Here is a 136,096-nt window from a genome sequence, read left to right as displayed (position 1 = left end):
AGTGTCCCCCCTCAAGCCAAGGCCTTTTAAGCCGAGGCCAGCTTCTCCTTGGTTTAATGCTGAAGCACGTTCCTTTAAACAAGCAGCACATAAATTAGAGAGGCTATGGCGCTGTTCCAGCTCGGAGCATTCTTTCAGTGCCTGGAAAAACAGCTGATTGGCCTATAAGCAGGCCCTGCGTATGGCTAAAACTAGATACTACTCATCCTTAATGGAGAAAACCAGAATAACCCTAGATTCATGTTCAGCGCTGTAGCCAGGCTGACAAACAGTCCCAGTTCAGTAGAACCCTCTAGCCCACTTACTCTCAGCTGTGATGACTTCCTACAGTTCTTTAACCATAAAATCTCAACTATTAGAAACAAAATAGATGAACTACTTCCAAATATTAGGTCTGACAAAGCACAGGCTGCTACCCTAGAATCTCTTCTAAACCCCCTACAATGTTAGATCATTTCACTGCTGTAGATGGAGCTGATGTAGCATCTATCATTATGTCCTCCAAACCATCGACCTGCCTCTTAGACCCAATCCCAACCAAACTTTTCAAACAGACTCTGCCCCTAACTATTGACACAATTCTAACTATAATTAATACCTCACTAGTTACTGGCTACGTGCCACAATGTTTTAAATTTGCAGTTATTAAACCACTTCTGAAAAAACCTACTCTAGATCCTGACCTCCTGGTCAGTTACAGACCTATATCTAATTTACCCTTCCTCTCAAAAGTTCTTGACAGAGTGGTAGTTAAACAGCTGTGTCAGCATTTACAGGACAATAGTTTATTTGAACACTTCCAGTCTGGCTTTGGAGCTCATCATAGCACTGAAACTGCGTTAGTCAAAGTAACTAATGACTTGTTATTAGCTGCTGACGATGGTTTGGTCTGGATCCTGGTCTTATTGGACCTGAGTGCAGCTTCTGACACCATGGACCACAGTATCCTACTGCAGAGATTAGAATGGGACAGAGGCATCAGAGGAGCAGCCCTCTGCTGGTTTAAATCCTATTTATCTAATAGGTACCAGTTTGTTCATGTAAACCAACAATCATCAACATATTCCAGAGTTAGTTGCGGCGTGCCACAAGGGTCGGTCCTCGGGCCCATTTTGTTTACACTATACATGCTGCCTTTAGGTAACATTATTAGAAAACATGGCATTAATTTTCACTGTTACACAGACGATACACAACTGTATTTATCGATTAAACCTGATCAGACCAGACAAGTAGATAAACTAAGTTCCTGTGTCCGTGACATTAAAACCTGGATGAGCGCTAATTATCTTTTACTTAACCCTGAAAAAACAGAGGTCATTCTAATAGGCCCTAAAAATGTGACAGACTCCCTAACTGACCAGATAGTCACTCTGGACAATGTGGGTGTAGCCTCCAGCGCCACAGTTAGAAACCTAGGAGTTCTATTTGACCCAGATCTATCATTTAAACCACATATGAACCAAGCCTGCAGAACCACCTTCTTCCACCTGCGCAACATAGCCAAAATTAGAAATATTCTATCTAAAAATGATGCAGAAAAATTAGTTCATGCGTTTGTTACATCTAGATTAGATCACTGTAACTCCCTTCTCGTAGCATGTCCTAAAAGCTCTCTAAAAAGTTTTCAACTGGTTCAGAACGCGGCAGCGAGACTACTAACAGGAACAAATAGAAGAGACCACATCACCCCTGTGCTCCAAGCCCTTCACTGGCTTCCAATCCAGTTTAGAATTAGATTCAAAATCCTCCTCCTCACATACAAGACCATTAATGGTATGGGCCCCTCCTATCTCAGAGGCGCTCTGGTGCCGGACCATCCCAACAGAACCCTTGGTTCTCAGAATGCAGGTCTACTGGTAGTTCCCAGGGTCTGTAAAAGTACAGTAGGAGCTAGAGCCTTTAGTTACCAAGCTCCTGTTTTATGGAATCAGCTTCCAGTTAACATTAAAGAGGCCGACACAGTCTGTACATTTAAGGTCAGGCTAAAAACGTTCCTGTTTGGAAAAGCTTCTGGTCAGGCTAGTTCAAACCAGACTGAAGCCACAGTTCAGTCTAAGCTGCCCTAGGAGCAAGAATGCTGGGGGAAGTCCAGGCACTGAGTCCTATCTCCTGTTTCTGCTTCTACGTACCACTTCTGTCTGTACTTATATTTTTAATATTTAGCCAACTTAGTTTGTGCAGTGCTATTCACCCGATGTCCCCTTTCCCCACTCCCCTCCGGGGGAGTGGCTACTTTTTCAGTTGTAACCACTTGGGAGCCAATGATGGCAGGATCTGCGCTGACCATCTGTGTCCTGCCCTGACCTGTGTCCTGACCCCTCCCCCACCTGTCTGGATGGACGTCTTCGGCCTCACCGCTGTGGATGGGCCTCCTCGCCCCTGCCTGTCTCATCCAGGGGGACGGACCCCCCATGTGTCCACCCTACTGCATCCTTCAGACTAGAACTACATCTGCAAATGGACGTCCATCAGTCCTGGTGCATCTACACCCTGTCCGTCCATGGGAGTGGATCTCTCCTTCACTGTGGTTCTCCCCGAGGTTTCTCCCTTTTCCCACTGGGTTTGAGTTTTTCCTTGCCGAGAAGGAGGGTCTAAGGACGGGGGATGCCCTGGACATGACTCATGTTCTGCTGTTTATTTGACTGTTGTTTACTCCAACTGACTCTGTAAAGCCCTTTGAGATAACCTGGTTGTGATATTGGGCTATACAAATAAAATTCAATTGAAAATGGAAAAATTAAACGTTTAAAATTAAAAGGAAACAACTAGCAAAAACGGTCGAAATTCGATTGTATGCAGCTAGCTTGTGCATGTTTATTGTTTTGCTAGTTGTTTACTAGCAAAACTAGTTGTTTACTTTTGAATTTTAAACGTTTAAGCTAGTACCGGCTAAGCTAAAGGGGCTTAAGCTAAACGCGCGCAAGCTAGCCGCGTACGATCGAGTCTGGACCGTTTTTGCCAATTTTTACTTTTGAATTTTAAACTTTTAAGCTAGTACCAGCTAAGCTAAAGGGGCTTAAGCTAAATGCGTGCAAGCAAGCCGTGTACGATTGAGTCTGGACCATTTTTGCTAGTTATTTACTTTTGAATTTTAAACTTTTAAGCTAGTACCGGCAAAGCGAAAGGGGCTTAAGCTAAACGCGCGTAAGCTAGCTGCGTATGATCGAGTCTGGACCGTTTTTGCTAGTTGTTTACATTTGAATGTTAAACATTTAAGCCAGTACCGGCTTAGCTTAGGAGGCTTAAGCTAAAGGCGTGCAAGCTAGCCGCATATGATCGGGTCTGGACTGTTTTTGCCAGTTTTTTACTTGTGAATTTTAAACGTTTAAGCTAGTACCGGCTAAGCTAAAGGGGCTTAAGCTAAACGTGTGCAAGCTAGGTGCATATGATCGAGTCTGGACCATTTTTGCCAGTTGTTTACTTTTGAATTTTAATCCTTTAAGCTAGTACTGGCAAAGCTAAAGGAGCTTGAGCTAAATGCGCGCAAGCTAGCTGCGTACGATCGAGTTTGGACCATTTTTGCCAGCTGTTACTTTTGAATTTTAAACGTTTAAGCTAGTACCGCCTAAGCTAAAGGGGCTTAAGCTAAACGCGCGCGAGCTAGCTGCGTACGATTGAGGCTGGACCTTTTTTTCCATTTTTTTTACTTTTGAATTTAAAACGTTTAAGCTAGTACCGGCAAAGCTAAAGGGGCTTAAGCTTAAGGCGCGCAAGCTAGCCGTGTATGATCGAGTCTGGACCGTTTTTGCTACTTTTTAACTTTTGAATTTTAAACGTTTAAGCTAGTACCGGCAAAGCTAAAGGGGCTAAAGCTAAATGCGCGCAAGCTGGCTGCGTACGACTGAGTCTGGACCGTTTTTGCTAGTTGTTTACTTTTGAAATTTAAGCGTTTAAGCTTATACCGGCTAAGCTAAAGGGGCTTAAGCTAAATGCGCGCAAGCTAGCCGCGTACGATCGAGTCTGGACCGTTTTTGCTAGTTCTTTACTTTTGAATTTTAAACGTTTAAGCAAGTACCGGCTAAGCTAAAGGGGCTTAAGCTAAACGCGTGCAAGCTAGCTGCGTACAATCGAGTCTGGACCGTTTTTGCCCATTATTTACTTTTGAATTTTAAATGTTTAAGCTAGTACCGGCAAAGCGAAAGGGGCTTAAGCTAAATGCGCGCAAGCTAGCTGCGTACGATCGAGTCTGGACCATTTTTGCCAGCTGTTTACTTTTGAATTTTAAACGTTTAAGCTAGTACCGGCTAAGCTAAAGGGGCTTAAGCTAAACGCATGCAAGCTAGCTGCGTACGATTGAGGCTGGACCTTTTTTTCCATTTTTTTACTTTTGAATTTAAAACGTTTAAGCTAGTACCGGCTAAGCTAAAGGGGCTTAAGCTTAAGGCGCGCAAGCTAGCCGCGTATGATCGAGTCTGGACCGTTTTTGCTACTTTTTAACTTTTGAAATTTAAGCGTTTAAGCTTATACCGGCTAAGCTAAAGGGGCTTAAGCTAAACGCGTGCAAGCTAGCTGCGTACAATCGAGTCTGGACCGTTTTTGCCCATTATTTACTTTTGAATTTTAAATGTTTAAGCTAGTACCGGCAAAGCGAAAGGGGCTTAAGCTAAATGCGCGCAAGCTAGCTGCGTACGATCGAGTCTGGACCATTTTTGCCAGCTGTTTACTTTTGAATTTTAAACGTTTAAGCTAGTACTGGCTAAGCTAAAGGGGCTTAAGCTAAACGCACGCAAGCTAGCTGCGTACGATTGAGGCTGGACCTTTTTTTTCCATTTTTTTACTTTTGAATTTAAAACGTTTAAGCTAGTACCGGCTAAGCTAAAGGGGCTTAAGCTTAAGGCGCGCAAGCTAGCCGCGTATGATCGAGTCTGGACCGTTTTTGCTACTTTTTAACTTTTGAAATTTAAGCGTTTAAGCTTATACCGGCTAAGCTAAAGGGGCTTAAGCTAAATGCGCGCAAGCTAGCCGTGTACGATCGAGTCTGGACCGTTTTTGCTAGTTGTTTACTTTTGAAATTTAAGCGCTTAAGCTTATACCGGCTAAGCTAAAGGGGATTAAGCTAAACGCGCGCAAGCTAGCCGCGTACGATCGAGTCTGGACCGTTTTTGCTAGTTCTTTACTTTTGAATTTTAAACGTTTAAGCAAGTACCGGCTAAGCTAAAGGGGCTTAAGCTAAAGGCATGCAAGCAAGCCGTGTACAATCGAGTCTGGACCGTTTTTGCCAGTTGTTTACTTTTGAATTTTAAACGTTTAAGCTAGTACTGGCTAAGCTAAAGGGGCTTAAGCTAAACGCGTGCAAGAAAGCCGCGTATGATCGAGTCTTGACCGTTTTTTGTAGTTCTTTACTTTTGAATTTTAAACGTTTAAGCCAATACCAGCTAAGCTAAAGGGGCTTAAGCTAAACGCGTGCAAGCAAGCCGCGTACGATCGAGTCTGGACCGTTTTTGCTTGTTGTTTACTTTTGAATTTTAAACTTTTAAGCTAGTACCGGCACAGCGAAAGGGGCTTTAGCTAAACGCGCGCAAGCTAGCTGCATACGATCGAGTCTGGACCATTTTTTTCCAGTGTTTTACTTTTCAATTTTAAATGTTTAAGCTAGTACCGACTAAGCTAAAGTGGCTTTAGCTACACGCGTGCAAGCTAGCTGCGTACGATCGACTCTGGACCGTTTTTGCTTGTTGTTTACTTTTGAATTTTAAACGTTAAAGCTTATACCGGTTAAGCTAAAGGGGCTTAATCATAACGCGCACAAGCTAGCTGCGTACGATCGAGTCTGGACCATTGTTGCTATTTTTTTACTTTTGAATTTTAAACGTTTAAGCTACTACCGGCTAAGCTAAAGGGGCTTAAGCTTATCACGCGCAGGGGTTATTGCGTACGATCGAGTCTTGACCGTTTTTGCTAGTTGTAAACTTTTGAATTTTAAACATTTAAGCTAGTACCGGCTAAGCTAAAGGGGCCAAAACTTAACGTGCGCAAGCTAGCTACGTACGACCGAGTCTGGACCGTTTTTGCTTGTTGTTTACTTTTGAATTTTAAACGTTTAAGCTAGTACCGGCTAAGCTAAAGGGGCTTAAGCAAAATGTGCGCAAGCTAGCTTTGTACGATCGAGTCTGGACTGTTTTTTTCCACTTTTTTACTTTTGAATTTTAACATTTACGCTAGTACCGGCTAAGCTAAAGGGGCTTAAGCTAAACGCGCACTAGGTAGCCGCGTATGATCGAGTCTGGACCGTTTCTGCTTGTTGTTTACCTTTGAATTTTACACGTTTAAGCTAGAACCAGCTAAGCTAATGATCTGCTCTGATGACGTGGACAGATTGATGGCGAACACATGGTCCCTGCAGGAGAGAAAGTCCAGACGTTAGTATTCTTATTATTAGTAGTACTATCTTTGTCAGCTGTGAACATGTGAAACAAAGCTGGTCCTGGTTCTGATCCAGACCTTCTACCAAAGCCTGCATCCACAGCACAAGTCCAAAGTGTCCAACATGTGGGAGGGGCCAAAGATGGGACACTCCGACAGTGTGTTAGCGCCACATCAGAAAAGAAAAACACCTGTCACCACGAGAATAAAGTCCAAATATTTAGAGAATAAAATCATGATATAATGAGAATAAAGTCGTAGTTTAAAAAAAACCTCATACTTTTATGAGATTAAACTCGGAATATTTTAAAAATTCAACAGTTTCTGGTTTTACAAATGCAACAAGTGAAGCAACAACTCTCCTTTCTGTTTGACTCCAAACTCACAGTATCCTCACAGTTGTTTCAGAAACATCAAACCCCACAGACGAGTTTCATTTCACCTATGCGTACATTCAGTCTTGGACGCAGAAGTCATGCTGAGTTCGTAGCGTGTTAAAGGATGGACCCGCTAAACTGATTTAAATTAACCAATTAACCTATCAGAGCATGTGTTTGGATGGTGGGAGGAGCCAGAGTACCAGAGAGAACCCACACAGACACAGGAGAACATGTAAACTGCACACAGAAAGGTCCCACCCCCATGGCCTAAAGGTCCCACCCCCATGGCCTAAAGGCCCCACCCCCATGGCCTAAAGGTCCCACCCCCATGGCCTAAAGGTCCCACCCCCATGGCCTAAAGGCTCCACCCACATTCTCCTCTGCGCATGCGTGGCGTCTGTCAAACCGCCGGCGGATCTACTCCTAGAAATACAGCCTTTTAACTACTTATTTCTTGCCTTTCAACGCTTACTCACTTGAACCTAACCTCTTAACCGTGTCTTTTTAACTTGACGCCATTGACCCAAACCTCCATCAGGGCAGGTCAGTATTGTCAGTGGATCCTTACCTCTGGCTGTCACCCACCGCTTCCTGCGCTCTGCCCCGGTATCTTGCTGTAATCACCATGGCGTCATCCTCATCAGCCGGAGATAGTCCTCTCGTCCAAGCCAACAAAACCCTGGTAAAGGCTTACCAAACTATCGCAGATCTCAAAGAGGAAATACTGTGCCTCTCCGCAGAACTCGCTAAGAAAAATGCCCAGCTCTGTGGTTTCTCCAGCCGCCTTCCCACACTGTCCAGTCTGTTCCTGAAAAGCGCAGAGAAGCCCAAAGCCTCCTGTGATGATACGGTGTTATGGGATCCTTCCTCTGCCTGTCCTCGTCCCCCGTGTTCTACACCCTGGTCTGAAGTGGTGATTCGTGGTCGCAAAAAGAACACGAGCAAAGACTCACCACCTCCAACCATCAGCACATCAAACCTCTTTGGCGTCCTGTCCGTGGAGGACGCTCTGGCTCCCCCCGCCACGGCTGATGTGCCCCCCATCCCACCTGGCTCTGTCCGGGAACCGGCTCCTGCTGCCACCGTGGCTGCCACCGAGCTGATTACCGGCGATGGTCCTAAAGCCGGTCCTCCTGTAAAGCCGTCGAACAAGGGTCCCTGCTCCTCAGCCCGCTCCTCTGCCCGGCGCCGCCTCCTCCGAGAGGCCGTCCGCCGTCACTCCGACGGTCCACCCATGGAATGTCCACCTAGAGAGACCAGGAACCCCTCACCCTCAACACCTTCTCCTCGACCACTTTTCCCTCCGACCACCGCTATCCTCGGTGACTCCATCATCCGTCACGTCCGTTTCTTTAACACCATAACCAGGTGTTTTCCTGGTTCCACCGTCACCTCCATCCTCCATGAACTCCCTCAGCTGCTGCTCTCACTGCCGTCCACCGTTACCCGGATCATAGTTCACGTGGGCTTCAATGACACTTCTCTTCAACAGTCCGAAGTGACAAAGGTTCATTTTAAAAACCTCTTTGATAAACTGAAAGGATCCGGGAAGGCTGTTTTCATTTCCGGGCCCCTCCCCTCCTTTGCCCGTGGTGTGGGCCGTTTCAGCCGCCTCCTCAGCCTGAACACCTGGCTCCAGTCCGCCTCTGCTCTGAACGGCTTCAGTTTTATTGATAACTTTAATCTGTTCTGGAACCGCCCCTCCTTCTACAAGTCCGATGGTGTCCACCCCTCTAGACTAGGCAGCAGGGTCTTGACTCAAAACATCCAACACGCTGTCCTGACCAAAACCACACCCACACCAATGTGACTATGCCCTCCCTCTTCTGCTGCAGTCACCTGCTCCCCCTGCTGGTCACATCTAATATCACCACGTTCAGAGTCTCCTATAAAATCTGTAGTGAGAATAAACAACACCCCAACTGATCTGTCCTCCTCTCCCAGGCCCTCACTGTCCACCTGTCAACTAACCACCTCAGTGAATTCCTCTTCTCCTTCCCCATCTCCAGCAGCCTACACCTCTGCCTTGCTCTTCCCCATTCCTGTCATATCCAGGTCTCGTATGGGGTTTCACTCTGCTAAAAGGCATCGTAGGTGGTTCAGACAAATCCCATTACACACAGCGGACATGAACACCATGATGTCACCACCACCTAGCCGGTTTGGATTACTAAATGCACGTTCCATTGCCAATAAATCCTTCTCCCTAAATGAGCTTTTTACCAACAGGAACTTGGATGCATTATTCCTGACGCAGACGTGGCAAAGGGATGGGGAGTTCATTCATTTAAATGAACTGTGCCCTCCTGGCTGCTCTGCTGTTGGTCAGCCCCGCCCCTGTCGCCGGGGCGGTGGCCTGGCTGTAGTGCACCAAGACAAATACACATGCAGAGGGATGAGCACCGATGACTTTCCCTCATCTGAGTCACAAATGATCCAGATTGGCTGGTCCAGTGTGTTTTACTGTTTCTTAATCTACCGTCCCCCTGGCCCTGCTGGTGCCTTCTGAAACCATTTCAGTGATTTCCTTACATCAATAATAAAACTGGAGAAGGTTTTAATTCTTGGGGATTTCAATCTGCACATCGACGACTCATCCAGCCCAGCAATGGAACTTTTAGCCATGACTGACACTTTTAACCTCAAACAACATGTATCTGGCCCCACCCACAGGAAAGGCCACACCCTGGACCTGGTTTTCTCACTGGGCTTACACGTCACAAATGTGTGTGTTGAGGATGTCCACTTGAGTGATCATTGTGGTGTGTTTTTTGACTTATGTGTGCCTCTTGAGCCCAAGCCTGCACCTAGAAGGGCCAAGAGGAGGATTATTACAGAGTCCACAGCCCAGGTTCTCCGTGCCCTGTTTAACCCTAGTCTTCTTAATGAGTGTCCCGATGTTGATGAGTTTATCCAGTGCTTCTCCACACACTGCAGCTCTATTCTGGACCAGGTGGCTCCCTTGAAAACCAATGTCACTCGTAAGTGGTCTTGTCCCTGGATAAATGAAAACATCTTAAACCTAAGGAGAACTTGTCGCAAAACTGAGCGTCTTTGGAAATCAACCCAGTTGGAAGTACACAGGTTACATCTGAAAGATCTCATAACCTCATTAAATAAAATGATTAAGGAGGCAAGATCCAGCTACTTCCACAAACTTATAGCCACAAACAAGAAAAACCCCAAAGTAATCTGTGACACAATCCAGTCCATTGTGTCCCCTGCTGTCCCTGCTGCCCCCCCCCTCCCCCCCTGTGCTCTGTAAAGCTGACAGCAATGACTTCCTAAACTTCTTCACAGACAAGATCAGGGATATTAAACACAATATCCCACCACCCTCTGGGTGTCTGACCCGAGCTGATCCCCCTCTGCAAACCTGGTCCTCCTTCGACCCTGTGACACTGGAGGACATCTCAGCACTTTTATCCAAAACGAAACCCTCCTCCAACTCTGCAGACCTCCTCCCCCATAAGCTCCTTGTCGGTGTCTTTGACACTATTGGACCATGGGTCACAAAGTTTTTTAACCTGTCGCTCACAACTGGTTTGTTTCCCAGCTCCTTCAAACAGGCCATCATAGAACCTAAACTAAAGAAAACCACACTGGACCCCACAGACTTCAAAGCTCCAGGCCCATTTCAAAGCTCCCCCTATTGGCCAAAATCCTTGAGAAGGCAGTGTCTAAACAACTGACAGCTTTTCTGGAGACACACCAGATCTATGACACTTTTCAGTCTGGGTTTAGACAACGCCACTCAACACAAACCGCACTATTAAAAGTGTCTAGTGACATCCTGATGGCGGCTGACTCCGGGAAATCCACGGTCTTGGTCCTGCTAGATCTGTCCTCGGCCTTTGACACAGTGGACCATACCATAATGATTGAGAGACTGAGGGACCTGGTAGGGATGTCAGGTCATGTGCTAGACTGGTTCTCCTCTTACCTGACCGGCAGAAGCTTCACTGTGTCAATAAACAACTTCCAATCTGACTCAGCGGATCTACTGTGTGGTGTGCCCCAAGGCTCTGTCCTGGGACCAGTGCTATTCTTACTCTATGTCCTCCCACTTGGCCACATTATCCGACACTATAGTGATGTCTCCTATCATCTATTCGCGGATGACATCCAGATGTACTGCTCCTTTAACTCCTCTGAGCCCCACAAACTGAGTTCCTTAATCATCTGCTTGTCAGAGCTGAAGCAGTGGCTAAATGAGAACAGCCTCCAGCTGAACTCCAGTCAAACACAGACCCTCATCATTGCCCCGGACAGTGCAATCCCAGGGATCAAACATCACCTTGGAGACCTGAGTTCCTCGGTAAAGACCAAACTGAGGAATCTGGGTGTCATCTTCGACCAGGACATGTCTTTAGAATTCTACTCCAAACACCTAGTCAAAAACTGTTTCTTCCAACTACGCAACATCTCCAAACTCAGATCTATGGTGTCCACAAATGAGCTCGAGATGATCGTTCACGCTTTCGTATCTTCTCGCTTAGACTACTGCAACAGCCTGTTTACATGCTTAAACAAGAAGGAACTGGTCCGTCTACAGTTTGTCCAGAACTCTGCTGCCAGGCTCCTGACCCGCACAAACAGGAGAACCCACATCACTCCCATCCTTAAATCTCTCCACTGGCTCCTGTTCTATTTCGTCTTCATTTCAAAATTCTTCTGCTAACTTTCCGGGCCCTACATGGCCAGGCCCCTGCATACATTGCTTCCCTGATCCAGCCCTACAGCTCGACTCGTAGCTTGAGGTCTTCAGGACAGCACCTGCTGATGGTTCCACGGACCTGTTTTAGCACACGTGGTGACAGGTCTTTTAAAGCTGTGGCACCACGTCTATGGAATGACCTGCCTCTACACCTACGGTCCATGGACTCTGTACAGAGCTTTAAGAAACACCTCAAAACCCTCCTGTTCAAAAAGGCTTTTTAGTCTCCCACCTGACCCAGGACTACCACAGACTGATTACACTCTATGAATTCATCATAACGTACTCCATGTGTCCCCCCCCCAGTCTCTCTATATCTCTATCGCTCTCTCTTTTCTCCTCCTTTACTCTCTCTCTCTCTCTTTAACCCAACTGGTCCAGGCACACGTCCATCCTTCAGGAGTCTGGGTCTGCTCCAGGTTTCTGCTGTTAAAGGGAAGTTTTTCCTTCCACTGTCACCAATCACAAGTGTTTGCTCCTGAAGGATTCTGTTGGGTCTCTGTAAACTTAATTTGATTCTGACTTGAACTGATAAAGCACTTTGTGACTCTGTCTGTGAAAAGTGCTCTATAAATAAAATTTACTTACTTACCCCCATGTCCTGGTGTTGAACTATGTGTTAGCATGCATATGAGTGAGCATGCATATGTTAGCATGCATGTGTTAGCATACAGATGTGTCACCATGCATATGTTAGCATGCATATGTGTTAGCATGCATATGTTAGCATGCATGTGTTAGCATACATATATAAGAATGCATATTTTAGCATGCATGTGTTAGTTTACATATGTGTTAGCATGTATATGTTAGCATGCATGTGTTACCATGCATATGTTAGCATGCATATGTGTTAGCATGCATATGTTAGCATGCATGTGTTAGTTTACATATGTGTTAGCATGCATATATTAGCATGCATGTGTTAGCATGCATATGTGTTAGCATGTATATGTCAGCATGCATCAGTGTTAGCATGCACATGTCAGCATGCATATGTTAGCATGCATATGTTAGCATGCATCAGTGTTAGCATGCATGTGTTTGCATGCATATGTGTTAGCATGCATATGTTAGCATGCATGTGTTAGCATGCATGTGTTAGCATGCATGTGTTAGCATGCATCAGTGTTAGCATTCATGTGTTAGCATGCATATGTGTTAGCATGCATATATGTTAGCATGCATATGTTAGCATGCATATGTTTTAGCATGCATATGTGTTAGCATGCATATGTTAGCATGCATTTGTGTTAGCATGCATATGTTAGCATGCATAAGTGTTAGCATGTGTGCACAGCCTGTCAGTGTGAACCTCTGACAGGCTCAGGTGTACAGATGTGAGTGACAGTGGAAGACAACCACACATATGTGAGTCCAACTCCAGTTCTCAGCTGATCTAAACACACCCACTGATCCCCCAGGTCCAGTTACAGGTTCTATTAATGATCTGTATCAGCAGAACTTGGCTCCCACAGCCAAGGGTGACATCAGGGAAGTGGAATTACTAACTATGAAAGAAGATGGAAAATACAAGAATAAAAGATGGAGAGCTTCCACTTAGATCTTTAAGGTTACTTTGATGTTCCCTTAAAACTGTACTGGTCAGTTAACTGGAGTTGGATGGTCACTTATTTTCACACCATTATTTTGACATCTTAGTGGTTTAGTTTTCAGTTTAGTACTTCCTTATGTCTTAATAAAGTCAGGCCTGTTTTTCAGTGACATTCTTCAACTGTTGCACTCTCCCTAAACCCAAACAGTCATAGGAGCCCAAAAAGGTTTAGTGTGTGATAGGCGGGATGAGCTAGAGCTGAACCTGGAAAATGCACTGACCTCACTTCTGTTTCTGAAGGACGAAGGACTTCCTGTTCAAATGGATATTAGCTCCTGTTCACATTAAAATACCATCAGACAGCCCCTGTTCACTCAGCTGGTCCACTGGTACCAGTTACTGAAGTCCCAACAAGTAAACAACTAGCAAAAACGGTCGAAATTCAATTGTACGCAGCTAGCTTGCGCGCATTTAGCTTCAGCCCCTTTAGCTTAGCCAGTACTAGCTTAAACGTTTAAAATTCAAAAGTAAACAACTAGCAAAAACGGTTGAAATTCGATTGTACGCAGCTAGCTTGCGCGCGTTTAGCTTAATCCCCTTTAGCTTAGCCGGTACTAGCTTAAACATTTAGCTTAGCTGGTACTAGCTTAAACAGTTTAAAATTCAAAAGTAAACAACTAGCAAAAACGATCGAAATTCGAATGTACGCAGCTAGCTTGCGCGTGTTTAGCTTAAGCCCCTTTAGCTTAGCCGGTACTAGCTTAAACGTTTGAAATTCAAAAGTAAACAACTAGCAAAAACGGTCGAAATTTGAATGTACGCAGCTAGCTTGCGCGCGTTTAGCTTAATCCCTTTAGCTTAGCTGGTACTAGCTTAAATGTTTGAAATTCAAAAGTAAACAACTAGCAAAAACAGTCGAAATTCGATTGTACGCAGCTAGCTTGCGCGCGTTTAGCTTAATCCCCTTTAGCTTAGCCGGTACTAGTTTAAACGTTTGAAATTCAAAAGTAAACAACTAGCAAAAACGGTCAAAATTCGAATGTACGCAGCTAGCTTGCGCGCGTTTAGCTTAATCCCCTTTAGCTTAGCCGGTACTAGCTTAAACGTTTGAAATTCAAAAGTAAACAACTAGCAAAAACGGTCGAAATTCGAATGTACGCAGCTATCTTGCGTGTGTTTAGCTTAAGCCCCTTTAGCTTAGGTTTTTCAGACTGTTTGAAACCATTTTTCAACAGGGTCATTTTCGACCACCGGTACAAAAAATGGTTAGGGTTAGGTTTAGGGGACTCTATCTCGATAACTCTTCCCACAGAGGTTGGAAACCAACGTGGTTTGGTATGAAGAGTTAAAGGCAATGCACGGGCCAGCGATTATCAGTCAGAAGAAGGATCTTCGAGTCGGGTCAATGCTGTTTCCTCTTTTTTAAAAGATGCGGATGCATCCCAAAATATAAATAAGGTGTATTCTTTGAGGGAGATATTCAAATGATTGAAATTATTAAATCTACTGAGGTATCTTTGAACCAAATATATTGATATCTCAGTATATGTACATTATTTCTAAATGTATGTAGGATTTTAACTATTTTAAAATTAACCTTTAATTTATTGTTCAAATTATGTTATTACAGTACTATTTTAGATAAATAAAAGTTATTTCTTTTAACTTGTTAAGAATATCTATTTGTAAAAACTTACCTTTTCTGGAAACATGTAAGACACAATGAAAATCACACAACATGGTCAAAATGTTTAGACATTATCATTTGCATGTAAAATTAGTATTCAAAATATTCAGATTTATTAAAAAAAAAAAAAAATTTAAAAAAAAATTTGCATTTGTTTGTATTCACTCAAATTTTTCTTTTGTTTGGATCTCTTCAAAGTAATTATCATTTGTTGGTATCAACCCTAACCCTAACCCTAACCCTGACCCTAACCCTAACCATAACCATAACCCTTAACCCTAACCCTGACCCCTAACCCTAACCCTTTTCTCTCCCATATACTCACAAAGACACAGGTGCATGTGTGGGAGTCACACACACACAGAGAAAGGGAGAGAGAGACAGAGCCTAACAACATTTTGTTTTATAAAAGTTTTAAAAACTAGAGTAGAGGAGCAGAGTGGGCGTGGTTTCCACACTATATAAGCAGAGGACACCTTCACACAGCTCATTTCTGCTCTGACTGCCCTTCTGCTCACATACAGACAAACCCCACACACACTCTTTTGCCTTGATAATCAATTCTTAAAGCTGTTTTCTTTGCTGCTCTGTTCTTCAATCAATTATTTAATTCCTTCTTCAATCTAAAGTTCATATTCCATCGAATTTTAATATTAATCTGTATATATTGTTCTGCAATCAGTTCATTAATTGGTTCCTTGTGTATTGATTGTTGGTTTTGTAATTCTGTATTTTGTTGCATTTTCACCACTGAACACACAACATTCACACAATCAATACACTCACACACATACACAAACACATGCTTAAAAAAAATGGATGTAGCAGATGAACTGCATGATGTGGGGATGGAGAATACCTGCAGTTTGCTTGATGTATTTGAAAAGTATGACAACATTCAGGCTTTCCTGCAGGCCGAGGAGTACGTGGGGGTTCACTCCACAACAGTGTCCTACCCACATCATTTCCTCACCTACGAGTATGATGTGGATGGCATTGTTGTGGAGTTTGAGAAGGTGCAAGGCCTCCTCGGTGGTCTGACCCATCTACACCTTCCCCGCTTTTCTCAGGTGTTGTTGAAGCCACACTACAATGTTTTAAAGAAACATGTGGACTTAAAGAACTACACTGAGAAAGGCATCTCTGCCCTTCAACATGCTGTGGGCCATACTGTGGCTTATGTGGATGGTGGCTATTATTTGTTATTGACCATTGTCCCTGCAGACAACAAAGCCCCAGACACAAGGCTGCAGACCAAGCAGCTCTACAATGCCCTTGCTGTGGAGTTACTAAATGAAGTTACCACCAGCTTCAAAGAACTCCTAAAACAACTTCCATCAGAGGACATGAGGAGGCCAACTATCCAAAAACAAGGATCTTACGACATAAAAAACTTCCATGTGTTGAGATCAGATTCTCAGTTTATCCTGTCCATCTTAGACCAGGCCATTGTGAAGGCCAACACCTGCTCTTTTATGCAGGTGAAGGTGTTTTTAAATCAATTTGAATAGAAAGATCCAGATTCCCTGGAGGTGTCCGACCTGGCTGACCTATCCTCAATAAGGTCGCTATCAGTGCATGTAGCCTGCAACGTTGTTGCAAGGGACCCTGACACCCATATTTTGTTCTCCAGGTTTGGCCTGGAGAAACTTGTGGGCCAAAAAGGGGCATTGTTCTCTGCACTGGGTATGCATGAGAGAACCAATTACCAGAGTGCTCTTGACTCCTCTGGTCTTGACATAAGTGACACACTTAATGGTGTCCTTAGTAAGGAAGGTCAGCTGACCTTCCTACAACTATATGTCACCTCTCCTCATGCATATGTCCATGTGCCCTACAGACACCCTGTAAGTGGCACCATTGTGACAAGTAGGTTGTCACATCCACAATATCACTTGGCTCTCCTCAACAGGGCCACCAGTTATTTACAGCACATGAGGGACCTGCAGGACCGACTGGTGTGCCAACTGGGTTGCCGGATGGAACAAGTGGTGAGGTTTGAAAGTGACATTCCAATGTCTATTGATCCTTCAAACCACTTTGACCTAAAGTCACTCCACTTTCTTATAGCAGACCATCCTATAATCACTCCCATTAAGAACACCGCGGACGGTGAGGGTCTGCTCCCTGTGTTGCAGAAGGTGGTGGGGTACCTGACTGTCACCCTCACACAGGTGTTCAATGACAGTGAGGGAGTGGCAATTTTTGACGCCTGCTGGAAAGCATTCCAGAGTGAGCTTGCTCTAGAGGAGTTGTTTTTTGGCCACTCCTTGTCACCACTTGACTTCCAGCTGAGCGTGAGCCTGGGCACAAGCACAGTGGGTGAGAAGAGTGTGACCAAAAACAGGGGGTTCCTGGGCCTGGCGTCACACACAAACGCCATGTAAGAGGAAACGACTCCCTCCCTCCATCACTGGACCAGGGATGCGCTCCAAACAATGCGCATAGAACGCATTTTCCCCCTGTGCCAGGTCCTGGACGCAGCACCATCGGTGCTTGGTTCAGCAGTCATCCGAGTGCTACTTGGGGACCTGTACAGGAGGAACAGTGAGCTGCCTCTCAGACAGCTATGTTCCGATTCACCACCAGGCAGACTCATCGGAGCGATGTCCCTGGAGTCTCTTTGTAAAGACCTGGCCACCAAGGACAGCTTCCCTGCACCAAATGTCTTTGGACGGGCTCGTCTCCTGGCACAGAGAGCTGGGAAAGACATGGAAGCTTGTCTTCTGTAAGGCTTTGTGGAGGACAAGATTAACTTTTTCCCAGCCCTCAAATTCAGAGACATCCAGGGCTCCAAAAGGCTGTGGTGGAACTGGAAAGATTTTTTCCAGGTCCACCATGGAGACCAGCAACCCTCTCCTCTTTCCAGGGTGGCAGCATTGACCCTGGAGGTATGCCTGGAAATTGAGAGGTGGTCTCTGGCCTACTCCAGGATCCTGGAAAAGTACAGGGACCACAGGATGCCATGGATGGAAAAGGTGCTGGCGAGACTTCCAGCTCGACTGAAGGCCAGCACACTTTTGGAAGTGGCAACTTACCTGAGCTGCATCGGTATGATCATGAATGGTGATTATGTCGATTATACCCACCTCAGAAGTATGTTGACTTGTATGAGCCATTACATGGGCCAAGTGGAGATGCAAAAACTCCAAATCCTCTCAAATTTACACTTCCAAAAGTGTACAACATGGTGTTGTTCAAAATCCATGTGAGCATTCCGATCTGTGTCACCGCATCCCAACCCCAGCCAAAAGTCAGCCAGCCACCACAACCCGTCCACGAGGATGACCCCACCCTCAACTTTGAGGATGTTCAGGCTGTGGATGACCAGGATGATGCCAGGCCAGTGGTCAACTCGACACAAACTTATACCATTATTACTTCTGTTTTCATCCCCTGGTTTAGGTTGATTCTACTCTTCATCATTGCTGTCTATATTTTTATTTGGTCGAAACAAAAAGAAAAATAACATTTATGGATGGACACTGAAACACAAGCTATAGTTACAGTTTTATTTTATTACAGACATAAAGTCCATCCATTTGTCTTCTCATCTTTTCTTCCATTTTCACAGAAACCTTGGAGAAAAGCTTTAATCCATGATCAGTGTAGTTGGTCCAGTTGTCCACTAGAGGGCGCACTTCTCAACTCACTAGGTGAAGTCAAAGCAGACACAATAACTTCACACCACCATTTCTGGTTGTTCCTACAAAATACAAGTTAAATAGCGTAGGAAAATCTCATCTTCACACACAGGGTAGAAATAGAATTTATATACCGACATGCTATTTTTATAGCGATTATATAACTGAGCTAAATGACATTTCCTAAACAAAATGCCTGTGAGTGTTAAAGTCATGTAAATACAGTTAGCATTATGTTGCTAATTTCCGACAAACTGAAATATTCAAATAACTTTAAAACTACTCCTCACATGTAGTCTGCTTCAATATATCAGCTGTAAAAACACACAATCAGCACAATTAGCAGGTTGATGACTTCACCCCAGTTTCCATCAGCTGTGAGAGAGTGCAGAGGGGGTCCAGTATCAGGTTCCTGGGAGCACACATCTGAGCCCCTCACCTGGTGAACACACACCACTGCACAGGTGGAAAAGGCACAGAAGTGGTGGTTTTATCTGAGAACACTGAAGAAGGATGGACTACCACAAGAAATGCTGGTGACTTTTTACCGCTGTTCTGTAGAGAATATTTTAATATACTGCATCTTAGCATGGTACCGTAACTGCTGTTCAGCAGAAAGGCTGTCCAGGGCGTTGTGTTTAGTGCACCAAGCGTCACTGGGACCCTAACTGTCCACAATGGAAAAGATCTACACCATCAGATGTCTCAGGAGAGCAACCAACATCTGCAGGGACCAAGGTTATATACGTAAACAAAAACAAACGAAATGACGAAAACTAAAATTGAAAAAACATTTTCGTTAACTGAAATAAATAAAAACTCTAATTAAAAGAAAAAAACGATAACTAACTGAAACTGTATAGTGAGGTTACAAAACTAACTAAAACGTATAAAAATTATGGATAAAATTCCCTTCGTTTTCGTCTTTGTCAATGTCAGATTGATATCAAATTGATATATTTCACTCCAGAAGTTTTAGCTAGCTGCACCATACAACACTACACAGTGTAGCAATAGTAAGCCAAATTATTTGAGGATGGAGCGTTGGTTTATAGATTAATTCAATTACAGATTTATAGTTGAAGATGCCCAGATCTAACTATTAAATCTTAACTTAAATTAACCCAAAACAATCATTTGGAAACCTTGCAAAGGTTGATGGGACTTTGACGGGACAGGGAACCCGAATGTGAAAATATACAGTACACAAGAACAACTGAGGAAGAAGATTTATACACACAAAGAATTTATTGACTAAACTAAGACATACAAATAACAAAAAGACAAGAGACAAATACGATAAAAGGGAGCAGGAGATTATGGACAGGAGGAAAGTGGACTAAATTGGCATATGGTTATATTCAAGATATTATCACGTTAGTGAGGTTAAGGTGAGGTAAACCTACTTAAATTGGAATAACACCAACTCAGATAAGCCAGGAGTAAGTTTTCTTACAGGTTGTTGGTCTTTGAAGGATGCGGGTCTTGGCTTTGTAGAAGGAGCCGACACGGCTGGAGTGGCACGGCAGCGGTGTGGACGAAAACAGCTGGAATGGCTGGAAGCAGTCTGGACGGCGGATGGAGGACGTTGTGATGACGTATCTGACAGAGTTCGAAGTAACAGCTGATGTTGGCACGGCTCAAGCAGAGGAGGCACGAGGGCACAAAGGCGCGAGCAGGACCAACGAAGTGAGAGGAGACTCACGAAGTTAAAGAGCACAGACTCCGAAGAGTACAGCAAGAAGCATGAGCAGAAAAGTGCAAAAAACATAAAAGCAGAAAAGCATAAAAAGGCATAAAAAGAAAAGCTCAAAAAAGGGGAAAAAGCACAGGAAAAAGCATAAAAAGGGATGCAGAGAAGTTGGGTCCTTTTCCTTTATAGTTTGGCCAGGGACAAACCCATCCCGTCCTCCTCATGCATATTGATGAGTTATTGATCTCTTTGGGCCGTGCCTTCCTTTGTCCATTTTGGCGCTAACCCAACCTCCTTTCGCCGGTCATTTGAATATTTCAAAACACATCAAGTTCCTCTTTCTCCCTTGGAGAGGGAGACAAAGGGGGAGAGGACCTTGTGCAGACTTGTAAGAAAACTTCTCCCAACCTTAAATAAGATCCTTAAATAAGATCACTCAAACTTTATACATCACCTGTAACCTCACTCAGCCTTAATAACTAAGCACCATTATTCAGACATGCTATAAGCAGTAATATTCTTACTTTCAACATAATTCAATGTGAATATAAACAGGACACACATATATGAACCCACAGGTCAGGCAAATGGCTTAGGAATAGACATACATAAAAGAGTTACCCTGCTGAGAAAAATCAACATTAACACATTTCTGTGATACTATTAATCATGGCAACAGATACGGATTTTGTTATTCAGTCCTTTGTCCTTCGGTTTACCTCCACCTCTGGGTAAACAGGAACGATGGAACACAGATGTTGAGAGGAAGGGGGTTCGACTGAGTGTAAACATGAGTTCCGGGGTGCGCTCAATTACCACGACAGGGGAGATGGCTGTTGACGAAGAACAGAAGAAAATTAGCCTAAGTTTTATTGTCTGTGTTCATTTAAATTAGGTTATAGTTCCATTCTTTAAGATCATTTGTTATTATAAATGTTGCTTGCAGAGGATGTCCCTGCTTTGACCTGATACCAACCAATCAGGACAGCTTTTCAGGAATTTGGTTTGACCCAGAGAGAGGTGATCTGATTAAGAGTTTTTAGTCTGTCCTTTGTTCACTGACTGCACCGTCATGACGCTACAACAGACTGTCATGGTCACTGTGGTTTCCAGTCATCTTCTGGTCCCCACTCTGCCTGGAACATACAGACTAAAGCTGGGACACAGCAGCACAGTCCTGTCTGGGATTTACTTCAGTGATGAGTGGGGTCGGGTTTTTGTTGTTTTTTTTTTTGCGCACCGTTTGTGCCTGAGTGACAGAGACAGAGCAGAGCTAAAGGACAGCGTCAGACAGGTATTTGAACTAGCATCCAGGTAAAGACTGGAGAGTTTATCACCATGAAAAGGCCTTCCAAGCCTTTAACTGCACAGTTTAGAAGAGGAGAAAAGAGGAGGATGAAAACTAATCCAATTACAGAGGGATGGAACCTGTTATATTGTTAAAAAAATGTTTGACGTTACTAGCTACAGCTAGCTGAACTGAAATGAAGCAAAGTTAGGTAATAATGGAACTGGAGATGATTAAGATATGAGATAAATGCTAAGGTGTGGTTTACTGCTGATGGACTGGGTTATATATGTTTATAAGTGGTTTATATATGTTTCTGTATGGTTTATATATGTTTGTATGCAGTTTACTGCTGGTTAGCTGGTTTATATATGTTTCTATCTGCTTTAACAGCTGGCTAACTAGTTTATATATGTTTCTATCTGCTTTAACTGCTGGCTAACTGGTTTATATATGTTTCTATCTGCTTTAACTGCTGGCTAACTGGTTTATATATGTTTCTATCTGGTTTAACTGCTGGCTAACTGGTTTATATATGTTTCTATCTGGTTTAACTGCTGGATAACTAGGTTATATACAGTATATTTCTATCTGATTTAACTGCTGGCTAACTAGCTTATATATATTTCTATCTGGTTTAACTGCTGGCTAACTAGCTTATATATATTTCTATCTGGTTTAACTGCTGGCTAACAAGTTTATATATGTTTCTATCTGGTTTATATATGTTTCTATCTGGTTTACTGCTGGCTGCCTTGTGCATCTCCTCTCACACTTTGCACATCTTCGCATTGTTTTCACGTAAGTGACGTTGTGTATGGATTGCACCCCTCAACCTGCTGTATGGAATTTATACATTGTACTGTACGTGTTTGTGTCTGTGCTCAGTCAATGAGTCGCCCTAACCCCACCCCCAAATAAAGTGTCCACGGTAACCCATAACCACGCCTCACTAATTTCTTTGAATAGCACGGTGAGGAAGATAAAATATGACATAACTAAAACTAATACTAAACCAAACTAAACTAAACTAAACTAAAACTAAACCTTCAGAAAAAAATAACTAATAAAAACTAACAAACCTGCTCTAAAAACTAATTAAAATTAACTGAATTAGAGAAAAAAAAGTCAAAACTAATTAAACTAAACTATAATTAAAAATCCAAAACTATTATAACCTTGGCAGGGACCCCACACACCAGGACCATGATCTTTTAGAACTGCTGCCATCAGGCAGGCCTTATAGAGCCATCTGCTGAACCAAACCACATGAACATGGATACTTTACAATGTAGCTGCATTCTGCTGTTATGTAAATAGGAATGGAACCCATGCACAGGACAATTCCACTACTCACTTTATTAGAAGATTTGATAACACTTTAATCCAAGATGGAAGCACGTCTTTTGTTTAATCAGTGTCTGTCTGTGTTTAATCTATTTTAATGGATTTTATTGCATTTTAGATGGATTTAATTGTGTTTTACTTGGTTTTAGAAGTTACAAATTGTATTTTTTTTCCTGAAATACTACACAAACTCTTGAGGACTGTGGACTTTATATCTGATTTTGGGCTAACTATATCTGCTTTGAGCTGGGCCTCCCGGCCTGAGCCTGCTACATCTGTATAGGGCCTGGACTACACAGCCTGAGCCCGCTACATCTGTACAGGGCCTGGGCTACACAGCCTGAACCTGTTACATCTGTACAGGGCCTGGGCTACCTGGCCTGAGCCTGTTACATCTGTATAGGGCCTGGACTACACAGCCTGAGCCCGCTACATCTGTACAGGGCCTGGGCTACACAGCCTGAACCTGTTACATCTGTACAGGGCCTGGGCTACCTGGTCTGAGCCTGTTACATCTGTACAGGGCCTGGGCTACACAGCCTGAACCTGTTACATCTGTACAGGGCCTGGGCTACCTGGGCTACCTGGCCAGAGCCTGTTACATCTGTACAGGGCCTGGGCTACTCAGCCTGAACCTGTTACATCTGTATAGGGCCTGGTCTACACAGCCTGAACCTGTTACATCTGTACAGGGCCTGGGCTACCTGGTCTGAGCCTGTTACATCTGTACAGGGCCTGGGCTACACAGCCTGAACCTGTTACATCTGTACAGGGCCTGGGCTACCTGGTCTGAGCCTGTTACATCTGTACAGGGCCTGGGCTACCTGGCCTGAGCCTGTTACATCTGTATAGGGCCTGGACTACACAGCCTGAGCCCGCTACATCTGTACAGGGCCTGGGCTACACAGCCTGAACCTGTTACATCTGTACAGGGCCTGGGCTACCTGGTCTGAGCCTGTTACATCTGTACAGGGCCTGGGCTACCTGGTCTGAGCCTGTTACATCTGTACAGGGCCTGGGCTACACAGCCTGAACCTGTTACATCTGTACAGGGCCTGGGCTACCTGGGCTACCTGGCCTGAGCCTGTTACATCTGTACAGGGCCTGGGCTACTCAGCCTGAACCTGTTACATCTGTATAGGGCCTGGGCTACACAGCCTGAACCTGTTACATCTGTACAGGGCCTGGGCTACCTGGTCTGAGCCTGTTACATCTGTACAGGGCCTGGGCTACCTGGTCTGAGCCTGTTACATCTGTATAGGGCCTGGGCTACCTGGTCTGAGCCTGTTACATCTGTACAGGGCCTGGGCTACCTGGTCTGAGCCTGTTACATCTGTATAGGGCCTGGGCTACACACCCTGAACCTGTTACATCTGTATAGGGCCTGGGCTACACAGCCTGAGCCTGTTACATCTGTACAGGGCCTGGGCTACACAGCCTGAGCCTGTTACATCTGTACAGGGCCTGGGCTACCTGGTCTGAGCCTGTTACATCTGTACAGGGCCTGGACTACTCAGCCTGAGCCTGTTACATCTGTACAGGGCCTGGGCTACACAGCCTGAGCCTGTTACATCTGTACAGGGCCTGGGCTACCTGGTCTGAGCCTGTTACATCTGTATAGGGCCTGGGCTACACAGCCTGAGCCTGTTACATCTGTACAGGGCCTGGGCTACACAGCCTGAACCTGTTACATCTGTACAGGGCCTGGGCTACACAGCCTGAGCCTGTTACATCTGTATAGGGCCTGGGCTACCTGGTCTGAGCCTGTTACATCTGTACAGGGCCTGGGCTACACAGCCTGAGATTGTTACATCTGTATAGGGCCTGGGCTACCTGGTCTGAGCCTGTTACATCTGTACAGGGCCTGGGCTACCTGGTCTGAGCCTGTTACATCTGTATAGGGCCTGGGCTACACAGCCTGAGCCTGTTACATCTGTACAGGGCCTGGACTACTCAGCCTGAGCCTGATACATCTGTACAGGGCCTGGGCTACACAGCCTGAGATTGTTACATCTGTATAGGGCCTGGGCTACCTGGTCTGAGCCTGTTACATCTGTACAGGGCCTGGGCTACCTGGTCTGAGCCTGTTACATCTGTATAGGGCCTGGGCTACACAGCCTGAGCCTGTTACATCTGTACAGGGCCTGGACTACTCAGCCTGAGCCTGATACATCTGTACAGGGCCTGGGCTACACAGCCTGAGATTGTTACATCTGTATAGGGCCTGGGCTACCTGGTCTGAGCCTGTTACATCTGTACAGGGCCTGGGCTACCTGGTCTGAGCCTGTTACATCTGTATAGGGCCTGGGCTACACAGCCTGAGCCTGTTACATCTGTACAGGGCCTGGACTACTCAGCCTGAGCCTGTTACATCTGTACAGGGCCTGGGCTACCTGGTCTGAGCCTGTTACATCTGTATAGGGCCTGGGCTACACAGCCTGAGCCTGTTACATCTGTATAGGGCCTGGACTACTCAGCCTGAGCCTGTTACATCTGTACAGGGCCTGGGCTACACAGCCTGAGCCTGTTACATCTGTATAGGGCCTGGGCTACACAGCCTGAGCCTGTTACATCTGTATAGGGCCTGGGCTACCTGGTCTGAGCCTGTTACATCTGTACAGGGCCTGGACTACTCAGCCTGAACCTGTTACATCTGTACAGGGCCTGGGCTACACAGCCTGAGCCTGTTACATCTGTACAGGGCCTGGGCTACACAGCCTGAGATTGTTACATCTGTATAGGGCCTGGGCTACACAGCCTGAGATTGTTACATCTGTATAGGGCCTGGGCTACCTGGTCTGAGCCTGTTACATCTGTACAGGGCCTGGGCTACACAGCCTGAGCCTGTTACATCTGTATAGGGCCTGGGCTACACAGCCTGAGCCTGTTACATCTGTACAGGGCCTGGACTACTCAGCCTGAGCCTGTTACATCTGTACAGGGCCTGGACTACTCAGCCTGAGCCTGTTACATCTTTACAGGGCCTGGGCTACCTGGTCTGAGCCTGTTACATCTGTACAGGGCCTGGGCTACACAGCCTGAGCCTGTTACATCTGTACAGGGCCTGGACTACACAGCCTGAACCTGTTACATCTGTACAGGGCCTGGGCTACCTGGTCTGAGCCTGTTACATCTGTACAGGGCCTGGGCTACACAGCCTGAGCCTGTTACATCTGTACAGGGCCTGGACTACACAGCCTGAGCCTGTTACATCTGTACAGGGCCTGGACTACTCAGCCTGAGCCTGTTACATCTGTACAGGGCCTGGGCTACCTGGTCTGAGCCTGTTACATCTGTATAGGGCCTGGGCTACCTGGTCTGAGCCTGTTACATCTGTACAGGGCCTGGGCTACACAGCCTGAGCCTGTTACATCTGTACAGGGCCTGGACTACTCAGCCTGAGCCTGTTACATCTGTACAGGGCCTGGGCTACACAGCCTGAGCCTGTTACATCTGTATAGGGCCTGGGCTACCTGGTCTGAGCCTGTTACATCTGTATAGGGCCTGGGCTACACAGCCTGAGCCTGTTACATCTGTATAGGGCCTGGGCTACCTGGTCTGAGCCTGTTACATCTGTACAGGGCCTGGACTACTCAGCCTGAACCTGTTACATCTGTACAGGGCCTGGGCTACCTGGTCTGAGCCTGTTACATCTGTACAGGGCCTGGGCTACACAGCCTGAGCCTGTTACATCTGTATAGGGCCTGGGCTACACAGCCTGAGCCTGTTACATCTGTACAGGGCCTGGACTACTCAGCCTGAGCCTGTTACATCTGTACAGGGCCTGGACTACTCAGCCTGAGCCTGTTACATCTTTACAGGGCCTGGACTACACAGCCTGAACCTGTTACATCTGTACAGGGCCTGGGCTACCTGGTCTGAGCCTGTTACATCTGTACAGGGCCTGGGCTACACAGCCTGAGCCTGTTACATCTGTACAGGGCCTGGGCTACCTGGTCTGAGCCTGTTACATCTGTATAGGGCCTGGGCTACCTGGTCTGAGCCTGTTACATCTGTACAGGGCCTGGGCTACACAGCCTGAGCCTGTTACATCTGTACAGGGCCTGGGCTACACAGCCTGAGCCTGTTACATCTGTACAGGGCCTGGGCTACTCAGCCTGAGCCTGTTACATCTGTACAGGGCCTGGGCTACACAGCCTGAGCCTGTTACATCTGTACAGGGCCTCTGTTTATTAATATCCATCTCTGTCATTGCTGTTGAATGCTGAAAACTGTGAATAATGGGATTTCTCACAACTTTATTATTTCTACTTGTTTGGAACCTGGGAATAAGTGATAGTTGATGGGGAAACACTTGTACCTCTCAGTTCAGGATGTGGACATCTGCACCAGATCCTCTGCTGCTTCTCTTGCAGCTGTGCTCCGTCAGCGATCACCTGCTCAGCTGGTTCAGGTCTCAGGCTTATCTGCCCTGCCCAAGGATCTACCTAAACCTCAAAGTTTTCTTCCTTTATATAATCTTAATTTGTCCTTCAATGAAAGGCTGTTCTCCACCTCAACATTTCAGAGGACAGGCTCAAAATGTAACCTGAAACACAGATTGTTAGTTGTCTTCCTCTTCCTTTATCGGGCACTGTGCAGCCAAACCCTGGCCCTGGGCTACAGTGTACCCAGACTCCCTCTGACTTTAAATCAGTGTCAGCTCTCACATTTATTCATCTTAATGTGCGCAGCTTGTTATTCAAGATGGATATGGTCAGGATTCGGGTCAAATCAACAGATGCAGATATTGTCATAATCTCTGAAACTTGGTTGACTAAATCTTTTACAAATGAAGACATAAACAGAGTTGGATACAATATTTATCGCACTGACAGGCCCAGGAAAGGTGGCGGTGTAGCTATTTATGTTAAATCAAGATTTGATGCTTTAGTTGTTCTTTCTGTATCTTATCTGTAAACAAATGGAATCGCTGACTTTGAATGTGGAAATTGCAAATTGCCTCTCAATAACTGTTGTTGGGTGTTCCAGGCCCCCATCAGCCTCCAAGGAGGCATTACAGTCCTTAAAGCAGCTTTTGTTTAGATCAGTGGTTCTTAACCTGGGTTCGATGGAACCCTAGGGGTTCGGTGAGTCAGTCTCAGGGGTTCGGCGGAGGTCAGGACACACACTCGACTCATTAGTCGGGTGTGTGTGTTGGGCTAGGTCCGTGTATGTAAACAAACGGCTTCGGAGACTCTTTCTCTGATTGACATCCAATATACACGCTATTGTTGCTTATAGCACTACAACACATCCGAAAGTGTTTATAATCTCTTCCACTCGTCTGACGATGAGTTTTTGAGTATTTTCCACATCGTTGTTATGACTTTTGCTACTTCCTGTTAACCACGGAGGCAGCCATGTGTAGTGTTTGTTTACATTTTTCGGTCACCGCACTGGTCAGTTACAATCATGTGACAACCGACGCACCGTCGCGGATGGAGAAATCGTATTACACTAAAGCCGAGTTAATGCCGTAATAAAACAACTATCACAAAAATACTGAAGGAGAATCACGAGAACTTTTTTTTTTGATACACTACATGCAATTATCTTTTTTTATGTCAAAATTGCGTGGTTCGGAAAGTTTGGAGCAAGATGAAATGAAAACCGGGCTGACCTGACGGCCTACACATACACATACACAACAGCAGAAGTCACACTGATTTACAGTAAATATTCATTATTATTGTAGCCTGATGGAAATTAGGTGATGGGTGTGTGTTAAAATGTTAAAAATGATAAATAGCATAAATACAATAAGTTCATTATTGGAATACATAAGGTTAGAAATTAAAACCATTTCAGTGTGGTAGTATTAAAAAAGGTCATGTCTTAGAGAAAAGGTATGGAATATGTTGTGAGTTCATGCACTGTATTGGTTTTGTTCTTTGAGCACAGTGATGTTAATGCACGGTTCATTTTGTGCACCAGTAAAACATATGCCTGTGTCTTGAATTTGAAAAAATCATATTGTATTTTTTAATAAAGAAGGGTTTGGTGAATGCGCATATGAAACTGGTGGGGTTCAGTACCTCCAACAAGGTTAAGAACCACTGGTCTAGATTCAATTACAATGAACTGTTTATGGCTGCAGATTTGAATTGGGACTGGCTAAATACAGTTTCTGATGAATTTAAATCTTTTTGTGAATCCATTAATCTCATCCAGTTGGTCAACCTACCCACTAGACCAAATCTTAAAAGTCCTGATAAGTCTTCTTTGATTGACTTAATCTTAACAAACGTGTGTTACGACACTTCACAAGGTGTGGACCCAAATGCAGCGAGACGAAGGATCAGTGGTCAAAAAAAAGATTTATTTTACAAAAACTCAAAATCACAAAAAGGTTAACAAAAGGACAAAGCACAACGTGCTCTAAAAACCCTAATGAACTGAAAGTGAAGTACAACGTACTCTATATAAACTAAAGCCTGAGGAAAATAACAAGAGGTTCAAGATTCAAGACACTTAACAATGGTTGGTCTTCACAAGATCACAGAAACGACGCACTGACAAGACAAAGGGAGCGGGGAGAATATATAAGGGAGGCAGGGATCAAAAACAGGTGTGGACAATTACGAGGGAAACACCAGGTGCAGACAATGAAGGGGAAGGGCAGACAGAGACAAGACTGACAGAGTGCAGACTAAACAGGAAGGAGACTACTAACACCAAAATAAAACAGGAAGAAACAAAAACCCAAAACTAAATTAACATAAACGACGATGCATGACAACGTGCCTCATAAATTCTCATCTATGGATGTCTTCTGCAATGACTTGAGTGGTCACTGTGTTATTGCTGCTTGTAGAAGCACTAAGATCCCCAAAAGTAAACCACGCATTATTTGTCGGTGAAATCTTAAACTTTTTAATGAACAAGCTTTTCATCACAACCTGTCTGTGGTTGATTGGAGTAACATTGATCTATTGCCTGATGTAGAGCTAGCGTGGACATTCTTTAGGGAAAGTTTCATGCAAATTGTAAACAAACAAGCTCCCTCAAGGAAATATAGGGTGAAGGGGCATGAAAACTGTGTTCTGTAATGCAGTTCTACTATGCTACTGCCAGGTAGCACTGTTAACTAATAGACAGGAATGGTAACGGGCTGAAATGAATGAAGAAGAGGGATGCTATTGTTGTGATGCTACGCTTGTACTGATACGTCTCTGAGTTCTTCAGTAAAAGGCATTAAATGATACAACGTTGTCATTATTCTGAAGTCCCGCTACAGCACAAATTGGCGACAACGATATTTTTTTTCGTGACTTGTGACAAGATGTCGGTCCACGTCCCTGTGCCTGCACTGTTTTTGCCTTGTCCGGGAGAACCGGCTATGCCATTTGACATGTGGCTTCATATGTTCGATAACTACATGCTAGTGATAAATGCTACGGGGAATTCTTAGCCAAACGCCTGCAAGAGACCAACTTTACTCCACTTCCTTGGTGCTGAGGGACAGAGGATCTTCTACTCACTACCCAATACAGGTACAATGTTTGAAAGTGCTGTACAAGCACTACAAGAACACTTCTTTCCTAAAGTTAACGTCGTTGTGGAGCGGCACACATTCCGTACACGGTCGCAACTGCCTCATGAGACTGTGACACAGTACATAGCTGCCCTTTGTGCGCTTTCTGCTAAATGTGGCTTTGGAGAAAACACTGATGAAATGATTCATGATCAACTGCTGGAACACTTGTTAAGTGACAGGATAATGTAAAGATTGTTATTAGAACCTGAGCTGACTTTAGAAAAGGCCACTACATTAGCAATAACAATGGAAGCAGCTACAGAGCAGGCAAATAAAATAAAAACTGATGGCAATGGCACTGAAGTACAGGCTATAGACTACAAACCCCACTATGTGAAACGTAAAAAGAACTTTCGCCAAGCTACTTCCCATGCTGCTCCTCGTACTACTGCTGCAACTGCCACATCCTCACAGCACAAATCATGTTACAGATGTGGCTCTGACAAACACTTAGAAAATTCTTCACTGTGTCCCGCAGCTAAAGCGCAGTGCAAGTCTTGCAATAAGAGAGGACATTTTGCGTGTGTGTGTCGGTCAGCACCATCGAGCAGTGTGCATGAGCTTCTATCACCTGATGTCACTATTCTGTATTTAGAGAATTCTACCCATGCTCCAAAAAGACTTATGTACAATGTCACTGTTTCCACTTCCGCAAACTCAGCTAAGCAACTGGAGCTGGTGGTAGACACGGGTTCTGCTGTGTCTATATTGCCACACCACATCTACCAGAAGTTTTTCATGGACACCCCACTGTCTGCAGCATCCACATGGCTGGTGACTTACACACGAGATAGCATCCCTGTGTTGGGGTGCTTTCGTGCCAAGGTACGTACGGACAGTGCCTCTACTACAGCGTCCTTCTTCATAGTGAAAAAAGGGACAGCTCTGCTAGGTATGGACTTATTCTCTGCCTTAGACCTGTGCTTTCAAGGGGATACCGTCCACACATCTGCTTTAATGCCATCGGCATCAGTGATGTCGACAAACACTGCAACCCCACCGATGATGGTACTCCAGAACTTGGATGTGTTAAGGCTTTTGTGCACAAAGTGAAACTGGAGCGTATGATCAAACCTGTACGTCAAAAGCTATGGCGTTTGCCTTTTGCAGTCACAGAAAGCGTCTCTGCCGAGCTGAATCGCCTACTGAAGGCTGGCGTTATAGAGAAAATTGACGCCTCTGCCTGGGTTTCCCCCATTGTGGTCACCACGAAGAAGACAGGTGCAGTCCGGCTGTGCCCTGACCTCCGTGGGCCAAATAAGGCGGTGGTGGTGGACAGCTAACCGCTGCCACACATCAATGAACTGCTTGCCAACCTGCGGGGTGCTAAGGTATTTTCCACTATTGATCTTGCAAACATTGACTATCAGCATCCTCTCCATGAGGGCAGTAGAGACATTACAGCTTTCATTACACACGAGGGCCTCTTCAGATTTTGTAGGGTACCCTTCGGTTAGCGTCTGCACCCGCAGCTTTCCAAAAAATGATGTCTACAATCTTACAAGGTGTTTCTGGTGTTCAAAATTACCTTGATGATTTGATCGTTTATGGTGCCACACCTACTGCACATGACCGTAGTCTCGAGATGGTCCTGCTGAAGTTAAAAGAGGCTGGCCTAGTACTAAATGACAACAAATGCCACTTCAAGCAAACCTCGCTGCGTTTCCTTGGTCATGTTATTAATGCTGAGGAGATTCTGCCTGACCACGAACACACTGACGCTGTCCTGAATGCCCCTCCCCCGTCGGATGTAGCTAAATTGAGGTCTTTCTTAGGCCTTGTGTCGTGGTACTCCAAATTTTTACCAGACTTCGCTACAGTTGTTGCCCCTATGCGTGAGTGTGCAAAAGACGAAGACTCTTTCAGGTGGACAGATGCTGCTCAAAGTAGTTTTAATGAAGTTAAAAACCTCCTGGTAGCTAGTCCAGCCCTTGCCCTCTAGAACCCCACACTCTGCTCAGTTATCTCCACAGACACCAGTGACTACGGATTAGGTGCTGTGTTAGCCCAAATTCAGCCTGATGACACAGAAAAACCAGTGGCTTTGGCCTCCAGAACATTGACTCCGACAGAGCAGAAATATTCTGTAGTGGAAAAGGAAGCACTGGCATGTGTATGGGCTACAGAGAAATGGCGGACGTACTTATGGGGACATCCTTTTACCCTGCGCACAGACCACCAGGCGCTCACCACTCTGCTTAGCACCAAGGGGATAGGCAGAGCTGGGATGCACGCAGCCCGTTGGTCTGTGCGTCTGCTTTGTTTTGATTTTGACATAGTGTACCGTCCAGACTCCCAAAACTGTATGGCCCACTGCCTCTCTCGTCTTCCCTTACCACTACCTGCTGAGTCCACAGCTGATGATGAGCCAGAATCAGTGGCTCTCATCTCATCCGCACTGCATGCACTTCCAGTGACAGACTTTGGAGCTGCTTGCTCTACGTGTCCTGAAATGACAGCTCTTCGTGAACAGATTTGTCATGACTGGCCACCCTCCGTCAGAACAGTTAAACAGGCCCTGACTCCCTATTACAAGGTGAGAGAGGAGCTCTCAGTTAAAGACAATTTCATTTTCAAAGGTTCACGACTCATAGTGCCCACAGCTGTACGCCAAACCTTGCTGGCCCTGGCCCATGAAAGTCACCAAGGAGTGGTACGCACAAAACAGCGTCTGCGAGCTTTGTACTGGTGGCCCAGAATGGATTCCGAGGTCCAGGCCTGCATAGCGTCCTGTGTTGCCTGCCAGTCAAATGATAAAACTGCATCAACTCATCCAGCACCTCTGCAACCTGTCTAGCTCCCTGAGGGCCCTTGGCTGAAACTTAGTCTTGATATTGTGGGCCCCTTCGAAACAGCTTCCCCTGCCTGCCGCTATGCTATAACACCGGTGGACTACTATTCCAAGTGGCTTGAACTCGCTTTCTCTCACAGCCCCACAACTGCGGATGTAATCAAGTTCCTTTGTTCCACATTCCGCTGACATGGCAATCCAGAATGCATTGTGACCGATAATGGGCCCCGGTTTGTTTCAGCGGAGTTTGCTGAGTTCATGGCGACACATGGCACTTGTCATATTTGGAAGTCGGTGTATTACCCTGCTGCAAATGGAAACGTTGAAAGGTTCCATCGCTCCCTACGAAGCTGCCTACAAACAGCCATCCTGCAGACACAACCATGGAAAGAGGCTGTGCTCACCTGGCTGCAGGTTTACCGTGCAACGCTGCACGCCACCACCTCTACATGTCCCCATGAACTGCTTTATGGTCGTAAGATGTGCACTAAGCTGGATATATTACCTATTTGTACCTCTTACCTCTTTCGGCTCCTGCAATGCTTTCACCTGCCGCTGTACGTGATACTGTACAAAGGGAGCAGGGTAAGATGAAGCTATGCTGATGCAAAGCGTGGTGCACGTGATCCTCCATTTTGGGAGGGAGATAGAGTGAGGATACGGATTCCTCAACCAACCCCCAAAGCTCACCCAAGATTCTCTACACCTGTGCGAGTGGAAAAGCGAGTGGGTCCAAATACCTTCTTACTGAGTGATGGAAAGAAGTGGAATGCAGCTCACCTGTCTCACCTTCCACTAGGAATAAATGATGGACAGACAACAAATAACAACACCCTATCACACTCACAGGCCTCTACACACACTCCTCGAGACCCTTCATGCACCAGGGTCACACCAAAGTGGCACCAGGACTATTTTGTCTGTTGATGTATTAACTACAACAGTTATTCCTCCTCTTAACTAATACAGTTATGTTTGACAATGACTGGAATTTATTATATGTATATTCTGGTGCTATTGTGTTGCTATAGCCTCTTTGTTACAGGTTCATGTAACTGTTGGACATTCTTCTACGGTAGACTCTAAACCTAGTTGCACTCTTTTAGTTGATATAAATTTTTGAGGTACCACTTTGATAATTATTATAATAGATCAAGTACTATTCATTTCATTGTTAAGCACTGATGTAAGAGTATTCTTATACAGAGAGAGGAGAAGTTGTGTTCTGTAATGCAGTTCTACTGTGTTACCGCCAGGTAGCGCTGTTAACTAACAGAGAGGAATGGTAACAGGCTGTCGATGGACGAAGAAGAAGGATGCTGTTGTTGTGATGCTACGCTTGTACTGATGCATCTCTGAGTTCTTCAGTAAAAGGTATTAAACAATACAACGTTGTCATTATTCTGAAGTCCTGCTACACCACCAAACCCTTGTTTTCCTCCAGAGTTATCAGATATTATCCACGAGTGAAACGTAGCATGGGCCAAGGCAAGAAAAACGGACTCTCCCATTGATTGGTCAGTTTTCCGACAGCTACGAAACAAATCCACTTCTCTTATTAAAAAGGCCAAATCAGAATATTATTTATCTGTCACCACTGAGAATCTTATAATCCTCCAAAATTCTGGAAAGTGATTAAGTCTCTGAGTGTAAATAAAAGTTTCAGTCTCTCTCTACATTTGTTTTAGAAGATTCTGTCCCAGTCTATGATAGAACTGCGGTTTTAAATTGTTTTAACATACATTTTATATCATGTAATTTTTTTATTTGAAACATCAAAAAAGGTTTCAGTGAATTATTGCTCAAATCCCCCAAAGTTCATAGAAGACCCTTTTAATTTTGTCCCTTTTACTGTCCAGGAAGTTTATCAAGCCCTCCAAGTTTTAGATCACAGAAAACCCCCTGGACCAGATATGACAGAGCCTTACTGTTTGAAAATGGCGGCTGACTTTGTGGCAGAGCCTCTTACAACTCTTTTTAATCTTTCAATTGAAAACCAAGAAGTTCCTTCATCCTGGAAATCAGCTGTTGTTCTCCCTCTATTAAAAGGAGGGGACCCGGCAGTCTTAACAAACTATAGGCCAATTTCAAATGTATGCGTCTTGGCCAAAATTCTTGAGTCTTTAGTGTGTGATCAGGTAAAAGATGTTTTGCGCTCAAATGTCATCCTGTCTAAATGTCAGTCAGGCTTTAGACAGAAGCACAGCACCATCACAGCAGCTATTAAGGTTGTAAATGACATTACTGTTGCACTGGATAAAAAACAATGTTGCAATTCACCCTTTATTGACCTGTCAAAAGCATTTGACACCGTCCATCCTGCAGTTTTAAAGAGTAAACTTCTGTGTTCAGGACTGTCAGGACATGCAGTTGCTTGGTTCACAAACTACCTCAGTGACAGGACTCAGTGCATTAAATATGATGGACTGTGTTCAGAATATGGCACTGTCCACAAGGGGGTGCCACAGGGCTCTATACTAGGACCCCTCCTTTTTATTATGTATATAAATGACTTAGGGCACAATGTGTCTAATGCTGATATGCATTTTTATGCTGATGACACAGTTCTTTCCTGCTGTGGATCAACTCTCACTGAAGCCATAGAACATTTGCAGAAAGCTTTTGATGCTGTCCAGCACTCACTTCTACAGTTCAACCTTATTCTCAATACTGAAAAGACTCAGATGATGCCATTCTCAAACTCTCAGAAGTACCTGAATCTATCCCAGTAGTGTCTACTTTAGAGGGAAATGTCCTAGAGGTGGTTCATGTGTAGAAGGATCTTGGTGTCTTCATTGATGACTCCTTCACTTTCAGACCCCACATTGAAAACCTGCTAAAGAAGTTAAAGCTTAAACTGGGCTTTTACTTTACAAATAAGTTGTGTTTTTCTTTTGAAGTAAAAAAGCGCCTAGTCACTGCCACTTTTTTATCGGTGTTAGACTATGCAGATGAACTTTATATGAATGCATCGTCCAAATGTCTTCAAATGATTGACACAGTTTATCATGCTGCTCTGAGGTTTAGTACTAATTCTAAAACCAGGACACATCAGTGTGAGTTTTATTCCAGAGTGGGTTGTCCTGTCCTGTCCACTAGGAGGCTGGGACACCTTTATTTACAAGGCCATACTTGGACTACTGCCTTCCTACATCTGTAATTTAATAACAAGAAGTATTGAATCTTATTGTCTGCGATCAAATGAGCATTTGTTCGTCTTTGTGCCATTGGCCCGTACAGAGCTGGGAAAAGGGCATTTGTGTACTCTGCTCCGTCCACATGGAATCTGCTGCTAAGAGACTGGAAACTGTCTGAACTCATCTGTCTGAAAGCTTTTAAATCTAAACTCAGAGTGTTAGAGAATAACTCAATTACTTGCAGGTGTTTTACATGGGTTGACTGGTCCTGTAAATTATTGTGTTGTAACTCTGTGTTGTGCTGCCTCTTGGCCAGGACTCCCTTGGAAAAGAGGTTCTTAATCTCAATGGGATTTTCTTCCTGGTTAAATAAAGGTTAAATAAAAAAAATAAAATAAAAAAAAAAAAAAAAAAAAAAAAAACTTGACAAGACTTGTCTGTTTTTATAATTGATGTATTTTACTCTGAGCACTTTACAGAACATAAAAACTAATTTTGTTTCACTGTACTGTGGTACTTTACAGTGACAATAAAGCTTATTCTATTCTATTCTATTCTATTCTATTCTATTCTATTCTATTCATGTGTTTCTAAAAAGGAAATTAATGGAGAAAAAGGCTGGATGATGAGAGGCAGGAGGGAACAGGTAAGACTGGAGTTTGTCCAGCTGAGTTTAGTTGAAGTGAGCTGCAGTCTGACTGTACCTGCTTCTGCTTCACCAGAGTTTTTCCTCAACATGGAGCTGCTGCTTCATAAGGAGAGTCTCAGATTATTATCCATTTACTGTATATTTAATGTGCTCCAGGGTGCAGTTCTATTTCAGCTGACCTCTGGCACATTGGGTTTGCAGTGTACAGAAATGCATGTGTAAAGTTGATGTTCTGACTGAAGGTTCACCGGCAGCCATGCCCCCATGTGATCAACTTATCCTTAAATGTAAAGTGTTTCAGCGTCCACTCACTGTACGTTTGGAAAAATGCTAAAAAGTGAATAACAGGCTGAGGGGGGAGTTTGGATGTGTCAGACAGCACAGATACAGTACTGCACTAAAGTCCTGGGCCAACATTAGGTTTGTTGGTTTAGTAAAGTTGTAATGACAACACAAGCATTTCTGTTTCTGTATTAAGATACAATCTGGAAATATGTGCACAGCAGTCAAAACAAAAGTTTCACAGAAAAATCAGCTTCTATAAAGCCCCCTTTGTATTTTTCATGTCTTGCACCCGTTTGTTCAGACTAATTTTCGGATGTTTTCTACCAAGTTTCATTCAACACGTCAGGTTTTAGTTGTGCTGCTTCTAGTCACGGGGACAGAGGTCACACTAAAAAGTGCTTCAGTGACTTTAAAGCAGTGTATGACTTTCATCACAGTTGTTTTTTTGTTCAAATTTGTAAAACCTGAACACGCCTGAATCACTTCCCTCATGGTGAACATCTTTGAAGATGACTCCATCATAAACACAGTCCACTTGTTTACAGAACAAACCAAAATGTCACTCAGGCCTTTTCAGAAATTTTGTTGCGAAGTGCATTGTGGAAATGGAAATTCCATGCAGCGACCAAGCAAAAGTGTTCTCAATTCTGCAAGAAAATGAGCCAGATCGCTACAATGTAAACTCCTCCCGTCCACCAGGGCTGTTTTAAAGAGTGAGTCTAGTTGGTGGATGGAGGTAAAGACCACATTTGGGTTCAGCACTCACCAAGAGACAGCAAAATGGCTGCTGCGTGGAATTCCCATTCCCACAATGTACATAGCGACAAAAATTCCAAAAAGTCATGAGTGACATTTCGGTTTCCGTCATCTTCAAAGTTTTTCACCATGAGGGATGTGATTCAGGTGAGAAAGCACAGACAGACTAATGGATTAATAATTATGATAGCACTTGGGTTTTACAAATTTGAAAACAAAAGTTGATGTAAGTCATACACTGCTTTAACCTTTACAACCCACTGAGCTCACTTTCTTTTGTGCTCCTTTTCCGGCTGTACATGTTTCCTGTATTTTCTTGTGGGATCTGAAGAAAAGACAGAGAATTAAATTAGGGATGCACCGATACTACTTTTTTCCCAGACCGAGTACAAGTACAAGTACTTCCATTTGAGTACTTGCTGATACCGAGTACTGATCCTAGTCCTTAATAATCCCATTCCAGTTGTTAGTTCCTTTTGTAAATGTGCTTTATTGTCGTTGTCATTAGTCTGACTGGAACAAAGTGCTGCTACTGACATTTAATGTGTTGGAATGAGTGTTTGTCAGTTAATCCACCAGGGGGGCGCCGCTCTGAATTAACCATACTGGACAAATACCACGAAGAAGAGGGAAAGTTTTAATGAAGAAGAAGAAAGTCAGTAATACCAAACCTGTAGACGACAGAGGAACACTACTGTGATACTAATGTTAGTGTTTTCTCTGTAAGGTTTAAAAGTTTAGCTTCAGCAGGAAGAGAAAAGACAAATGAGTGACAGGTTTGGTTTTCACTTCCGCTGGCGGCGGTCCGCACTGCGCCGTACTCCCGCTGGTATTCTGTGTCTGGGTACTCATCCTCCATCAGCTGGAAAACAGATGAATGTAGTCAGATTACAGACAGAAGGCTGCGTCTGTATCTGTGTGTGTCTGAACGGTACTGTCAGTGTTACTCTGATCATTTCTTTGGTTCCATCTCCACACTCTTCACACTCACACATTCTTCCTCCTCCTCGTACCTGCTGCACTGAACTTGGAATGGCACACGGACACAAGTGGGATCGCTGCATTTGTATCAGATTACTTTTACGAGTACGAATACACATACTGAGTATCAGAGCTGATGCCCGATACTGGTATCGGTATTGGAGCGTCCCTAAATTAAATATGTACGCTCCTTTCAACCCTGCAACAACAACAAAGCTAAAGGTGTTGTAAGACTTGGGCACATTTCTGTAGCCGGTCATATTTAAAGCTGGGCTCAAAACCTGATCTGAACCTGTGGTTGGTCCCTTTACTCAGCAGGGTTCAGCCCAAAATGATAATGACAAATAATTGTGGAATTTGAGTTGTACATTGTGTAACTGAATTTTTCTGTTTAAAACAGTCTACGGTGTTAACTGAACTAACAGAGGGAACACTGAAATGTCTGGAAGAAACAGTGTTTGAATACATTTATCCAAACTGGATGTAAACTTTACAAGTGATTATCTGCTGCTTGAATAACACAGAGGACCTGAAAGATATGTACATTTTTGAATACATTTTCAGGGGCTCTAACTCATGATTGTAATGACAGATAAATACACCCAGGACTAATGTGTTGCTTTAGTTTTATTTTTGTTAGATGTAGACGCAGATACCCAGGACCACCAAAATCACTGAATGTGCAAGAACAAAGTGAACAATTAAACCTACAAAAAAAGTCACATTTCATATGAAATAACAGAAATGAACTTTATTCAGGCAGAGGTCCTGTTTACACGTTTCATCTGAAAACAAAAGTATGTGACATCTGAAAAGTCTGTCTTTCCTGTTGACATGACGAAAACGGCTGTTCCACTGGAGGCAGTATTCAAAAGTTTCCAGTTTAGGTAATCTAAAATGACATTTCTGGGTAAACAGGAGGCTGACATACAACAAAGCCTTTGTCATTTAAACAGGGCCTGACTTGGCCATTATTTGCTGCAGTTTAAAGGGTTAAGTCGTACAAATCTATCCGCTCTACAGAGTGAGTTTAACTAAATAACTGACCAATCAATGGAGTTGAAATAATGGAAATACACAATTTTTGCCCAGTTTTTTTTTTTTTTTTTTTTTTTAAATCACATAGATAATGTAAAATGATTTATTAAAATAGGAGCCTATATGGGTTTTCAAAGCTGAAATGTTCATCTCACTGCTCCCTGAACTGACTGACTGACTCAGTGGCTGATTAGTTTGTTTTCATGTGACAAAAATGCAAAGATATGACTTCCTTCAGCTGACTTCATGTGAATGAACGTACAGATCCAACTCCACTACCAGACAACCATCAAGTTGCTGATGTCTTTGGTGAGATCGGTCTTCGATGGGTAGACGACCTTCAGGTTTCCATCCTGGTCAACTGTCCGGACCTGCTGGACTATCAGTTCGCTGGAGGCGTGGCCACCCTCGGGCTCAGGGGCACCATCCCCTTCCCTGTCTGAGCCTGCCTCCTCCTGATTCTCTGCCGTGAACTTGTTCAACTCCGCCATTTTCTGTGATGAAACAAACAAATATTGGTTATGTTGCGTAAATGTGTCACGTGTAGCTGCACAGGGATAGATCACAACACCAACTACCTTCTTCAAAGTAACATTCCATCAGTTCTACATGACTAACAAAAAGTAGGCGATAAACCTAAAACTCTCAGCCCCCTTAGTCACCGTTGGTGCACTTCAACAGTTTTTGCACACGTCACTTTGTAGCATTTAAAAAAATATTAGCAAAAGTTAATGGATAAGAGACAAGTAGGGATGGGATGTGGAAATTCTGGACTGGCTTACATCAAACAAACTTGACTTAAACTCTAATGAGTGCATGAGTAGAAATAGGGCTGCACGATTTTGGCCAAAAAAAAAAATCCTGACTTTTTTTCTCTAAATTTTTGGGTAAAACTACAAAAGACAACAGAAGTCAGCATGTTGTTTTCATGAGAGGCCCACAATGCAAAGCACTGCTCCCAAATCTGTGATGGGATCAGTGATGAGCCCTCAGAAGTCGTACCAATGTAAGTATGTGACAGGCATTAGCCGTGCGTGCATGCGTGGACCATGTAATCTGAGTGATCCCCATATGGTTCTATTTAAACTGTGGGTCCGTGCCTGGAAGGGACCGACCCAGGACACGCTGGAGGGATCATATCTGTGGTCTGGCCTGGGAACGCCTTGGGATTCCCCTGGAGCAGGTGGATGTGTCTGGGGAGAGTCCTGCCTGGGCTCCTCTGCTGAGGTTGCTGCCCCCGAGACCTGGACCCGGATCAGGAGAAGACGGGACGGTACGGATCCATGCAGGACAACATAAGATGAGTGTTCCCAACGCAGTTGTATTTGAACTGGGGGATCAGTGAAATGACGGCTTACACTGGTGTCACTACTGCGGCCTATCACAGATCTAACATCTGTGGTCATTACACAGACTTCTGTGAAAGACCGCTCTCACAGACAGGAGGAGGAGCTACCATAGCCCGGAGGCACGAGAGATGATATCGAATTGACAATTTCCCTTTTTTAAAAATTATCCAAATTAAAAAATCCGATTTCGATTTAAAATCAATTAATCGTGCAGCCCTAACTAGATAAACATCAAATGTCTTGAGTAACATTTCTGAAATCGCAGAAGTAAACGGATAGGACAACAATATGCTCTTGTCGGTTTCATCCATACATTTCATACATTCATTTGATCAGTGAAAAGTCCTTTATCTGCTCTGAGGTAAGTGTTGAATAATATTAGCTCGCTGGACCCTACTTCGTTAGCAAAGATGACTGAATGTTAATCATAAAGTATTTGTGTTTAAACTTGGAAGTTGGGTTCCAATCAACTGTGTGCTAAGCTTCCTGACATTATTCGACTGCTGTCACAGATGAACAACATATGAAGACTCCATGTAAACCAGGGGCCGCTTCTAAGCCATGTTACAAATCTAGTGTTTCTGCTCTTACATTCTCAGCCTCAAGTGAAAATATAACATCCATGATCCAACATTTCTGAATCTATGCGTTACTAACTTTGTGCACATATACTGTACACAAGGACTACAAAGGCTGGACAAAAAAAGTTCCACACTCATATTTATTTGGACAACCTTTAGCTTTGACTACGGCATCCATTCACCTTGACATCTGTGCAATAAGCTCACAGAACATTTGTGCAGAGCTGCATCATCTTCTGCCAAGATCCTGAAACACTGCCCCCCACAGGCTTGTACTGTAGGTACTAGGCATGATGGGTAATCACCTCATCCTCCTATCTTCTCACCCTGATCCACCAATCACTCTGGAACAGGGTCACTCTGGACTCAACAGACCACATGACCTTTTTCCACTGAAACACAGTCCAATCTGTATACTCTATCGAACTGATGGTTGTTCAAGAACTGAGAAGCTCCTCACTGCATCAGTTCAGATTAAAGAACTTAAACATCCAGAGGAAGGATCTGAACTATTGAACTTTTTGGCCAGGATGTGTATTAAGAATACACCTCAAAAACCCAAACCACCCATCAGCTTGCTGAGTTCAAACCTGGTGCTGTACTGTATCTCCATCTAGAGTTGGTTTGCTTTGGTCCCTTTCCTGTATTACCATTGTTCATCTTATTGCCAATGAGAAAGTAACCACTTAACTTCCTGTGTGACTTCCTGTGTTGGACTTTTCATTCATTCCTCTTTGAAACAAGTTCCTTTTACCAGGTTGTTAATGTTTTTCCTTTAGCCGTCTCAGTTTGTTAAAGCAACACCAGCAGTTCCCAGAAGTGCAGTGTTACTTTTACACACAGAAAAGACTCCACAGTGATTACCACAATCAGAGTGTCCATGACATCTTTACAGATCTGCAGGCTTGTTGAACTGGTCACCTCCAAGAACAGCTCTTTGGTGGTCTTCCTGATCTGTAGAGGGATCATCACATGACCTAGTGTAAAGAACTGTTTATCTTCCAAAATAAGACACAAGACTCAGACAGTCAATCTACAAAGTCCTTCCTATAAAACACTGAAGTCTACTAGTACATTTAGCTTTCTGCTCTAATTCCTACAAACAGATTTGTCACCTTAGTTTTCTCACTGTTGGTGATTGGTGGGAATGAGATCACATGACCTTCTGCATCCACTAGGCAGGGATAGAGGTCTTTCCCCTGGAGAAGTTGCAGGTATCTGATGGTAAAGGAGATGAAATCAAATACATGTGATGCTTCTACACTAGTAAAAAGTGCACAATAATAAGCTTGTGATGCCTTATGCCTCAGCCAATACTGCCCTCTGCACATACAAACAGTACATGGTATGATCGATGTTGAATTGTGTCTTTTACATGAGACCAGAAATGACCAAAAAATAAGTATATGATGAATCTTATCATAATAGAATTCAAAACTGAAAACACAGAGCTTCGAAATGTTGAAACTCAGTGTTTCAAAGCTTGAAGTCTAATTAAAAAACTGTTTGGCACAAATGAAACTAAGTAGGTTGAAAACCAATCTGTGCAAACATTACTTTGTCCAGGTCTTCTCCATCTTTACAACCTTCTTGTCACACTGAGTGCCATATTTGTTGCCATTCTGAAGAACCAGAGTTAATGTTGTCAAAAAGTGAAGGACTCACACAACCTTGCAACTTCTGTAAGTAACTCTGAATACTACCTGTAACATTAGCTGTGACTGCAAATGTAAATCTGCAAAACTCTCACAACAAAGATTCACTCTTTCAAACTCAAGTTTCAGTGTTTTCAGAACTTATTGTGCAATGTACAGTACAGGCCAAAAGTTTGGACACACCTTCTCATTCTTCGCATTTTCTTTATTTTCATGACTATTTACATTGTAGATTCTCACTGAAGGCATCAAAACTATGAATGAACACATGTGGAATTATGTACTTAACAAAAAACTGTGAAATAACTGAAAACATCTCTTATATTCTAGTTTCTTCAAAGTATCCACCCTTAGCTCTGATGACTGTTCTGCACACTCTTGCCATTCTCTTGATGAGCTTCCAGAGGTAGTCACCTGAAATGGTTTCCTAACAGTCTTGAAGAAGTTCCCACAGATGCTTAGCACTTGTTGGTCCTTTTGCCTTCACTCTGCGGTCCAGCTCACCCCAAACCATCTCGATCGGGTTCAGGTCCGGTGACTGTGGAGGCCAGGTCATCTGGCGCAGCACTCCATCACTCTCCTTCTTGGTCAAATATCCCTCACACAGCCTGGAGGTGTGTTTGGGGTCATTGTCCTGTTGAAACATAAATGATGGTCCAACTAAACGCAGACCGGATGGAATGGCATGTCACTTCAGGATGCTGTGGTAGCCATGCTGATTCAGGTTGCCTTCAATCTTGAATAAATCCCCAACAGCGTCACCAGCAAAGCACCCCCACACCATCACACCTCCCCCTCCATGCTTCACGGTGGGAACCAGGCATGTAGCATCCATCCGTTCACCTTTTCTGCGTCGCACAAAGACACGGTGGTTGGATCCAAAGATCTGAAATTTGGACTCATCAGACCATAGCACAGATTTCCACTGGTCTAATGTCCATTCCTTGAGTTTCTTGGCCCAAATAAATCTCTTGTGTTTGTTGCCTCTCCTGAGCAGTGGTTTCCTAGCAGCTGTTTGACCATGAAGGCCTGATTCACGCAGTCTCCTCTTAACAGTTGTTGTAGAGATGTGTCTGCTGCTAGAGCTCTGTGTGGTATTCATCTGGTCTCTAATCTGAGCTGCTGTTAATTTGCGATTTCTGAGGCTGGTGACTCAGATGAACTTATCTTCAGCATCAGAGGTGACTCTTGGTCTTCCTTTCCTGGGGCGGTCCTCATGTGAGCCAGTTTCGTTGGGGCGCTTGATGGTTTTTGCGACTGCACTTGGGGACACATTCAAAGTTTTTGAAATTTTCTAGACTGACTGACCTTCATTTCTTAAAGTAATGATGGCCACTCGTTTGTCTTTACTTAGCTGATTGGTTCTCGCCATAATATGCATTCTAACAGTTGTCCAATAGGGCTGTCAGCTGTGCATCAACCTGACTTCTGCACAACACAACTGATGGTCCCAACCCCATCAATAAGGCAAGAAATTCCACTAAGTAACCCTGACAAGGCACAGCTATGAAGTGAAACCATTTCAGGTGACTACCTCTGGAAGCTCATCAAGAGAATGCCAAGGGTGTGCAAGGCAGTCATCAGAGCTAAGGGTGGCTACTTTGAAGAAACTAGAATATAAGAGATGTTTTCAGTTATTTCACACTTTTATGTTAAGTACATAATTCCACATGTGTTCATTCATAGTTTTGATGCCTTCAGTGAGAATCTACAATGTAAATAGTCATGAAAATAAAGAAAATGCGAAGAATGAGAAGGTGTGTCCAAACTTTTGGCCTGTACTGTATGTGCAGTAGTTTTCAGTGAGTCAAATTTTACATGTGTACGTCACTGAAGAGGGCAAAAAAGCATGACATGCAAGAGTAAAAAGTTAATTTTCTACCACTTCAAAATGCTCATATTGCTCATATATATGTAGCACCATTAAAAACGCATGGGTCAGAATAATATGTATATTTGGAGATTATTAAATTAAGTGGCTTGGGGTTACCTTCATTTTAAAGAGGGAATTGTTGATCATTGGAGAATGAATTGTGGACAAATTGTGATCAACTTAACGGGTTCATTCAGTCACTGAATACAGGGACTCAGAAACTGAAAGTGTCTTCATTCAATATCGAGTGTGTCCACCTCTGGTTTCCAAACAAGCAGTGCAGCAACAAAGCATGGAACTAAGTCCTGTCCTGTCCTGAGGGATCCGATCACTCAGACGACTGATTGTACTGCGATGACAGCGCAGACGGCGAGCGACTTCACCACGGCTCACACCTGCTGGTAACATGCCAATGGCACATTCTCTCTGTTGGATCGTAAGTCGTGGCATTTTGAGCTGGCAAAAACATTTGGGTGTTTTCTTTGCTGCTTTTATATCAGCTATTGACCACACCTTAAGTTAACAGTCAAGTGTGACTGTAGAAGAGATTCGACTCAACGTCCGACATTAAGGGATTAGTCCAAATGCCAGAGTCGCGCGCATCGGAAATGGAAAAAATGCAACTGTTAACGGTGTTACTCATCTCGTGAGCAACATATACAAAATAGGCACCTGAGCAAATCATTGTCTGGAAATTCCGCCACAAAGTGTCCACCATTTTGTTTGACTTGAGTGACCTGTAGCCAAAAGTGTTTTAGTTTATGATATAAATTCTAACATTGGTGATGGTGTTGTATGTTTCACTGTGTAGTTCACATGTGTAGGATGCTACACGATGTGCTTCTAGTAGTCCATTTTAGGTACACTATGTATAAAGCCTAGTATAGGAGACAGATGTAGGCTCAGTGATGTAGCAGCTACGTAATGACACATTGTAACTGGATCATGTGGTGTTGGTGACGGTAGCAGTTTGTGATATATATCACTGGTTCACTTTAGGTGGGGGTTTGGTCATGAGTGGGTGATGGGGGAAGCTCACTTTTTACTGACCACTTTGTTTTGTCCTTTTAAGTATATTTTGTTGTTATGAATTAACTTAACGCCAATGAACTAAATCACAAGATGTTTTAATGCTTGGATGCCTGAAGATTTTTTTTGTGATGCAAAATAAAGGAGTCTTGTTTAAACCCTGGATTGTTCTTTGGACTGTGGCGCGTCGGGCAGTTTCCCCCAGTTCAGCCGCTCAGTGTCATGAACTTTGTTAGATAGTTGCCAAAACCTAGGGACAGAATTTTCTTGCCACTTTGTTTTCTTAAGTATTTACACGTCTTTCATTGACCACATCAGGGTCAAGCAAAAGTGAAGTGACAGCAGAGCTCACACCAACAACTGAAACCCAAGTGTAAATGCAGTATGTACGACTCATGCGACACTGACTTGTGAAGTCCAGTAACGTTCTGCCTCTTCTTCTGCTTCCTTAGCTCACTGGCCTCCAGCTGAAGGTGTCTCATCAACTCCACTGCCGACATTTCCTTCCGACCAAGTGGCACGATCTGACAAACACATTCACCGCATTAAATGTAGATGTGTGTGTTTGATAACGGATACAGTTTGTTGTCCACAACAATGTAAAATGAAGGCAGAGATCCGAGAAAGACAGACGCTATGATGGGAGAGATGTCCCTTTCACAGATTTCTAAAACGACATCTGTGTCTGGAAAAGGTATATTTAAGAGGTTTGAAATGTTTGTAGAGGGTTTAGTTAATTATTAGTTTTCTTCAATTAGGTAACCACTGAAGCAAAGTGAAATCAAAACTGTCAGTTTCCATCCTTTTGCTGCTGTTTTTTTTTTTTGTTGTTGTTATGTGATTAGCGGTTGGATGATTAATTATTGAATTCATTTCTAAAGGCCCACTGGTTTTAGTGGAATATGGCTGTTATAGTGGCTGATAGCAGTTCAGATTAACAACAGATTTCAGTCTGAACTATATTCTTATCTGAAATAATGTTAAAATAGCACTACATTTTGATTTCATCTTTCTACATTGTTGCACTGTTTTGCAGATGGAATCACAATAGCTTCTGATGTATCCCTGTGCTGACCAGCTACACTGAGGGAGTGCTATACTTGAGGCTTAAATGCAGCCTACTGCCAAAACTGAGCTAAACTGGCTCAAATCCAGGAGAGCTGAGCAGATGCTGTCAGAGGAAAAGGGGGAAATATTCCTTTTCCCATTGGTACAACAAAAGAGTTTCTGTTACAAACTTTTCCCACAAATACTCACAGAACTGGAATTGCATCAGGTAACTACTATTTTCCATGGGATGTACTAAGCCAGTGGTGTCAAACTTGTTTTAGTTCAGGGGCCACATTCAGCCCAATCTGACCTCAAGAGGATCAGATCACTAAATTGAATTATGACAATCTTTACATCTACAAAAAATTCTTTAAAAAAAGTGAAATAATGATGAATAATGAAAAATCAGTGCAATTTTAACAATACGATGCCTCGGTTTATCATTTACACATGTACATGACAACTTATAGATCACAGTGGATCTACAAATACATTTAAGAACAGGTCGTTTTCTTGAGATATATCAGGTTGTACGTGGTTGTTAATGTTATTCCCTTTTTGTGAATGGACAGTTTGCAAATGTAGACATTTTCATGTAAGTTTACTTTTTTTGCACTAAAAGAAAAAAAAAAGAGGTTGTTATTCTTTCTAAGTTATTATAATAGTCTGACACACTTAAGATTGAATTGGTCTGTATGTGGAACCTGAACTTTAATATAATTAACATCCTTGATTGTTAATAACTTCAGTGTAATTTTTGCATTTCACAAATTCACCTCAGGGGCCGGACTGGACCCTTTAGTGGTCCGGTTTTGTAATAAATAATAAGTGAATTCAAACAGTTTGGATGAGCCTACCTTCAGCTGGGTTGGTGGTTTAACGCTGTAAGTCAGGGGACCTTTGAGAAGCTCCACATCGTGAGTCGCAATGGTTGCAGTGGTTCTTTTACCACAAATGTCTTCATGAAGCTGTGTCTGAAAATACGACAGGTTATTATTTACAGGCATAACTCTGTATCTAAGTCTGGTTCGCAGTTAGACCTCACCTGAGCCATCAGGAACCGTTTCAGAGCATTCCCAGGCTTAAGGTTCATGCCCCGAACCACACAGCACACCAAGTAAGGCCGAACATCCTTCACCTCTGCGCTCACTTGGACTGTGAGCGCTGTGGGAGCTTCTGAAACATGGAGGACCCTCACAACCATCTTGTTCAGCTCCTCCACCTCTTCCTGTTCATCTGCCACCTTGTCCCTCTTCTTCTTCTGCTGCTGCTTCTTCTTCTTGTCTGCAGCGCGCCCTCCGTCCGCCTTGCCTCCCTCCTCTGCTTGTCGGGCTTTTCCTCGAAGGTAGTCCAGGATGGATTTGGTCTGGCAGCCGCTGACCATCTTCTCCAGGCGCTTGTCACTTAGCTTGTTGCCTTTGAAATTGATCTCCTTTAGTTTGGGGCAGTCGCTCAGGCTTGGGGGGAGCTCATGGAGCTTGTTGTTGGACAAGTCCAGTACCTGAGGAAACATGTACAAAGGACAGCGACTCTTTGAATTAGTGAATCTGACATTAAAAAAGTATATCACCTTTCACCAAATCCAAATCTGAGGCCATGGTTCTCCACCGGAAAAAGGTGGTGTGCCCTCTCTGGGTGGGTGGGGAGTCCTCACCCCAAGTGGAGGAGTTTAAGTATCTCAGGGTCTCATCCACGAATGAGGGAAGGATGGAGTGTGAGACTGAACGGCAGATCGGTGCAGCGGCTGCAGTGATGCAGTCGCTGTATCGGTCGGCTGTGGTAAGAAGGAGCTGAGCCGAAGGGCGAAGCTGTGGATTCACCGGTCCATCTACGTTCCTACCCTCACCTATGATCATGAGCTTTGGGTCCGGACTGAAAGGACAAGATCCCAGATACAAGCGGTCCGAATGACAGAACAACAAAACAAACACAATCACAGGATTTGGCATTTAGTAAAAGATCACCACAGAGCATTTTAAAGGCATTTCCACTGTTTTACTACACAACCCTGAGCTTGTTATTTTTGTTGTAAATTTGTCAGTCTATGGTTATCCTGCCTTCATGTGCAATGGGAATTATGGTAAATATTAGTTACAAACTCGAAAATTGCACATGGACGCCCCCTCATGTTGTTTTTCCTCTAGAAAAGTGAAAAAATGTTGGATACAAAGTTTGGATTATTACCCAGAAATACCTCATCACCAACAAGGTTAAAGAAGTATGCTTCAGAATTATTCTTAAATATTGGCCTGCTAACCACGACATGTTGAAATTCAAAAAAGACAAACAAACTGTTCTTTTTGTGGGGACCATCCACACACTGTGCTGCACTGTTCATGCACCAACAAACTGTGGAGAGACTTCAGATTAATTATTTCAGAGACTTTGTCAAAGAGACTTTGTAACATCGTGGAAAAATGTATTATTTTGTTTTTACAGATACCCCTATAAAGGAAAAAAAAAAATCCCTTTTTTTATGATTAATTTATTTCTCTTACTTGCAAAACTTTTTATTCAAAAATGTAAGTTCTGTAACACAAAACCAAATATTTATTTATTTTTTGAAAGATGTTGAACTTTATTTAAAGCCTTTAGATAAATCTGGAAACAAAAAGGCTATAAAAACTATCAGTATTTGTTCTAATTTAGATGTTGTATTACAACTGTATAATCCTTCCCCCTGGCAAACTTGTTATTTTCTTGTTGTATACGTTGATTGTATATTTTAACTTCTTGAATAAAGATTTAATGAAAAAAACAATTGGATACAAAAACTGCCGAGATGAAAATAACCTTTGAACTTTTCAACACAGCGATGAGGAAGTCATCACAACTGATTAACAACGCTTTTCTGAGCATTCTGCTGCTGTTAGCTGATGAGTCTGCACATTTACAGAGCACACAATTTACAGAAAAAAACACATTAAAAATGCCGCAGCTGATTAATTAACACGTCCAAAACTGTCAGGACAGACTGTCAGCCATGTTCCATTTTGGTACGACAACAAAAGCACTTGAACACAACACACTGGTCATTTCCAGCTGACGAGAGGAAAGAAACATCTTCCTGATAACACGTGAATGAGATGGACAGCTTCAGGCTGAAGCTGGACTCACCTTCAGAGCAGGTAGATGAACAGCTTCAGGCTGAAGCTGGACTCACCTTCAGAGCAGTTAGATGAACAGCTTCAGGCTGAAGCTGGACTCACCTTCAGAGCAGGTAGATGAACAGCTTCAGGCTGAAGCTGGACTCACCTTCAGAGCAGTTAGATGAACAGCTTCAGGCTGAAGCTGGACTCACCTTCAGAGCAGGTAGATGAACAGCTTCAGGCTGAAGCTGGACTCACCTTCAGAGCAGTTAGATGAACAGCTTCAGGCTGAAGCTGGACTCACCTTCAGAGCAGGTAGATGAACAGCTTCAGGCTGAAGCTGGACTCACCTTCAGAGCAGTTAGATGAACAGCTTCAGGCTGAAGCTGGACTCACCTTCAGAGCAGGTAGATGAACAGCTTCAGGCTGAAGCTGGACTCACCTTCAGAGCAGGTAGATGAACAGCTTCAGGCTGAAGCTGGACTCACCTTCAGAGCAGGTAGATGAACAGCTTCAGGCTGAAGCTGGACTCACCTTCAGAGCAGTTAGATGAACAGCTTCAGGCTGAAGCTGGACTCACCTTCAGAGCAGTTAGATGAACAGCTTCAGGCTGAAGCTGGACTCACCTTCAGAGCAGGTAGATGAACAGCTTCAGGCTGAAGCTGGACTCACCTTCAGAGCAGTTAGATGAACAGCTTCAGGCTGAAGCTGGACTCACCTTCAGAGCAGGTAGATGAACAGCTTCCGGCTGAAGCTGGACTCACCTTCAGAGCAGGTAGATGAACAGCTTCAGGCTGAAGCTGGACTCACCTTCAGAGCAGTTAGATGAACAGCTTCAGGCTGAAGCTGGACTCACCTTCAGAGCAGGTAGATGAACAGCTTCAGGCTGAAGCTGGACTCACCTTCAGAGCAGTTAGATGAACAGCTTCAGGCTGAAGCTGGACTCACCTTCAGAGCAGGTAGATGAACAGCTTCAGGCTGAAGCTGGACTCACCTTCAGAGCAGTTAGATGAACAGCTTCAGGCTGAAGCTGGACTCACCTTCAGAGCAGGTAGATGAACAGCTTCAGGCTGAAGCTGGACTCACCTTCAGAGCAGTTAGATGAACAGCTTCAGGCTGAAGCTGGACTCACCTTCAGAGCAGGTAGATGAACAGCTTCAGGCTGAAGCTGGACTCACCTTCAGAGCAGGTAGATGAACAGCTTCAGGCTGAAGCTGGACTCACCTTCAGAGCAGTTAGATGAACAGCTTCAGGCTGAAGCTGGACTCACCTTCAGAGCAGGTAGATGAACAGCTTCAGGCTGAAGCTGGACTCACCTTCAGAGCAGTTAGATGAACAGCTTCAGGCTGAAGCTGGACTCACCTTCAGAGCAGGTAGATGAACAGCTTCAGGCTGAAGCTGGACTCACCTTCAGAGCAGTTAGATGAACAGCTTCAGGCTGAAGCTGGACTCACCTTCAGAGCAGGTAGATGAACAGCTTCAGGCTGAAGCTGGACTCACCTTCAGAGCAGGTAGCTTGCTCACATCTGCACTCAGCTCTTCTATGCAGTTGTCCGAGGCCTCCAGGGTGCTGAGCAGCTCCAGCCGCTCTGAACAGAGGTCAGGGGGGAAGCTGCTGAGGAGGTTCTTGGACATGTTGATGGTGCAGAGCTTGGAGCAGCGGCTCAGTCCTTCTGGCAGGACCTCCAGGCTGTTACAGCTCACATTGAGAGTGTTGAGCTCCCTCAGATGGGTGATTCCTTCCGGTAAAAGCCGCAGGTTGTTGACTGAAAGATCCAGGACCTTCAAGAACCTCAAGCTTCCGACGGCCTCGGGGACAACGGAGAGCTTGTTCCTGCAGAGGATGAGGCTCTGGAGGTTGGTGAGCTGCCGGATGTCCTGGTGGATGTGTGTCAGACTGGGGCACTGGCTCACCTCCAGGTAGTTCAGCAGTGTGAGGGAATAGACGGCAGGGCTGAGGCCTCCCGCACACCCTATTCTTTTATCGATGACAGAACCTTGTAAAACTAGCTCCCGTCTCTTTTCCGACGCTGCTCTCTCTATTTCTGCCCATTTCTCCGTACCATCCATGCTGCTCAACTCTCCACTCCAGCACTGTATGTCATTTCCGTTTGTAAGTTTCAAAATAAAATATTATGTACGTCATTTGCGTCAAAACTTGTAAAAACGTGAATTTCACTAACACGAAAGACAACTAACCTACCGTGAATAACATAAGAAACAAATTCACAGATAGGCTCATAATCGTTTACAAGAAGGACTTGGGCATTTGTATTATATAATAATATAAGACTAAAGTTGTAAGTTTTCCTAAGAAAAAAAAACAAAAACAAAACACAAGTAGTAGCGGCGTTATTCTCGTAATAGTTTACATAGTTTACACCAAAATTTTTCAGAGATAAAGTCAGAGTGCAGCCAAAATACTTCTTTGTGTTTTTATTTTTACTCGTGTGTGAAATACTGCCTTTATTTTGACAACTGTATTGAATTTACTGTTACATCCGCCCGAGAAGCAGGAAGAAGATACGAGTACCTTTAATAAAGACATGTATAGTTAATGTTTATCAATAGTTCTGTTTGTACATATGTAGCACAACCAGAAGAGTGTCTAACTGACACTTGTCTTTGACAAATTCTGACGATAATGTCCAGAAGGACTTGGAAACTACTAAAACTACAGGATCCACAATTCACTGCGTTTGACGACATTGTCCCTCATGCGCATGTCAGAACGACTTGTCAGCGGTGGTTATGGAGATGTCATGGGTCCGCGAGCTGTCAACATTACGGTGATGTTTGTGGTAAGACTCATTTAAATAGAAATATGAACACTTCTGTTGGCCTTTTACAGGCGGACTCATAACAGTACGGCGCACTAAACAAGCCTTTGTCAGTTGTATATTTGCTTTCAGCTCGACAGAATGTCTGTGTTGTACAGCTACTGGAAGACGAACTGACTGAGTAGTTAAGTTAGCTATTGCCCCACCCCCACCCCAACAGGGGCTGTCTAATGCCCCCCCACCCAGCAGGGGCTGTCTACTGCCCCCCCCACCCAACATGGGCTGTCTAATGGCCCACCCCCCCACACCCCACAGGAGCTGTCTAATGCCCCCCCACCCCACCCCACCCAACAGGAGCTGTCTAATGCACCCCACCCCACCACCCAACAGGGGCTGTCTAATGCCCCCCCCACCCCACCCCACCCCACCCAACAGGAGCTGTCTAATGCACCCCACCCCACCACCCAACAGGGGCTGTCTAATGCCCCCCCCCCCCACCCAACAGGGGCTGTCTAATGCCCCCCACCCCACCCAACAGGAGCTGTCTAATGCCCCCCCTCCCCCACCCAACAGGGGCTGTCTAATGCCCCACCCCCCCACACCCCACCACCCCACAGGAGCTGTCTAATGCCCCCCCTCCCCCACCCAACAGGGGCTGTCTAATGCCCCACCCCCCCACACTCCACCACCCCACAGGAGCTGTCTAATGCCCCCCCTCCCCCACCCAACAGGGGCTGTCTAATGCCCCCCCCCCCACAATTCTCAAGAACCAAGTTTTTAAACATGCTCGTATGTTTTTATACTTTAGTTCTTATTTATCTGTATTTATTTACTTATGTATTATTTATCTTATTTTAAAGACTGATGCACATGTTTAGTCTTTATTTGGTCTGATTCAGTAATGTTTATGGTTATGTTTTTACTTGTGTTTATTATCTTATTTGCCAGCAAGTTTATACAAAAACCCCTGCACCTTTTTCATGAAACCTGACAAAGTAAAGGTAGGACATGGGCTAAGACAGTGTTTTTCAGCCTTGGGGTTGGGACCCCATGTGGGGTCGCCTGGAATTCAAATGGGGTCACTGGAAATTTATAGTAGCTGATAAAAATAAAATAAAAACACTTAGTAATAAAAAATATATGGTGAGTTGAGAGAGACAATCACAATACATAAGAAACATGACAAACTGTGAAGCTGAAACTGAAGCACTGTGGTTCTGTTTGTGTGTCAGATGTTCATTGTGGTCAGTTTCAGGTGCTGCAGCTCTTTCATAATTCATAGTTTCAGTTCTTGTTTGTTCAGTATTAATTTGCAGTCTTGTAAATCACAGCTGGACTGACTGTACATATCCTGACCAAGGAAAATCTAATTCTCCCTTTGTGCAGTAATCTACACCTGGGTTTACTGCCTCTGTCCACAATAATATACATTATATAGACTAAATGTCCTCTAAAATTAACATTTATTTGCAATATAGTATAGCAAACTATTACATGATCAAAAACAAATTAATTTGATCAAAAAATGTCTCTGTTTTGAATGTCTGGGGTTGCCAGAAATTTATGATGTTAAAATGGGGTCACGAGCCAAAATAATATGAGGGGAAACCTGTAACATTGTTCAGTGTTGCAGTGTCCATGGGACATGCCATAAATACGTACTGAAGTGTGCAGAGCAGCCTCACATGTGTCATGTATTTCTGATGTAATAGGTACACTCCTAACTGCTACATTGAATCTGTTGAGGAGCATAAATTATTTCAGATGTACTTATATGAACCAGTTCTATATAATCCAATTACACAGATAATTATTTTTCCCTATTTTCATTTATTTTCCTTTGTTTTTGTTGTATTCATCACATATTAGACAGTCTTTTATGATGTGTTTACCACACTGACAATGAGACTGGGACTTACTGGTCAATATTAGTCATGTTGTTGTCTCATTTAACTACACATGTTCATAAATGCATCTATAGTTTTAGCATACAGTTCATTTAAATTATGTGCCTTATCATTTACCATCACAGATATGAAGAAGTAATATAATGAGTCAAAGAAAGGTTTGTTTTTGTTTGTGCTATGTCAGTGTCCAACAGAGGAATGCCTAGGAAAGTAGGATTCATTGTGGTTGACGCTTCAAGTCATGAGGACAACTTCAGTGCACAGGAGCTCATGGTGCATGCACCCACAGTCAACGGCTGGAGGTCCAGCAGGTAGATAACATGTTTTAGTTTTATTATTTTGAGAAAAAAATGTATTCCATTTAATTCAGTTTTGCTTATATTGCATAGCCCAACAGCTCCATGTCACATATCAAATATTTGCCTCAAACGGTTTTACAGTCTGTACAAAATACATTATCTATGTCAGGGTTTCTGTAGGTCGTTAAAAAGCATTAAAAGTCGTTAAATAGATTTTGTGAAAATTAAGGCCTTAAATGGCATTAAAAAACATGAAATTCGATGTCCAGAGGCATTGAAAACTTAAATACACTTGATGGAAAAAAAAGCATTGTTATTCACAATTTATTTTGATTGTATAACCATTTAATAATTTTGATCAGAAGTATAGTGTGATGATTGACAGGCCGAACCCTTTAATTGGCTATTGTGCATGGCCGATGCACGAAGTCATCAACACCAGATACTTGGAACGCAACGTGCTGTGAGCGTGCTCATGCTGTGGCCAAAGAGCGGAGGAAATATTAGCAAATGTCAGAGAAGAGGGAAAATGCACGTTTCAGCAGAAGTGGTTGGAGGAGGCACTATTCAGAACCTGGTTAAAGCCTGTTGACGGTAAACTGTCATGTGTATATAAAACTGTATCTGCAGTTACACATGGGCATTTAATTGGATTAAAGTGGCATTAAAAAGGGCATTATAAAGCATTAAAGCAGACTGGCTGATACCTGCAGAAACCCTGTGTGTGTATGGTGATTCCTGACTCTTCTGCCACTATAGTGCAGATGCTTAGAATCATCTTTGGAAAATATGCCAACAGAGGATTCTCAGTCACAGTGATCATCATTCCTGTTACTTTTAGGCTCAGAGTCCAAGTTGTTTTACTCACTGGCCTTTGGGAGTCACATTGTCTGAAAGTCTTATGGCCTGTTTAAAGTGTGCAAACATGATGAAGTGCTGTAGCTCAAAAGAGGAGAGGGTTTGATTATATTCATGATGAGGAATGTTAATGTCATTGTTATCTGTTATTTCTTGATCAAAAATCAATGTATGATCCAAATATTGTGTAGGCAGTGTTCCTACCCTCAGCACATCACGCTCCAGCTAGTGGAGAGAAGCAGAGTGAGGAAGCTGCAGCTGCTAGTCCACCATTACCTGATCCCTGCCAAGGTGGAGTTCCACATCGGAGACACCCTTCCAGACAGCAGCACGTCAGGCTTCCCAGGGGCACTTCGCAGATTAGGGTGAGGCTGTGCACTAGACCAGACTCTTTTTTTTTTTTTTTTTTTTTTCAGCTCAAAATGTAACCCAGAATGCCTATAGAGTCCTTGGAAACTGGGTGATCCAGCGGCTAAATCCGAAGAGTTAAGAAGTAAAAAGTACCGTTTTCTCCCCACAGCTATGTGTCTCTGTCTGACAACGAGAAGACGGCGTTCAAAGCTCGGGAACTAAAGTCTGTCCACTTGGATGCCATTGGAACATATTTGAGAGTGACACTCCATCAGAACTATGTCAACCGCTACAACACCTACAATCAGGTACTCTGCCAGATGCCACTGTTGTTCTGATCAAATGGTTACTCTTACAACACTTGAGTGTGAACCCAGTGAAGTTCTCTCAGGTCTCTATTGTGGTAATGGACTAAATAAAAGTGTTTCATTTGATTTGGTTATTTAGGTTTAATCAGAACATTTAAATAACGTTAAATTTCATGTAATTTTTCTTTGTGAGAATGTATTAGAGCTGGGCCTGGGTGTCATCCAGAAGTCTATGATACTGGTTGTTGGGGGTAAAATTCAGAATAAATCCAAACTTAAGTTTCTTTATTAAGTAAGAAAATTTTGGCTCGTGTTCCATTGTTACATCCAAAGAAAGGAAGAGATCCAAAATGACTTTGATTATTTCATAATGTTTTCAAAGTGTAGTTATTCCAACTTCACGTACATAACGGTAATACGGAGAGCTTTGCCTTTGAGTTCCTGTCAGAACGAGGCAGATTTGGACTTGTTCACATTGACTGTCAAAAAAATCTTTTTTACTTAACATATTTGACTTTAATGACTATTTGACTTGTAGATCTGTACCGATACTGATACATAAGCTTTGATACCTTTGCTAAACAATACTTTTTGTACAATTCAACGTTTCAATATAAAGAAAGTTGCATTACATGTTTTTTTTCTGTTCATGTGCATTTTGATAAACTTCCAGAAGTTTCTAAATGCAAAACTGTAAACATTTTGATCACACCGTGGTTTAACTTAACAACTTAATAGTCTTTTAATTCAAGTTTAATCACCTTGGCATTTTTCCACTCGAAGCCCACATAATTAATAAAATACAAACTTGAAAAAAATGTTCTTTTGATTTTTTTCTTTATAGGAAAAACAATTTTGATGATTTTGTGGTATTTTATTTGTATCAACATTTTTTATCCAGAATATGTCCTGCATTGGTATGTGGAGTTTGTTGATCATGTGAAGTCATCCCGCTACTAAGACTCCTCCGTTTATCACATGTGTGTGTTTGGTATTGCAGGTGGCTTTGGTTGCCATTAATGTTCTGGGAGATGCGTTGGATGGGAACTCTTTCAACACAATTGTAAGTGAACGCTCCTGTCTCTGTCTGCCCCCCCATCACTCACCTTCAACCAGCAGGTGGCACACTTGCACTGTTGATGTAAAAGGTCATTTCTTTGAAATCTTATCTTTTTGTATTCCACAACAAACAATTGAATATGTGTTTAATCCTAAGACTGGATTTTTTTTTTTTTTTTGGTATTTCATTTCTTATCGTCCAAATAAATATTTTGTATATGAACAGCAGGTGGATTTCCATCCAGTTGCTTTTTGAAATATGCAATGAAATTAGCTGAAGTCAAAAGTTCTTTTAAAATACTTTGTACCAGGAATGAAATTCTTGGCCATTACCAATTTATAGAATGACAATTTGGCTGATAGCCAAAGATAATAGGGAATTGTATTTATTTGTTTGTTTGTTATTTACACCCCCCCCCCCCCCCCATTATGCAAGAGACACAAAGATTTTCAAGTCTTTCAGGTTCGCATCACACTTTCTTTGAATAAGCAAAAATTGAATCCCACAAATGTATGATATAACTTTTAATATAGAATAATATTTGGCCAGTATATCTGTGCATTCCTACTTTTTATGTTTGTGAAAAGGGAAAAAGTAGGTGTATTGATAAAAGGAAAGGTAAAGTAATTATGTGTGTGTGTGCATGTGAGATGGGAAGACTGCAACATTCACTCATTTATTACAAGAAACGGAGATGCCATAATAAATGAAATTCACAAAAACTCGTCAATTTATAAAATGCGACAGATGTAAATGTTAGTGTCTGGACAAAGCTTTCACAAACCAGTTGTGCTGTATCTTGCATCTGTAGTGGGAGAGATATGAAAGGAGTGATGATGGAGACATGAGGAGATGCATTTAGTGGCAGGTGTCAACTGATAATACTGACCCACTTGTGACTGGATCATTACAACATGTCAAAGTGAAGATAAACTTTTCTAAGGCCCCTTCATAGCTGTACTCTGCACTCTTAGACACCATTGGAGCTCTTTGTGTTGGAAAACTTTCCAACATAAATTATGAAGACCTGTTTCATAGTTCTGAACACATTTCTCTCTAAATGAAGACCCTGATGCTAAAAGTACTAAAGTCACCAAAAAGTCTGTTAAAAATATTTATAGGGTGGACTTAGCTAAACAAATACATGTTTATTTTTTTTATTTTATTTTTATTTTTTTTTATTTATTTATAGAGCACTTTTCACAGACAGAGTCACAAAGTGCTTTATCAATTCAAATCAGAATCAAATTAAGTTTACAGAGACCCAACAGAATCCTTCAGGAGCAAACACTTGTGATTGGTGACAGTGGAAGGAAAAACTTCCCTTTAACAGCAGAAACCTGGAGCAGACCCAGACTCCTGAAGGATGGCTGTCTGCCTTGACCAGTTGGGGTTAAAGAGAGAGAGAGAGAGTAAAGGAGGAGAAAAGAGAGAGCGATAGAGATATAGAGAGACTGGGGGGGGGGGGGGGGGGGATGACACATGGAGTACGTTATGATGAATACATAGAGTGTAATCAGTCTGTGGTGGTCCTGGGTCAGGTGGGAGACTAAAAAGCCTTTTTGAACAGGAGGGTTTTGAGGTGTTTCTTAAAGCTCTCTACAGAGTCCATGGACCGTAGGTGTAGAGGCAGGTCATTCCATAGACGTGGTGCCACAGCTTTAAAAGACCTGTCACCGCGTGTGCTAAAACAGGTCCGTGGAACCATCAGCAGGTGCTGTCCTGAAGACCTCAAGCTACGAGTCGAGCTGTAGGGCTGGATCAGGGAAGCAATGTATGCAGGGGCCTGGCCATGTAGGGCCCGGAAAGTTAGCAGAAGAATTTTGAAATGAAGACGAAATAGAACAGGAGCCAGTGGAGAGATTTAAGGATGGGAGTGATGTGGGTTCTCCTGTTTGTGCGGGTCAGGAGCCTTCAGCAGAGTTCTGGACAAACTGTAGACGGGCCAGCTCCTTCTTGTTTAAGCATGTAAACAGTAGTCTAAGCGAGAAGATACAAAAGCGTGAACGATCATCTCGAGCTCATTTGTGGACACCATAGATCTGAGTTTGGAGATGTTGCGTAGGTGGAAGAAACAGTTTTAGACTAGGTGTTTGGAGTAGAATTCTAAAGACATGTCCTGGTCAAAGATGTTTATATGCCTAACTTGAACTGTCCAAAAATGTGACTTCAGTACTTTTAGCACCAGGGTCTTCAAATGATCTTAATACCACTTATATACTTGTCAGTAGAGCTTAGAGTAAACAATCAATAGCAAAACTAGCATAGACTGAAAAATACATGCAGCACTTGTTATCAATATTCCAAACTAATGCTCTTTATCGCTGATGTAGGTAGTAACATGGCCAGTAATTACATATTTCCTGAAGATTGATCCCTCCTCACTGAAGTGTATTCTCAGGCATGATTTTCATCTGTACTCCTGTCAGTGAACAACTCTTGCCCAGAGCCATGGCCAAGACTTGTGCAAGAGTAAAGAAATCTTATAGCAGGTACTGAGGTGTGCTATGAATGCAGAACTGAAGGAAGAGGGGAAAAAATGAAGGTCATGTTTTTTATTATTGGTTTTTTTTTTTGGTCTTATGAATTTTGTGACTTTTTAGAAGTTGAAAGGAATCATACAGTCCTAGAATAACACATTTCTGAATTAAACAAAACCCTTCTGGGTAATTTCTGAGTTCCTATCAGCTTTAAAACAACCAAGGAAGTCAAATTACATCATCTGTATCATGTTGAATTATCTATCAGTCAAATGAATTGGCTAAAATCAGGTTGAATCGTACTGCATCACACCAAAGTGAAATTTGTGTTTTATCACATTAATAGCTGCTTCATATGTATCTGTAACATATTGGATTATTGACAGTGCATCACATCATTGATTGTACTGATTGTAATTTATTGTAACTGCAATGTGGCAACATCTGCATCATTGTAGCATATGTGTAGGTGTTAATGTGAGATCAAATGAAGTCATATTTAATTGTATGAAATTAAAATGTAATTATGTTATTTTTAAATTTTAAATATTCATTCATTTAAAGTCACTATAGAGAGACACGTGTTGACCTGAGAGCTGTGTGTGTGTATACGTGTGAGGAATGTAGTAATGAGACACAAAGGGAGGTTAGTATGTAATCACACAGGAGGCCTTTAGTTAGCTGCTGTAATCAGATAGTGCTGCAGACGGACAGCTCCTGGAGGTGCAAGAGCACCTTAAAACACACACGCACAAACACAACCACAAAGGCAGACACTCAGACACACTGGCAGAGATTCCAGCGAACAGGCTGCGCATTGTTGCTTCACTAATCCGACTCTGAGCACCTTCACCACTGCGCTGCTCCTGCTCAGTGAGTCGGCTAGATCTGCTTCTCTTGTATCTGTTCAGAGGGTGGAAGTGGGCTTTGTCCTGTGGAGGGACACTGTGCAGCCTGTAGAGGTCTGATACATCATTATGGATACTGGAGGGAAATGTGCATGAGTACAGGATGTGCTGCTTTTCAAGGGACTTGAAGACAGTCTTCGTCAGGGTATTACTTTTTGAACACTGATCATCACCTTTTTGTCTCTTTGGTTTTCATGCATATTACCTTTGTCTTTGATGAGCATCTGATTCCTTCATACAGATTTACCTTTAGTGTTTTTTGCCCAGTGAAGAATATCAGTATCTATCAGTATATTGCACATGCAACAAATCAAACCAAATCAAATTTTATTTATTTAGCACCAAATCATAACAAAGTTATGTCTTGACACCTTACATATAGAGCTGGTGGAACCAGACTCTTAATAAACCAATTCACAGACACGAACAGAATCCTCTAAGAGCAAACACTTGGTGACGGTGGAAGGAAAAAGCTCCTTTGAACAGGCAGAAACCTGGAGCAGACTCTAACCCTAACCCTAACCCTGGAGCAGACCCTAACCCTAACCCTGGAGCAGACCCTAACCCTAACCCTGGAGCAGACCCTAACCCTAACCCTAACCCTGGAGCAGAACCTAACCCTAACCCTGGAGCAGACCCTAACCCTAACCCTAACCCTGGAGCAGAACCTAACCCTAACCCTGGAGCAGACCCTAACCCTAACCCTAACCCTGGAGCAGACCCTAACCCTAACCCTAGGGTTAGGGGGGGTGGGGGGGCACATGGATGCACAGTGAACTGCATTACAACTGTTCAAAACTAGAGCTGCTGTTACTAGTATATATACAAATACCCGTAACTGTTAATACTACTACTCCAAATTCAAGTACCAACAGTGGATATACTACTACTGCAACTGTTAGTACCAGTAATAGAAACCTCTACCATCCATATTACACTATTACAACTATATGAATAAATGAATAGTAATGATGGAGGCAGGAGCACAGCAGCAGGTCCAGAGATGATCCAGGGAAAACCTGTGAGACTCCAGGGAACAAGGAGGGTCAGTAACATGGATTTGGAGTAGTGTGAATAGACTAGGTCAGACAAACAGGAATACTGCTTGAACCCATCACTAATTGAACATGCAAAAACGTACTAGACACACTGTAGGCTGCCCTCTCAGGCGTCCAGGTGGGGGTAAGTACCTTGCTCAGGGGCACATCAGCCAACAATTTCACTGCCAATCTGGGGAGTCAAACCACTTCCCAGCCTTCTAGACACAGCTGCTTCCACCCACAAACTTCCCCAAGGAGCTTTTAACCAATTTTGTTTTCAATATTGAAGTATTTTTCATATATTTTGAAGTAGGTGATGGAAAATGTAAAAAAAAAAAAAACAAAAAAAAAAACTCAGTTTTCAAAGGTGTTCCCTACAGTGTGGTCAGATTATTTAGTCTCACCCACAAACATTATGTCACACCCTTTTCAGATGAAGAACAGCAGTGAGATTCTCTGTATCTTGTGCTCTGATTATTGCAGCCATGAGTAAAGCTGAGATCATAACAAAGATTCATGACGTGATAAACTGTTTTTATTGTAGATAAAGATCTAGAGGTGTGATCTGTTCAGCTTCAGCCTGACTCCAGACAGCGGATGGCAACAGTTCGCTCAGTGTCTCACTTCTGTTGTGGTTGGTTTTAGAACTAGAGGTCGAGTGATGGAGGATTTTATTTTCAGTATCAGCTGTTCAGCTGGTGAAAGGATGTCTTGATAGTTCATGTTTTTTGCTTGTTAGAGGTGCTGCAAAAAAGTCTGAAAACTCAGCAGTTGAAAAGGAAGTACAGGGAGCCATTTGTAGTTGTACTGGTGTAAACTGCAGTTTTCATTATGGTCTGTAGTCAGCTCATTATAGACCATACTGCCACCGTCTGACAATACTACACTAAATAGTTTATTCAGTTCAGACCAGCTGATAGAAAAGTGTATAATTCACATCTGTTGTTTTGTGACCTCTCAGTAGTTGCTTCAATTTCTGTGGACAGTTATATAGAAACTAAGTATGGTTAATCTTTTTGTGCTTTTTGTTGTTTTGGAACATTCACTGGAGTATGTGCTTTTTCCTCATTACTTAACAGTGGCATAAATGGAGCTTTGCTCCAGCAGGATGTGTGTCTTTCATCATTTCAAGTAAATTGAGTGCTTCTGAAGAATAGTGTGGTGGAGCAGACAGTGTGTCCTGTCCTATTAATGACTGGCCACTTGACATTTCAGGTGATAGCGCTAAACACAGTGGATAACAAATGTCAATCTGTGGTCATACCCAGGGGAATGGTGATGAGTTATTGGCTTTGAGTATTTTTGTGTATGTGTGGGTGCACCTACTACTGTCAATAGCCCCTTTTACACAGCACTTCTGTTACGGGAATGTTTTGCCTTTATTCTGGAACGTCGTCTGTGTAAATGAAATAGTGGGATCATTTGGTCCCACCTTTGTTATGGCTTTGTAACGCCTCTGGAGGTAGTAACAGAGCCGTGATAAAGGTGGAAATATGACTTCAGAACACGATGTAAAAGGAACACCTATCGTTTGAGTGCAAGGTCTTCGTGCACTCAAATCAAAAGTATATATTCATGTGTGTGTCATTTGTCCATCTGTTTACCCCCAGCCAAGCAGAGAGCAGCTGATCGAACACTACCTCAACAATACCCAGCAGGAGGCTGCCTTGGACACGACTTTCATGGGGTGAGACTGGGCCATTGAACCCTGGTTTCTTTGTCTTGTGACAATAACATTGTCCAACAAAGCCATTTAGTCTGGAAGCCAACCAATAGGGCATTCAAGGTCACTCGCATTTTGAAGACGATGCAGGTGGTGGCCTGCGCAAACAGGCAAACACATTTCGAAATTTTGTATTATTTTATATTGACCCCCAAGGGACGTTTCACCTCATGGGGGGGTTAGGTCAGTGTTTTCCCTTTTGATCAGTAATTGCACAATTCCCAACCTAGTTAACTGACAACACCTGTATCCTACACTGGTAGTATCTCACATGAACGTGGCAAGATGTTAACAAAGATCTAACAGTATGGTGGCCTTATGCAGATGCATACTTAATGTGTGAAAATGTCTACTGCCACTAAAAAGTCCTGTCTTATCTCCTGCACTCAGCAAATGTGACTCCATATCCCCCTTTGATGACCTGGCGTTTGACATGTACCAGGACCCTGAAGTTGCCTACATTATCCGCCACCTGGATCAGAAGAAGCAGGACTTGGTCCGCCAGGAGAAGTTCGAGCAAGCAAAGAACCTGAAGCAGGCAATCGCTGACATGCAGAAGGTAACTGTCGGGCTGAAATGGTTCTAGTGCAATGTATTTTCCTCAGATGTTTGCAGTGGCTGAGGAAATACTCTGATCTTGTATTTATAGGGTAGTGTATTAGATTTCATGGGATTTAGGAGGGTGTAATTGTATAAAGTAAAATATAAAGGTAACCATATTTTCCTTAGTCTATAATCAGCTGAAAATAACCACCGTGTTTTAATGACCCTAGAATGAGTCTTCTTTTTTCATTTTATGGTAGGTGACATCTACAGATAAGCTTCTTGACTGTCAGCCTGCCGTGTTTGAGCTACAGGGTTATTACCCGACTAAAAATCCCAGAGGTCGTTTTAATGAAAACCTGTTGTGTTTTTTGTGTGTATGTTTTGTTTTTAAACTGCATCATAGGGGAGTGTGTGGCAAGGGTAATTCAGTTGGTGACAGTCTGCTAGATGCCACTAAATATTACCAACTAAACCTTTTAAAGTTGAAGTAGAATAATAATGTAAAGTAAATGTGAACAAGTAAATGTTTGAACTAATTTAGAATGTTTCTTGAGAGTACAAAAGAATTGGCATCAAAATACTCTTAAAGGGTTGCACAGTATTTAGAGATATCTAAAGGTGAAGTCACAGCCAACTAAATAACCCCCTTACCTCAAAAAGCCCTTATTAAGGTCAGCAAGTATCTTTTCCGTTCTGGGCAAACGTACACAAAAAGATACACCTCTTTGAATTCCATGGTTTTACATATCAGAAAATAATAAAAGAAAATAAGCTACTCTTTAGCAGGTTGGTAAATAAAAACTCAAATGAACAACCACACATGACATATTACACTGTGTCATTATTTAGTTGTTAATTACTATATATATATATATATATATATATATATATATATATATATATATATATATATATATATATGTGTGTGTGTGTGTGTGTGTGTGTATATATATATATATATATATATATATATATATATATATATATATATATATATATATATATATATATATACACACATTTTTCCCCCAATTTTTGGAGACAATAGAATATAGAAAAACAGGAATAATAAAATTCTGCTGCTACAAATCAAATAGAAAATAAAATAAATTCTTAATATCACTAAATGTATTTTAAACATTAGTATTGCACTTTTCCCTGAAAGGTAGTTTTGAACAAACAAGAAAAATCTAATCACTGTTCTGTCAGTTCACATTCTGCATAAAAATAACAAAAAAATTCCACATGAAGTGCAACATTAACAAGAGGGTAAACTGGTATTCTGTTTAAACAAACTGAAGAGAAATTTTGACGACACAATGAACCAAATTATTTATTTTAGGACACTGTGTGTATTTGTGTGTGCCTGTGTGCATAGGGTTTTTTTTTGTTTTTTTTTTTTGTCGGGGCTGGGGGTTAGGGGGGGCATGCAGTTATATACCTGGGGGTGCGGTCCATAACTAACGTAACAAACACTGTCGTGAAACAAAAGTGAAACTTTACATACTTTCAACGTTCTATTTATTCCTCTGTTATACAGTGTGTGTGACAGACAGACACACAGACAGACAGAGCTAGTGTCAGTTTTTTAGAACTACCGTAGTTCCTAGGGGCCAAACAACGTCCGTCTAATCACCGTCTCTTTCCTCATTGTTGTCTTTCACCTGAACCTGAACTGATCCAAACTGGACTCTAATGATAGTGGAGGGTCTGCAGTCTCTTCCTTCCAGGTTCACATCATATATGTTGTTTTTTTTTTAACCTTATATCAAATGCTATTTCATATTTCGAGTCAATGTGTGCTCCTTTATTAAGTCTGAGTGAAACTTGCGCGGATTTAAAGTTCCGCATCGAATGACGTCTTTCATTCCTTTTTCTTTTTCTCATCGTACTGTGCCATTTGGGTACAGCTGTGTACCGAACCGAACAGGTGCGTACCGAAACGGTTCAGTTCGGTACGTGTACTGTTACAGGCCATATATATATATATATATATATATATATATATATATATATATATATATATATATATATATATATATTTATATATGTGTGTATGTATATATATATATATATATATATATATATATATATATATATATATATATTTTTTTTTTTTTTTTTTTTTTTTTTTTTTTTTTTAATATATGTATGTATATTTAATATATGTATGTATGAAAACCATTTCAGGTGACTACCTCTGGAAGCTCATCAAGAGAATGCCAAGAGTGTGCAAAACAGTCATCAGAGCTAAGGGTGGCTACTTTGAAGAAACTAGAATATAAGAGATGTTTTCAGTTATTTCACACTTTTTTGTTAAGTACATAATTCCACATGTGTTCATTCATAGTTTTGATGCCTTCAGTGAGAATCTACAAAGTAAATAGTCATGAAAATAAAGAAAATGCAAAGAATGAGAAGGTGTGTCCAAACTTTTGGCCTGTACTGTATATATATATATATATATATATATATGTTAGGGATGTAAATTATTGATCAGTTTATTAATCATTCATTGGTTGCCCTTATCGATCGATTAACGATTAATTGATAAGTGGCAATTTTCCTGAGAACCTGAATTTCTTTTTCAATACGGTCTATAAGGATAAAAGCTACATATTGTTTATATATGATGTTTATACACTTAATGACAGAAGCATGTCATATTCCTTATTGATTGATTTATTGAATACTGGATACAGTCAGTGTTTCCTGTGGAATTCATCTGTTGGTGTGGCGGTGTTTAATGGAGGGGGGGGTGCGCGTGCGTTTCGTGGGTGGGTGGGGGGTACTCGCACGCGCGCAGTACGGCTGGGGGAAGCGTGCGTGTTGGTCGGTAACTGCGCGTATGCGTGCGTCACTTTCCATCCTACTTCTAATACTATGAGAGTACGGTGCAGTCCGTGCCCCTGCAGAAGTGAAAGTGAAATTTTTCGCTCATTTATCTTTTCTTCCTAAAGCTTTGCAAATGCATTATATATATATATATATATATATATATATATATATATATATATATATATATATATAAAATTTAACCAGGTAAAAAAAACAACCTCACTGAGATTGCAGATCTCTTTTTTAAGAGTTACCTGACCAAGAAAAGCAGCTTAACACACAGTTTCTGACAAAACAAGACATAATCAACACATAAAAAAAAAACAAAAAAAAACATAAACACTTACAATCAATAGTGACAAAGCAATCATTTGTGCAAGTTTAAAACAGTTACATACTGAGCCAACATGTAGAAGCACTTTGTGAAAAATAGCATATGTAATGTAATAAGTGTACCCTTTGGGCTTTTGTAGCAGTTATTGAGGGTAAGCATCAGCCAAGTGCTGCTTAACACCTGTCCTTGATTCAGTGATCATCAGCCAGTGTGAGCACCTTTATAAAAGCATTATATAAAAACCTTTAGCAGTGTGCTGGTCTGGAGCCTGCAGGTGTTTACACATTGCCCAAAAGGAAAGACATCAGAAATGAGCGTAGAAAAGCAACTGATGCTTTGATAACCATTTCCAAACAATGTAAAGTCAAATGTGGGAAACGTACAAAGTAGTTGACAATCTTCAGATAGTTGGCATCCCAGCAAATCCAGCCCAAGAGCTGCATCTCAAACTCTATGTGTCTGTTAAATATCGAATGCTCTGACTACAATTAGAAAAAACTGAACAAGTGTGACTTGTTTGGATGGGCTACACTTGAACAAACCACAAGGCTTCTGGAACATTGTCCTTTAGGCAGATGAGGCCATTGTAGGGATGTTTGGTCAAAATGCACAGCACCAAGTCTGGTGAAAACCAAACACAACATATCAGTGCAAACACCTCTGACCCACTGATTCCAGAGCCAACTGTGAGGACACTTTGTCCATCTAATAAAGCAACATTAGGTCATGCAACAGTTCAACAATTCAAGCACACCTGCAAGTCTACAACAGAATGGCTGAACAAGGAAAGAATCAAGGTGTTGCAATGGCCCAGTCCAAGTCTAGACCTCAACCCAAATTAAATGCTGTGGTGAGCTGCACAAATATAAACGCCCATAAACCTCAGTGTCGGATTTAAATAGTTTTAGAACCTGGTAAGGACCAAACGTTTTTTTTTGTTTGTTTGTTTGTTTTTATTACTTCCTGATTCATAAAACTGTAGAATTCCAAGGATGTTTACTGTCTTGTTTACCTGACTGCAGTATGTGATGTGTGATGTACATTTATTTTGAGCTCTCACCTGCCATAAAACAGAAGAAAGAAGAGGAGCTCCGTCCTCTGCTATGACACATTGTTGATGGTTGATGTAGTGGAATTAAAGTATAAAGTAGCAGAAAATAGAACTTGTAAAGTACAGTATAAGTATGAATTTGTACTCAAGTACAGTACTACTACTGCTACTACCTAAAACAATGATTAATCTCATTTTCTTATAATATTCCATTGGTGCTGTAGAATGTTTCTTAATATTTTTATAGAAAATCAGGTCCAGCCATATGTTCTCACCAACATCTACCCTTACTGTCTTTATTGCTTTAAGAACTGAACATTTCTCTTTATCTATATCCATTATAGTTATCTTCTCCATTTGTGATATGCTGTTTATGCTGTGTGACTGAGTGACTGAGCAGGAGTGTTGAATTACCAGCTTTTTTTTGTATCTGGAGGCCACATTCTGACTCATACTCCCCTGTAGTAAAGAATATCTTCCCACAAAGTATGATGAGCTATAATGAGCTGTTTCTCTTGCTGAGACTGTTCCATTGTTACTTTACTGCAAAAACATTTGAAGTTCTGACATTAGTCTTTGACAGATGTACGCATGGTCATTTTGATTCACGATTAGTCATTTGTATTCTGCGTTAAATACATCACATAGTTTTGTACATAAAGAGTTCCAACCTCCCACATATGATAAAGGAGGACACTGATTTTTGCATCTTAAAAGGTGTAACCAGTGAATGTTGTAATTGTCCTCTAACTACAAAGATTAAAAAACTTGCAGAATAATTGTCTTCTTTTTGCTTAATGCCTTAATTATTGCTGAGGATGTGTTTTATCATTAAGTTTTTAAAAACCCTCATCAAAGGTTCACTTTGGGTTAAGGTTTCATGAAAACCTAGACCACATCACTTTTGGCTCAAATGTAACCCTAAGCGGAGTTCAGCTGGGGTTAGGGTTAAGGTTTATGACAATGTGTTTATTAAACTTAAATTAAAAAGTAGCATCTTCTACGTTCTGTGCTAAAACACTTCACTTGAAAGGGAAAATCGTCTAGTTTTTGTATTAAGCACGAGTTAAAACACAATATAAACTACTGTATGTCAGCTCAAATATAACCCTAGTCCTAAACCTTAAGCAGGTCAGCAGGAACTGAGGTGTTAAAAGGTTAATGAGCATTCAGAGGACAACAAACACAGCCACTTACACAACAACCCTCCGTGGATCCTACAGGTTTCTTTTCATAAGAAAAGACTGATGATTTTGTGACTTTTTGTAGCAAAGTGTTTCCTGCTCTGTTCTGTAAATCTTGTCCATGATAAGTGTTTGGGTAAATATTGTTTGCATGCCACAGACAACAGTTAAATTAAAAATACAGGCTACAGGTTAAAGGAAACCAAAAACAAATCTAAATATCATCACCCACTCATTTCTTTGGCTTCCAAAAACAGAATTTATCCTGTAAATGTCAGCACTGAGAGGCATGTGTTGTTGTTTTTTTTTTACTGAATTTCAGTGTCAGTTCATCAGTGTTTGTAACTGTAAACATTGTTCAGATTCTTGTTTCTGACCTCTTTTGTGTACAGTGTTACCATGCTGACCATGAATTCTTAATAAGCTTGACAGCTGCAGCAACAGTCCTCAGGTAGTGTCTGTCTCACTCCCGATCACAGGCCATTCTGTAACCAGATAACACACAGCAGTACCTGGTTAGCATGTCATATTAGCATTGCAGACAAAGCAGTTGCCAAAGTATTCAGGCTGAAAATCCCTTGTCATCACATCTCTCTTCTAATCAAGCTCGAGGCCTTGTCTAGACATTGCATCAACATCACTCCTGGTAAATTCAATCACATACGAGCCGTAATTCAAGGTGTGAACATACTCAGGATGCACTTCACAACCTATTCCTGTCCGGTCACTCAGGATGCATTCACAGGTGGTCTGGGACACATTTGTCCACCTTCTGTAGCAATCTGTAGCAACAGGAATGCACTGAAAGGTGCTGCCACTCACCTTTGAGCAGCACCAGGAATTAAATGTGTAGATATACAAAGCCAGTCAAACTGTAGATGCAGCTTTAGTTCAGGGATTAAAGTTCTCCGTCACCACGACTGATTTCCGTCAAATGGAAAAATTGAGGGGGGAAAAAAGTCATACTGAAGTAACTTCCCCACGTGTTTCGCGGAGTCCAGTCTGTCCTGGGTCTGCTGTCCTGAATCTGCAGGTGTTTAACACAGGCACAGGGGGCTGACAGGTTTAACAGTGATGATAATAAGATGACTTCTTTATTTTTATGTCGGGAGGAGAGATTGATGACTATTTCTCTTTGGAAGGAAACGCTGCTCATTCTGTGCCTCAGAAACACATGGACCAGTTCAGCTTTACCGAAGTTCAGCCTCCAGACTAACTTTAGTTTAGTGCGAACAAGTAGCTTTCATTATGAAAGAACCACAGCGAAAAGGGAAGAAGACACAACTGATCTACATGGACCTTCATGTTTGGGTTCATAGCTTATCTCCTCTTGCCGGTATATGACTAGTGTGTGTGTGTGTGTGTGTGTTTGTGTGTATGTGCCCTTCCCGTACGTGCGGCTGTGCGCGCCGCGGCCTTACACGGTTACGTGCCCGACTGCATAAGTGCTTTATTTGGACCCGTTCAGCATCTTATTTCTATCTGTGATGTACAGTACGCCTCCACCTCCTCTGCTCCAGCCAGAGTCTCCACCTCCTCTGCTCCAAGCTCCACTGTCCCTGCAACAACCTCCACCTCTACTGCTAAGTGAAAGTTCTACTAATGTGCCATGTGTCTCTGGAAAAAAACAGAAGCGTACATCCGGAATGACCAAGCTTGAAACTTTTGGTTTCAGTGCCAAAAAGCAGAAAAAATAACAGATTAGTTGGTTAGGGTTACATTTACACAGACATTTTCCCCAAAATTCATGTGCTGTTGGAGTTGGAGTTATGTTTTAGGAGTTGCTAAATTGTTAAATAAAAAGTTTTTCACTCATTTTTTGCAGTAAGGTTTTCTTGTAGTTATTATTTTCACTTGCTTCAAAGGTTTTCATACCCTTTAAAATTAACCAGAGTGCACCAAAACTGACCTGAAGCTTTAAAAATGTTCTGGGGGAGGACCCCCAGACCCCCCACCAATACCACTCATGACATTTTTTCTCTCCATGTTACTAATCTTCTACACCTGTACACTCTCCCATTCAGTGGGTTTTACAGTATTGCCAAATTTGACTCTATAAACTTGTACGCTATAGTAGTATTGGATTGCATCATTTTAAATAGTGGCCAATGATTTTGACCAGAAGAAAATTTTCAGTCAGATGAAAAATTTTTGCTTTAATCCCTGCTTTAGTTGTAAATGAACATTTTCATTAGCCTATTGAACTGGAATCTCAGATCAGAAATGATCACTCACAACACACCTGGCAATAGTTTGCAAAGCCAGGTGTGCACAGATGCATTTAAAGTTGGCCACTGACTTTGGATATCTGAGGACAGATGTTAAATAAAGGTCTGAACATGGCCCTACATTGCAGGGTGACTCACAAGGGATATTTATACTGAATTAGTTGTGAATCTTGAGCAGTTTCAAGATTGTAGAGTTTGATGCCATATAGTGAACCAGTCCATATTTCCACCAGTTTGGAAAGGCTCTATCATAATCAAGGGTTTGTCATGAGTGAATACACACAATGGATCATCCTACATACATATCACCTGTCCATCTCTACATTTTCACCGTTGACTTTGAGTTTCAAACCTTCTCAGTAGTTTTTATTAATTTATTCTTGGTTTTGAGTGAAACCAGCCTCTTTGATTAGTATGGAATATAGGTTTCTTTTTCTCATATGACTTTCTTGCTTTGTGTGAAATGTACAGAGTGCAGTGATGTGCAGTGATGCCTCCCTTTGTTAAATTATAAATTAACTGTGATTAACAACATTTTTTGGAAAGCTGTGTTCAGTTTCACTAGCCACACCCAAGCTTAATTGCTGCCCTTAGAATCAAGAAATCACTTAAGTAGAATATGCCTGATAACATCAAGTAGGCAAAAAGATGTCAAAAAGCAAGGCATCATGTCACAATCAAAAGAAATTCAAGAACAGATGAAAAACAAAGTCACTGATATCTATTAGTCTGGAAAGGGTTACAAAGACTTTCTAAGGCTTTGGGATTCCTGTGAAATTACAGTGAGATCCATTATCTACAAATAGAAAAAAGAGCGGATAGTGGTGAACCTTAATAGGAACAGCTGGCCTACATGAACACTGTTAAGGTTCATGATTCTACAGTAAGAAAGAGACTGGGCCAAAATGACACCCATGTGTGAGCTGTTGACCAAAAAGCACGCAAAGGCATTTTGATAATCCACAAGATCAAAGTGGGAAAATATTCTGTGGACTGACAAGACAAAAGTTGAACTTTTTGGAAGGAGTGCATCACATTACATCTTGCGTAAAACTAACAGCATTTCATAAAAAGAACATCATCCAAACAGAGACACATGATCTGGCGCTGCTTTACTGTATCGGGATCTAGATGACTTGGATGAGTAATGAGTAACTGATGGAACCATGAATTATTTTGTCTACCAGAAAATCCTGATGGAGAATGTCTGGCCATCAGTTTGTGACCTCAAGCTCAAGTGCACTTGGGTTATGCAACTGGACAATGGTTGGAAACACACCAGCAAGTCCACATCTGAATGGCAAAAAAATCAACCAAATAAGGGTTTTGGAGAGGCCTGGTCAAAGTCCAGACTTAAATCTGACCTTAAACAGGCTGTTCAGCCACCCTCTAATGTGGCTGAATTAATACAATTCTGCAAAGAAGAGTGGGCCAAAAGCCCAAAACAGCCCTGAAAAAGCCTTGTGCCAGTTACTGAGGCACAACCAGCTATTAGTGTAAGAGGGCAATGACTTTTTCACACAGGGCAAGGTATGTTTAGTTATATTTTCCCCCAATAAATTAAATCATCATTTAAAAACTGCATTTTTTTTTTTACTCAGATCACCTTTGCTTAATGTTAGTATTTGATGATCTTAAAAATGTAAGTTTGACAAATATGGAGAAATCTATGAAATCTGAAGCGGGGCAAATACTTTTTCACCGCGCTGTAGAGGTAGTAGATGATGATAAAGCAGATGAACAACTTGCCATCTAGCAATGGATTTAGTTGACCCAATATTACACTTTCCCCACCTGTCTCTCAGATGTCCCTATCATTATTATTATTATGCCTTGCCTTTTAGTGCTTTCTCACTCGAACCTAACCTCTTAACCGTGTCTTTCTAACTTGACGCCATCGACCCAAACCTCCATCAGGGCAGGTCAGTATTGTCAGTGGATCCTTACCTGTGGCTGTCACCCACCACTTCCCGCGCTCTGCCCCTGGTATTTCGCTGTTACCACCATGGCGTCATCCACATCACCTGGAGATAGTCTTCTCATCCAAGCCAACAAAACCCTGGTAAAGGCTTACCAGACGATCGCAAATCTCAAAGAGGAAATACTGCACCTCTCCACAGAACTAGCGGAGAAAAATGCCCAGCTCTGTGGTTTCTCCAGCCGCCTTCCCACACTGTCCAGTCTGTTCCTGAAAAGCGCAGAGAAGCCCAAAGCCTCCTGTGATGATACAGTGTTATGGGATCCTTCCTCTGCCTGTTCTCGTCCCCCGTGTTCTACACCCTGGTCTGAAGTGGTGATTCATGGCCGCAAAAAGAACATGAGCAAAGTCTCACCACCGCCGACCATCAGCACATCAAACCGCTTCGGCGTCCTGTCCATGGAGGACGCTCTGGTTCCCCCCACCGCGGCTGGTGTGCCCCCCATCCCACCTGGCTCTGTCCCGGAACCGGCTCCTGCTGACACCATGGCTGCCACCGAGCTGATTACCGGTGACGTTCATAACGCCGGTCCTCCTGTGAAGCCTTCAAACCAGGGTCCCCGCTCCTTGGTCCGCTCCTCTGCCCGGCACCGCCTCCTCCGAGAGGCCATCCGCCGTCACTCCGACGGTCCACCCGTGGAATGTCCACCTAGAGAGACCAGGAACCCTTCACTTTCAACACCGTCTCCTCGTCCACTTCTCCCTCTGACCACCGCTGTCCTCGGGGACTCCATCATCCGTCACGTCCGTTTCTTTAACGCCATAACCAGGTGTTTTCCTGGTTCCACCGTCACCTCCATCCTCCATGAACTCCCTCAGCTGTTGCTCTCACTGCCGTCCACCGTTACCCGGATCATAGTTCACGTGGGCTTCAATGATACTTCTCTTCAACAGTCCGAAGTGACAAAGGTTCATTTTAAAAACCTCTTTGATAAACTGAAAGGATCCGGGAAGGCTGTTTTCATTTCCGGGCCCCTCCCCTCCTTTGCCCGTGGTGTGGGCCGTTTCAGCCGCCTCCTCAGCCTGAACACCTGGCTCCAGTCCGCCTCTGCTCTGAACGGCTTCAGTTTTATTGATAACTTTAATCTGTTCTGGAACCGCTCCTCCTTTTACAAGTCCGATGGCGTCCACCCCTCTACACTAGGCAGCAGCGTCCTGGCTCAAAACATTCAACACGCTGTCCAGACTAAAACCACACCCACACCTATGTGACTACGCTCCCCGTCTTCTGCTGCAGTCACCTGCTCCCCCTGCTGGTCACATCAAACATCACCACGTTCAGAGTCTCCTGTACAGTCTGTAGTCAGACTGAATACCACACCAGCTGATCTCTCCTCCTCTCCCAGCCCCTCACTAATGACAGCTACACCCCTCACTCACACCAGCTCACCTCTGAGGAACCATCTCTCCACTGGTCACCATCCCATTCCTGTTATTTTCGGTTCACGTATGGGGTTTCACACTGCTAAAAGGCATCGTAATATCACCAATCTCCGCCCATTAATATACACCACAGTCATTGGTGCTTCCTTCTCTGTAGGGTTATAGAACTGCCAATCTGCGGTGAACAAAGCAGATTTTATTGCTGCCTATGCCAACCATCACACACTGGACATCCTGGCTCTGACTGAAACCTGGATTAAGCCTGAAAACAATGCAACCCCAGCCGCACTTTCTACCAACCACACATTCTCTTATACCTCTCGTCCATCTGGACGAGGAGGTGGTGTGGGTCTGTTAATTTCCAACAAATGGAAACACAATCAACTCCTACCTTCAGTCAAATACAACTCCTTTGAATACCATGCCATCCTAGTGACAGCACCAGTCAAACTTTACATAATTGTCATTTATCGTCCACCAGGACAACTGGGTGATTTTCCTGATGAGCTTGACACTCTGCTTTCCTCCATCCCAGAGCATGACTGCCCCATGCTAGTCCTCGGTGACATGAACATCCACTTAGACAATCCCAGCTTCTCAGATTTCATGTCACTAATACTCTCTTTTGAGCTACAGCGGGTTCGCAGTCCTCCAACCCACAAAGCTGGTAAAGAGCTCCATCTCATTTTCACCTGAAACTGCATCACAGATGCCCTCACAGTCACACCTGTACACCTGTCTGACCACTATTTCATTCAGTTCAGTGGGTCTCTCCCTGAAAAACACTCTGCTCCCTCCCCCATGGTCTCTTTCCGCCGCAACCTCCGCAATTTGTCCCCCACCCACTTCTCCACTGTCGTAGCCTCCGCTCTCCCTCCCCCCAGCACTTTTTCCTCCTTAGAGGTTAATGATGCCACTGAGTCTCTGTGCTCTACACTTAGCTCCTGTCTGGATAATCTGTGCCCTCTATCTACTAGACCCGCTCCATCCTCCCAGTCCCACCCATGGCTCAATAATACCCTCCGGTCGCTGCGTACCAACCTCAGAGCCGCAGAGAGAAAATGGCACAAAACAAAAAGCTCTTCTGACCTGATCACATTCCAGTCACTATTGGTATCCTTCTCATCCAGTGTCACTGCTGCGAAGAAGGCTTACTATAATAACAAAATTCATTCTGCCACCGACACCAAGAAACTATTCTCAACCTTTAAAACACTACTCAACCCTCCACCTCCACCGCCCACTACTAATCTGACAGCAGACAATTTTGCTTCATTTTTCACAAATAAAGTGTCTACTATCAGCAGTCAGTTCACTGATCCATCCATAGACTGCACGCCTCCTTCTTCATCATCATCATCATCATCATCATCATCACACACTGCTTCCTCTCCCCTGACTATGGGTACTACTAACTCAACTGATAAAAGCCCAACTGCGTCATTCCCCTCATTTACTCCCCTCACAGAGAACGAGGTGTCTAAACTCCTTTCCTCTAGCCGTCCTACCACATGCCTGTTGGACCCTATTCCATCCAACGTCTTACAGTCTGTAGCCCCTACTATCACAGCACCAATCACACATGTGATGAATGCTTCACTGACTTCAGGAACATTTCCTACAGTATTTAAACAAGCGCAGGTAACACCACTACTCAAAAAACCTTCCCTCACCCCCACTCAAGTGGACAATTATCCACCAGTCTCACTCCTCCCATACCTTTCTAAGATCATTGAAAGGGCGGTTTTCAAACAGGTCACAGAATTCCTCTCCCAAAATAACCTCCTTGACATCAACCAATCTGGCTTCAAAATCGGCCACTCCACTGAAACGGCTCTGTTGTCTGTGACAGAAGCCTTGAAAGAGGCTAGAGCAGCAGCCAAGTCTTCAGTACTCATTCTACTGGACTTATCAGCAGTATTTGACACTGTCAGTCATGATATCCTGTTATCCATACTCTGGAACATGGGCATCACAGGCCACGCCCACTCCTGGTTTCAGTCTTACCTCACTGGTCGGTCCTTCAGTGTGTCCTGGCTAGGGCACACATCTGCAGTTCACCGCCTCACCACGGGGTTCCCCCAAGGCTCTGTGTTGGGCCCCCTCCTTTTTGCCATATACACCACCTCACTGGGTCAGATCATCCACTCACACGGCTTCTCATATCATTGCTATGCTGATGATACCCAGCTCTATCTGTCATTCCCACCTGATGACTCCACAGTCTCAGTGCGGATCTCAGATTGTCTCTCTGACAGATCTGCATGGATGAAAGCCCATCACCTTCAGCTGAACCTGTCCAAAACTGAACTGCTGGTCTTCCCAGCTAAGCCAACCATACAGCAGGACATCTCCATCACTATTGACTCCATACCTCTGGCTCCTACCAATGTAGTACGTAACCTGGGAGTCATGATTGATAATCAGTTGACCTTCACAGATCACGTTGCCTCTGTCACCCGATCATGTGGTTTCACTCTGATCAACCTAAGAAAGATCAGGCCATACCTAACCCAACAGGCCACCCAGCTCCTGGTGCAGACTATGGTTATCTCCACCCAGCTCCTGGTGCAGACTATGGTTATCTCCACCCAGCTCCTGGTGCAGACTATGGTTATCTCCACCCAGCTCCTGGTGCAGACTATGGTTATCTCCCGCCTTGACTACTGCAATGCTCTTCTAACGGGCCTCCCAGCTTGTGTTGTCAAACCACTACAGATGGTCCAGAATGCAGCAGCGCGTCTGGTCTTCAATCAGCCTAAAAGGGCACATGTCACCCCCTTACTCACCCTAAAAGGGCACATGTCACCCCCTTACTCATTGAGTTACACTGGCTACCCATAGCTGCCCGCATCAAATTCAAATCTTTAATCCTAGCCTACAGAATTCTCAGTGGGTCTGCTCCTGTCTACTTAGGTGCACTAATAAAAGCTTATGTCGCCCCACGACCACTCCGCTCGTCTGGGGAACGTAGTCTGGTGGTCCCCAGACCTTGTACAAGACAATCCAGGCTCTTTTCATGGGTTGTTCCACGTTGGTGGAACGTTCTACTGAGCACTACCAGAACAGAGGCATCCCTTGCTATCTTCAAGAAGCTCCTGCAGACCCAGCTCTTCCGAGAGCACCTCCTATCCTAGCACTTTCAGACATTCCATTTTAAATATTCTAATAAGGTTTTTCCCAGGATTATCACAGATTTTCCCAGGATTATCTCTGGACCTGCTGCGGTGGTCCTGCCTCTCTCCTGCCCTCATCATCACCACTCACATATCCTCAACTGCCTCCATGTGTCTCTCCCTACTCCCCCCTTCTCCCCCTCTCCCCCAGTCTCTATCTCTATCTCTCTCTCTTTTTCTCTTTCTTTACCCTCTCTCTTTAACCCCAACTGGTCCTGTCAGTCGTCCATCCTCCAGGAGTCTGGGTCTGCTCCAGGTTTCTGCTGTTAAAGGGAAGTTTTTCCTTCCACTGTCACCATCACCAGTGTTTGCTCCTGGAGGATTCTGTTGGGTTTCTGTAAATTGGCTTCAGTCTGGTTTGGACCAACTCTATATATAAAGTGTCATGAGAGAACTTTTTTGTTGTGATCTGGCGCTATATAAATAAAATTTGATTGAGTGATTTGATTGGTTTTCACCTCTAAGTTGCTTTGGAAAAAAGCGTCTGCCAAATGCATAAACATTATTATTATTATTATTATTGTTATTATTATATTATTATTATTATTATTATTATTATTATTATTATTGCTGTTATTATTATGATTTCTTTCTTCCTTTCATTCAGATTTGCACTGTAGGTTATGGCAAAACCTACAATTTTTGGTCTCAATTGGGACCAGGTTTCCAGGTTACTTATGAACTCGATTTGGTCAAAATTGTAATGTTTGAAAATTTGGGGTGCAAATGGGAACGACACCAATTCCCACTTCGTGGAAAAGGGACAGCTGTGCAGATGTCACTGCTGTGGAAAATCCAGTGTGGATCAGATTGTAGTCCAGCACCCTGTGCATTTCTATGCATTTTTTCATCATCTGGTTAGAACTATAATGTATGTATGAATTAGAAATATTCAAAATGCTGGCTGTAAACTGAAGTCTTTGTTATTTGTGTGTGAATTCTCTCTGTTGCATTGTCACACAACTGAATAGAAACTCACAAGCGACAATGCACAAAGTATTGCATTTCTTGTGTTTGTTTGATTCTAAAGACTTTCATCACAAGGCGTTGCTGCAAAGTAAGTGTTTCCTGGCATCTGGTAGGCAGCTTAATTCAGTTTATTGGGATTTACATATAACAAAATGGCATATCAGATTTTCTGGCAGCTTTTGTTCCATTTACAGCTTGAGTCCCTATGTGGCACAGTGTTAAGCTGCATCAGGACATTTGCCCAGAACATTGTCCACTTAGTTCTGCATTAGAAAACTGAAGTTCCTTGTTGTAGTCTGGCCCCAGGAATTGGTCAGTGCCCACAACCCTCCATGTCAAAATGCCAGACAGCAGATTATAAACCTGTTTGCAGCATGGTACAAAAAGTTATTTTTGCTTCTGCTTCTGTGGTCTCCACATACTACCCTGTTCATGACAGCTGGACCTTTTATACCTCAATGATAGTAGGTAAACCTAGCAAATGTTAGCATTCATTTTGCACTGCATTACATTGTGCATTAACTAATACCAGTAAGGTTGTTTATACAGTATGTGAGGATGATACTGCTCAATGCAATATATATATACATAAATGAAGAGGTTGAAATTACATAGTGTTTTCAGTAAGTTAGTGTTAACTTGGCAAGATTCACCTTCTTTTCCCTATCTGGGCACAAGATAACAGCAGTCAAAATACTAAAACTCAGACTTGGTGTCAGTCCTCAAACCAGTAGGTGATGTCACAGAAACTTTGTCCAGTCTTTATGCAGTCTGTGTTCTCCTGCTATGTCAGAACCACAGCTACAGTCTGCCAAGGAGCAGTGCTTCATGGTCATGAAGGTCATTGAATCACTGGATAATCTGTATTACATTTTATACAGATTATTTTAACTATAAAATGAATAAACCTGAACAAAGAAAAAAAACACTAGCAGTGTAGCATCACTAAAAAAACCAAGCAAAAACAAAACAGGCAGGTCCTAGACATCCAGGTATTGGATTCCAGACCAACGGTGGCTTCATACTGCAGCCCTGGATCCAGGCTTCTAATTATGTCCTTGTAGCTGTTTGTAATTTCTGCCTGTCCTTTCAGGTGGGGGAGCATTTAGCTCGATATGATGTGGAGAAGCATTGTGCTATTGAAAAAGAAGACTACGACCTGGCCAAGAAGAAGAAGGAGCAGATGGACGAATACCGGAAGAGTGTGTACCAGCAGCTAGAGGTTCACAATGTGTTGGACCTGGCCATGGTTAGTTTGAAGTGGGCTGCTTGTGTGGAACGTGGTGAAAAATGTGCAGATGCTATAAAAACGGTTGTACACTATATTGTGCCTGAGCTGACCTCTGTTGTGTTCTTCCACTTCGTTAGATTGCAAGGGCAGCAGATTCTTCTCCAGCCCTGGATTGTCCCTCTGTTCTACCTTCTCCAGCTCACTCTTCAGTCACCACCAAGCCCCATGTGTTCACAGGTACCAAGAAGGTGAACAAATCAAATGCTCCCCCGAACCCGCCGTCAAATGCAACCACAGCTGTACCCAAACTTAGAAGCCAACTTGACACACCCTGCTCTCCATCCACTGGTCCCCAGGTAGATGTACGTGCAAAGTCATTTGGTGAAATTACACAGGTAAATGTACGTTTTCATGCTGCTGTAACCATATGTGAATGCATACTGACCTACCAATCACTCAGTAGTGCTGTAGAAATCAGTCTTAAAGCCTGGAAGTTATCATTTTAAAACCCCAGGTTCTCTATTCTTGAACTCAATGAGTTCTTTGAATAGATTTTTGATTAGATGCCTGAAAGAAGGTCTGTGGTTAACATGCAATAGGTATCTAGCTGAGAGTGCAGAGGCTGTCTTGAACATTACACACTAAACAGAGAAACTCATCTAGTGCCTTTCAACTTCATTGTGTTGTGGTCTAGCAAACTATTACACCAGCTCCTTAGATTTCCACATTCCTGAACCACCTCAGATCTGGAATAGATAAAGCATCTATTCAGAGGAAATGTTTGACAGCCAAGTATAGCAAAACATCCAATTTTGTGAGTGGTTACTGATTTTGGGAGAACTCTGGCAGAAAAGGTGATTGGGAGAGAAAATGAAATACCTCCACGATGAGGTTCAGAAGCTCCATTTTTTTTTCTAAAAATTTTAAAATAAATTCTAAAAATTATTGTTTTCGACATGCTATAGCTGGAAAAGACATACTGCACAATGCAGTAGTAAGTTGGCAGCTATGGCACTGCTTTTAAAAATATACATTTCATTAATCTTGTACATCAGATAAATAAAAAATGAGACTTTAAAATATGAGTATAAATGCCAGCATGCAAAAAAATGTGAGGCTTCACTTGTAACTTAATATTCCATGCAACAAGAGCAATAAGAGAAATAAAATCAGTTAAGAGATAAGTCATTAACTATGAAATTAATGGACAACTATTTAGAGAATTATTTTGAATCATTTTAATGTTTAAAAACTCATCAGAATTCATTGAGTTCAGTTTTTACTGGTTTCTTTACTTCTCTGTGACAGTAAACTAAATATCTATCTTGCAGTTATGATCTAAACAAGATGATTAAATGTCTTTTTGGATGTTGAGGAAACATAAATCAACATATTTCATAATTTTCTGACCATTTATGCCCGATCCCCAAAAAACTATGCCACTCCAGATAACCAACTGATTAATCAATATCCAACAGAGAAAATGACAATGAAAATAATGGCCTTACACTGGCATCTGTACATGAAACTGACTTGAGGTGATGCTTTGATATCTTAGCTGTTTATTTAGTGTTTTAAGATGCTTTTTGTGTCTGTTCATTTTGTCTCAAATGATAGAGCATATCTGGGGCTGTTTGACATTTTATTAGTTAACTGAATAACAGGATGGATATGGAACACTGTGACTGCTAGTATTTTTCATGAATGATGTTTTCCCAGTTGCAGGCAGCTGTACCTGTAGCTTATTACTTGCATGAATTCCTGCATTGTTGTCTAACTAATCTAGCGCATAGTAGCACCTTGGGAACATGTTGCCTGCCTTAAACTTCTGTAGTGTTGCAGCACAGAGCACACCAGGAGATTATGACCAGCAGCGGCTCTTATGCTTTACTCACCACCTACTGGGACTTGCCCCGCTGTAGGTTTTGGGTTTCACTATTTAATTAAAAGTGTGCAACAGTTGGCTGACTCCAGACGCTGCCAAATTGGCCTCTAGGCAGAGCTTTGAGCGGCGTATAAGGCAGCAGGGTGCCAGTTGGCCCAGGCGTACAGGAGATGGTGCATGGGGGGTTTGTAAAGACAGGGTTAAACATTCATTATCATTATGATGTTGAATGATCCACCTATTCACTGATCAAATGATAGTGAGAGATAGTGAGAAGAACAAGGGTTGGATTGATAAATTTTTCAGAGGGAAAGACATGCTTTTCAGACTTGAAAGTGTGCATCAGTTTTCCTTGAACCCCTGAACTGTGGCATCTTCAAAACTTTTGTTTGAGGAAATTTATGTATTCATCTAATTATCTAAAATTTAAATCTATAAATATATAAACAAAAATCTGCTTTTTTCATTCCTGCTGACTTGAAACGTCTCATGGACATTGACCTGCACTATATCTATATTAGAATATTGCACTTTATTCACATAAAGACTGAAATTTCTAAAGTATTTAATATATTCTTGATTTGCACTTTATTGGATTTTATTGCATTTATTATATTTCAGTATTCTCTCAGGATTAATGAAGTTTAACCACCAACAATTATGGCAACCAACTAACACAGGAGCCTACTGTTTTCCCTACCAACACACCAAAACACACATACCAATTAACCAATCAAACAATGAATACTGCAGCTAACTAACCAATCATCCAACACACCAACCAAACACATAATGCCACAGGCAAAGGCATGAAACTATGTCAATAAGCAGAATATTCTGTACTAAAACAACAGTATTTGTACCCTGGTGGGGCTATATACTGTAGATACACCAGATTTTCCAGCCCAGTTCTCTGATACTGTTCACCCGCTCCTTTTGAAATCTGACATGTTCTTTCCCACTAGGCGAACGTGCAGTGCACAGTTTGATGGATGTAATTCAATGTTTAGATTTTTTGACAAATTTATAAAAACTTTGACTTAGAAAATTTGTCAAACTGATTTCTCAGACACTATTCACCTAATTCTTTTTATGTTTGACACACATGTTCTTTGCTTGTGTCTTTCTCTCAATTTTTGCCTTTTTTTTCTTTTACAAATTTTTGAAAAGATTTAAAGTTAAGTCTCAAAATGAATCCCTGGGTTGGCAGGGTATCCGTGAGTAGGAAGGGCAAAGTGTTGTGTGACCAGGCAGGGGTATTAGTAAGTTCTGCTCACTTTTTCACTTGTTTGGTCTTGTATTGTCAGGTTGCAAGTGTGACCTATGATGAGAGGCCGCTGCCAGCCCTTAAGAGGACAGACAAGCCAGGGGAGGCCATGCAGAGCCCAGCAGAAGAGTTGTACCCTCAACCTGACACCCAAAGGACCAGACAAAGTGCTGAGATGGGTGGAGAGCCAGACCCCCTGACAGAAAAAGTCCAGAGAGAGGCTGGTCTCCCAATAGAAGTCTTTGGAGAGAGCCTAGTAAGAATTATACGTGTACCACAGGCAATAAACATGTATGTCAAGAACACTAAAGAAAATGTAGCATGGGAATGCAGTAGTATTACCAGTCCTGGAGATTTGCTCTGGTTTTAGGTAATTATACTAGCTGTAGGTTTTACATCTAGTTTTGATGGTAAATGTGTTTGCAAACATTTGTCTCTTTGTACATCCTACAGACACAGAGCAGCAGATATCGGTATAATGTCAGTGTTCAACGTTGACTGACAGATTTGTTGCTTTTCTTTCCCAGCTCTTTAAAAGCTATAGTTTCTAAATGCTTTGTTTAACATCTCATTATCTGGCGGTCAAAATTCAGGCAGAAATACCATGTTTGATAGCCATCCAACCGCCACGTTCCTCTTTCACCCTCCTTTTTTTCCTTCCAGGTGGCTGGAGTGTATTCTAAAACCTGGTACCACAGGGAGGAAGCCCTTCTGGCTGTGTACAAGAGGATGATGGAAGTACCACCTACCACTCCTAAGGATGAGCTGAGACACAGAATCAGAGCTGCAGTCTTCCTGGTCAAGAAGTCTCTGTTGGATAAAGTGTCATCTGTGAGTATTTTGTTTTTGAAATGCACTTTATTTTGGTGTGAATACTGCCAGTACCACCAGAACACTACCCAGGCCCAGTATGTTAAAGCTGTTAAAAGTCTTGTGTTATTTATGTTTTCTGGACTTCTGTGTCAAACAAGCCTAACGTTCATGCCGTTCATACAGAAGCACATACACACCTGACAGTGTTCCCCTTGTATCAAACACAACCCTGCTTCTCTCTCCTCGAGCTGACTTCCCTAAACAAACAGTTTTGACAAGGATGGCCTTGTAAAGCCCCTCTAGAAGTTGTCTACAACTTACATGGTAATGAAAACACTAGTGCCGCAATAATTGCAGTGACTTATTTTCCTTGCCACGGTGATATGTGGAATGTTCCATTAAAGTGTTAACTGGCTAATTTACTGCCCCACCAATGAGTGTCTTTGGTTTGTGTTAAATAATAGGAATAAATACTCTCCTCCTCATGTCATCACATCCCACACCTGAATAAAGCCTATGATGTTTGTCACTCTTCCTACTCTTCTGAATGGAAACTTTATATTCAGGGTTTATAGACAAACATTTATTAGCACAATGAAAGTTCTTCTTCTAGTATATTTGGGAATACTGAAGATGCTACAAATAACTGAGCATACAAACAGTATATCTGAATGTTATTTAAGTAACACCAACCACTCATATATGTATATATATATATATATATATAGTCAGCAGTGCTTTCATAAATTTATAGTTAACACGCTGAATATTCATTCATTAATCCTTAGCAGGATTGGGCTTTGTAAAGCTTTGACATTTTCTCATGGAAGTATATGTTTGTGCTCTGAAAACTGTTTTCACAAATGGCCAAGATTCATAGTAAAGTTTTTTCCCACCAATCATGTGTACATTTCTAATACAATTTCTAATCTAATAACAAGGTCTTTATACTGTTGATTTTATCTTAATCTGTCTAGAAATGGTCAAATCCGCTCCATAAAGCCAACAGATAATGTCTTGGAAGTAGTCAATTCCGATGGACTGTTGGTATCAGCTGTCCTCCGTCCATCGTCCATAAACAATTTTTCTGGAACCTTCAGTCAGAATGACTTGATATTTGTTGCAGGACATCTTTTGGGTAAGGTCTACCAAGTTTGTTCAAAGAATTGGGAAATATTGATTTTTTTAATGTTTTATGAATTTTTGAAATTTAAAAAAATCCCCATTGGTTTATGATGGGATGAATTTCAAAGTGCTAGAACTTGAAAACAGTTGAAGATATTGATATAATTACTCTTGGCAATAGATAGGAAGTCACATATGGGCTTTCTTTCGGTGTCATGTCCTTTGACCTTGGGGGACTGTGAAAGGTCAAGCCCAGACCCTAGATTTCGGCTATCCAGCTAGAAAAAAAAGTCAGTTCTACAAGAAGTTTTTCTAAAGTCTAAATTCAAAATAACCTGCATGTGCAGTATGATGAAATATACTAGTATCAGGACTTGACTGATGACACAACCTTTGACCTAAGATGATCTTGAATGGTCAAACGAATGTTAATTAATGTCTTTAAATATGCCATTGGACTACAGGACCCTTGGTCCTATTTTTGCAGGTAACTAACAGTATTTTATGGCAGTTATCTTTGTCTTTATTTTCTGTTTTCCTAATCTCTGTGACTGACAAATGTCATTTCAGTGTCTGAATGTTCAGAAGATATGTGGCTCTTGAAGAATTAGTCCAGTTGTTACTTATTTGGCTTTGTGGTAGAAAAATTCATCGAAATCTGTAAATCACATTCACTTAGCTGCGGGTGTAGCAGCTCATGGGGATCAAAGCAAATAAGCAAATAATAAATCAGCGTCTCCCAATTGGAAAAAGTGGGACAGAATATAGCTGTAGTGTCTTAGAGGTGCCAGGCAGTGGAGAAACCTGCATGACACTGATCCAGGAAATGACTCCAGTGAACCACCTTGTGTCCCTGAACCGTCTCTGGCATTCGTTTTGCATACTTCAGCCCTTTCTCTTCCCCAGCTCCAACCTTTTATTCTTGCATGGGCACTACTGTTTCCAAAAAACTAAGCTGTTACTGAAACTCTGTGCATCAAACATATTTTCTTCCTGATAGACTATTCTACCAGACTTTTGTTTATAAGGTACACTAACATGGGCCACCAAAGGTTACAAAGGTCTGTCAAGCACATTTTTTATTAAGTTTACCAGTAATTCGAATACCTAGCCTGTTACCTATATCAACCAGTATTACCATCAATTCTGTTTATTTTCTGTTCATGCATAACTCAAAGTTGACATTACATCCATTAAGCAGCTTAAATTACCTGATGGTATAAGTTAGTAGTGTTATGTAAAGAGCTAGCTCAGCAAATGTAACCCCTTGCTCTTCTATTGCAGCAGCAACTTTTAAAAATATTTTTAGTCCAGGCTCCAAAAAAATCAACATGGCAACAACCTAAATGCCAAACTTGAGGTTTCAAAATGCTAATCCTTTAACTACTGTGTGATGGTTGTTGGGTCCACTTGTTTTATAAAGTCTGTGGAAGAGCTCTGCAATATTAAGCAATATTAGGTTTATCACTGTCTTTGTAGGTCAAACTTCTGAAGAGTCACATTATCCACAACTGATTCTCATGCTCTATGTCAGGGGTGTCAAACATGTGGCCCACGGGCCAAAACGTGCCCACCAAAGTTGAATCTGGCATGTGGTATGAATTTACAAAGTGCAAAAATTACACTAAAGATAGTAACAGTCAAGAGTGTTGAACTGGTTTTAGTTCAGGTGCCACATACAGACCAGACCAGACCAGACCAGACCAGGTCTCAAGTGAAGTAACAGCATAATGACCTATAAATAATGACTCCACTTTTTCGTCTTGTTGTAAAGTGAAAAAATAAATAATATTACCTATAATACCTATAAATAATGATAACTCTAGTTTTTTTTCTCTTTGTTGAAGTGCAAAAAACTATAATATTTATAAATTATGAAAATTTTTACATTAACAAACTATCCTTTAACAATAAAATGTGAATAACCTGAACAAATATGAACAACCTGGAATGTCCAAAGAAAGTTAAGTGCAGTTATTCTTTGTTACTAAATGTTTTGTGTCTTTGTACATCTGCTCTGTAATGCACATGTGTAAATGATAAGTTGAGGCAGAATATTGTTGAAATTGCACTTAATCTTTATCTTAAAAAATGTCTTTTTTTTTCAGGTTCTTCACATCTTTTTTGTTTGGATAGATTGGAAATGTAAATATTTTCATCATTTAATGTTATTTTTGTGCTCCCCCAAAAAAGAGAAAAATTTGGAGTTGTCATTATTTATAGACTATTGTGTTAATATTTTCCTGGTCTGGCCCAGTTGAGATCAAATTGGGGTGAATTTGGTCCCTGACAGAAAATGAGTTTGACATTCCTGCTCTGTGTGCATGTTGTTCCCCACAAATATTGGCACAAGTCTCACTTCTGTGCAGATTTTTCTTGAAAGGTCCACTCAGTCATTATCTATCCTTGATTGTCCCTTCAGGTCTTCCTTGCCTCCTTAAAGCTGTTGCGACTCCTGCTGACCCAGCTGATTCCAGGGCTGGGGCTGGGTCGCACAGATTTGACCCACTGTTTGGAGCAGACTTGGCCCAACCTGCTAGCCCGGACAGGGGACTCAGCCGGTCGCCTCCGACCCACAGCCGCTGCCTTCATTCAGGTACAAGGAAACTGACTGTCAGACAACATGAATACTGCCCCTGAAGAACCCGTTTTCTCTAAAATGTTCTTTGTGCCTTAATTCAAACAATACCTTCATATGAATGTACTACTGTTATCGACCTTCCTGTCCCGTGTGGAAGGCCTGTACAAGTCTGAGTGAGGTTGGCTGAGGCATATATCATGACTAGAAGTGTAAAAATGTATATACCCTTCCATGAAATATTTACAGCTCCAAAGGTAGTGAAATAAGGTGCTTGATAAAGTGACATTCACTTTGGTCACACATTTAAACTAGTACATCTAGTTTATATCTAGTTTCATGAGCAAAGTGAGATTCCCTCCTCCTCGACTTCAGATGGCACAGGACAGTGTTTGGAATGACAAAAAGATAAGCACACACTGGCATTCCTCTATTCACACTGAACACCAGAGAATGAGTTTTAGTTTAAGGATATATGACTGATGTAGAAAGATACCTAGGATTAAAATTCCATTTCTAGTAGTGAAATTATCATCTGCTTATCAGAATCAGAATACTTTATTAATTCCACGGGACATTATTGTATGTTACAGTTGCTCCATGCAGGAAAGAAATTATCAGTACTACAAAAATTAAATAAATAAATATATAATATCAAATATAGATATTAAAACACTCTATTTTTACATCCAACTGACTCTGTAAAGCCCTTTGAGATAACCTTGTTGTGATATTGGGCTATACAAATAAAACTGAATTGAACTGAATTGAATATTAGATGCAGTTAGAACAGAAATTTGGACAATATGTACAAGATAAATATTTTCAATATAATTAAAAGAACTGTAGAAAAATAAGTGTGCAAAAACATTGTTGTAATTATTACCTATTACCTATTAATTATTATAGATGGATTTTCATGACATTTTCAGTAAATGTTGATACTGGCACACGGAAGAAATTATTAAATTTTGGTGGTGATCGGGGGGGGGGGGGGGGGGGGGGCAGATCTGTCTTGGTGGAGGTCTGCACTCTCCAAGTGCTTTTCTTCTTACAATTATGTGGTTGTATAGTGGAATTAAAGTTAGCTTTGTAATTCCGCCATTGTTACATAAAGCCATATTTTAGATACAGCATCCAATAGAAATGTCATCAGAGAAAAGAGAAAAGTCTGTCTATTAATTTTAAAGAGAAACAATGGGTCACATTGCAATAAGGGTTGTGAATTGTTAACAGTATAACACACATCTTAGATACAAGCTCAATAGTGAAGGGAATACCTTTTGTATTTGCTTGGCCCACAGTAGGTAAATAGAGGAAGCAGCTCCAACACCTATCATATTTACACCAAAAGTAAACGACTTGACAGCTGTCTGCAAAACAAACTTGACAACATTGTGTATTTATTGTTTTCATTGTTGACTGTAGCAACAGATTTACAGGAATAAAATGGGAAAAATAATTACTGAATTATTCATATATAGTACTAATTGGTAATGACTGAAGGAAGTCATAGTAATAGTGTTGTATTTTTATAGGTATATACTGTCAATAGTAATTAAGCTCTTCCACCTTTTATAAACATAATACAGCAAAGTCACACTTCATTTTACATTATGCATCCATTTTGGATTCCATTATCAGTTATAACTGAGGGTTTACATGTTTTTACCTTTAAGGCTAAACAAGATGTTTGTGTGTTCGTACCTTTAAAACCAGGTGTGACGAGATTTCCATGTTTTTATGTTTAAGGCCAAATGCAAAGTTTGTGTGTTTTCACCATTAAAGCCTAATGCAACATTTGGGCTAGAGTGGGTTTAACAATAATATCTGTATTTTGCACCAGTGTGCCAGTAATTTATTGCGAGGAGAAGTAATGCAGTATATAAAGGCTATAAAGCTTAGTCACTTCAGAATGTTTAACTGTGTACATACAAACTTCCAACATTAACTCATGCATGTCGATAACATCTGTAGTCATAGAGCGGTTGAGTTCCCTCCATTTGAAATCAGACACTCAATAGTGCACATAAAAACAAGGATTAGACAGGTGTCCCGCATATTCTCCAGTAAGCAAACAGAAAGGATAACTGTAACCTGTATTTACTAAATCCAACTTTCCACCACAGGGCAAAACTTGGAAATATTGAGTTACAGTTAGGTGTATACTGTCATTTTGTCAGAGTATATATGTGTATTTTATCTACTAAGAAGTCTGTGGCCCTACTCCAGGTTGTTGTTTGTATGGACAACAGCTTTTTTATTTACATTTTCAATTCAATCAGAAAAGACATAATGAGACACAAATGATGTGACAGATGTGACAACATGAAAAGAACATAAAAGATGGAACAAGATAAAAACAAAATGAAACATACAACATCATGAAAACAACACCTTGTCTCCCTGTGGAACGCATCAAAATAAAAGACATAACCAGATGAAAACCGGATAAAAGACGTCACAAGATGCAAACGACATAAGACAAGCAATATAGAAAATGATGTTACTGATGTGTCAATACAAAAAGGATGTAAAAATAGCTATGAGACTGAAATTCCATTACAGACATAACAAGACAAGATACGATAACAAAACTGAAACGTCCAAACTTTCGCCAAGCAGCAAAATATTTTATAAATCCAGTGGAAGAACATTCAGATCAACGATGATATATTCACCATCAAAATATGCATGAGTAAAACAAAAAACCTGACGTTATTTTGAGCGTTAGCTACCAGTGTAAACAAACATATAAAATGTGCAATGATAAAAATGTAATTTAAAAAATGTCATCTGTAAGAATAGCAAATTAGATCCCAATATATATCAGCCCTCCTTTAAAAGTTTTATGAGCGACTTTGCTGCTCTGAGCTTCCTGACTTCACATACCCACAGCAGAATCCAGAGGTGTTCTGCTCTCAGCCCTTGAACAAGTCCTGTGTTGTATTCACCCTGAGCTGTTTACTCTGCCTCCTCTCCTCTGGAACACAGCCATGTGTTTATGTTCAGTACACTCAGCTTTCTTTGCATTTGCATATTGGAGTGAAAATGAACTCTCTAACATGTACTGAGCGCTGGTTTACATGTAACAGTGTGTATGTGTTTAGAGGAACGTGTGGCGTGTATGGTGACTGAGAAAGGGAGGATGACCTCATGAGTTCACACCAGGCCACTGCCGTCATCTGAAGTCTGTCCTTTCTGGAAGTGTTCACAGCTCTGTTAGAGCTGGGATTGAATGCCTCTTTGTACTTTGAGGACAAATTACAGGTTTTTATTTTCCTTTGCATGTGTCTTTTCTGTATCTCCGCTATACATTCCACTCAGTTGATGAAGTCAAAATCACCTGCAGCTGAAGGAAGTTTTTCCAAGAATTCTCTCCTGTCTTGCCTCAGTTGTACACTTGAATTCTCTGTCATGACTTGTCTTTCTGCCAGGTGCTTGTGTTGAATGACAAATCACTATGTATACAGCATGTCAACATGACAACACACGGATATGGTTTGTCAGTGTCTTCCAGGACACATTTAATATTAAGATGAATGGTGCAAGTTTGTAAGGGTCCCTGTTCTCAAGGATGTATCAAAAAGGAATAGTTTAACAGATGAAACCAGAAGAAAACAACTCAAATAACACAACAAACATATTGCATAAAAGACAAAAAGTGTAAAAGATGTACTTTAACTTGATGAAAACAACACAGAAAACAAGAAAAACCACCCCTTTGTCCCTGGTTTTATGGTTTAGTAATTGTTTTGTTCCATTTATTTGGATGTTGCTTTAATGTAATCTTTGTGAAATCAGAATTATTAAAATTAATACAATCTGAGGTCTTATTCAAAAAGATGAAAACACAAGTGATGCCAATGTGAACAAAATAAACCCTGAAGATAAAAGAAAAATCACATTAAGGATAATTGTCATTTTATCACCCAGTCCTACTTCTAGTTTCTGTGTTTAGCATAAATTATGTCCTAAACTACACTGGTTCAAGCATGGCTCAGATGTAGTCCTGACCTTCGAATGTTGATACAGCAATTTTGAAAGTATGTATGTTTTCTTATATGTTACGTTTAGGAAATAGCTGTTTTGAAAGTATGTACGTTTTTTTTATATTTTACATTTAGGAAATAGCTGTTTTGAAGGATGTGTGCGCCCTGCAGATGATCCCATGCGAGCTAGTGAAGCCATTCAAATCCAGCTTCCCGTCTCGTCTGGCCCAGAGCCGGGCTGAACTTGTGGAGAAGCTCCTGGCTGTACTGGGTTCAGAGAACTCCGGCTTCAACCTGGACAACATCATGACGGTGAAGAGCTATTCTCAATTTGCATAAGGTTTTATGACCTGTGATGTAAATGGAATCATTTCATTAACCTGAAATGTTTAGAATCAAGAAGACAATGTTTGATTAGGTATTGGCGATGTTTATAGTCTTAGATGTGCATAAGTGTCAATCTCAAGGTACTTTTTTTGTTTTTAGTAAGAGTTCTTTTCATTAACTGTTTCTTAAACTGAATCAGGTAGTCCAAGGGCATTTTGATAGAGGAAAGTCCAATTCAAGGTCTGTACTTTTGGTTTCAAGCAAATTCACTTTTTTGTCCTAAAAATTCAGTTCCCCCATTTTACCCTTCTCAATACAAACAGCACCTAGAATTAGCATTAGCAATTAGCACCTTAGGAACACTGAACTTTATTTGAAGGTGCTCAGGGACCCACTCCAGATCAGCATAATCTTCATAAGTACCTTGGTCAGGGTAGTCTAATGCCATATATATATATATATATATATATATATATATATATATACACACACACACACACACACACACAGGGTGGGGAAGCAAAATGTACACTGAACATTTAGTTGTTTTTTCTCAGCAGGCACTACATCAGTTGTTTTGAACCCAAACATATACTGATGTCATAATCATACCTAACACTATTATCCATACCTTTTCAGAAACTTTTGCCCATATGAGTAATCAGGAAAGCAAACGTCAAAGAGTGTGTGATTTGCTGAATGCACTCGTCACACCAAAGGAGATTTCAAAAATAGTTGGAGTGTCCATAAAGACTGTTTCTAATGGAAAGAAGAGAATGACTATGAGCAAAACTATTACCAGAAAGTCTGGAAGATACTATTAAAGAAGAATGGGAGAAGTTGTCACCCCAATATTTGAGGAACACTTGCGCAAGTTTCAGGAAGCGTGTGAAGGCAGTTATTGAGAAAGAAGGAGGACACATAGAATAAAAACATTTTCTATTATGTACATTTTCTTGTGGCAAATAAATTCTCATGACTTTCAATAAACTAATTGGTCATACACTGTCTTTCAATCCCTGCCTCAAAATATTGTACATTTGGCTTCCCCACCCTGTATTTATATTAGGGCTGCACAATTTTGGTTAAAACTGACATTGTGATATTTTTGTAACTCTGCGATATATATTCCAATATGAAAAAATACTCAGGAGGGTATATAATAATAACTGTGTGGTGTCGATGTAAATGGTCAGACAAATGAGTTGTGTTCAGTCTGGTTGTGGCCACAGGTGGAAGGCACTGTCACCACAGAACACGTGTTTCAGTTTCATCCTTCTTGTAGCTGAAATAATTCCAGATAACTGGTGCTGCTTTTCTTTTTGGCACCAAGTCTTTGTTTTCAGTGATTTTCTCTTGTTTGTTGCTCATTTTTCAATGTTGTTACCAGCGACTCACTCCATGTGCAGGGGTGGGGCCTGCTTTGGCAAACTGATTAAGAACGATTGGGATTGGTGGATGACTGCGCCCAGAGTGTGTCAGGTACCCAGGCTGAACTCAGATGAGATTACTTTGAAAAATTATATGAATTCACATTTTGCACTTTTGGATCCTAAGAAGGTTCTTAGTAGAATTTCAAAATTCATTTCAAAAAGAAGAAATGGGAGTGAGACAAAAAAATATTTCAATAAACAATTGATTGAAAACAACAGTGAAACTGAAAGACCACAGCCTTTAAAAGCCAAAATCTGCGCAAAAATGCTGATTCAATAATAATAATAATAATAATACATTTTATTTATAGGCGCCTTTCTTGGCACTCAAGGACACCGTACAGTAAAACAGGAGAGTGAAAAACAAACAATAAAGCAGAGTAAAAATAAAAGGCAGGTTAAAAATTTGGACAGTGCAATTGTGTTCACAAAGAGAAAGAGGTCCTAAACAGATGGTTTTGAGTCTGGATTTGAAGAGAGGAAGTGAAGTGGTGTTTCTGAGATCCGGTGGCAAGGAGTTCCAGAGCTGGGGAGCAGAGCGGCTGAATGCTCTGCTCCCCATGGTGGTGAGACGGGCAGAGGGAACAGTGAGGTGGATGGAGGAGGAAGATCTGAGGGTACGAGAGGGAGGGGCAACATGAAGGAGGTCAGACAGATATGGAGGGGCGAGGTTATGGATGGCCTTGAATGTCATTAGAAGGATTTTAAATTCAATCCGGAACTTAACCGGGAGCCAGTGAAGCTGTTGAAGGACAGGAGTGATGTGGTGAGTGGAGGGGGTCCTGGTGATGATGCGAGCAGCAGAGTTCTGAACCAGTTGAAGTTTATGGAGGGATTTGTGTGGCAGACCAAAGAGGAGAGAGTTACAATAATCCAGACGAGAAGTGACAAGGCTGTGAACAAGGATAGCAGTGGTATGGGTGGTGAGGGAGGGGCGGAGGCGGTTAATATTACGTAGGTGGAAGTATGCAGACCGAGTGATGTTATTGATGTGGGATTGAAAAGATAGAGTACTGTCGAGGATGACCCCCAGACTCTTAACCTGTGGGGAAGGGGAGACCGTGGAGTTGTCAATGGTAAGAGAAAAACTATTGGTTTTGGATGAAGTGGATTTTGTGCCAACGAGGAGAACCTCGGTTTTGTCACTGTTTAGTTTGAGAAAATTGGAAGTGAACCAGGATTTTATGTCTGCCAAGCAGTCAATGAGGGAGGAGGGTGGGAGGGTGGAGGTGGGTTTGCAGGTGAGGTAGAGCTCAATGATTCAATGTCATTTTCTGTCGGGTATTCACACTGTCATGACCTCTTGATGGCAAAGGCAAAAACGCTTTCTCTCCTTGAACATGGTCAGATTGTTGAACTGCATAAGCAAGGCTTCTCAGAACACCCCATCGCTGCTGAGGCTGGACGCAGTAAGACAGTCATTTTGAATTTCTAAAAAAAATCCTGAGGGTTATGAAACAAAAATCTCAAATGATAGACCCAAAAAAATTTCACCGGTGCGGAGCCAGAGGATCCAATTGGCTGTTCGTCAAGAGACGGGACGATCCGGGACCCAAATGAAGGCGGTTCCTGGTGCCGACTGCAGCCCAGTGACCATCAGACAGCATCTGCCAGAGAAGGGCTTTAAGAACAAACAAACATCTGCAAAGGCATCGTCTCCTTCAGCACCACTAAACTGTACTTGGACTTTGACAGAGACACCAAACATGGGACACTGAAAGGTGGAAGGAAGTTTTATTCTCTGATGAGAACAAATTTTACCTTGATGGTCTTGATGATTTCCAGTGTTACTGGCATGACGAGGAGATCCCACTGAAGATGTTTTCTAGGCGGCACAGTGGAGGGGGCGTGGCCATCATGATCTGGGTGTTTTTTCCTTCAGTGGAACGTTGGAGTTCCAGGTTGTACAAGGGCGTCAAACGGCAAAGGCTGGATATGTGCAGATGTTTCAGGGGTCATGGGTCATGACTGAGGGCCCTGGTCTGTGTGGGAATGACTGGGTTTAAAAACAGGACAACGCTGTAGTTCACAATGTCCACACACGTCAACCGTTTCTGTTCTACTTGTTCAATAAGTAGGCCCGTACTCAGTGTAGAAAACTATCCCTTCACATCCTGATCTTCCGATTTCCTCAGAAAGGTTTTACACCCGTATTATTTTTACCCCCATTAACTGTGTAGTTTTGAATATCCAAATAAAGTGAAATTTACTATAGTAGTTGATACATGAATGGGGTAAATTCAGTCTGAGATAGATAGATAGATAGATAGATAGATAGATAGATAGATAGATAGATAGATAGATAGATAGATAGATAGATAGATAGATAGATAGATAGATAGATAGATAGATAGATAGATAGATAGATAGATAGATAGATGGAGGGAGGGACGATTGTATTTACACGTTTCAGGGCAGTGATATAAAGTGAAACAGTGATATGTGCCCAATGGTTTGGAGCATGGACATAATTCTTAGGGGTAAAAAAAATATGGGGTAAAAATTGTGGAGCTGATTGGATGGAGCATGTGCGGCTTCTTATTAAAAATAGTATGCCTATTATATATTATACATATGTATAGTAAGTCTAATGCGACAGTAGTGATTTTTTGTATTAAATGTATGGTGTGGTGGCCTCCTTACCAGCAGAAACGCTGCTGTAACTGATGTGAAAGTCAGAACCCAGATTAGACGGACCAAACCATCACTCAGTTTGATCTGGAACACTGATTTGGTTTGGATCAAACTGCAAGGTCTGAAAGTCCAGACAACTGAGGTGCGTGTGAAAGTGTCCTCAATTAAAATTAGCTTCTAAAGCCAACTCTTGAAAGTGTGATCAGTTTACTGTGGCTGTGGTTTATTTTAGACCAGGGCTGTCAAATAGTTATTAAACTACAATGTTGTGCCTACAGCCACATAAATCCAGTTAGATTTGTAAATTCACCTTGTTGTCTTACTTAAGTTGCCCTCCTGTCTGTACATATCAGCTGTGTCATAGTGTGCACAGGGTTAACAGAGCTTTTACAAATATTTTTTTTAAGCTGTCAAGTGTCAGACAGCCGTGCCACAGACAGCTAAGGAGGACTTTCTGTTCTGCTTTTATTTTTGATCTGTGAGTGGTTATTGTGTATGGACATAACAGGTAGGGCAAGTGTTTTTATCACCACCATTCTGTAGGAGGGTTACCTGGGGGCTTACCTGGTGGAAGGTGCACCTAATAGTCTGGAGTAGGAAGATATCTCCTTTTTCTTTAGAAGTGGTAACAGCTAAGCAGCCATGTGAGACACAGTAGAATTTATCAAAAAAGGTCTTTCCTTCTCAAAGAAACATTGTTTTTTCAGAAAAGGTAAATATCATTTCAAGCAAATATAAAAACTTCCTCAATTTTTGCTGTTTCCCTCAAATTTTCCTATTCCATTGTTTCAAAATGAACATTTGTATTAAATCCATTAAATGTGTAAAGGATCAGCTGTGGAAAGGAAATCACTCATCATCTATTAGTGTTTATTTTAAAGCTTTGAGTTTGCATTTTGGCTTTATTGTGCCTGAAGTCACCATACTTGGGCAGGGGAGTGGAGCAAGGCAAGTTCAAAGGGTGATGGTGCACGAATACTACTATAATAATAGTATTACAGTTCAAGAAACAGAAGCTACGAAACGCTGATACGCCTGTCAGTCAAAGACACAGCGCACCAGTTCAAGCCTAGTTGAGGTAAACGGGAGCTTGACTTTTTGGCTCTACCATCTAGTGGCTGTCAGTGATACTGGACCTAATACTGGCCCCACTTCCAAGCTCTGGTACCTGCCTGTAAATCACAGTATGTATGAACACAGAGAGCCGGAGGGGACTGAAGTGATATTTAATGGATTAGCGCTGCGCAGTAATTAGCTATTAGCTATTAGCAGTAATATCTGTTTCTGCAGCCTATAAACATTGTTTGAAAACTAGGACATATCTGTAATATTTATCCAAAAATCTTTCTTCTAGTATCAACTGAAGCAACTTCTACTTGTTGCAGTGTCTAACACAGTCTTTCCAATCTGGAAATAGTAATTACAACATGCCCTCCAGTCTATAGCGCGACAGCACATGTCCTGGGTGGAGATCCAGTGCATGTAGTGCCTGTATATTTCCACTTTTAAAACAGACATCCATCAGTGCTTCCGTGGTTTCAGCTCACAGACTTGGGTTGAACTCCAGTCAGCTGAATCAGTGCCGTCACCACTGGCATCCACTTAGCGTCTCCTGCACTTCCTGCACTGACCTAATATCTATGTGCAAACTATCCAAATGTTGACCAGGCTGGGAAGGCCAACAAGCTCCTCCCCTTTTCCACTTTATGACCGTCCCTTCACCCTCCCATCCCCACCACCTATTCAGCCCCCCTCACGTCTCTGTGCGGCTTTTTATCAGCGAGGGCAAATTGTTAGGTTTGTCCTCTGGAGTTTCTCCGCCCTGTGAGGCCAGAAACACCCAGGTGGCACTGGGGTGGCCGGTGTTTGCATGTTGGTGCCTGTCCCCTTTGTGTTGGCTGGCTCCAGTGTTTGCTTGAGAAACATATTCACTCTGGATTGAGATGTGACAGGAAGGACAGGCGTCATTCCACTGCTTACCTTCTGTGTTGCCTGTCATTCTAAACAGTTGGACCAGAAAGAGATGTCACATTCACACTGAAAATTCAGAAAAATCTGTGCGAATAGCTTTGTTTATAGTGCTCCACTTTGATACTGTCCCTATAGCTGAAGATGCTGCGTCACAAATGTTGAACAGATCCAGGTTACAATGGATACTCCACTGTAGAGACCTTTAAACAGTGCAAAAAAACAACCCTAAAAGAAAGATTCGTAAATTTAACCACATTATCTTGAGGCAAGCAAAAAATCTGCTAATGGTGTATAGACCTTTTACATGACTTGGTTTCATTAAACTAAAATTAAACTGTTACAAACAGTTAAAGTGCAATTATATTTGCATTTGACATAGTGTTAATGTTCAGAAGTCTGACTCTTAAAATAAGTTTGTCTGCTGGGGTATGAAGCAGACCATTGTTTTAGCTTAGCTTTATCACACCTTGCATTAGGTGGGATAACTTCAAACATCTCTGATAAAAACACATGTGACAACATTAGTTTTCTTTTTCTAAAATGACTACTAAGACTCATATTCCAGAAACAAGGCTTTTGTATGCTCTTGAAATTCCAGCAGCATAGGTCTGTTCACAAATGCAGTTTAGGTTTTCGAGTATTTTCCAGTTGTAGGTGTCTAATCACAAACATACAGAGTAGATTGTACATAACACAGCAACAAGGGTTCTGGTCAAGGTTGGAAGTTTACCTACATTTTGGAAGCCACTAGTCTACACACTGCCTGAGAGACACACTTTGGAAAAGTAGCACTACGGTACAGTTCTTACCCTTTGGGGTCAGAAAATAAAGTAAGACTGTTTGGCCATAATGATAAACATTATGTGTGAGTGGAAGAAGGGTGAGGCTTGTAAGTGAACTTGTAAGTGAGACTTGTAGGAACACCACCCAGCTGTGAAGCACAGGGTTGCACCATAACATTGGGTGGTTGTTTTGCTGCAGAAGGAATGGTGCACTTCATAAACCTGATGGCATCACGGTCAGGGGGGTGGGGGGGTGGACATGGAGCTTTAAACAGGATCATTATCTACAAAAAATACCTTCAAAATGCTAACAACATGACCTAAGGCCAAAAAGTAAATATTTTTGAATAGCATTGCAAAACCCTAACCTTACTAACCTTAAACCAATGAACATTTGTGGGCTGGACTCTAAAAGCATGCCAAGAAGGCCCATAAACCTGACTCAGTAGGATGAATGAGGTTATGGAGGCCTACCCCAAAACTTTAATGTAGAGATCGAACTGGATGGCTGTTGAACCTGAACATCGAAGTCACAGCAATATTTTTTTTTTTTTAACTTTTTTTTTAATGGGCTCAGCTGGCTGACAGGCAGCTGTCTGTACCAATAAGGCCCAGCCCACACCAGCTGTACTCCCAGTCATCATTGCCCATTTTTCTGACACCTTTGCTTGTGTATCCTCTTTTATTTGGACATTTTACCAGGGAGTGTCTCACACTACTTTTTTTTTTTTTCCTACTTGTCTTGTCAGCGTTCTAACAGCAGAATGGTAGTCTGGTTCCTTTTGGTGCTGAACAAATTTGCTTTGCCAAGGGTAACTTCATAAAGTATATGAAGCACCCTTTGATATTCTACTGTGTTTATTATGAGTTTTGTTGAACCACATTTCAATGCCGGACCTGACATGGGGGGTGGGGGTGGGGGGGGGGTAGAAGAAGGGGAGAGAACAAGAGAGAAGAAGGTGGCGAAGACCCTCACAAGAAAGTATCAACAATACAAACAGCAACAACCATGGAGACAATCACAATGGTGACAATAACCACAACCAGAACTGAGTAAACTGGGCAGAAGAGAGAAGAAAACAAAACAAAACAAACAAAACTACAAAAAAAAAAAACAACAACAAAAAGAAGTCACAGCAATAATTACTATTATTCTGAAATTTCACAGAATCAAAATAAAGAAATAGAGGTAACTGAACTAATAAAGGTAACCTATATTCAAATTAGATGTTCAGAATTGTGGAAAACTGAGCTGATGGGAGGTGGTACATTTGGCTAAAGCTTCAGCGGGTGTCTGTTGTCACTGCCCGTTTAACTTATGCAACTCCTCATAGCAGTTCTACACTGTTAGTACAGCAAAGGGTTGAACATTTTTCCTTTTTCACCCTATGTTACCAGGAGATCCTCTCAGAGGCGACAGCCACAGTGAAAGAGGAGGTGATTGAATTTCCTGTAATTAAAATGAGAAGTGGTTGACAGAGACAACAGAGAATAATAGCAGCCTTCCCTAAGCCTGTTGAGCCAGGGATGGGAGGCCTTTGTACTCACTTTACCTCAGGATGTTCATGTTCTCTAGTGGTAGGATTGCTATTGTGTCTCCACTCTCTTGACAGAGATGATTTCAGATAATGGGCTTGTTTTACGTCATGATGTACACTTCTGACAGAGGGCTTCCCAACAATGAGGCTTCGCAGACAAAAACAATGATTGATGGAGCAAATATCACTTCATTATAGCTTTTCTTTTTCAGGAAGAAACTAAGAAAATTGAAGTGAATAGTGTCTTTTCCAATCTGCCTTGTTTCAATGTCTAGAACCTGTCAAACATAGACAATTGAAACTGCTTCACATAAGGCAAAGAAATCCAGTGAAACACCATTTTTACGTTATGTTTGAATAGAATAGAATAGAATAGAATAGAATAGAATAGAATAGAATAGAATAGATCTTTATTGTCACTGTCACAGAAACAATGAAAATTTGTTTAGCAGCAAAAACAATTAGTGCAAAAAAAGACTGTATAAAATACCACTCAAAACACTGAAAAATGTAAGCAATGTACAAAACCTACAAGATAAAATATTAAATACACATACTAAAAAACTGCTGAAATACACATAAAGCTAAGTGTATACTACAGGTGAGAAACATGTACAACAAATAAGGATATATATACAGGCAGTATAGGATATATATATATATATATATATATATATATATATATATATATATATATATATATATATATATATATATATACAGGCAGTATAGGATATATATACAGGCAATATAGGATATATATATATATATATATATATATATATATATATATATATATATATATATATATATATATACAGGCAGTATAGGATATATATACAGGCAGTATAGGATATATATATATATATATATATATATATATATATATATATATATATATATATATATATATATATATATATATATATATACAAGCAGTATAGGATATATATACAGGCAGTATAGGATATATATATATATACAGGCAGTATAGGATATATATACAGGCAGTATAGGATATATATATATATATATATATATATATATATATATATATATATATATATATATATATACAGGCAGTATAGGATATATATACAGGCAGTATAGGATATATATATATATATATATATATATATATATATATATATATATATATATATATATATATATATATATATACAGGCAGTATAGGATATATTTACAGGCAGTAGAGGATATATATATATATATATATATATATATATATATATATATATATATATATACAGGCAGTATAGGATATATATACAGGCAGTATAGGATATATATATATATATACAGGCAGTATAGGATATATATACAGGCAGTATAGGATAAATATACAGGCAGTATAGGATATATATACAGGCAGTATAGGATATATATATATATATATATATACAGGCAGTATAGGATATATATATACAGGCAGTATAGGATATATATATATATACAGGCAGTATAGGATATATATACAAGGTAAGGTTAAGAAAAATAAGGTGTATATGTTGTGATTATTGCACTGAGGTAGGGTAAGTATTGCACTGTAGTATTGGGGGGGGGGGGGGGGGGGGGGGCACATTTAACCACTTGTGGGTAAAAACTGTGCTTGAGTCTGTTTGTTTAAGTCCTGATGTCCTGAACCTTCTTCTGGAGGGGAGGGGGCAGAAGAGGGGGTGTGAGGGGTCTTTGATGATTTGACTGGCTTTCTGGTGGAGTGTACTAGTATAGGTGTGACTGTGGGTGGGGGGGGGAGGGGGGGGTGGGCAGTGCTGTCCTGATGACCTGGTGGAGTGTACTAGTGTAGTTGTGACTGTGGGGGGGCAGTGCTGTCCTGATGACCTGGTGGAGTGTACTAGTGTAGATGTGACTGTGGGGGGGCAGTGCTGTCCTGATGACCTGGTGGAGTGTACTAGTGTAGTTGTGACTGTGGGGGGGCAGTGCTGTCCTGATGACCTGGTGGAGTGTGCTAGTGTAGTTGTGACTGGGGGGGGGGGGCAGTGCTGTCCTGATGACCTGGTGGAGTGTGCTAGTGTAGATGTGACTGTGGGGGGGGCAGTGCTGTCCTGATGACCTGGTGGAGTGTGCTAGTGTAGTTGTGACTGTGGGGGGGCAGTGCTGTCCTGATGACCTGGTGGAGTGTGCTAGTGTAGTTGTGACTGTGGGGGTGGGGGGGCAGTGCTGTCCTGATGACCTGGTGGAGTGTACTAGTGTAGATGTGACTGTGGGGGGGGCAGTGCTGTCCTGATGACCTGGTGGAGTGTGCTAGTGTAGATGTGACTGTGGGGGGGCAGTGCAGTCCTGATGACCTGGTGGAGTGTACTAGTGTAGATGTGATTGTAGGGGGGGGCAGTGCTGTCCTGATGACCTGGTGGAGTGTACTAGTGTAGATGTGACTGTGGGGGGGCAGTGCTGTCCTGATGACCTGGTGGAGTGTGCTAGTGTAGTTGTGACTGTGGGGGTGGGGGGGCAGTGCTGTCCTGATGACCTGGTGGAGTGTGCTAGTGTAGATGTGACTGTAGGGGGGGGGGGGGGGGGGGCAGTGCTGTCCTGATGACCTGGTGGAGTGTGCTAGTGTAGATGTGACTGTGGGGGGGGCAGTGCTGTCCTGATGACCTGGTGGAGTGTACTAGTGTAGATGTGACTGTGGGGGGGCAGTGCTGTCCTGATGACCTGGTGGAGTGTACTAGTGTAGATGTGACTGTGGGGGGGGCAGTGCTGTCCTGATGACCTGGTGGAGTGTGCTAGTGTAGATGTGACTGTAGGGGGGGGGGGGGGGGGCAGTGCTGTCCTGATGACCTGGTGGAGTGTGCTAGTGTAGATGTGACTGTGGGGGGGGCAGTGCTGTCCTGATGACCTGGTGGAGTGTACTAGTGTAGATGTGACTGTGGGGGGGCAGTGCTGTCCTGATGACCTGGTGGAGTGTACTAGTGTAGATGTGACTGTGGGGGGGGCAGTGCTGTCCTGATGACCTGGTGGAGTGTACTAGTGTAGATGTGACTGTGGGGGGGCAGTGCTGTCCTGATGACCTGGTGGAGTGTGCTAGTGTAGATGTGACTGTGGGGGGGCAGTGCTGTCCTGATGACCTGGTGGAGTGTACTAGTGTAGTTGTGACTGTGGGGGGGCAGTGCTGTCCTGATGACCTGGTGGAGTGTACTAGTGTAGATGTGACTGTGGGGGGGGCAGTGCTGTCCTGATGACCTGGTGGAGTGTACTAGTGTAGATGTGACTGTGGGGGGGGGGGGCAGTGCAGTCCTGATGACCTGGTGGAGTGTGCTAGTGTAGATGTGACTGTGGGGGGGGGGGGGGGGGGGGGGGGGGGGCAGTGCTGTCCTGATGACCTGGTGGAGTGTGCTAGTGTAGTTGTGACTGTGGGGGGGCAGTGCTGTCCTGATGACCTGGTGGAGTGTGCTAGTGTAGTTGTGACTGTGGGGGGGCAGTGCTGTCCTGATGACCTGGTGGAGTGTGCTAGTGTAGTTGTGACTGTGGGGTGGGGGGGGCAGTGCTGTCCTGATGACCTGGTGGAGTGTACTAGTGTAGATGTGACTGTGGGGGGCAGTGCTGTCCTGATGACCTGGTGGAGTGTACTAGTGTAGATGTGACTGTGGGGGGGCAGTGCTGTCCTGATGACCTGGTGGAGTGTACTAGTGTAGTTGTGACTGTGGGGGGGCAGTGCTGTCCTGATGACCTGGTGGAGTGTGCTAGTGTAGTTGTGACTGTGGGGGGGGGGGGGGGGGGGCAGTGCTGTCCTGATGACCTGGTGGAGTGTGCTAGTGTAGATGTGACTGTGGGGGGGCAGTGCTGTCCTGATGACCTGGTGGAGTGTACTAGTGTAGATGTGACTGTGGGGGGGCAGTGCTGTCCTGATGACCTGGTGGAGTGTACTAGTGTAGATGTGACTGTGGGGGGGCAGTGCTGTCCTGATGAGCTGGTGGAGTGTACTAGTGTAGATGTGACTGTGGGGGGGCAGTGCTGTCCTGATGACCTGGTGGAGTGTACTAGTGTAGATGTGACTGTGGGGGGGCAGTGCTGTCCTGATGACCTGGTGGAGTGTACTAGTGTAGATGTGACTGTGGGGGGGCAGTGCTGTCCTGATGACCTGGTGGAGTGTACTAGTGTAGTTGTGACTGTGGGGGGGCAGTGCTGTCCTGATGACCTGGTGGAGTGTGCTAGTGTAGTTGTGACTGTGGGGGGGGGGGGGGGCAGTGCTGTCCTGATGACCTGGTGGAGTGTGCTAGTGTAGATGTGACTGGGGGGGGGCAGTGCTGTCCTGATGACCTGGTGGAGTGTACTAGTGTAGATGTGACTGTGGGGGGGCAGTGCTGTCCTGATGACCTGGTGGAGTGTACTAGTGTAGATGTGACTGTGGGGGGGCAGTGCTGTCCTGATGAGCTGGTGGAGTGTACTAGTGTAGATGTGACTGTGGGGGGGCAGTGCTGTCCTGATGAGCTGGTGGAGTGTACTAGTGTAGATGTGACTGTGGGGGGGCAGTGCTGTCCTGATGAGCCGTTCTGCTGCAGGTCCTTCTGTCCTCTGCAGTACAGCAGATGAACCTCTCTGAACAGCAGGAGGTCAGGAGGCTCTCATGGTAGATCAGTGGAAGTTTATTGACGGGGGGGGGCCTAACGGAGTGTCTGAGGAAGTAGAGTCTTTGTTGTGCCTTCCCCACCTGCTGACAGATGTTTGTGGACCGGGTGAACTCAGCTAAGATGTGGACTCCAAGGAACCTGAAGCTCTCCACCCTGTCTACCTCCTCTCCATCGATATAGAGGGGGTAGTGCTCAGTTTGTTTGGACCTCCTGAAGTCCATTACCTTCTCCTTTGTCTGTGATGTGTTCAGGTCCAGGTTACTGTCCACACCATTTCTGCACATGCCAAACCTCCTCCCTGTAGGCTGGTTCATCGTTATCCTTAATCAGTCCGATAACAGCGGTGTCCTTGGAAAACTTGACGCTGGTGTTTCTGGCATGGATGGGGGAACAGTCCTTAGATCTGTTCTGTAACTTAGACCTGTTCTGTAACTTCGATCTGTTCTATAACTTCGATCTGTTCTGTAACTTCGATCTGTTCTGTAACTTCGATCTGTTCTATAACTTAGATCTGTTCTGTAACTTAGATCTGTTCTGTAACTTAGATCTGTTCTGTAACTTAGATCTGTTCTATAACGTAGATCTGTTCTGTAACTTAGACCTGTTCTGTAACTTCGATCTGTTCTGTAACTTAGATCTGTTCTGTAACTTAGATCTGTTCTGTAACTTAGATCTGTTCTATAACGTAGATCTGTTCTGTAACTTAGATCTGTTCTGTAACTTAGATCTGTTCTATAACTTAGATCTGTTCTATAACGTAGATCTGTTCTGTAACTTCGATCTGTTCTATAACTTCGATCTGTTCTGTAACTTCGATCTGTTCTGTAACTTCGATCTGTTCTATAACTTAGATCTGTTCTGTAACTTAGATCTGTTCTGTAACTTCGATCTGTTCTGTAACTTAGATCTGTTCTGTAACTTAGATCTGTTCTATAACGTAGATCTGTTCTGTAACTTAGATCTGTTCTGTAACTTCGATCTGTTCTATAACTTAGATCTGTTCTGTAACTTAGATCTGTTCTATAACTTAGATCTGTTCTGTAACTTAGATCTGTTCTATAACGTAGATCTGTTCTGTAACTTAGATCTGTTCTGTAACTTAGATCTGTTCTATAACTTAGATCTGTTCTATAACGTAGATCTGTTCTGTAACTTCGATCTGTTCTATAACTTAGATCTGTTCTGTAACTTAGATCTGTTCTGTAACTTAGATCTGTTCTATAACTTAGATCTGTTCTATAACGTAGATCTGTTCTGTAACTTAGATCTGTTCTATAACGTAGATCTGTTCTGTAACTTAGATCTGTTCTGTAACGTAGATCTGTTCTATAACTTAGATCTGTTCTGTAACGTAGATCTGTTCTATAACTTAGATCTGTTCTGTAACTTAGATCTGTTCTGTAACTTAGATCTGTTCTATAACGTAGATCTGTTCTGTAACTTAGATCTGTTCTATAACGTAGATCTGTTCTGTAACTTAGATCTGTTCTGTAACGTAGATCTGTTCTGTAACTTAGATCTGTTCTATAACATAGATCTGTTCTATAACGTAGATCTATGTAAGGCAATTATTAGATGCACCATCTAGTGGTTGTCAGAGGTTTTACACTTTCAAGTCCTTACACACTGACTTCACATTGTTGCCTCTTTATTCATAAGAAACCTTATTGTAGACCCATATAAATTATATCAGAAACAGAGCAGTGAGCAACTGCCTAATAATCGGTGTTTGCAGAATACGTGCACACATGCTAACATAAGAACTGCCTAATAATCGGTGTTTGCAGAATACGTGCACACATGCTAACATAAGAACTGCCTAATAATCGGTGTTTGCAGAATACGTGCACACATGCTAACATAAGAACTGCCTAATAATCGGTGTTTGCAGAATACGTGCACACATGCTAACATAAGAACTGCCTAATAATCGGTGTTTGCAGAATACGTGCACACATGCTAACATAAGAACTGCCTAATAATCGGTGTTTGCAGAATACGTGCACACATGCTAACATAAGAACTGCCTAATAATCGGTGTTTGCAGAATACGTGCACACATGCTAACATAAGAACTGCCTAATAATCGGTGTTTGCAGAATACGTGCACACATGCTAACATAAGAACTGCCTAATAATCGGTGTTTGCAGAATACGTGCACACATGCTAACATAAGAACTGCCTAATAATCGGTGTTTGCAGAATACGTGCACACATGCTAACATAAGACCCTTGTGCTTCTGTCAGTTCTGTATCGCAGCATTGGAGCACAGTGCCTCAGCTGTTCGAAAGGTGGCAGTGCGAATCATCTTATCCATGTACCGGCAGCATCAGAGTTCTGTTCTGGCCTACCTTCCACCCAAAGATGCTGCAGCTCGAAAGAATTTCCTGTACAAAACCCTCTTTGATGGCTTTGCCAAGATCGATGGGATGTTGGTAGAGACTCAGGTGAGAAACTTATTTTTTTTCCACTGTTGCAAAAATGTCTCATTGTTTCATTCAAGGTTCTTTGTGTAGTGTTTACTGACAGCTGACCCCTCCTCTATAGTAGCTGTCCTGGTTTTTTTTTTGTTCAGGGGACATTGGCTCTGGTCCACACTCAGACATAGGTGACATGAATGCATCATAACACCAGATCAAGTCTGTGCTGGGCTATTAAAGACATATTTCCCTGTGCAAATATAAATGTTATGAAAACAGCTTAGAATGAGCACATCAAACATAATGTCAGGTTTGTTATATACTTCAAACTTAATTATGAATATTTTACTCATCGTAGATCCCCCTAATCCCCCCAAATCAAACACTAAATCACATTCCAAACACACATTTAAAAATGGTTTGTATGAATGTTTTGTGTTACTGGAAAAATATACAGAAAAAAAGTGGGTTAACAAAGCAAAGGAAGTGGAATTGATTTAATTATTAGTTTGTAAAAAGGGGGTGGGAGTTTATAAGTTATACTTCTTCCCACTCCTTTTCGAGTGCTGAAAAATTTTGTTTGACCATGTTGTACGGTCGAGAGGGGCCAGCTGAGGTGGCTCGGGCATCTGTTTCGGATGCCTCCTGGACGCCTCCCTGGGGAGGTGTTCCGGGCATGTCCCACTGGGAGGAGACCTCGGGGAAGACCCAGGACACGTTGGAGAGACTATGTCTCTCGGCTGGCCTGGGAACGCCTCGGGATCCCCCCGGAAGAGCTGGAGGAGGAGTCTGAGGAGAGGGAAGTCTGGGCATCCCTGCTTAGACTGTTACCCCCGCGACCCGGCCCCGGATAAGCGGAAGAGAATGGATGGATGGATGTTGTACGGTTCTTTGTTATCTGATGATTCTATGTGCTCGAAATAAAACTAATCTAACTAACTAAAATCCTTTGAAAGATAACTATTTAATTGTTTAAATGAAGAATATCTTTGACTTTCTGTGGGTATGTTCAGTGCGCCTGGACATGGGTGTGGTCACTGTGTTGTGAGTGAGGAGCAGCTGGTAGGTAGAAGGCCAAACCAACATGACAGATGGGGATGGGGGCTCTGTTACAAACTGACAATAGTTAGATAGTTAGTGTTTGTGTGCCATACCACATGCACAGGAGATGTTTTTTGTTTTGTTTTGTTTTTTTAACTGACAGTAACACCAAGAGAAGGTGTAGTTTGACTTGGCACTCTAAATGCCTTTCTTAATTTCTTGAAATTCCACTTTTTTCAGGGCAGGCCTTGTCTTTTTGTATGAAAACCAGTAGCATTCTTGCATTGCACTGCTATGAATATGATCTAATGCAGCCGGCAAACAAACCGGTTCACACCTGAACGCAGACAGGGTGCAGTGTCAAAAGCAAGATGCTGGCAATTCTGCTTGTCTTTTTGGCACTATTAAAGATTTAGGCTTTTCATTAGACATGATGTTATAGTAGGGCTCAGCTGTAATGTCTCACAATGCTGTCATTTGGGTAAGCTGCTGCCAACCTGACCACGCCACAGTTAGGAGTCTGCAAAGCAATAAGATCTGCAACATTTCAGAATGAGTGTAGGCAAAGCAAAGCAAGTTTGTATGAGGCATTTCATGTATAAAGGCAGTTCTCAGTGCTTTGCATAGATGAGTGGGATATTGAGAGGAGAATAAGAACAAAGTACTTAAATAATTCAAGTCCATTTAATACATTTTATTAAATAAATACAATTAAATAGTAAATTGTGAACAGACTTGTACGAGACTTGCAGTGCAATAAGAAAATCATTTGAACAAGTTGCACATGAAACACCCTGGATTTAAACATGTCAACATTTGGGAAAAGTCTGAGCTCTACTGGCAGTTTATTTCAGCTGTTTGCAGTTGAACAGATAAATGCAGCTTCAACATGTGAAGTTTGAAGTTGACTAGCTGACCTGACTTAACAGTGATATATAAACTAATAGCACCACACTCCAGTCTATTCTGTTACTAACTGGAAGCCAGGCTTCAAATTTTACAAATGGAGTGAATGTGACCCTGTTTCTTTTTACCTGGGACTGAATTAGGCTACATTCAGACAGCAGGTCTAAATGCACAATTTGGATTTTTTGGTGAAATCCGATTTTTTTTTTTTTTTGTGCGCTCATTCATATTACAGTTTAATTGCAAATTCTATCAGTTTTAGCATGAACTGAAGTGACCCACATGCGCAAAAGAGGTCCTGACCTAATACGTGACCACGCAGACACATACTGTGTTTACAGAAGCAGATATGTTTTTTCAACCGCTCCTCCTCCTGGGACGCAGAATTGTGACATTTGTCGCATTTCAATGATGTAAAGGTCAGATAAATGCGACCTGGCCACCTAAACTGTTGTTGCATCGCAAAATATGAGATACGTATCGGATTTAGGACCACATATTTGAGTGGTCTTTGTTGGATTTGAAAAAATGGGATTAGTGCTGTTCAGACTGTCGTTAACAGATTGGATACAGGTCACATACTGGGGCCACATTTGCCTGGAGTCTGAACATAGTGTTAGTGTTTTTTTACACAATGTTTGGAAAGCCCATTTAAGTGATCTTTGCAGTAGTAGATTCAGAGGTGAATGCCTCAGTGAGCTTCTCTTGCTCTGTTTGGGACACCCTAGATTCTGCCAGTATTTTTAAGTTGCAAAAAGCCTGTTTTGGTGGAGCCTGTTAGGGTGCCAAGATTTCTGACTTGATCTTTGGGTTAAAGCCTGCAGTGTTCAGTATTTATAGACTTAAGTCTTTAAAATCACCTTAGCTTGTGTTGTATCGTTCTTGGCTTGGCTTTTTTCAGTGATGTTAAAAATAGACATAGGCTAATTTGTAAATTTGGCCACATAATTAAGCACCAATAAGGCATTTCAGATATTACTGAAATTGCCTGAAGCTGATGTCAAATAGTGGTCAATGGCAAATATTAGACTGCTGAACTGAAAATATTGACTTTGAGGGAATTTAGTTGTTCAAAAGATAAAAAGCCGTGACAGCTAGATTTTGTTTATGGCTAGATTGATATTTACTTGGACATTTTTTGAAGGATTGCTTTGAGTTTGAGATCCAGTTCAGTAGTTATCTGGATTCTGTTGAAATGAAAAAAAAATAAAAGCCAACTTCACACATGCATATCCTGGATTCAGTCTGTTCATGGTTGGGGGAAGGGTGTAATCATTTATTTACTGTGACAGTACGGTGGATTTGGTTACCTGTCAATGAGGTCATATGCTCTATATGAAGTTAACTTTAGCGTTTAACATTACTTGTCACAGTTACAATAAAATGACATGACATCATTAGTTGTATGCACCACTTAGCATAATGTGAATGAAACTGTAAACTTTTTTTTTCAGCTCCAACTTAGTGAAATGCTCTGAATGACTAAATTTCTGTCACACAGTGTGTGTTTACTGTTACAACAGGTAATCATTGAAGTAGCAGATCTGCTAATTGAAATTTGCTATTGATTTAATTGAGAAACACTCAGCTGCAGGATGTACATAGTGGATTTACAGCCTGAAACTGGAGGTCTTAATTTACTGGTTCTAACTGACTAAATTTCTAATTTACTAAACTGTGTTGCCAAACACAATTAGCTGTATGAGGGAAAACCTAATTAAAATACACTGACTGATGGAAGGGTATGAATAAGAATAAAACATAAGCAGTCCAATAAACAAAAAGGAAACAAAAAGAGGTTGTGATTTAAGAAGGAAATGCATGTGTATATGACTAATGGCATGGTGCACTTTCACCTTTGAAGAAAGGAGGTGGCCTACAGGATGGACAAAAGGAGAAGGAGGAGATCCACTGTCTGCAAGAACAGCTGGCTGCTCTGAAGGAGATCTCAGTAGGTGGAACTGTCATCACACTGGGGTTACATCAGCTCTGACAAAACCTGCTTATTTAGAGAGCTTGTCTTCTTTTTGTTTACAAAATCAGTTTTTCATAACATTGTTATATATTGTATTGTATATATTATTGCTCTTCAAGGCTCTATAAAATAGATTCCTCTGCTTTTTTCTTTTGTTTTTCAAACTGCACTGCTCTCTATCTTCTTCATCTATTTCTCTGTAAAGGAAAAGGGTAATGACAGCACCAAAGAACAAACCCCCAGGAAAGAAGCTTCCAAAGTGGAGAAAGACCCTCTGAAGGCTGGTAGGGCAAGTATGTACCCCTGATCAAACAGTCAAGAAGCCCAGCGAATAAAAACACTGGACGTAACTTCATACTTTGCATACGATCGAATTCACATATGAGGGAAATTCTTGACTGGAGTAACTTTAACAAGTGGAAAATGCTGAGGAGTACTGGAAAGGACATGAGCTGTGGTATAAAAACAGCCCATGGAAGTAAATCACTGTTGTCCTTCTCAGCTTGTTTCATCAGTGTGGCATTGAAATGCAGAAAACCCTGAAACAGAGAGGACAAACAGCCTTTTGGTATCTACTTTTGTTGGCAGTTGCCCAGCAACAGCATTTTAAAGGCTTTAACTCCTTCAGCACAGGGTATAGTACTTCATTGTCCATGCTGGTTACACAGAGCTCCATCTAAAGGCTTTTACATGATGAATTTGATATTATTTAAAGGGTGAAATATGTTTTGTTTTGTTTTTTTGTTTTTGGGTTGGTTTGGTTTTTTGGAGGGGGGGGGGGGGGGGGGGTTACTTTTCAAAAATATTTTATGGTAGTTCTAGTCTCAGATCTACAGCTCTGCCAATTCAAAACAATGCTGACAAAATGATCCACTCTACTAGTCTGATGTCAGTTGTTATTTTCTTTTATTTCTTTATTACTTTTATTCACCAAAATGCATTCAAAAAATGTAGATCTCACTTAATAAACAAAGGCTACATCCTCACTACTACATTTGTAAATACTTTTCTTAAAACTGGAAATGCTCTCCGTCAGCTCTAGCATTTTCACCAAGTTTCAGAAGTAATCTGAAAAAACTCTAACATGCCTGAAACAGATACCACATACCCTACATATCACTGGTAATGCTGCAAGACACAAGAATGATCACAAATACTTGAATAAACTTTTACTGCCCAAGGTTGTTAACAATAATAGATGAAAAATATTTGTGTATTTGCTGTGATGCAGATTCTAAATTAAGTGGAGATTGTTAGTTTGATTATAGCACCTACAATAACTATGATGCAAATTAGTGACAGTAGGCATAAGTGCCAATAAAGTAATTAAACAAATTTTCCATTCTCAGGTATTGATTATTGTATTGATGCTTCTATTGATATTCTAGTCAACAATTCAGATAAACAAAAATGATCCAAGAATCAGTAGAATGTTAAGGTGTTGAAATGGATCCATGAGCATCAGGGATCAGAGGTAAACAGGTCATATACGTACACTAAGAAAGAGTGTTGAGCATCACCTCTGTACAAAAACAGTGGAATACTGAGGTGAACTGGTGACAATAGTCTGCAAGTCCACAAGGGGATGGCACCTGGTGTTAATGTAGTCATCAGTATCATGATAAAAGTCAGAATGTAACCACTGTAATAGCTGCCATAGAGACAAAGGCACAATCAGCAGTGATTCAGTATCTGTTCCAATGAAGGTTGGTCACAGACAAAGGTTTGGTTTGGTACTGGTACAGGATAGGTGCTCAACCAATCAGGGAAAGATATGACGGTTCTGAAAAAAACTCTGGGTGTCTGGATCATCATTTGTGAAATACGACAGTGCAGCCCCAGAGTCTCCAAAGTAAAACACTGGAGTAATGTGAATGTAGAGTGTAAACACTGCAAAAGGTATTTTTATTTAAATAAATATATTATGAAATATTATGTGGACGTAAACCTACATCCCACTTCAACGAACCAACCAACATATGTTGAAAAATATTTGTTTACTCTTCTATATCTACAATAATTAACATAGATGTTGTTCTAGAAATCTGCATCAGTATTGTTAAAGAACAGTTAAGTTGGGATATACTCCTGGTTGTTTTACCTTTACATGTTTGTAAAATGTGATTTGTCCTTAATTTATTATTAGAATTTATTTTTCAAAGATCCTCGAAAGCTTCTACAAGCAAATACCTATGACATTAACTGGCCAATCAGTTCAGACATAAGATCATTTTATGGCTAAAACTTAATTTAATTTCTAATTTATTTTTATGAACACTGTTTAAAAGGTTAATAATGTTCTAGAAGAGTTTGTGAAATGTCATCTGCATACAGTGACATTTTTGTTTGAAAGACAGAATTTTTAAAGTCAGTTGCATTTGCTTAAGAGTGTTGGATGTCATTTATTTATCTGTAAAAGTGTTGCTAACAGGAAATTTTCTTTATATTTCCAGCTATCACTAAAGTCCCCCAGAACAAGACAGCTTCCACAGTTGATGTCCAGCGGTCAGTTGCCGACTATCTGGACAAGTATGTGAAGAACTGCTCAAAATGACTAAAATAATACAGGAAAAAACAATGTGAGGGTGTTGGTAGGTTCTGATCTGTCATCTGATCTTTCTTCTGTGTTTCAGTCTTTGCCTCTTCTGTGGCAAAAGGGACAAGTCATTCACAGAAGATGGGTTGGACCTTCACTACTGGAAACATTGTCCTATGCTGCAACGTTGCGAAGACTGTAAACAGGTGCAATGTTAGATTTTTAAAGAGATGGTAGAATGTGTATGTTCTTGATTCTGAAGACAGAGTGGTTAGACATGCACCGTAGTGTATTCTATTATTCCAGTCAGTCTGATTGTAGTGCCTTTGTTCAGCCTTGGGCTGTTACTGTTTAGTCAGTTATGTTTTTAATGCTTTCACCAGCCTTTCCTTTTGTCCACCATTTTGTAAATAAGTTCTTTACATCAATATATTCTGACATTAAATTCAGTATAGAAAGACAGGCTGATTCTTATCCTATATAAGTCCTCTACAAAGAAATTGTATCACTCTTTGACTCTTTGTTCATAATTTTTTATTCAAAACAAGAATCTGTCATTTGGTCTCATGCATCCACTTACCTTATATACTATATCTACAACCTTCTTACCTTATATACTATATCTACAACCTTCTTACCTTATATACTATATCTACAACCTTCTTACCTTATATACTATATCTACAACCTTCTTACCTTATATACTGTATCTACAACCTTCTTACCTTATATACTATATCTACAACCTTCTTACCTTATATACTGTATCTACAACCTTCTTACCTTATATACTGTATCTACAACCTTCTTACCTTATATACTATATCTACAACCTTCTTACCTTATATACTGTATCTACAACCTTCCTACCTTATATACTATATCTACAACCTTGAACCATGGCCAAAAATACATTCTCTGAAATCACAGAAACCTTCACCTTTGACCTTTAGTCACCAAAATCTATTCATTCATTCATTCATTTTCTGAACCCACTTTATCCTCACTGGGGTCATGGGGGCGGAGCCTATCCCAGCTACTTATGGGTGAAGGCGGGGTTCACCCTGGACATGTGACCAGTTCATCACAGACTGAACATATACAGACAAACACACTGTCACATTCACACCTATGGGGGATTTAGATGAACCCATGAACCTATCAGAGCATGTGTTTGGATGGTGGGAGGAGCCAGAGGACCAGAGAGAACCCACGCAGACATGAGGAGAACATGTAAACTCCACACAGAAAGGCCCCACCCCCACACAGAAAGGCCCCACCCCCATAGACTGGTGTTGGAATGGAACCCAGGACCTTCTGTCTGTGAGGCACCAGTGCTATCCACTGCACCACCTGGCCCTGGCCCTGGCCCTGGCCCTGGCCCTGGCCCTGGCCCTGGCCCTGGCCCTAACCCTAACCCTAACCCTATCCACTGCACCACTGTGTCTATTGAGTTCATCAAATATTACATATTTGTGGGATTTTTTTTTTTTTTTTTTTGGTAATTTGTGTAACATTTACAGCCCAAATAATTGTTTGTGTCTAATTTCAAGACAGTCTGTCAAGTTGTTCCTAAGATTTCACAGTTTTAAACACAATGTGGACAGATAGAGGGACAGATGGACAAAGCAGCCACTGGACAAATCTGCTTCTGCTTGGACGTTACAAAATAGGACAGGGCCCAACACAGATATCTGAGGAACTCCAGAGATCACAGATGACAGAACAGCTGACCTTCTCTGATCTTCTCTCTCAGAGTCTACTGGCTTTTGAAACTCCCCTCAGGAAACCAAACTGTGTTTTTCAGGTGGTGGAAATAGCCGGCTTTACTGAACACTTACTGAGCGAATGTGAGAGCAGGCCCAAGTTCAGCCGGTGCCCACAGTGCTCAGAGGCAGTGCCCACTGAGGAGTTGAGCCTCCATGTGCGAAGTCCAGCCTGCAACCGTGAGTTTCACCCTCACCCTTCAATTACAAAGTACACTCGACTGTAACTCAACTGTATATAGCACTTTTTATATAATTATACAATCCCAAATATACAGTCCCAATGTCGTTTACTGGATCAGTGTTATTTATAGTAGTCCCTTTTATATGACTTAACCCCAAACACATTTTCATTGTTAAAAAAACTTTTAGGCCCATATATTAATCACAACCTCTGAAAGCAAAATCCATCCATTCAGTGTGATGTCATCCATTATAACTTAATCTAGTGATCGTTTGATCGGTAAACTGAGTGCAAAAGTTTCTCACTTTGTGAATAATCTGCCAGTTCAACATATCAGTGTGCACACTTAAAATGTATTAACTTTTTCTGTGATTGTTGCTTCAGAGGTCAAGTTTTGTTTTGTTTTTTTTAATTATGCTGACATCCCATATGAGAACCCAACAAGGATTTGAAAATGTTGCCTTTGAGCTGTTAGTGGGGTGAGGGAATTTCCAAAGCAACCAAACAACTTGCACGTTTTTTACATGTTACTATTTCCTCAACACTCCCAAAAGCTCAGACCAGTTTAGATCATTTAATTGCATTCTGTCACAGAAACTCCAAACACTTCCTCACTTGGATGAACCATTACATCCATGTGCAAAAGACACACTTCCTCAAAGGGTTATTCATCAACCTCAGCTTGGAAAAAAACATACTACTTCTCTGTTTTTTTTTTTTATTTCCTTCCTGGTTTTAACAGTGATTGTTCCACACTTTGTCCTTAAAGTACCCCTGCTTCTAGTACCCAGTGCAGCTGAGTGCTCTATCCATTTTTAAAATTCTAAATAGCAGAATATTCATATTCTGTTGGGTTAGTATATTAGCAGCACTTTACACAATGTATTACAACAACTGCTTTCCGTTTTCTAAACTGGTAAATTTGGAAAATTGGTTGACAACGTACATCTTAAGTGTCCGTTAACGACCATATGTCAGCATAAATTATTGACACAGGAAGGTCTTTAGTGTGGGCATAAACTTGACGTCACCCCTTCATCATCTCTGTTGGTTTAAATCTACTCTGCCACATTTAAAATCTACACCATAAATGGTGTTTCTTGTTCTCCAGAGGTTACTGTAATGTTTTCAGCTGTCAGTGGGATGATTGTATCTTTTGCTCCGCAGGACTTGAGGAGACCTTTTTCTGAAATTGTGTAACAGGCTTAAAAGTGTCATGTTTCTGTCTATTGCAGCCTCCAGCTCAGGTAAAGCCTTCAACCACTGTCCTTTGTGCCACAACAACTTCATGCCTGGAGAGGAGGTGAGATTCAGCAGCTAGGAATGTCTTATCAATCTGATCCTGTGATGCGACAAAATTAACAAATTGTCGCATAAGCAACAAAAATAAAAACCCATCTGTTCCACTGTGATGCTAATTTCATTATCTTTTAAGGTGTTCATAGAACTTGTCTTACATCATCTGTGTCACCACAGAAACCAGAAAGAATCTAATATTAGGCTGGGGCAGTAAACAGGTGTGGAGGTAAAACACTGCTATTGTTGGCCTTTAACGACTTCAAAAGAAAAGGGGCCTTTGTTCCTAAAGGGCTCCCTCATTTGTCAAGACAAGAAATCACATTTGCAATCACATTCCAAAGATTCCCTTCCGTTTAAAGAAAAAATAGTTGAAAGTAGAGGAAATGTCCCAATTGGTTGTTTGTAGACAAGCTTCATGCAGCAGGATTAACACCACCATGCACGATAGGTGTCAGTTTACATTTAGAATTTTACTGGATTATGTACTATCAGTTTTATCACGCAGTATCCTCCAAATAAAGTCAGCGCTGAACTGGCAAAAGCCGTAGGTTAATAACAGTCGGAGCTCCAAAACGGACTCCTCCATGCTAAAATGCCCAGTAGATGTCTTCAGAGCTTAGGTCAAAAGGACGTTCGGATCTCCAGAGGTAATGTCCCTGTTCAGGACAGTTTTGAGGAGTGTACTTTCATATAACTCGCCTGTATTCAGCTATAATTTTGTTCAAAATTAAGGGGCGTGGTTGCATTGAGTGACAGTTGTGAGACATCCATGTTGACCAAGTCGGATTTGATTGACAGCTACTTCCTCCACTAAACTGAACTTCCATAGCTTCTGCATAATGAGTAAAAGCTTTTCTCTCTTAACAAACAAGTAACACGACAACATCTTCACATTCTGATTTTGAGTTTCCCACTACTTATTGCAACAGGTCACTTAGCTACATTAACAATTATTAGCATGCACTCTACATCGGATTAGCCAGACGTCTGATTAGACAGGCTACTTCGCATGTTTACACATTCCATGAAACTATTACAACAGTTTTAACTAACACAGCATTTTTCCCATTGCTCTTCCAAGCTCCACCATCTTACCAAAATATGTTCCCTTTTGACTCAAGAACAACAAAACGGCTATGGGTAACATACAATTTTTGGGCTGATATTTTTGTTTTTGATTAACATGCCTTTGTTTATGTAGTAAAATAGACTTTTTTTTTTTTTTTTGCTACAGATAGCTCTGCTGTCATTGTAGTTAAGAGGCTACACCATCAGAGAATTCTGTTATGTTTCATGAAGTTAATCAGTATTTAATTACAAAACATGGCCAATTACCATAACCTAGTTACAGTTAGCATTAATTCACTTTTAGATTATGTGGTCTCCCAGATAGCCTGCTACTTAGAATGTTTATCGGAAGAGTAAAATGTAAATCACATTTTAAAACTGCATATGTTAACATATATTAAGTAGTTTTAAATAACTTGGTGGCATTCAACATAACATTTTTTAAGGGTTTGTCTTCTTTCTGTATCTACCTGTCCCACTTTCATAGACTTACTCAGAAATAGTTGAATGTTTGATTCCTAGAAGGATCCATCTTCTGATGCTATATATTAATCTTCTCCAACTCTCTAAACCTCCAGATGCTGAACTCAGCCCCATTTGACATCACCTTGCATCAGCAATATTTACTAAAATCACATCAAAGGTCTTATGCAGTTTGATCCACTTCTATATCATTCATGTATATTATACTTAAATAGTGCCTTTAATACGTCTCCAGCTCCATAGAATGACCAAACATGACCTTTGACCTGAACTCATTTGAATATCATGGTGGAAAAGACAGTCAAATCATTAGGTTGGACTTTTCAAATCTAAAAGAACATTCTTGTCCACTTTGTAGATTCTATTGCTTGAAATGTGTTAAACACACTATAGTTATACATCAAATATATCAAGCTTTTCAGTCTACAAAGAGGGCAAGATGTTCAATTTAAGGCAAACTAAGAAGGTCTGAAAAATTATGCATTACATACAGAAGTGAATGTAACAGCCAACTGATCACCTAAACATCTGATTTACAAATGTTTGTTGTTATGATCATAAGTATTTGTTGCTTTAATGGAACACCTTTCCAGTTGAGTAAATCATGTCGCTATTAATACAATTCACACACACCCCCCCCCCATGTCTGAAAATCTTTAGGAAAAAATAAAACAAAAAACAAATGCTACTCTGACCGGGAACCTGAGTCTTCCACCTTGCAGCCCGATACGTTACCGAGGGAGTTAAATGTGCGCTGTCTCAGGCTGACCTGTTCACTGTCTGATTGCCTACTTTTTTGGGATGTAAGTTACCAGTCTAGACATGATATAACGAGGGCGCTGATTGGCTCTGTGTCAGTAGCCACTTCGATTTTTTAAATAAATGCAAAGTGGGCAAAACATATAAGATACCAGAACATGTCCTTATGAACAAAATACCAGTGTATAAACTAGTAAACAGCAGCCCACACACCAGCGGTGATGGGAGGTAGTACATTCAGCTCATACCTGGTCAGCAAACATTCTTTCAGGCTTAAAAGATTCATTTGGGTAACACTTCATCAGTGGAATTTGTAGTTCATAAACCAAAAAAAATGCATTCATGGAACTTTGGGACACCTCCTCCTCTCCTTCAGTTTACATTGACCATGTGCTGTACCATTTCACAGTCTGCTGTTGTGCCCAACAAAAAACTATAAGCTGCTAAAAATCATTCTGGACAGAATGTAACTAAAGGACTGACATATAACCATAGTGACAAGAGGTAATGCTACATTTGGCCCAGAAAGGTGTTCATCCATTACTAATCCTTGATATAGCATGTTCAAGGTTGTCCTCCCCCACTAACAGTGTTCTCTTTCGTTCTCTGCTGTTCTGGTTTCTGTCGTCTCATGAATCATGCAGCTCGTCTTTCAGGGAGCCACTCTTCCTCTTTCTCTCTCATGCTAGCCTAATCAGGGCCTGTCCCAGTTAGCCACAGCACTTTGGAAATGAAACTCTGCACTATGTTCTCTAATTGGAAGACAAACAGACGGTGAAAAGAGCCTCCATGATATTTTTGGGGTGTATCAAACAGGAGGAGCTCTTTGCATTGGACGTCGATAAGATATTTAAGGATTTTCAAGCTGAGAGAACTGCTTAGATAAGTAACTGCTTGTGAGTATGTGACGGAATACAAATGATGCATTTATGCATTAGTTCATATTGAATTTACAGTTTACATGTAAAGAGAACAATAACAACTGCTTCGCATAAATAGAGATTTCACCTCTTACCAAATTAAATAAATAATAGACAGAAGGTTATGTGTGAAAAAGCAAACGAAGCCGGAATATGAGTAGTTACTTCACTCAAAGTATGGGATGCTTATTGCCACGCCCCATTCAGTGATGTCACAGCAGGTGTTCCATGTTGTACTTAGGATGTGAAGACTGAGGCAGAAGGTGGATGGATTAAAAATGAGCTCAATGTCCAACACAGGGTTTAACTGACTGGCTCGTTTATTATAAGTTATTTTTGTAATCTTTTATTCTATAATTTTATTGCAGGAGGCATCCAGCCTTAAAGTGCATCACTGCCGCCTACTATGTTTGACTGCAGTTTCTAACTTCACCTCTAGATGCCACTAAAGATTACACACTGAACCTTTAACCAATGCATTCTTCGTAACCAAGCAGTGTGTGTCCAGTTTGTGTGTTTTCATACCTGTACCTGGTTCTGCATTACCTTAGAAACCATTAACTCTTCAATAAAAATAATGGAAAGCATGTGAACATGGTGAAACCAGCCCTATTCGAATGGATCACACACACACATGACGGAAAAAGCAGAAGAGCTTTGTTAATAAGTTAATAAGTCTGGGTGAGGACGGTTTGAAAGTTTCCACAGGGCAGTTTGTGTTCAGGAAACTAAACCCAGAGGCTCATGGTCTGTTTGTGTTGTATAGTTTGTATATTCACTACCACAGCTGACTGTTGTATAGTTTGTATATTCACTACCACAGCTGACTGTTGTATAGTTTGTATATTCACTACCACAGCTGACTGTTGTATAGTTTGTATATTCACTACCACAGCTGACTGTTGTATAGTTTGTATATTCACTACCACAGCTGACTGTTGTATAGTTTGTACGTTCACTACACAGCTGACTGTTGTATAGTTTGTATATTCACTACCACAGCTGACTGTTGTATAGTTTGTATATTCACTACCACAGCTGACTGTTGTATAGTTTGTATATTCACTACCACAGCTGACTGTTGTATAGTTTGTATATTCACTACCACAGCTGACTGTTGTATAGTTTGTATATTCACTACCACAGCTGACTGTTGTATAGTTTGTATATTCACTACCACAGCTGACTGTTGTATAGTTTGTATATTCACTACCACAGCTGACTGTTGTATAGTTTGTATATTCACTACCACAGCTGACTGTTGTATAGTTTGTACGTTCACTACCACAGCTGACTGTTGTATAGTTTTGTATATTCACTACCACAGCTGACTGTTGTATAGTTTTGTATATTCACTACCACAGCTGACTGTTGTATAGTTTGTATATTCACTACCACAGCTGACTGTTGTATAGTTTTGTATATTCACTACCACAGCTGACTGTTGTATAGTTTGTACGTTCACTACCACAGCTGACTGTTGTATAGTTTGTATATTCACTACCACAGCTGACTGTTGTATAGTTTGTACGTTCACTACCACAGCTGACTGCTGTATAGTTTGTATATTCACTACCACAGCTGACTGTTGTATAGTTTGTATATTCACTACCACAGCTGACTGTTGTATAGTTTGTATATTCACTACCACAGCTGACTGTTGTATAGTTTGTATATTCACTACCACAGCTGACTGTTGTATAGTTTTGTATATTCACTACCACAGCTGACTGTTGTATAGTTTGTATATTCACTACCACAGCTGACTGTTGTATAGTTTGTATATTCACTACCACAGCTGACTGTTGTATAGTTTTGTATATTCACTACCACAGCTGACTGTTGTATAGTTTGTATATTCACTACCACAGCTGACTGTTGTATAGTTTGTATATTCACTACCACAGCTGACTGTTGTATAGTTTTGTATATTCACTACCACAGCTGACTGTTGTATAGTTTGTATATTCACTACCACAGCTGAGTGTTGTATAGTTTGTACGTTCACTACCACAGCTGACTGTTGTATAGTTTGTATATTCACTACCACAGCTGACTGTTGTATAGTTTGTATATTCACTACCACAGCTGAGTGTTGTATAGTTTGTATATTCACTACCACAGCTGACTGTTGTATAGTTTTGTATATTCACTACCACAGCTGACTGTTGTATAGTTTGTACGTTCACTACCACAGCTGACTGTTGTATAGTTTGTATATTCACTACCACAGCTGACTGTTGTATAGTTTGTATATTCACTACCACAGCTGACTGTTGTATAGTTTGTATATTCACTACCACAGCTGACTGTTGTATAGTTTTGTATATTCACTACCACAGCTGACTGTTGTATAGTTTGTACGTTCACTACCACAGCTGACTGTTGTATAGTTTTGTATATTCACTACCACAGCTGACTGTTGTATAGTTTGTATATTCACTACCACAGCTGACTGTTGTATAGTTTGTATATTCACTACCACAGCTGACTGTTGTATAGTTTGTATATTCACTACCACAGCTGACTGTTGTATAGTTTGTATATTCACTACCACAGCTGACTGTTGTATAGTTTGTATATTCACTACCACAGCTGACTGGGAAAAACTGGAATACTTGGAATTCCCGGTTGGAAATACTGTGGCCCAATCCCAATTCACCCCTTGGCCCCTCCCCCTTACTCTTACCCCTCCGTTTTGCGCATTCACATGAAGGGGTGGGGGTGTCCCAATTCCCAATGAGTCGAAGGGGAGGGGCTAAGGGGGAGGGGCTGTTTGGCGCTCCATATGGAGATTTTCCAGGACCACACTACAAACAGAGGGGTTTGAGAAATCTCCCATAATTCTGTTCAAATCATCGGCAAGATGGAGGTAAACACAGCGAAAAAGAGCAGCAGTGACGAAAGAAACACAAACATACAGATTTCCTTCATAAACAACGTAATCATGTGATCGACCGTTTAATGCCGTTTTAATGTGTTCTAGATCGCATTTCTGCACTTTGCAGTAGATATCCACAAACCGACGGCCAAAGCCCACGGAGCAGAGACGTTCCAGCTGCTGACAGCATGGGGAATTATATAGGAAACAAAGTTAGAACATCTGTTTGTAACAACATCGATGACTGCTGATGATGGAACAGGTCTGGAGTTCACACTGGTCTGTATGTGAGCCCTGAACTCAGACCAGTTCAGGTCTGGAGTTGACACTGGTCTGTATGTGAGCCCTGAACTCAGACCAGTTCAGGTCTGGAGTTCACACTGGTCTGTATGTGAGCCCTGAACTCAGACCAGTTCAGGTCTGGAGTTCACACTGGTCTGTATGTGAGCCCTGAACTCAGACCAGTTCAGGTCTGGAGTTCACACTGGTCTGTATGTGAGCCCTGAACTCAGACCAGTTCAGGTCTGGAGTTCACACTGGTCTGTATGTGAGCCCTGAACTCAGACCAGTTCAGGTCTGGAGTTCACACTGGTCTGTATGTGAACCCTGAACTCAGACCAGTTTCAGGTCTGGAGTTCACACTGGTCTGTATGTGAGCCCTGAACTCAGACCAGTTCAGGTCTGGAGTTCACACTGGTCTGTATGTGAGCCCTGAACTCAGACCAGTTCAGGTCTGGAGTTCACACTGGTCTGTATGTGAGCCCTGAACTCAGACCAGTTCAGGTCTGGAGTTCACACTGGTCTGTATGTGAGCCCTGAACTCAGACCAGTTCAGGTCTGGAGTTGACACTGGTCTGTATGTGAGCCCTGAACTCAGACCAGTTCAGGTCTGGAGTTCACACTGGTCTGTATGTGAACCCTGAACTCAGACCAGTTCAGGTCTGGAGTTCACACTGGTCTGTATGTGAACCCTGAACTCAGACCAGTTCAGGTCTGGAGTTCACACTGGTCTGTATGTGAGTCCTGAACTCAGACCAGTTCAGGTCTGGAGTTCACACTGGTCTGTATGTGAGCCCTGAACTCAGACCAGTTCAGGTCTGGAGTTCACACTGGTCTGTATGTGAACCCTGAACTCAGACCAGTTCAGGTCTGGAGTTGACACTGGTCTGTATGTGAGCCCTGAACTCAGACCAGTTCAGGTCTGGAGTTCACACTGGTCTGTATGTGAGCCCTGAACTCAGACCAGTTCAGGTCTGGAGTTCACACTGGTCTGTATGTGAACCCTGAACTCAGACCAGTTCAGGTCTGGAGTTCACACTGGGTCTGTATGTGAACCCTGAACTCAGACCAGTTCAGGTCTGGAGTTCACACTGGTCTGTATGTGAGTCCTGAACTCAGACCAGTTCAGGTCTGGAGTTCACACTGGTCTGTATGTGAGCCCTGAACTCAGACCAGTCAGGTCTGGAGTTCACACTGGTCTGTATGTGAACCCTGAACTCAGACCAGTTCAGGTCTGGAGTTCACACTGGTCTGTATGTGAACCCTGAACTCAGACCAGTTCAGGTCTGGAGTTGACACTGGTCTGTATGTGAACCCTGAACTCAGACCAGTTCAGGTCTGGAGTTGACACTGGTCTGTATGTGAGCCCTGAACTCAGACCAGTTCAGGTCTGGAGTTCACACTGGTCTGTATGTGAGCCCTGAACTCAGACCAGTTCAGGTCTGGAGTTCACACTGGTCTGTATGTGAACCCTGAACTCAGACCAGTTCAGGTCTGGAGTTCACACTGGTCTGTATGTGAGCCCTGAACTCAGACCAGTTCAGGTCTGGAGTTCACACTGGTCTGTATGTGAGCCCTGAACTCAGACCAGTTCAGGTCTGGAGTTCACACTGGTCTGTATGTGAACCCTGAACTCAGACCAGTTCAGGTCTGGAGTTGACACTGGTCTGTATGTGAACCCTGAACTCAGACCAGTTCAGGTCTGGAGTTGACACTGGTCTGTATGTGAACCCTGAACTCAGACCAGTTCAGGTCTGGAGTTGACACTGGTCTGTATGTGAGCCCTGAACTCAGACCAGTTCAGGTCTGGAGTTGACACTGGTCTGTATGTGAACCCTGAACTCAGACCAGTTCAGGTCTGGAGTTCACACTGGTCTGTATGTGAACCCTGAACTCAGACCAGTTCAGGTCTGGAGTTCACACTGGTCTGTATGTGAGTCCTGAACTCAGACCAGTTCAGGTCTGGAGTTGACACTGGTCTGTATGTGAGCCCTGAACTCAGACCAGTTCCACACCCTGGACTGTTCATATCTTCAGTGTCATTTTTGCGCTGAAGGACTGGTTTGAACGTTGTGGTGGGCCAGTTCTGGCCCGTGGGCTGAATGTTTGACAGCGCTGCCTTAGAGTTTGGATTATTATGCAGTTGAAATGCGTTGTGTTGTATGTGTGGGTAAGGTCAGACACAGAAATGATGTGAGCAGTTTCTCACCAAACACACCCTTAAGCTTCAGTGAAGAAAAAAACACTCAGAAAGTAACACTGTGAGTGCCAGAGCTCAGAGCGCAGAGCCAATGAATGAGTGCAGTGTTAGTGGGGGGGGGCACCTGTCCAGGTCCTGACTGCGCCTACACTCAGCCGCAGTCGCCACCATTGACAGCGTACCGGGGGGAGAGGCGGACTTACTGAGCTGCTTTGTGCCTTTTCCAGGCCTGGAAGGCTCACCTCATGGGCAGGGACGGCTGTAAACAACACTCACGCAGGACCGCCGCGGCTCAGAGAACTCAGCCGGCACAAGGTAAAGCATTCATACGGCCCAGGCGCTCAGCCACCGCCCCGACGCTCCATGTGAGCGCCGCACACACCGGACATATGTGAGGAACACTTCATGTCACAGCTACTGCAGTAGGGTTCCTGTCTCACAGAACAGAGTGCTGTGGTGTAGCATCTTCATACCCATATTCAGTGATATTTTTGCAACACACTGTGAATAACTTAATAATAATAATGTCACATTACACAAACCCTCATTTTGATGTTTTTTTTGCCTCAGATTATCATTGCCTACATTTACATGCAAATAAATATAATGATAGTGAGCATGAAAACAAGTGTAAACTACAACTGCAAGGAAGAAATAGCTTAAACAGTATAAAAAAAACACAAATTAGACCAGAAAACATTAATATGACTGTACACACAACATATTTCATGTTCTGTCTGGTCAGCTTCATTTCATTTCATGTAAATATACATCCATTCCTCATATTCAGGAAAAGTGTACATTTAGGATTCATAATAAGTTCAAAGAATGAAATAAGGCTGTGGTTTGAACCAGGGGATGTAAACTGGGAAGTGAAAATATGATACGGTCCAAAACCAGCGTCTAGGGAAGCTTTAGGAGTCAAAATGGGCTGAGGATCCAAACACAGAACAAATGTGGGAGAAAAGGATATTTCAAAACAAGGTTTCTCAAAGGAAGACGGGAGGGGATTTGCATATTTCAGTCTGTAGGAAAAGATTCAAGGAATGTGGATGAAATCCGTCCACATTCAGTTTACACAGTGTGTAAAGGACAAAGGTTTGGCTAACATTTGTGTCTGGAACTGTGTTGTGGTGTTCTCCACACTGATCCTGGTCTAGATGAACCATGGTTCTGGATGCAGTGTCAGTGCAGTGGGATCAGTGTTGTAAATATTCAAGGACTTAATAGATGATGAGAATAATCCTCAGTTGCAGCTCTAGCTAGGTGTAAACATAGTGACAGTTCCCAAAAACATGTCCATTTTGTCTCCTGTTAGAGTTCTGGGGCTCCTGCAGGAGGCTCTCATCGGTCCCATTCATTTATTCAGAGGTGAAGTTCGAGCTGATGCTGTTCTTTCTACTACAGTCAGGATTTCTACTGGTGCTCTAGGTGTCACATTTTTGACATTTTTCCTCTTGTTTTCACCAGTAACAGTAGCTTTGTGTGCTGACCACAGTCCGGCCTCAGATAGTGCAGTGTAGAATTAAAGGAGCGTCTTCAGCCACATCCTGTTTGTGTTCACATCAGCACACATGCAGCGCTGTAGTCACAAACACACACAAACACTGCACTTCCACACAGATCCTGCACGTTGTCACTGTTTGAGCCAAAGGTCATGTGTGTCCAGGCAGGGGGGCCGGCGGGGGGGCCCGGCTGAAGCAGGCCTGGTCGGTCGGAGCCCAGACCCGGCCCACGGGCAGAGGCAGCCGGATCCCGGCCCTGGCACCACCTGGAGGGAAGCGCTGAGGCCACAGAACCATCCAGAACCTGCTCCTGGACCTAACCCTAACCCTGCTTCTGCTTTTAGGCGCTTGGACAGTTCTAGGTTTGGACAAAGCACAGGTTGGTTGGGTCCAAAGCGTCAACTTTGCTTTCAATTTTGCAGTCAGTGATGAGTTATTGTTTCAGGAAAAGCTCAGAGTTCCCCTGCTACGCATTCACACTGAGGGTTTTAGAAAGCCAGAAGCATCTGTGATGCTCGGTTTCCTGAACCTGGTCATACCAGAGGTCCAGGAGCCCTGGAGGATCTGCCCAGAAGTCCAGATCTACGTCCTCTGAGACCACCAAGAGCTTCCTGCTCAGATGGGACCACATGATGCAAAAGGCTCCTCATTAATATATTCCATGTTCCACAAATACTAGATTCTGTATTTCATAGTATGATGAAAATGTTGAGTACCAGTGTGTAGGGCTGTGCAATATGTCAGTTTATATTAAACAACAATAGGAAAAGGTTCTGCTCTGTCGTTTATGATCGTCACAAAAAACACTTTGTATGTTTTCATCATCTGGGTATTTCACATGATGGAGGAGTTGAGTACTGCTACTGCACTACCAACTGTGGGCCCCAGGAAAGCAGTCACTGTGGACCCTATATATATATATATATATATATATATATATATATATATATATATGTATATATATATATATATATATATATATATATATATATATATATATATATATATATATATGTATATTCTATGTTGTCCTTCTGTCAGACCAGGGTGGGGTGGTGGTGGTGGGCTGGTTTTGTTTCTGGAGGAAATATCTGATAGTTGGATGAGCAGGTCCAGGATTCTTTTTCATCTGTGACTGAAACGTGTTTCTAAGGGAATGAAGTCGAACTTTGCCAAAGGTTCGATGCTTCACTGTTGCGCTGTTCCACACTGAACAGTCTGGACTTGTTCTTTCTTTCCTGCTCCATGTCTGCTGACAGAGTACAAACAAACAGAGGACACCTGGTCTTTATTGGACTGTCCATTCTGACAAAAGGACCAAACATGGACATGAATGTGAAGGACTGAACAGTACGGGGGGTCGTCATCATTAAGACTTTAGAGTTTTGTAAAAGGTAACCCTAAAAAAGACTTAAACTGACAGAGTTTAAAATTCTAGTAAAACTCAGCTAAATCTCGAGTGAAACATGAGTTTGTAAAGTACTTTTCTACTGTAAATTGTAATACTATTAGAGGTAATATTTCTACAGTGTGTTTGACAGAAACATTAGTATGTAGGTCAATGGAGAACGTGTTGACTGTGATCTGCTTCTGTTTTCAGAACTGTTGCAGCAGTGGATATTTAACTGAATGTGTTTGTTGTGGATAGCAGCCAGTATTTTCTGAATATGTATTTTTGGCTTCAGATTTACTATTTTTCTTACAAATGTAATTGATTTGTCTAAATAAAATTATATCACATGTTTATTTTGAATGGCCCATCTTCGTGCATTCATTCATTTATTCTGAGTAAATAAGTAAAGCATTTTACAGCACAAATGACCTCCATACAACAGTATCTGATAATGCAAATACATTCAACAGAATACATGTGAGTGCAACTTTTCAAATTCATTCATTTATACTCGAAGAGGAGTGGGAACAAGAAACCTTATTCAACCCATACAGACCTGACATGACTTTTGTGGCACTTCACAAATGATTTTTTCTCTATATTTGCCCTTTCTTCAGTGCTTCATCACCATTTATAATATTATCCTCTTTATTTTGCATTTCTTCAGTAAAATTCAGGTATTTTTCTATATTTAATTCACTGATCATGTAGATGTTCATATAATCTCAGAGTAAATTCAAAGTTTATTATATCAGAAACAGAGAAAACAGAAGATTGAGGGACTTCTTCAGCAAAATCTCTCATTAACTGAACATAAACCCAGTGTATCCATTCACTGTCACTGATCCAACTCCATGGGTTTTACTGGTGAATCAATGTTGTAGAAGATGACTGTGTTTCCACGGTAACTACGGAACCTCTGAACGTCCAAATGGGTCATATCTGATGGTCATGAAAAGATGACAAACTGCATTTTTACACCAATTATTTACATGAATTGATAGGATTAGTGGAGCAAAACGTCTTAAACATTTTAGATCCGTACATAGTTCTGGACGATCATGGATGTTTGGGTTTTTATGGGTTAATCTTACCACCATTTCTCACCAATAACATAATGAAGTTTTCTATTCTCACTCCTGTCTTTAAATTTTAAACCAGGACAATGAACAAATAGGCCAATACCAGATTAGAATAAACTCATTCGACAGTAGTATTATATAACTAAAATGTATGTGAAAAAATAGGAACAATGCATTCATTGTGGGATTACCATGGGTAACAGTTAAGGTTCTAATAGTTTTGGATTTTTCATTCTAGTTTAGTTTTATTTAGTTTGGACTTTTTTCCTCTAATTCAGTTCGTTTTAATTTGTTTTTAGAGCAGGTTTGATAGTTTTTATTAGTTTTCATTTTTTTCTCAATGCTTAGTTTTACTGCATTGTTCCTCCTGCGGTAAAAGGCTGTTGTGGAACACTGGACCAGCTCTATACTCTCCATCGGGTGCTCGAGGGTTCATGGGAGTTCGCCCAACCGGTCCACATGTGTTTTGTGGATCTGGAGAAGGCGTTCGACCGTGTCCCTCGTGGTATCCTGTGGGGGGTGCTTCGGGAGTATGGGATCCGGGACCCTTTGCTAAGGGCAGTCCGGTCCTTGTATGACTGAAGCAGGAGTCTGGTTCACATTGCCGGCAGTAAGTCAGACCTGTTCCAGGTGCATGTGGGACTCCGGCAGGGCTGCCCTTTGGCACCGGTTCTGTTCATCATTTTTATGGACAGAATTTCAGCGTGCCCTGGGGCGGTTTGCAGCCGAGTGTGAAGCGAGCGGGATGAGGATCAGCACCTCCGAATTCGAGGCCATGGTTCTCGACCGGAAAAAGGTGGTCTGCCCTCTGTGGGTCGGTGGGTAGTCTTTGCCCCAAGTGGAGGAGTTCAAGTATCTGGGTCTGGTTCGCAGTGAGGGAAGGATGGAGCGTGAGATTGACAGACGGATCGGTGCAGCGTCTGCAGTGATGCAGTCGCTGTACCGGTCTGTTGTGGTGAAGAAGGAGCTGAGCCGAGAGGAGAAGCTCTGGATTTACCGTCAATCTACGTTCCTACCCTCACCTATGGTCATGAGCTTTGGGTCAGGACCGAAAGGACAAGATCCCGGATACAAGCGGTCCAAATGAGTTTCCTCCGCAGGGTGGCTGGGCGGACCCTTAGGGATAGGGGGAGGAGCTCAGTCACCAGGGAGGAGCTAGGAGTAGAGCCGCTGCTCCTCCACATCCAGAGGAACCAGCTGAGGTGGATCAGACATCTGTTTCAGATCCTCCTGGACTCTTCCCTGGGGAGGTGTTCCGGGCATGTCCCACCAGGAGGAGACCTGAGGGAAGACCCAGGATACGTTGGAGAGACTATGTCTGTGGGCTGGACTGGGAACGCCTTGGGGTCCCCGCGGAAGAGCTGGAGGAGGAGTCTGAGGAGAGGGAAGTCTGGGCATCCCTGCTTAGACTGTTACCCCCGTGACCCCGCCCTGGATAAGAGGTGGATAATGGAGGGATGGATGGATGCTTAGTTTTAGTTTAGTTGTAGTTCAGTTGTAGTTTAGTTGTAGTTCAGTTGTAGTTCAGTTGTAGTTTAGTTGTAGTTCAGCTGTAGTTCAGTTGTAGTTCAGTTGTAGTTTAGTTGTAGTTTAGTTGTAGTTTAGTTGTAGTTCAGTTGTAGTTTAGTTGTAGTTCAGTTGTAGTTTAGTTGTAGTTCAGTTGTAGTTCAGTTGTAGTTCAGTTGTAGTTTAGTTGTAGTTCAGTTGTAGTTCAGTTGTAGTTTAGTTGTAGTTCAGTTGTAGTTCAGTTGTAGTTCAGTTGTAGTTTAGTTGTAGTTCAGCTGTAGTTTAGTTGTAGTTTAGTTGTAGTTCAGTTGTAGTTCAGTTGTAGTTCAGTTGTAGTTCAGTGGTCTCTTTTCTCTTCTTCTCTGTGCTCCTATTCAAATCAATCCCAGACAGGACTCTGCTGCTTTAGTCTCCATGTTTCCAGGTAGAGTGGGGACCAGAAGACGACTGGAAACCACAAGTGAACACAAGTGACGAGAAATGATGGACCATTAAATATCATACGGTGCCAGCAGCTAAAATTATTCGAGGGAAATAAATCAATTTCATATCAATTCGACATTGACAAAGACGAAAACTAAGGGAATTTTATCCATAATTTTTATCCGTTTTAGTTAGTTTTGTAAACACACAATACATTTTCATTTAGTTATGTTTTTTTTTCTTTTAATTTTAGTTTTTATCTATTTCAGTTGACAAAAATGTTTTTACAAGTCTAGTTTTCGTCATTTCGTTAACCATTAACTTCCATCGTAATAATAATTACATATCAACAACGGTAAGAAAACTACAATAGCACTGGTGGTAAAGAAGAGCAGACGCAGTGGAAATAAACAATAGCAGAAGGTCATGGACAACACATGTGAACAACATGAGGAACAACAAACACACACCAACATTGTACAACAGAATATCGATGTAACGTAAGTAAATATTACGACCAGTGGCGACACCAGGATTTTAAAAGTGGGGGGGCAGCAAACTCTGGTATCCAAACTATCCAAACTCTGTTCAAACTCTGCTCTGACCCTAACTCTCAATCAAAAACCCACATGTTGAACGGAGCCTGAGGGGTTTATACTGCTGTCAAACCTGAATCACATAGAACCACCTCTGAACCATTGCGTGAAGCAGTCATGTGGTACAGCCGGGCAGCGAGGCTTCGGACGTCATCATTTTTGGCTCCTCCCCTAAATGAAGCAAGCCTCGATACGCGCTTCGTGGAAACGCCGCCTCCATTACTCGACACACGCTTTGAAGCCTCGGCACATTTCCAAACATCACTACCTGGTCGTCAGTCTTGCCTGAGTTGCAGAGCTGGCAACTGTGCTGTGGATCATTTAACCTGCGATTTTTGTGAGTTATCGAAGAACTCTGCTTGGATGTGTTTTTTCTTGTGCTTTGTAAATTTGTAAATAGTGTTTTTTTTGGGGGGTTTTTTGTTTGTTTGTTTGTTTTTTGTTTTTCCATTTTTGACTTCACTTGTATATACACTATATTTCCATAAGTCTTGTCTCCTCCATCCCAATCCTCAGACTCAGCTGTTCCAGTCCCTTCCATGTCCACAGGTGGATTAAATCCAGCCCTAGGCATGCAGACTGCTTTTACAAACATTTGGGACAGAATGGGTCTCTCTCAGGAGCTCAGTGAATTCCAGTGTGGAACTGTGATAGGATGCCACCTGTGACACAAATCCAGTGGTGAACTTTCCTGGCTCCTAAATATTCCACAGTCAGCTGTCAGCTGGATTATAAGAAAGTGGAAGTGTTTGGGAACGACGGTGACTCAGCCACGCAGTGGTAGGCCACGGAAACTGACGGAGCAGGGTCAGCGGATGCTGAGGCGCAGAGTGTGAAGAGGTGGACGACTGTCTGCAGAGTCAATGGTGCAGACCTCCAAACTTCATGTGTCCTTCAGATTAGCTCCAGAACAGTGCGCACAGAGCTTCATGGAATGGGTTTCCATGGCCGAGCGGCCGCATCCGAGCCATACATCAGCAAGTGCAATGCACAGCGGTGGATGCAGTGGTGTAAAGCACGCCTCCACTGGACTGTAGAGCAGGGGAGGAGCCTTCTCTGGACTGACCAATCACGCTTCTCCATCTGGCGATCTGACGGACGGGTCTGGGTTTGGCGGTCTCCAGGAGAACGATACTTGTGGGAGCGCATTGTGCCGAGTGTAAAGTTTGGTGGAGGGGGGGTTATGGTGTGGGGTTGTTTTTCAGGAGCTGGGTTTGGCCCCTTAGTTCCAGTGAAAGGAACTGGGAATGCTTCAGCAGAACAAGACATTTGGGACAATTCCACGCTCCCAACTTTGTGGGAACAGTTTGGAGCCGGCCCCTTCCTCTTCCAACATGACTGTGCACCAGTGCACAAAGCAAGGTCCATTTGGACATGGAGGACAGAGTCTGGTGTGGATGAACTGGACTGGCCTGCACACAGTCCTGACCTCAACCCCATAGAACACCTTTGGATGAATTAGAGCGCAGACTGAGAGCCAGGCCTTCTGTCCAACATCAGTGTGGGACCTCACAAATGCGCTTCTAGAAGAATGGTCCAAAATTCCCATGAACACACTCCTAAACCTTGTGGACAGCCTTCCCAGAAGAGTTGAAGCTGTTATAGCTGCAAAGGGTGGACCCACGTCAGACTGAACCCATAGACTAGGAATGGGATGGACCTGACATTCATACGGGAGTCAAAGCAGGAGAGGGAATACTGTTGGCAATATAGTGTACCTAAAAATATCCATACAGTACTTTTTAATATTGATACAGTATTGTGACATGAAATATCGCAATATATTGCAGAACCGATATTTTCTTACAGCCCTAATGGAAACAGGAGCAGTGATTTCAGGACGAAGACCATCCAGAAATGGGAAGGTCAGTTGTTGGATCAAGGCTGAACCCCAGGATGTCACAGTAGAACAGGGGTGTCAAAGTCTGGTCCTCGAGGGCCAGTGTTCTAATGTTTCAGATATTTCCCTCGTCCATCACACCACACACCATCACATTTTATAGTTAGGCTTCCATTTGAGCCACTGTTCTACTGATGTGGTCCAGCTGCTGTTGGAGTTCCCTTTCAAATGGAGCCTAATCCTGTGTTCTAAAAGGGAAGTGCACTCTTTATGAGTTAGGGCAGGGTGTCAAACTCAGATCCTCCAGGGCCAGTATCCTGCATGTTTTAGATGTATCCCTGTTCCAACACACCTGATTCAAATGATAAGCCTACTACCCAGCTCTGCAGAAGCCTGACAACAACTGTCAGGTGTGGTGGAAGAGGGAAACATCTAAAACCTGCAGGATACCGGCCCTGCAGGACCTGAGTTTGACAGCCCTGGGTTAGGGTTTGGACTGGTACTGTTAACTGTCATGGACAGTCATTCTGTGCATCACCTGCATCCATGTCCCCCCCCACCCCACCCCCTTCTCTCCCAGTCTGTCTCTATCTCTACCTCTCTCTCTTTTCTCTTCCTTTACTCTCTCTCTTTAACCCTCTCTCTCCTCCTGTCACTTGTCCATCCTCCTCAGTCTGGTTCTGCTCCAGGTTTCTGCTGTGAAAGGTACTTTTACCTTCCTCTCTCTCTCTCTCTCTCTCTCTCTCTCTCTCTCTCTCTCTCTCTGTCTGTCTGTCTCTCTGTCTCTCTCTCTCTCTCTCTCTCTCTCTGCTGTTAAAGGTACTTTTTCCTTCCTCTCCTCTTTCTCTGTCTCTCTCTCTCTTATCTCTCTCTCTCTCTCCTCTCTCTCCTCAAGTCTCTCATATCTCTCTCTCTCTCTCTATCTCTCTCTTCCTCCTCTCTCTCTCTCTCTCTCTCTCTCTCTC

The 136,096-nt window shown here is 42.1% G+C and overlaps 2 protein-coding genes across 6 annotated transcripts; one reads left to right on the top strand and one right to left on the bottom strand.

Moving 5' to 3' along the window:
- Positions 1–39,932: 39,932 nt before the first annotated feature.
- Positions 39,933–52,577, bottom strand: LOC115416442 (leucine-rich repeat-containing protein 47-like). The gene is made up of 7 exons (XM_030130219.1): positions 51,981–52,577; positions 48,437–48,892; positions 48,249–48,365; positions 46,750–46,865; positions 42,900–43,002; positions 42,649–42,738; positions 39,933–40,348 (listed from the first exon to the last, which is right to left on the bottom strand). Exons 1-7 carry the CDS (start codon positions 52,548–52,550, stop codon positions 40,130–40,132), a joined length of 1,671 nt encoding a protein of 556 aa, XP_029986079.1. The 5' UTR covers positions 52,551–52,577; the 3' UTR covers positions 39,933–40,129.
- Positions 52,578–53,106: 529 nt separating this feature from the next.
- Positions 53,107–128,948, top strand: cep104 (centrosomal protein 104). 5 transcript variants are annotated; one of them, XM_030130215.1, is made up of 22 exons: positions 53,107–53,281; positions 55,352–55,478; positions 56,516–56,689; positions 56,845–56,983; positions 57,984–58,046; positions 64,082–64,158; positions 64,585–64,753; positions 80,975–81,130; positions 81,250–81,507; positions 84,305–84,525; positions 84,933–85,095; positions 88,625–88,798; positions 92,908–93,084; positions 108,316–108,516; positions 112,301–112,387; positions 112,617–112,704; positions 114,865–114,940; positions 115,045–115,153; positions 116,755–116,893; positions 118,133–118,200; positions 127,014–127,101; positions 128,456–128,948. In XM_030130215.1, exons 1-22 carry the CDS (start codon positions 53,125–53,127, stop codon positions 128,572–128,574), a joined length of 3,030 nt encoding a protein of 1,009 aa, XP_029986075.1. In that variant the 5' UTR covers positions 53,107–53,124; the 3' UTR covers positions 128,575–128,948. The 5 variants fall into 5 exon arrangements, with proteins under 5 accessions (XP_029986075.1, XP_029986076.1, XP_029986078.1 ...); XM_030130216.1 differs by having other exon boundaries at positions 53,108–53,281; positions 81,250–81,360; positions 84,305–84,520; positions 84,928–85,095; XM_030130214.1 differs by having other exon boundaries at positions 53,109–53,281; positions 84,305–84,520; positions 84,928–85,095.
- Positions 128,949–136,096: the final 7,148 nt, after the last annotated feature.

This window comes from Sphaeramia orbicularis, unplaced genomic scaffold, assembly GCF_902148855.1.
Source record: "Sphaeramia orbicularis unplaced genomic scaffold, fSphaOr1.1, whole genome shotgun sequence".
NCBI classification, from domain to species: domain Eukaryota; kingdom Metazoa; phylum Chordata; class Actinopteri; order Kurtiformes; family Apogonidae; genus Sphaeramia; species Sphaeramia orbicularis.
Note: the sequence above shows the minus strand (reverse complement) of the source record. Positions and strands in the feature narration are given on the sequence as shown.

Bases quoted from the DNA above. Each gene is read 5' to 3' on its own strand.
- cep104 (XM_030130215.1), top strand. From the start codon at position 53,125: ATGTCCAGAAGGACTTGGAAACTACTAAAACTACAGGATCCACAATTC. The intron at 88,799-92,907 runs GTACAAGGAAAC...TTTTACATTTAG, and splicing joins CAGCCGCTGCCTTCATTCAG to GAAATAGCTGTTTTGAAGGA. The intron at 116,894-118,132 runs GTGAGTTTCACC...TGTCTATTGCAG, and splicing joins GCGAAGTCCAGCCTGCAACC to CCTCCAGCTCAGGTAAAGCC.
- LOC115416442 (XM_030130219.1), bottom strand. From the start codon at position 52,550: ATGGATGGTACGGAGAAATGGGCAGAAATAGAGAGAGCAGCGTCGGAA. The intron at 46,866-48,248 runs GTAGGCTCATCC...TGTGTTTGTCAG, and splicing joins AACCACCAACCCAGCTGAAG to ATCGTGCCACTTGGTCGGAA. The intron at 42,739-42,899 runs GTGACAAATCTG...ATCCCTCTACAG, and splicing joins CCAACAGTGAGAAAACTAAG to ATCAGGAAGACCACCAAAGA.